The sequence below is a fragment of the Panthera tigris genome, chromosome A2, assembly GCF_018350195.1.
Source record: "Panthera tigris isolate Pti1 chromosome A2, P.tigris_Pti1_mat1.1, whole genome shotgun sequence".
Taxonomy (NCBI): domain Eukaryota; kingdom Metazoa; phylum Chordata; class Mammalia; order Carnivora; family Felidae; genus Panthera; species Panthera tigris.
Genome location: NC_056661.1, coordinates 114660602 through 114774054, shown reverse-complemented (window position 1 = coordinate 114774054; position 113453 = coordinate 114660602). Strand labels below are relative to the sequence as shown.

Here is a 113453-nt window from a genome sequence, read left to right as displayed (position 1 = left end):
AACTTTGCACAACAGTTGAAAGTTATCTCTGTTGGGCGCCTAGGTGGCTCAGTGGGTTGAGCTGGGTTGAGCCCTGGTCTCTTGATTTCGGCTCATGTCACGTGAATTTAGCATGAGCTCATTTAACATTCTCATTCTCTCTCTCTCTCTCTCTCTCTCTCTCTCTCTCTTCCTCTCTCTTCCTCTCTCTTCCTCTCAGAATGGAGCCCATCTCTGGGGCTTGATTTCACAAACTGTGAGATCATGACCTGAGCCAAAATCAAGAGTTGGAGGCTTAATCCACGGAACCACACAAACACCCCATCCCTGTTAATTTTTAACAGCTTTACTGAGGTATGATTAATGTCCAGTAAACTGCAGTTATTAAAAGTATGCAATTTTATAGGTGAACATATGTATACAACTGTTGAAATCATCCTCACAATCAAGGTAACATTTCCTTCACCACCTTCAAAAGTATCCTCATGCCCCAGAAAAATACTTGGCTTCCCCCCCACCCCCACTCAAAGTGACAGGTTCTGCTTTCTGTCACCATACATTAGTTTGCATTTTCTGGAATTTGATGTTAATGAAATCATGCACTATGTATATTCTGTCTGGTTTCTTTCACTCAGCATAATTATTTTCAGATTCATCCATTTTGTCATGTGTATAAACAGTTTATTGCCCATTATTGCTGAGTACTATTCCATTACATGAATATAACACAATTTATCTACCTTTTAATAGATATTTAGATTGTTTCCAGTTTGGGATTGTTTCAAATAAAGCTGCTACGAACATTCATGTGCAAGTTTTTGTATGGGCATATGCCTTCATTTCTCCCAGGTTAATACCTAGGAGTAGAATGTTTGGGTCATATTATTGCATGTGTTTAAATTTTTAAGAAACTCCTAGACTATTTTCACAAAATAGTTTTACTATTTTATATTCCCACACCAGTGTTTAAGAGTTCTAGTTGCCCCGTATCCTCATCATCATCTTATACAGTCTGTGTTGTTGTTGTTATTTTTAATGTTTATTTTTGAAAGAGAGAGAGAGAGCATGGAGGAGGGGCAGAGAAAGAGTGAGACACAGAATCTGAAGCAGGCCCCAGGCTCTGAGCTGTCAGCACAGAGCCTGACTCAGGGCTCGAACTCATGAACCGTGAAATCATGACCTGAGCTGAAGTTGGACACACGACCAATTGAGCCACTCACGTGCCCCATATATAGATTTATTTTTCTTTTTCTGTATTTTTATTTTTATTTTTTTAAGTTTACTTACCTTATTTTGAGAGGGGGGGAGAAAGCAGGGGAGGGGCAGAGAGAGAGAGGGAAAGAGAGAATCCCAAGCAGGGTCCACACCAGCAAGGCAGAGCCCCAGTCAGGGCTCAAACTCACAAAGGATGAGATCATGACCTGAGCCAAAATCAAGAGTAAGTTGAAAAAAAAAAAAAGAGTCAGGATGTTTAACCGACTATATATGGTCCATGTTTTTAAGTTTAGACATTTATGTACAATAGCATCTCCTTGTAGTTTTAATTTCCATTTCTCTTGACTAAAAATGTTGAGCATCTTTTCATGTTTATTTCCCAACCATACAACTTCTTAGGTAAAGTGTCTGTTCAAACTTGTTCCCATTTTTTAACTGAATTCTTTCCTTATTGAGTTTTGCAGTTTGTTACATACTGCGGATATAACTCCTTCAAATTTGCAAATATTTTCTCGCAGTTTGTGGCTTATTTTTTCATTCTCTAAAAAGAGTATTTCAAACAGCACAAGTTCTTGATTTTGATGAAGTCCAATTTATAAGTTTTGTCTTTTATGGATCATGCTCTTGTGCTGTATCTAAGAAATCAGTGGCTAACCCAGTTCACAAAAGCTTCCTATATTTTCTACTAGAAATTTTACATGTTTAGGCTTTGTTTAGATCTATAATTCTTTTTGAGTTCATTTTTGTATAAGATGCAAAGCATGAATCAAAGTTTATACTTTTGCATTTGGATGTCCAGTTTTTCCACCACCATTTGTTGAAAATGCCATTATTTTTCCATTGAAGTGCCTTAACATCACTGTCAACAATCAACTGACCAGGGGTCCCTGGCTGGCTCAGTCAGTTGTCTGACTTTGGTTTTGGCTCAGGTCAAAATTTCACGGTTTATGGTTTTAAGCCCCGAATTGGGCTCTGGGCTAATGGCGTGGAGCCTGTTTGGGATTCTCTCTCGTGCGAGTTCTCTCCCCCTCCTCCCCCCGCCCTGCTCACTCTCTATCTCAAAAATAAATAAACATTTTAAAAAAATCAATTGACCATATATGTGTAGGACTATTTCTGAATTCTCTATTCTGTTACATTAATATATTTGCTTTAGTCTAAAAACACACCATCTTGATTATTGTAGTTTTATAATAAGTATTTAAGACTTATTATAGGCAAATACTTATTATAAGGCAGGTACTATAAGCCTTCCAATATTGTTCTCTTTCAAAATTGTTTTAGCATTGCAGTTCTGTGTGAATTTTAGAATTAACTTGTCAATGTCTACACACACAACACATACACAAAGTCTGCTGAGATTTTTATTGGAATTACATTTAATCTATACACTGAGAATTGACATCTTAACAATATTGAGTCTTCTGATCTATGAACACTGTGTATATATCCCCATTTTTTATATATTACTTTATTTCTCTGAGCAATACTTTGTATTTTTCAATGTTTTTTCAATGAACAAATTTTTCAATGTACAAAAGGTTTTGTACATCTTTGTCTAATTTATCCCTAAGAATTCTTTATGCTATTGTAAATGTTATTATTTTCTTGATTCCAATTTCTAGTTGTTTTGTTGATAGTATATAGAAATATAATTTTTGTATATTGATCTTATTTTCTGCATCCTTGCTAAATTCACTTATTTCCGGTTTTTTTAGTATATTTAATAGAATTATCTGCATATAAGTCACACGCAAATGAAGACTTTTACTTTTGCCTTTCCAATCTGGATATCTTTTCTTTTATCTTTCCTTATAGCAATGGCTAGAACCTCCAGTATGTTGAATGCAAGTGCCAAGAGCAGCCATCCTTGCCATGTTCCTCATCTGAGGAGGAAAGCATTTGCCTTTCAGCATTAACTATGATGTCAGCAGTGGCTTTTTAGTAAATACCCATTATCAGATTGAAGAAATTACCTTAATTCTTAGTTTGCTGAGAGTTTTTGTCTTGAATGTGTGTTGAATTTTGTCAAGTACTCCTACATCTATTAAGATGGTCATGTGGTTCTTTTTTAGTTTGTTAATATGATGAATTATATTAATTTTCATGTTAAGACAACCTTCCATTCCTTGGAAAACACCCATTCAATCATGAAATATTATCCATTTTACATATTCTTAGATTTGCCAAAATTGTTAAGAATTTTTGTATCTATGTTTGAGAGGAATTAGTCTGAAACTTTCTTTTCTTGTGATGTCTTTGTCTGGTTTTCATATCGGAGTAATGCTGGCCATATAGATTAAGTTGTAAAGAATTCCCAACTTTAATTTGCTGGAAAAGGCTATATAGAATTAGTCATCTTTGCTCCTTAAATGTTTGGTAAAATTCACAGTACAGCCATCTGGGCCTGGAATTTTCTTTGTGGGAAGATTTTTAAGTATAAATCAGTTCTTTAATTGATATATGAGCTAACAGCATACAATAAAGGGCTAAACAGGTTATCTATTTATTATTGAATGAGCTTCAGTTTTTGTATTTCAGGGAATTTATCTATTTCAGTCTAAGTTGTCAAATTCATTGGCATAAAGTTGTTTATCACATTCCCTTATTATCCTTCTAATAGAACATATAGTGATGTCATAACTCTCATTCCTAATATTGGTGTTTTGTGTGTTCTCTTTCTTTCTAGCCTTTGCTGATCAGTCTGGTTATAGAGGTTTATCAATTTTATTGGTCTTCTCAAACAATCTGTTTTGTTTTATTCATTTTCTCTATTGCATTCTGTTTTATATTTCTGCTTTGGTCTTTATTTAATTTCCTTTTTCTTTTTTTAGTTTTCATTTTCTCTTCTTTCTCCAGTTCCTTAAGTTGAAACTGATTTGAAATCTTTCTTCTTTTCTGATATAGGCATTTGATGCTATAAATTTTCCTCTAAATACTGTTTAGTATTTAGCTAAATCCCACAAATAGTTTTCATTTTCATTCAGTTAAAAGTATTTTGATTCCTTTTTTTACTTTTTTCCTCTACCCATGGATTATTTAGATATTATATAACTTAGAAATTTTTGGAGATTTCCCAGATATATTTGTTACTGATTTCTAATTTAATTCCATTATGATCAGAAGACATCATGACCTGAATTATCTTAAAAGTATTGAGACTTGTTTTGTGACCTAGAGTGTGGTCAATCTTAGTAAATGTTTCATGTGCATTAAAAAAAAATGTGGGTTGAGTGTTCTGTAAATGTCAATTACATAAAGTTGGTTAATAGTTGTTCAAGTCTTCTATATCCTTACTGACTTTGTGCCTATATAATGCTTTGGTCAGGCCCCTGGGTCATTGACTCTGACCCAAACCTACAGCATCTGAACAGTATCTGGGGCATGAAGCAAGTGTTGTCAATGTAGGCTCAAGGACTCTATCAGCTTCTAAGTAGAGTATATCTGTCCCAATTATATATATTTAGGTACTTTAGAAATAAACAAAAGTGGGGCCAGATACATTATACTCACTGGGACAGACTTTGGTTAGGACTCCATTTATCACTGGGTTGCATACAACCAGAGGACCACAATGGTGTTTTGGGTTCTTTGGGATCCATATGAGCTCAGATGCTATATCCAAAAGTCCTTGGTTGAAAAATCTGAGTATTCCTCTTTCTCCACTGCATAGTTACACTAATAGGTGCCTCTCTGGGGCAAGTATATACATGATTTTTATCATGTATACTGGAGGACCCCTCCTCAAGGGAATCTGGGCTCTCCCTTCTATGAGTGGGCTCTAGATCTGACCTACCTGAAGTCTGAAAACTAGGTGAAGAATACAGTAGTTACACAAGTGGATTTACAAATCAAATAACAACCTAATCAGCTGTCCTTCTATCTTGCCCCTTGGAACACCACAATTTTAAATTCCTTCACAGATCCATGCCTTGGTATCCATTAATTATGTCCACTGGGCATCTGACAGTTCAGTTCCACAACCTGGCCTTCAACTGCATCCCATCATCTACATTGATATCAAGGAGCCCAAGATCATGGCAGCATCTTCTACCATCAATTCTAGCCTGTAGATGTCAGCCACAGCCAATCTTCTCAAAATTGCCAGTATACTCTTCACCATTACATTTTTTATTGCCTTAATTGTGAGTGTCATCTGAGCCTTCACAGGGAAAATGCTCAAGTGGTAGCTTCTGAAGTTTCAAACAACACATCCATTCTAACATTGTGACTTCATTGAGTTTTGTGACCCCTTCCTCAATACCATGCCAGATAAATTCTAGCATTTCCACCATATCTTCCAGATGCCACCCTAGCAGTGTTAGGACCAACTCCAGATATCTAAGGCATTAAAACCCAAGTTAGGAGTTTAAGTGCTACCATGTTACTCTCTCCTATCAAGCCATATATTCCATCCCCCTCCAACACCTTCGAGACCTACTCCCAGGCATATTTCCCAGGTTCCTGCCAATACATTTTAAGAAGAACCTGCAGTTCATTCAGTTGTAACTTATCCTCCTAGAGGAAGGACTGTATTTCCCCACTTAGGGTATGCTGAGACCTGATCCTAATTATCAGTTTGGAGTAAGGAGAGGTAGCAGGGGTGGGTCTTGAGGAAGGCAAGTATCATCTTACAATGCAAGTGCCCCCAATAAATTCTATGCAGGATCTCCAAACAAGTGTACACTGATCTCCATCAGCAAAGTGGAGGAGAAGAGTCTGCTTCTGTGGCTCAGAGAACCAAGGGAACATCAGAGTTCAAGTTTCTCAGGCTCACCAACACAAATATTCCCATTCTATGATCCAAGGTTCTAATCTTTTCCTGTCAGCATGCTGACTTTGCTGGAGGAGACGATTGAGGCTGTGCATTCAGTTTCCTTTGTGGCCTTGCCACCTTTACTATTTGGGCTGGATCATCAGCACAGATTGCCAGCGTCTGCAGATGAGATTTTTCCTTAAAGGGTGCTATGGAGGCAGCACTCTGGCTTTCACAGCATACCTTGACTTAAATAGCTAACATGAACCTATGCCATTTTCTTTTTTCAAGCTTGTTAAAGCAGTTAACAATAGCTAACCAACATCTCCAGCTTTATAATTTCCATTAGTCTCATTTCACTGTAATGCCACAGCTACTGTGTAACCTAACACTTCACCTTCCACCTACACTCTACCCAAATCCAATTCAGAAACTGTGACGCATCCCCGTGACAGAAGTTATCACTACACCACTTACCACTAGCTATTGGGTCTTTGTTATCATCAGTCCAGTGAATGATCCAGTCACAGAATCCAAACCAGAGGGTTTGCTTTTTAAGGCCATTCCTGGTACCCATCTTGGCCTGGGTTTACCAGCCACCCAAAAGCAAAGCCTAAGACAAATACTCACATACAGGTATTTATTTGAGAAGTAATCTGAGGGAATCAGAGAGAAGGATCAGAAAGGGAGAAGTTAGAGAAAGCTAACATAACAATATCTTATGGAGTTGGTCACAGCTATGGGTGACTGGTGCTCAATCCCACAGGATTTTCTGAGGAAGCTTATAAAAGGCATCTCAGAACTATCTTCCTAGGAGATGGAAGAGAGCATTTACCCATTAGTCAAGGATGGTCCTGAGGTCATTAATTCCCCCATATATTTCATACATCTATGATGCATCCCAAGTCACAGTGTCAGAAGATCCCTGGAGAAAAAAGCGAGAGAGTCATGAAATGCTCCCAAGATGAAATGCCATCAAATGAAATTTGTACTTTTGTCCATAAGAAGCTGTCAGAGTCTGCCTCAAACTGTTTCACAGCAGTAATGGAGTAAGAGGTGGGGCCAAGAGGATTTGAAGTAGCACACGAGAAGTGTCAATACAGTTATATACAACCCATAGTTAACAAAACAACTTAAAAAATCAGTAGACACCACTAGAAAATGATTATATAATTTTAAAATATAGGTTTTTATTTAAAAACATAAATCAAGATTACAAAGCTTGAAAAATAAAAAATCAAGATTTTAACTTACTCATTTTAAGCAGTGGTCAAAACCCTCAATAACATATTTAATTTTCTAAATAGCCTTAAAAAGATAATGTATGACAGACTAAAGACAGTTACTGTATTTTCTGGTTTTGACTAATATGAAAATAACCTCATTTGTTAGGAGAGACAAAAAGTATATACAAGATATGAAATCATGACTTTTGACAGAAGTAATATAAAGTATTTTCACTTGTTTAAATAAATTAAGAAAACAACAATGGGGCGCCTGGGTGGCTCAGTTGGTTGAGCGTCCGACTTCTGCTCAGGTCATGATCTCACGGTTCGTGGGTTCGAGCCCCGCGTCAGGCTCTGTGCTGATGGCTCAGAGTCTGGAGCCCGCTTCAGGTTCTGTGTCTCCCTCTCTCTCTGCCCCTCCTCCACTCACACTCTGTCTCTCTCTCTCTCTCTCTTGATCTCTCAAAAATAAATATTTAAAAAATTTTTTTTAAAAATTAAGGAAACAACCAAAATGACATTTTTACATAGTAAAAGAAGTAAATAATTTGGGAGAAAATAAACTATTATTGTATTTAAATAAACACAAACAAAACCTATTTGGATGATGGTTTTAATTTGATAGTCTTCATGAAGGTTTTGTACTTGATGGCAACGGTGCTTTTCCTTTCTGCTTAGCAACCTTTTCCATTTTTATCTGTAAAATTAAAATATTTGTTGATACAATAATATGTAAAACATCCTGAAGAATAAAAGGTTGTACACACCTTATTTGGATTCATGTCTCATTTATCACAGCCATTTCACACAGTTACTTAGCAATTCTTAAGCTGCTAAATTCTAAAGCCAAAATCTAATAGTTAAAGGGATCTAACTGCATTTTTAAACTGTGGTTTGATTTCAACTTTACAGAAGCATTTTAATAAAAATAACATAGTGAATATTGCTTTGGAGAAAATTACTAAGTGTATTTTAACTTCCACTTAAAAACTGTCTTACAAAAGCTTAAATACCTAACCATACATCCAGCCTATGCATATTCCCTACAGAATATACCTAATGCAGCTGAATTATCTCTGGCACATGGGCTACTGTAAGGACAGTTTCCTCTAATTCTGGTTTTCACATTTCCACAGTTACATCCCTGAAGGCTCCACTATAACTGAAGCAAAGAAGCAGCTTGCATTCCCTAGTAGTGGCTAAACCCCTTCCATGGGAAAAAAGGTCCCAGAGAACAGAGAGCCCACTTGCCTCTTACAATTCCCAGAGGCAACACCACTGCCTTCTCTCTGCAAGAGAAAGGGGGACAAAATATGGGGCATGATAGGTGGAGGCAGGGCCTCCTACCTTCTAAGGTGATAGGAATAATATCAAGAAACCAGAAGGGACCTAGTACCCAATCTTATCAAATTGCAAATCATAACATCCCAATACTAAAATGTTTATATCTTACATTTGTCTCATCCCCATTTTTTCCCCTCTCTCTCCTCTCTGAGTTGGTTAGGACCTGATTCAGAAATCATACACTCAGGGGTGCCTGGGTGGCTCAGTTGGTTAAGCATCTGACTTTGGCTCAGGTCACAAACTCATGGTTCGTGGGTTCGAGCCACGCATTGGGCTCTGTGCTGACAGTACAGAGCCTGCCTGGGATTCTCTCTCTCTCTCTCTCTCTCTCTCTCTCTCTCTGCCCCTCCCCCACTTCCTCTCCCTCCCTCTGTCTCAAAAATAAATAAATAAGCTTTAAAGGAAAAAAAAAAAAAGAAATCATACATTCATATCACTCTTACACACTGGATCAGTCAGCAGGTCATCTGAAGGACCTCCAAAAAATACCCTATATTAAGGCAAAGATTATAGGCAAAGATTATAAAAGCGTATTTGAATCTTTACCATTTATTAACTATTTGAGACAAGCTATATAACCAATAATTTTCTCATTTGTAAAAAAAAAAAAAAAGGTCATAATAATAGGTGGTTCTCAGGGTTGTTCTAACGGTGTAAATAAGATCGTATATATAAAGATCTAGGTACTTAATAAGCAGTCAACAAATCCTTTCCCCTCATTTAGGACCAAGTGTTAGCTTTATGTAATATCAAAAAAGAGAGAAAATGCTAAACAACCAAACAAAGCTAAAGCAGGGTTTCCTCACTTAAAATAGCACTTAGCAAATACATCCTAGTCTAGTGTCTAGTGTCTGAAGAGCAAAGATATCTCCCCCTTCCTTTTTTCTTTTCAATTTCCTGGCACTAATAGCAATAGCACCTTGCACCTAGTTGGCCTTTGATATTGTTTCCTTAATAAAATTCTCCTCTCTTGGGGATAGGAGACCAAGGGTCATCCACAATGGAAGAAAATAACTTGACCTAAGATATAAAAGAAGCAATGAAGCAACTCTTCAATAATATCTAAAAGTAGTTAGTAAACCATGTTACCACAAAGGCATCAACTATCAAAGCCAACTCATATTTATCATAGATCCTTCCCCACACTAAATGTTACCAATGATTAGCAAAGGATACAAGCAAAAACCAGATACAGACATCGCATTGCTTTCTAAAGGGGCCCTGACCTATCAGATTGAGCTTCCTAGTTATCCCTTTTCCCTCAACAGTGCATGGAGTAAAATGCAAGTACTAATAATGTGTATAGTACATGTCAGCTCAGAAGAAGTTGTTTAGCTTTGAACTTCTTAGTTTTTATACTCCATTAATCACACAGGCTGGCGAGTTTATAAGCTGTGTCTCATAAATCCACAAATCACACAAGCTGGAGAGTTATAAACTACATCTCATAAATCCATAAATTCTATGTCTATTTATAATAAGTAGCCTGGAATGGCCAGGTATATCCTCTAAAACAATCATAGGTAAGAACTCCCCCCATTATCTTCCCACAAGCAAACACCAACTGGCATGTTTTCAAGGTAGTCAACACTACCCAGGCTTCTGGAGGAAGGAAGGAAGGAGTTCTAGAACACTGTTCCTCATGAGCCTAGGACGAAAAACTAAAATTCAGCTGTGCACCTGTGTATTCCAAGAATGGAGACTGATTTAATTCAAAAAGTCTATCCTTAATGATACTGTAAAAATAGCCTTTTCTTTCTTCACTCTGGCCATTTAATCTCCCTTCCAGAGATCCTACCACCACCTTTTACCTTTAGATGAGTACTTTCTAGTTAAGGTAGCCACTAGCCATACGTGGCCTACTGAGTACTTGAAATGTGGCTGGTGTGACTGAGGAAAATAATTTTAAGTTTCAGTTGATTTAAATTTAGATTTATAGAGCTACATATAATGAATAGCTACAGCACAGGTATAGAACATTTGCATCACTGCAAAAAGTTCTAGTTCTTTCTCTGCCTTAAATCATATCTAGGACACTCCCCCTCTGCTTCAAAATTCTTCATCAGGAAAACCAAGCTGATCTCTGCCCCCTACACCCTTCCTCTCCTCTTGGAAGGTGAATTTATTTAATGGTCTCCTTTTACCACCCTTCAGTTACTCAATAAGCTACAACAAAAAGTGACAAGAGTGTCTTTACTTTCTTATCACTTATTACCCAGTTGGAGAGATAATGAATAGCCACTGAACAACTATAAAATAATCCTAAGAAAAGCACTTTGGGGTATGTAGCATATGGATGGATACCATTCCCCATACCTCATCAAACCAACACACTTTCATCTGGCAATAACCAAAAATAAAGCTATCAGATATGAACACTGCCAAGAAACGCATCAAATGTGTAAGTATATGAGATGTATGAAAGTGATGATCAATCAATAAGTGTTTACTTTTTCAATTTTCCATAAATATTTATTGAAAAGTTATTATGTGCAATGCACTGTAGTTAATTCTGAAGAAAATATAAAAAGGAACGAAATACTGTTTATCCCTAAGGAGTTTATAGTGTGGTGGAGAACTGATGAAAATTATCACTAGTGAAAGCTGGGAAAACATCAATACTACAGTTGCTGAGCTCTCGGGATCGCTAACATACATTTAGGTTTTGTGTTCTGTTTCTTAAAGACTAATGGGTAATTTTAATTTGAGCCTAGATATACCTTGAATGCACTGAGAAGAAGAAATATTACATATTAAAATTTCAAGATTAAAAAAAAAGAATTCAAGATACACGTAATTTACAAATCTGCTGATGGTTGGTGTTTATTACTGACGATTTTATTTGTATATTTAATCAATCTTTATGACCTTCATAAATTAGCATATTAGATATCATATTATTCATTCATCCTGTTTCTCTCTGAATCATTCTAAATAAGCCTCAAGTCCTAATATAGCTATAAATAGAGACTTTATAAATTATTTTCGATGATAATCCACAATCAATATGTAATTCTACTGTGTGTTTGTCACAAGTAAATGCTTAAAGTAAGCAGATTTCCCCACAGACTTACCCTTTCTTGGTATCGTCTTTCAAAGAAAGCCATATCATCCTCTTCAGGTCTCTTTAAGGAAGAAACTTGACCACTTGTACCTACTAATAAAGAAAAAAAATTCTATGTGATATATTTACATCATTATAAATTCTCCTGAAATTAAAAAAAAAAAGAAAGAAAACTTTACTGTTACCAATGATGAATTCTTATTTTTCAAACCAGAATGGTCTAAATGGTAATTAATCCTACCACCTAATTATTTTTTAGAGTTCAGAGCATTGTAAGACAAAGTAATTTTTATTGGCAAACATTCTGCTAATGTCCAACCGGTTCATATTAAATAATACCATATAGCTACTTCACATAAGAGCACACTTTGCTTTCTTCAACGACATTTTAAATTTTATAGTGAAACTAGAAATTCATGTAACACCATAACCAATAACACAGAGAAGTAATTACAGAAGGTCTATGCTACGGTCTGAATGTTTGTGTTCCCCTCAAATTCATCTGTTGAAATCATAATGCCTAGTGAGATGGTCTTAAGAGGTGGGGTCTTTGGGAGGTGTTAGGTCATGAGTGTGGAATCCTCACAAACGGGACTGGTGCTCTTACAGAGATCCCTCAACTCTTCCACTATATGAGGACACAATGAGAAGGGACCAGCTATGAACCAAGAAGAAGACCTTCACCGGAACACAACCATGCTGGTGCCCTGATCTTGGATTTCCCTACCTCCAGAACCATGAGAAATAAATTTTTGTTTATAAGCTACACAGTCTACGGTATTTTGTTACAGCCACCCAAATGGACTATGGCAGTGTGTATAAGCAACCAAGATACTACCTGCTTTGAAACTTTTCAAAACTAAAATAATTTTAACCATTTTCCATGGTATTCCTTTTTTTTTTTTTTTTTTGAGAGAGAAAGAGAGCAGGGGAGAGGGGCAGAGGGAGAGACAGAATCTTAAGTGGGCTCCGTGCTCAGCACAGAGCCCGATGCAGGGCTAGATCCCACAACCCTGGATCATGACCCTGGATCAACCCTTGATCAAAATCAAGAGTCAGATGCTCAACCAAGTGAGCCACCCAGGCTCCCCTTTGGTATTCACTTTTTAAAGCTAAACAAGCAATAGTTTATGTTGTAAAAGGAGTTTAAAATTGCTTCAGGAAGGAAAATCAGGATTTCATAAAGAAAACACTAAGGGCACTAAGAGCCTTGTTCCATGAAAAGTTCACCTTCATTTCAGGTGAATGTGCTGCTTGGGTCCTTTCATATTGAAAAAAGATTATCAACGTGAATACATGTTCTAGTTTTCAAAGCATATAAATTCACCTCAACCAGCAACACAAAAATCACCTAACTACAGACAATCAGCACAGAGTATAACCACACTCTGTCAACTATCTAACAAAAGCCTATTGAGAAAAGTAAGAAAAATGCTTAGAATATGTGCTGCCTATCCATTCATCTCAAAACTATGGGTCTTTCCCTGGATCATGTTGGACCATTTGAGCTAAGTCACTTGTAGAATCACCTTCGTTGAGTTGCATTTTAATGATATGTTACCATTTATCCGGTAAAACAGTATTTCACCACTTTTATCAAGGTGACTATCAGAAATGAGCAACCACATGCTGCATTTGCTGAAAAAAGTTTTCAAGGACCTTGGGCCACTGCATCATTGAGGTTCACACTATAGACACATCTTTAAAATCTACCACTGGTGGGGTGCCTGGGTGGCTCAGTCGGTTGAGCATCCCACTTCAGCTCAGGTTGTGGTCTCACAGTTAGTGAGTTCGAGCCCTGCGTTGGGCTCTGTGCTAACAAACAGCTCAGAACCTAGAGCCTGCTTCAGATTCTGTATCTCTCTCTCCCCCTCCCCCGCTCATGCTCTGCCTCTCTCTCTCGGAAATAAATAAATGTTAAAAAATAATAATTATAAAATAAAATAAAATAAAATAAAATAAAATAAAATAAAATAAAATAAAATAAAATAAAATAAAATAAAATAAAATCCAGCACCAGTATACCTTTCATTAACACTGTGGAACTCACAATAATATGATGAGTCTTTCTAATAATGAAAAGTATTTGGCTGATCACACCTTTCTCTGTGCCTTGGATGCCACTACACTCAGTCAAAACTAAAGCTTAATTACATCATCAGCAATTATATCAACCTGGAAAGTTGATATAATTGTATCCTTTTTCTTGGTTTACATTTCTTACTTCTATCTATATTTTATCATTACTTTGCTGTGTGTTGTTTTTGTAAGTATGGAAGTAGCCCTAAAATCCCTTGTGGAGAAAGTCAGGGTACATGAAAAGATTATATGAAATTATTTTTAAAAAATCTCATTTAACAATACTTGCAAATATTAAATACCTAATGCACCATAAAAATTCCTTCTTCAGGGGCACCTAGGTGGCTCAGTCGGTTAAAGCGTCAGTTAAAGGCTCAGGTCATGATCTCATGGTCTGTGAGTTCAAACCCTGTATTGGGCTCTGTGCTGACAGTTCAGAGCCTGGAAACTACTTCAGATTCTGTATCTTCCTCTTTCTTTCTGCCCTCCCCTGCTCGTGCCCTGTCTCTCCCTGTGTGTGTCTCTCTCTCTCTCTTTCTCTCTCTCTCTCTCTCTCAAAAATAAACACTAAAAAAAAAAATTCCTTCTTCAATGTTTTGTCTTGTTTTAATAAAGGAAATAGAATACAAGTGCTTAAAAATTAATAAAACTCATGTATATGTATAATGTATAATTTATATGTATATGCATAATTTATAAATGACAAAACCTTGCTAATTTATACTTACCACTGGATTACATCCTGATTGGGAGAGCCTGAAGGATCAAGGCAGTCCTCTAGAGGGCTCTCTTACTCAGACATCAAAACAATCACATGCAAAAATAAGGTTTTAAAACTTTAAATTATTGAATTATTAGAATACTCATAATGCTCCTGTTTAGAAATTTTGCCCACCAAAAGAAGTTTCTTGCTTTTTTCTCAGTGCATGGTTAATAAAAAAGTAAAATGACAACCAAATTATGGTAATACTGAAGAAAAAAAGATCTAAAAAATGAAATCAATCTACATTCTTATTTACCACATCCAAAAATATTTGTCAATTTATTTTCATTACCATCTGTTAGTGTTTCTGGAGAAGAACTAGATGATGCTTGAAATGCTTTCAGAAATGGGTGGTCCATGGCTGTAACTGGAGAGTCTAAAAATTCCATTGAAGGTGCACCTGATAACAAAATGCATGAAGAATGAAAATTAAATCTCTCTGTTAAAATACAAAAAAGTTATTTCCGTGCAAAATAAATTAGAACCTCAGCAGAATAATTAGAAAAATCCTTTCTATAAAAAAGAAATTTTTAGTTAAATTTTTATCTGCCATGTAAAGGGAATTAGGTAAAAGTATTTTTTTATTTCTCAGAGATCTTCTTCACAGAAAAAAATTATGCATGAATAAAACCTTAATATAGTCACAAAAACACTATCAAAAGCAAGTCATTCATGAGGCCTGGGTGGCTTAGTCAGTTAAGCATCCAACTTCAGCTCAGGCCATGATCTTGCTATTCATGGGTTCGAGCCCCACATCAGGCTCTGTACTGACAGCTCAGAGCCTGGAGCCTGCTTCAGATTCTGTGTCTCCCTCTCTCTGCCCCTCCCCTGCTTATGTGCATGCTCTCTCTCTCAAAAATACATAAACATTTTTTTAAAAATTTAAAAAGCAAGACATTCGTGACAAAGAACCTCTAGTTGAAGAGGGCAGACAGAATAAGTGTGTTTTTACTCTGTTCCTCTCTAGGAAACCATCACAAAACGAAGTATGAAAAATAAAGAAAAATTCAATTAAATAAAGATTCATCCACAAATTATGAATACCCATTGCTAACTACACTGACTTTTAAATCAAAAGTAAGGAAGCTGGGGGCACAGTCGGTTAAGTGTCTGACTCTTGATTTTGGCTCAGGTCATGATCTCACAGTCCATTAAGATCAAACCCCGCATGGGGCTCTGAATTGACAGTACAGAGACTGCTTGGGATTCACTCTCTCTCACTCTCTCTCCTTCTCTCTCTGCCCCTCCCCCTTTCATGCTCATTTGCATGCGCTCTCTCTCTCTCTCTCTCTCTCTCTCTCAAAATAAATAAACCTAAAAAAAAAATCTTAAAAAAAATAAAATAAAATTGAGTACTTCCTTATAACCTAAACAATTGCTCATTTTGCAGATTCCTGTCTGTTCCTTCCCCAGCTCCTGTCTCATGTGGCTTGTAGGAATATAAGACAAGGGACTCAGGTCCACTCAGGTCCTTGTGCTGTCCTCTGGCTGCTGAATGCACTACTTATCTCAAATGCTCAAGGCTGGTAAGTGGTAATTTAGACCCACAGCTTGGTAGGTCCTAACGCGTGTTCTCACTAAAAGTCAGACGCCTCAATGCCTACAACTTCCTCTATTGAATCCCCCAGAGCTCAGGGGACCCACCTTTAGCTCGGCTCGGTGGCCCCTTGCTATGATAAATGTCAGAGCATGTCCATGGCCTAACAGCTCAACTGCCTGCCAACCACCCACTAGGAGTTGGAAATGATGGACTCCTTCTGCGTCATAAAGGAACCAAATTCCAGCAAGATACCATCTCTGTCCAGGACTCTACATAGCTAACAGAGCAGATGTCCCTCTGCCCCAGGCTCCCCTACATCTGATATCAAGACAAAAACAACTTATTTCCTCTCTTCACTCTCACCTTTCTTCACCCCGCCTTCCCCTGGGGGCAAAAAAGGGAGAGATTTTCTTTCCTTACATTATAAAGATGCTTAAATGATAAAATACCAGAAGTCACAAGAGGGCAAATATGCCAGCTCTTCCCACTATTCCCTAGCACTGTTCTGCAAGTACCAGCCATTGTAACTAGTCAAGAGTAAGAGCCAGAAATATTGGAAAAGGCAAAAATACCATTATTTACAACATCAACCAAACATTTATTTTAAACTCTTAAGATTAAGTAATAATGACTGGTAACAGAAGCAATCTTTTTTTTTTAATTTTAAGTAGGCTTCCACAATCAATGTGTGACTTGAACCCATAACCCCCAAGATCAAGAGGCACATGCCATACTGAGTGAGCCAGCCAACATTTGCTTTTTTATAAACAAATAATAACCAGCTAGAAAATTTAAAGGAAGGAAAAAAAAACCACATATGATAGCTATTTAAAAAAAAAAGAAAAGAAATACCTAGAAATAGAATTAAGAAAATTAATAGAGGAGTTTCATGAAGATAACTTCAGAATTCCACCCTACATAGAAAAAGATAAATGAAGATACTCAATATTTTAAAATATCAATTCTTCCTGGGGCACCTGGGTGGCTCAGTTAGTTGAACGGCTGACTCTTGATTCCAGCTCAGGTCATGATCCCAGGGTTGTTGAGCTCCATGCTGAGCGTGGTGGAGCCTGCTTAAGACTCACTCTCTCTCTCTCTTTCTCTCTCTCTCTCAATCAGGGCACCTGGGTGGTTCAGTTGGTTAAGCACCTGACTCTTGGTTTTGCCAGGTCATGATCTCATGGTTTGTGGGTTCAAGCCCCACATCGGGCTCTGTGCTGACAGTGCAGAGCCTGCTTGGGGTTCTCTCCCTCTCTCTCTGACCCTCCCCTGCTCGCTTTCCCTCTCTTAAAATAAATAAATAAACTTTAAAAATTCAGGGCGCCTGGATGGCTCAGTCAGTTGAGCATCTGACTTCAGCTCAGGTCATGATCTCGCGGTCTGTGAGTTCAAGCCCCGTGTCAGGCTCTGTGCTGACAGCTCAGAGCCTGGAGCCTGCTTCAGATTCTGTGTCTCCCTCTCTCTCTGCCCCTCCCCTGCTCATGCTCTGTCTCTCTCTCTGTCAGAAATAAATAAACATTAAAAAAAATTAAAAAAAAAAAAAAAAGATTCTCTAACTCTGCCCTTCTCCCCTGCTTATGCTCTCTCTTAAAAAAATAACAATAAATATAAAAAAATAAAAAATATCAATTCTTCCTACATTAATGTATACATCTAATGTGTTATCAACTAAATAATAGAATATTTTGTAATAATAGAATGTTTTCAAGAAATAATGCCAAAGTTCTGAAAAAATTAGAGAATAAGAATAGTCAGGAAAATTCTTTTTTTTTTAATGTTTTTACTTATTTTTGAGAGAGAGAGAGAGATACAGCACGAGCAGGGGAGGGGCAGAGAGAGGAGACAGAATTTGAAGCATGCTCCAGGTTCTGAGCTGTCAGCACAGAGCCCGACATGGGGCTCAAACTTGTGAACCACAAGATCATGACCTGAACCAACCAACTGAGCCACCCAGATGCCACAAGAAAATTCTTAAGTAACAAAATGAAATCATAAATATTAATTTATTATAAAGTTATAGTATTGAAAACAGTATGGTTGTTGCACAGAAAGAGGCAACAATGAGGCACACTAACAAGCCCAGAACAATTTCTGAGTTGGAGCCAAACCTACCACTTACTAGCCGAATAACAAAGAACAAGATATTGCACTTTTCTGTGCTGAGTTTCCTTATCTGCAAAATAAAAGTAATAATAGTACCTAACTCAAAGTTATAGGGAGAACTAAATGAGTTAATAGATGTAAAGAGGCTAGAAAGACTCCTGGCAGTACAAAGCTGCAATCATCATCAACAACATCATTATTTTTTCTGTCACTTATAACTGGATCTTCTGTAACTATTTCATGAGTTTAATACTATCATGCACCCAAGAAAACTGAAAAATGATTTACTTATGGAATTTAACAAGCTAGTTGTAAAATTACCTAGAAGAGAAAATGCATAGATATATCAAGGAATCTTGAAACACACACACACACACACACACACACACACACATATACACACACAAACAGGAGGAATTTACCATACCAAACATCAAAACACTCTATGAGGAATAATAATTAAAAGTATGTAATATTGGCACAAGATAGACAAATAGTCCAATGCCACAAAACAGTGAGTATGACAGAATGTGAGAAAGATAAACTTTCAAATAACTAGGGAAAGAACTGTGTTTGGATAACTTGCCACCAATTTGGACAAAACCTGAAGTTATACATAACTCACACTTTCCCAAAAAATATATTCCAAATACATGAAAAAACAAAAAAATTAAGTATTAAAGTAAAATGAAGGTGAACATAATTATAAAATTGCCTCCAAAATTTAAAAACTGTATTAAACAAACACAAACCAAGGGGCACCTGAGTGGCTCAGTCGGTTAAGTATCCGACTTTGGCTCAGGTCATGATCTCACGGTTCATGAGTTCAAGCCCTGCATCAGGCTCTGTGCTGACAGCTTGGAGCCTGGAGCTTGGAGCCTGCTTTGGATTCTGTGTCTCCCTCTCTCTCTGCCTCTCCCCTGCTTGTCCTCTCTCTCTTTCAAAAATAAATATGTAAACATTAAAAAAAAAAAAAAAGCCAAGACAACAAATGACAGATTGGAAGAAAATATCTGCAAAGTAAATGACAAAAGATCAGTAGACAGAATATAGAAGACTTCCAATAAATAAATGAGAAAAGTTAAAAGCATAAAAGTGAACAAAGTATATGAACAGATAAGTATAGAAAGTAAAATGGCCAATAACTATGAGAAGACTCTTATCCCACTAATAACTAGGGAAATCAAACTGAAACAATAACATTTCACAGGTCAGACTGGAAAAAAATTGGGTTTAATGATATCAATGATCAGCATAAATGTGAGAAACAGGGAAGCTAAAAAATCACTAGAGGAAGCATAAACAAGTGAGGCATTTTTGGAAGGCAATTTGACAGCATGTATTAAATCTCACACACTTCAACCCAACAATTATTTTACTTCTCTGTATCTACCTTAGGCTCAAATTTATGTAGTATACAAGGAAGCAAGTTCAAGGATGTTTTTGGCAGGACTGTATGTAAAGGCAAAAAACAAAAAGGAAACCATCTAAATTTCATGAACAAGGTTTAGAAAATCCCACAAAGCACCATGATCAAAGGGGGCCTGGCCAGTGGGCAGGGCTGAGAAGGCAAGATCAGCCCCATGCACTTGCGTTTTACAAGGAAACGCTCCCAAGAACTGTAAATATGTACATTTGTCTGACTGTGCGCCTTTAGTGCAGCATTGTTGATTTATTAAAAGCAAAAAGTCTCAGGGAAAAAAAAGAAAAAAAATCACAGAAATGGTTTAGAAAACCCGATAAATCTATAGTGTGAAATATTATGCAGCAGTTTAAAAGAATTAAATAGATTTGTGTGTCCTGATATGACAGGCCTTCAAATTTTTTCCAAGTTAAAAACTATAAAAATGTATGCTAAAAAGAAAAATAAATATCAATTGTTGACAGCAAATTACTCTCTGAAAAGAATCTCGGGTAAAGAGAAGGGTTTAAGGGGTCCTTGTAGTACTTCATTTTTCTTTTTTTTCAGTTTATTTATTTATTTAGGGTGGAAGGAGAGGTGCAGAGAGAGAGGGACAAAAAGAATCCCAAGCAGGCTCTGTGTTATTAGCATGGAGCCCTACAGGGAACTCAAACTCACAAACCATGAAATCATGACCTGAGCTGAAATCAAGAGTCCAGCACTTAGCCAACTGAGCCACCAGTTGGCTTCATTTCTATTGTTTGAATCTTTATAACAAGAAAATGTTTGTTCATCTTTATATAATTTTTGTAATGAAAAAAATGAAAGAAAAAAAAAGAATACAAAAAAGTCCCTACACAAAGTATTTACAGTAGATAGGAACCTGGGCCCCTAGGTGGCTCAGTTGGTTAAGCCACCAACTCTGGATTTCAGCTCAGGTCATGATCTCATGGTTGGTAAGTTCAAGCCCTGCATGGGGCTCCACACTGTGAGCATGGAACCTGCTCAGGATTCTCTTTCTCTCCACCCTTCCCTTTCCTTACTCCACTCGCGCTCTCGCATGTGCAGTTTTTCTGTCTCAAAATAAATAAACTTTAAGAAATTAAAAAAAAATAGGGGCACCTGGATGGATCAGTTAGGCGACCCACTCTGGGTCAGGTCTTTGGCTCAGGTCATGATCTCACAGTTCATGGGTTTGAGCCCCGCATCAGGCTCTATGCTGATAGCTCGGAGCCTGGAGCCGGCTTGGGATTCTGTGTCTCCCTCTCTCTCTGCCCCTCTCCCGCTCATGCTCTGTCTCTCCTTCAGAAATAAATAAACATTAAAAATAAATAAATAAATAAATACACGGGAACCATATTCTCCCCAATCCTAGTCAACTCAGAAGGATCAAAAAAAGAAGAATCCAGCTACCTTCAATAGTTCAAGACACATCCAACAGAACTTTTCCCTATATTACTTAACCTTCATGTATGCAAGCAGTGTGTGCATACATTATCATGTGATAACATGTACACACGTGCATAGACATACGCACACATAGACATAAGGCTGTTTCCAAAATGAGATGGCTATAATGGCAAAAACATGCATACAACAGGGTAACAGGTAAACTCTATCATATCAAATAAAAGAAATATTCAGCTATTACAAACAGGGTTGGGTTGGGATTTGGGTATTGGGGTAGGCGTGATCTTTTATTCTTGTGTTTTCTAAATGTTCTGTAATAACCATATATTGTACAGTGGCAATAAAACCTTTATAAAAAATAAAAATAAAATGAGAGACTTTTTCTGGAAAAAAACAAAGAATATAAAGTATAAAACAAATATAGGGCTTCACTATTGTCAGCACACATAAAACAGTATGACAAACTCACATTCCATAGATTGTCACTTACCAATCCCACTGTCATCTAATCGCATGTAGCCTTCTGCCAGTGAGCTGAAGCCAGTCAAACCTCCCATTGCTGCATAAGGGACATCCTGTCCCACTGGTTTTCCCTGAGCCAGTCTTTCTTGCTTAGTTTCCACTACTGTGTCATGAGCATATGCAGGCTGACCACAAGCACAAGTGAAGCAACTATGGAATCCTGAACACTTGGAACCTGAATCAAGATGTAAAGGGAGTTAAATGTCTTTAAATACAGGTACTAAGCTGTCTGCCCTAAAAATGCTTAGCTTGGCCACAATCACCTGAATCCAGATCCCTCTATGCTGTCCTCTGGCCTCTGTAACTCTAATCTCCAGCCCTAGAATTCCCTCCCGGCCACTGCTCTTACTTCTGTAAGGTACTGACGTGAATAAGGCAAGGTAAGGCATGTAGCAGAAAAATAAAATAAAATAAAATACTGGAAAAACCAGCTAGGACCAAAAGAAATTGGGCTAACACCGGAGAGCTAGGAAATGTAGGCCCTCTCCTCAAATACTCAATTAAAAGCACATGTGGACTGCCCAGTGGTAGGATCAGGTGAAGAGATAATGTGGAAACCTCCCTATGGATTAATGCCCCATAAAAGCCACATAGGAAAGCCAACCCACAGACATAAAAAGGACACAATGGAATACTGTTTAACAATAAAAAGGAAAGAAGTACTGATACATGCTACAAAATGGATGACTCACACAAACATCATGCTAAGTGAAAGAAGCCAGTTACAAAAGGCTACATATTCTATGATTCCATTTATATGAAATGTCTACAATATGCAAGTCCATACAGACAGTAGGTAATTATTGGTTGCCTAGGGGTGAGGGAGAAGAAGGAATGACTACTAATGGATATGGAGTTTCTTTTGGGGGTGATGAAAAGTCACACAACTCTATGAGTATATTAAAAACCATTAAACTACACTCTTGAAATGGATCAGTTATATAGTATTTGAATTATATCTTAATAAAATTGCTATATATTAAAAAAAAACCCAAGCCATACTGAAATGGAAGCCAAAATACACCATTAACAAAATTTTACATGCTCACACTTCCAAAAAGTGTGTACATAATAAACAATAAATAAATTTTATTTGACTACTTCCATAGCCAATGAAACATTTATTCCTGCCACTGTCATTAAAAATGTTTTATAACATATTTCAATTCCAACTGCTATGAAAACTGGAATAACTCTCTCCTGAATAAATTACTGAACTAATGTCCTACCTATTTCAAGGGGTTTTTAAAAGGATGATCAAGTAAAAGGGCCTAAAGGATCGGGGCTGGGATTTGGGTACAGCCATTGAGGTAAGAGTGCTATCACAAATGAAGTGTTAAAATTATTATGTTACATTTTGCTTTTCCCATCAGCCTACGCTTTAGGCAATAACATAATAATCTACCAGCAAAGCATAACATTTTTTTCAACTTATCAAATCCTTTTTAAAAGCCTGTAAATACAATTTAGTTGATAAAATCCCCACTCAAAAATTTAAATCACATCACATCTAGGAATTCTTTAAAATCTATCACTATCATTTAACTTATTTTAATTACATGAGGTTAAGGCTTAGGATTGCAAAGCATACAAATAACTCCACGTTTTTCCACAAAAAGAACATGTTAGAGTAGCTGTCCATCAAATTTTTCTGTGTTGTTTAATACTGACAACACAGCTGAATAAAACTGCCACAAAGACACATTAAATATTCAATAAAGAAGTACAAACATTCTGTTGGGTGTGTTTGTAATAACGTTAACTCACAGGCATTGCACATAAAGCCAGGCGCAGCCCTGTGCTGATCGGCAAAGTGCTTGCACCTGCAGCGAATGGGCTGTGCACCATTGAGAGGGACATAAAGGTAAGCCCTGCACTGGCAGCCAGTCACTCGGCAAGGGAGACTAATAGGGCGCTGCTGTGGAATCGTGTCAAAGTCAGTTTTATGTTGTTTATACCTACAAAAATAAAAGGGAAGAAGTAAAAACAATACAAGTATTGCTGGAAATTAGAATTGGTCTATTCTGTTAAATGCACAACTATTCTTTTTTATTTTGCTTTTCTTGCTAGTAAGGTAAAAATCAACTCCCTTGCAGTATTTCTGTCAACTATGTCAGAAATTGGTCAGAAAAATCTTTCACTCTTTTATATTTTTATTTTTAGTTATTTAAGAACAATTTTCACAGCAATATACAAAGAAATATAATCCCCTTAAAATACTTACCACTACAGATTCTTTAATATGGACAACCTAAGAGTGTGAAAAAGCTTCTTTATAAAAATTCTTTTTATCAAAGTGCATTACTTAAATTTATTTTCACAGGTGTGCTACTTAAAACTGATATGAGTTCAATAATGTAATTTATTTTAATATAATTTAATTTTTAACTTTTAATTTCAAAATAAATTGTCAACATTTTTAAAAGCAAAAGCTCTTTGTTAATTAAAACACTGTAATTTTCTTAAATAGGCTAGTCGCTTCCTGCTGTTAAGGTGACACTCAATAAAAAAATATTAAATTTATTATTCTCAATATTAAGCTAAGTAGTACAAGTTAAAATAACAATGAGATATCATTTTTCACTTAGCAGAGAGAACCAACATTTTTTATACTATACATAATTCACAATGCTGTCAGGAGTGTTACAAAAGAACCAATCTCATTTACTGTTTCAAGAAACTTAAAAAGATCCATCATTTCCATAGTGTATATAATTTCAAATATAGCATTTCCTAATATATATAATTGTTGAATCACTGTTACACACCTGAAACTAACATAATATATCAACTACACTTCAATAAAAATAAAAATAAAATCATCAAATTTAATAGAAAAAAAAATCCTTTAACCTGACAGTTCATTTTTTAAAAATATACCCTAACAAAATAATTCTGTGTATAAAGAGTTTTGTGCATAGATAATATCAGCAATAGTACTTACAATAGCAACACACACACAAATACATACACAACACATTAATAAAGGAATGAATAAGTAAACCACTAGACAACAGTTTTTAAAGTTTTTAGCAGTGAAACCCCTTTTTCAAATAAAAACTTTTACAGAACCATAATATATAAAGTAGATAAAAGCAGAATTGGTTAAAGCAAGGGAAAGAGCCAGAACTAGAGTCTGTCCTTCCCCTAACCTCCCCTTCTACTTGGTACACCCCTGAGACTTCCTCCAAGGCTCTGGGGAACATACAATGAACACCACTGGACTAGCTAGAATATTGAGCAGGTATTAAAAACCTTGTTTAAGGGAAGCCTGGCTGGCTTAGTCAGGTGAGCATCCAACTCTCGATTTCAGCTCAGATCATGATCCCAGGGTTATGGGATTGAGCTCACTTGGGATTGATTCTCTTTCTCCCTCTGCCCCTCTCCCTGGCTCACACTCTCCCTCTCTCTCTAAAATTAAAAACAAAAAATTTTTTTTAATTTAAAAAAAAAATCTTGTTTGTGATTACTACATAACAATGGGGAAACATTTCTCTGAATCTGTCATTAAAAACTTAATATTTGTGAGCACACATAATTAACAACTAAATGAACTGTGAAGAAAAAATACATGAATATAGTAAAATGTATTGATAGCAGCTGGCTTTGGGTGATGAGTCTTCTTTCTACTTTTCTAGATATTCTTCATTTACCTTAATAATTATTATAGTATTTATAGGGGCGCCTGGTGGCTCAGTCAGTTAAGCATCTGACTTTTATTTCAGCTCTGGTCATGATATCATGGTTTGTGGGATCGAATCCCACATGAGCCTCTGCACTGAAAATGCAGAGCCTGCTTGGGATTCTTGCTCTTCCTCTCTCTCTGCTCCCCCCCCCCCACTTTATACTCTCTCTAAACTTTAAAAAAAATAATAATAAATAGGGATGCCTGAGTGGCTCAGTCAGCTAAGCATCCGACTTTGGCTCAGGTCATGATCTCATGGTTTGTGAGTTTGAGCCCCAAGCAGGGCTCTGCACTGACAGTGCAGAGACCTGCCTGGGTTTCTCCCTCTCTGCCCCTCCCCCACTCGCTCACACACCCTCAATCAAAAATAATAAATAAACTTAAAATATAAAAATAAAAATCTTTTAAAAATAATAATTATAATATTTATAATAGGGAAAAATAATAGTTTAGACAGAAATCTCACTGAGTGCTCAACTGGTACTAAGGAACTTAATGATGAAAGTTGGGTTGGGTCAATTTTGAAGGTTAATTCCATCCTACGTAATTACACATATATGAGACTAGCAGTAAATTTATATAAGGATAAATGATAAAACCAACACAAATTTACCAAACTCCTCTTCAATTCTGAAAGATATCAACATAACCTTCATCCTCCATTCCTCCGTGGTGTTTTTCATCGGGGTTGCTAAATACGTTTCAAGTAGATCTATACACAACATTACTCATCCTAGCAACCGCTTAACAACCTTTGGCAGACAGCAAGTCTGTAAATAGCAACTCTACAAAGAGTCTCTCACGAGAGCGCCCCAGAAACTATCAGAACAGGGCAGTTCTCCTTCCACAGTTTCTTTGAACAGAAAGTTAAAAGTTGTTACCTGAAAACACATAATAGGTTCAGTGATTTTTTTTTTCATGATGCAGCTTTGTCCTTTTGAGTTTTACAACTGTGACCTGTGACAGTAGTAGAATTTAAAGTAGGACACAACAAACACAGCTAAATGCAAACCTCAGGTATTGGCAATACGCATCAATGACTGGAGCCTCTTGTATTTTCTTTCCTCCCTGTGCTTTACTTGGAAAAAGACCATTTGCAATAAAAAGCTGTGTGCTTGTATTTTTGTTTGTTTAAAGAAAGGTATCAACACAACATGTTTCTTAAAATACAAAGGGAGATTAGTAAATTTGAGGAGAAAAGCTATTTGTAGGTTGTAACCTGTTCACTATGGGTCAACTCAAGCAACTCTTAAGGCAGTTTTGCATTCTGATGACCTGTCCTCTGGTACCTCATCCAATAGTGGATGAAGTAGACCCCTGGCAAAGCTGCAGGGGTACCAATCTTGTTTAACCAACTGCAAGAGAAAAGATACTTAGGGTGATGGACTCCATAATGAGTTCTAATAAGATATACTGGAAATTTTTTAATTATAGCAAAAAAAAAAAACTTTTGACAGTGTCTGGGTTATTATATAAAGCCTATTTTTAATGTTTCTCAATTATCACAAATAATGTTATTTATCAAAAGAAGTACACTCTTCTCTAGTTTTATATTTTCTAATCTTACCTATGTGTACAAAAACACAGTGTCTCTGGACCCACAAGTTTACAATCCATTCCAGTTGGGGATCGCCAGCTCACAAACAATCTGTTTTGTAAGCGCATCGGTAACACTTTTTTTTTGTATTCTTCATATTCTTCAGGAGTAAAATGTTTCCCTCCATCGTCCTCACCAACAATTCTACAAGAACAAAAAAGTCTCTTAAGCCTTGAATATTTATTTTCCAGATTATAAATAGCAAACTCTAAAACTAAACTATACTTGTACAGTCAAAGGAAATGCGGCTTCAGCTTCGATTTTTTACTTTAGGCTTATGTTAATAGCAAAATTAGACACAATGGTAATAAAACGTTTGCTTCCCATGTAAAAGAGGATTATAAATAAAGAAGACAATGAACTCATAACATCTGACTTTACCGATCCAGGTTTATCACTGGAGAATTACCACAAACCCATCACAATTTTTCCTTTGATCCTGAAGCAAACATGCTCATTCTTTTCATTAAACGCTGGAGCCTAATCTCCTAAAAATTCTAATATTTTCCTCCTTTAAAAACAGTACTCCCCTCAAAAAAAAACAATAGTAAAAAAAAACATCAGTGCAGAAGACAACATGGGTAATGGAAACCCAAATCGTGGCTGAGAGTTTAAACCCACAAATACCCTTGGATCTGCACAAGCTCAAACCCATATCTGTATTGGGTAATCATTGTTTAATTCCAAAACTACAACTTCAAAATCTTATGGAAAAAATCAAGCCGCCACTATTTCAAACGGTAGTTACATAATAACCAAGGGATCTAGTTCAAATGCATATTCAGATTAATAGGTTTGGAATGGGCCTGAGAGTGTGCATTTCCAACAAGTTCCCAGGTGATGCCCATACCACTGGTCCATGACTGTTACACCTTGAGTAGCAAGGCTCTAACTTCTACAGCGAACTATTCCAGGTTATTTATGTTTACAAAAATAATTTTCCACCCGGCCTTAATATCTGAACCAGGCAAAAGACCATATGTGAAGGCACACAATCCACACATCTAAACATCTAAATCTCTAATAAGTTCTCAATCAACAGCAAGGCCCACAACTCCCTCACAGGGAAAAGCCCTGAAGACTTGGAGGCGAAAGGAGCTGGCTCTGCCCGTGGTGAGGGTTGGATGGAAGCTGTTCTGGGCACACGACTCATGGCCTTACCTGGACCCACCTGAACTGGAGATAAGGCCTGACCCATCGAGCTACTCATTCTTACTTGTCTGACTCAGAATAACCAACCATTTCTACTTGTTATCAAAAACTATACTACCTAGACAGCCAGAAGGAGTGAAGATCAGCTAAGGAATCCGTTTCCCCCAACGCCCCTGGGTGATTTGGAACGACCACCTTTAAGCAGGGCAGCCCCTCTCGCTCAGGTTTCCCAAGCCGCTCAGATTTCCCAGGCGGAGCGGGAAAGTGCCTCACGCCGGTTTACACACACCTTCTTCTCCCCGCAACCCCTCACCCCCGCCCCGGGGCCAATCCGCCCCCCCTTTCCACACCCCCACCATCCACCCCCGCTGCCGCCCTCAACCGCACATCCTCCAGCCTGTCCCTCTCCAGGAATTCCCACTCACCCAGTCTCCCAACTGCCAAAAATGTTTCTTGGGAGACCGGAAAAAATAACACGTCTCCGCAGGTGCATCAGCTTTCCTCAAGGCCCAGGGCAGTGAGTCGTGTCCTCAAACCAAAGCGGTGGCTCTGTTTCCATTTCCGTGATAGGAGTTTCTCCAGAACCACCGAAACTACACCAGTAGTGTCTTTCTCCTAAAAACAGCACCTCGGGGTTGGGAGCATGTTTGGAAGTTCACGACATACCCTATTAACTAAACTAACATGCAAACGATGTCTGTTATTCCTTATAACGCCCGAGCACTCGATGTGTAACTCTTCAGTGGCCATTTAGATAAACAACACTTGGACCTGGGCATAAATAGAAGAGTTAAAAATTCTTCCTGGAAGGGGTCAAATTGGGAGACCTCTTAAACACTCTTGGAAGAGACTTATTAGAATAGAACTGCATGTCATTACAATATTTAATTACAAAAAGACGAAACTTATATCAATGTAAGTAAGCCTCCCCAACAACCCGGGAACAGATTCCCGGAGCCCCAGCGGGCGGCGCCCCGCCCCTGTCCGCGCCACCAGCGCTCCTCCGGCGACCGGGACGCGGTCCGCCCGGGTTTTCCTCGCCCCGCCAAACCGCAGCCTCACCTTCGGTACTCCAAGTACTCGTCCACGACCGCCGCGCCGCCGGAAGGCAACGTCAGCCTCTCCATGGCCGGGGGAATCGAGAGACGCCCGGCCGCGCGCTCGGAGCGAGAGCAGCTGGGAAGCCGGCCTCTGAGGAGCCGGGCCGGCTCCGCCCCCACCGGCCGCGCCCCCTCCCGCCCGAGTCCTGATTGGCCGGACCGAAGCCCGCAGCGAAGGCCCATGGGCGTGCGCTTCCACCTGGCGGCAGCTCCCGGCGCAGGAAACCTTCCGTCTCCAAGCGCAGCCCATCCGGCTTGGAATGCTGTTTACTGCAAGCACAAACCTGGTGCCTGTTGCCTCTCCCTAACCCCTGGTCTTGCAGATCTCCTTGTAAAATAACAAGTGACAAGGGAGTGCAGTGCTTTGCATATAACGGATGCCCAGAACATGGCTTATTTCTTCATACAGAGCTTCCCGCTGATTTTGAAAAGATTCTGGGTCGTTGGAGGCCCAGCTCCCCAGATTCCCCCAGTCGTGTTTTCAAAATTGGCGTTTAAAAACCTATGATAGGGGCGCCTGGGTGGCTCAGTCGGTTGAGCGTCCGACTTCAGCTCAGGTCACGATCTCACAGTTCGTGAGTTCGAGCCCCGCGGCAGGCTCTGGGCTGATGGCTCAGAGCCTGGAGCCTGCTTCCGATTCTGTGTCTCCCTCTCTCTCTGCCCCTCCCCCATTCATGCTCTGTCTCTCTCTGTCTCAAAAATAAATAAACATTAAAAAAATTAAAAAAAAAAAAGACTTAAAAACCTATGATATAGGGAGGGGCCTGGGTAGCTCACTGGGTTAAGCATCAGACTCTTGATATTGGCTCAGGTCGTGAGTTCACAGTTTGGTTTGTGAGATGGGCCCCGGTCAGACTCTATGCTGAGAGTAAGGAGTCTGCTTAGGAGTCTCTCTCTCTATCTCTCTCTCTCTCTCTCTCTCTCCCCCTTCCCCCCAGCTTGCATCTGTGCTTGCTCGTTCTCTCTCAAAATAAATATTTAAAAATTTTTAAAAGTAAACAAAAATAAAATTTAAAACTGTGATGTGGGGACACCTGGGTGGCTCCTTTAAGCATCTGATTCTTTTTTTTTTTATGTTATATTTATTTATTTATTTATTTTTGAGAGAGAGAGAGCTTGGGGGGGGGGGGGGGGCGGGGAAGGGCGGAGAGAGAGGAAGACATGGAATCCGAAGCAGGCTCCAGGCTGGGAGCTGTCAGCACAGAACTGTCAGCACAGAGACTGACTCAGTTCCAACTCATGAATCTTGAGATCATGGGTCAGAGGCTTAACAGACTGAGCCACGCAGGCGCCCCTAAGTATCTGATTCTTGATCCCAGCTCAGGTCTTGATCTCAGGTTTCTGAGTTTAAGCACCATATTTGGCTCCCCACTGAGCATGCAGCCTACTTAAAAAAAACAAAACAAAACAAAAACACCCTGTGGTGTTAAATCAATAGTCCTGGGTTTCTGTGTCCAGTTTGGGTGTCACTAAACCACCGTGTTCTTCCAAGGTAGTGAAAGGTGGTTTAAGAGAAAACAAATAAAAACTTAAAAAATATATCTTGACTATAAAATATCTTGACTTAAAAAAATATCTTGACTATAAAAAATATAGTCAAGATTTTTTTACACCTTTGAAAATATTCTCCACAAAAAAATTTTTTAAGATTCTATTTTTAAGTAATCTCTACACCCAGTGTTGAGCTCAAACTCACAACCCAGAGAACAAGTGTCCTAAGCTCCACCAACTGAGCCAGCCAGGTGCTCCTGCACAAAGTCTTTTTTAAAGCTGAATTACAATACAGAACATTTAGCAGCCCAGAAAAAGAATAGGAAATCAATCATTACTCAAGGAGTCCTTAAACTCTGAGGCTCCCTACAGATCACCTTTAGCGCCCTCTATAAATTATCTGGGAGGAATAATTGGCAAACAGAAAAATAATTGGCTGAACTGCAATACTTTATTTCAAAAGTACTTTCCTGACTCTTTCCCATCTTGCAAGTTGGCAGACGAAAAAGCTGAGAAGCCAATACTAAGGAGAAGACACCTGAAGCCAAGAAGGCTGATGCTGGTGGCAAGGTTAAGAAGGATAACCTCAAGGCTAAAGAAGAAGAAGCCCCACTGCAGCCGAAACCCTGTCCTAGTCAGAGGAATTGGCAGATATTCCCAGTCAGCTATGTATTCGAGAAAGGCTATGTACAGGAGGAAGTATTCAGCAGCTAAATCCAGGACTGAAAAGAAAAAGGAGAAGGTACTTGCTACTGTCACAAAACCAGTTGGTGTGACAAGAATGGTGGTACCCGAGTGTTAAACTTTACAAAATGCCTAGGTATTATCCTACTGAAGATGTGCCTCGAAAGCTGTTGAGCCACAGCAAAAAAACCTTTCAGTCAACATGTGAGGAAACTGCTAGCTATCATCGCCCCTAGGACCATTTCGATCATCCTCCCTGGGCGCCACAGAGGCAAGAGGGTGGTTTTCTTGAAGCAACTGAGCAGTGGCTTGCTACTTGTGACCAGACCTCTTTCCTCAGTCGAGTTCCTCTGCATAGAACACACCAGAAATTTGTCTTTGCCACCTCCACCAAAATTGATATCAACAGTGTGAAAATCCCCAAACACCTCAAAGATGCTTACTTTAAGAAGAAGGTGCGTAAACCTAGACACCAGGAAGATGAGATCTTCAACAGGGAGAAAGAGAAATATGAGATTACACAGCAGTGCAAGGTTGATCAGAAAGCTGTGGACTCGCAAATTCCACCAAAAATCAAAGCTGTTCCTCAGCTACAGGGCTACCTCCCTCCACTCTGTGCTTCCTCTCACGAATGGAGTTTACCCTCACAAATTGGTGTTCTAAATTTCTTACAAACACCTAATTAAATAACTGATCTATTAAAAAAAAAAAAGTACTTTCCTGAACACTGTATTTTGGGTCCCAAAGACAAGATGTTATGTAGAAATATTGTTTAGATGTCCCTCCCTCTTTCCTTTTCGGTGCCCTTTTCTCCTTTCCAAAGGCTGTCTGCCTGCTCAGGCAGGTCCCAGTCCCACTTTGACACCCTCACTACTTTTTGTTAATTACTCTCCACCAGAATCTTATCTCATAACTCGGCTTAGCCAATGAACTTCAGAGACTCCCAAATACATTAGAATTTTATAGAGACAGTTTAAGGTTAAAAACTTTTCAACAGCCAGATAGAAGAGTAATCCCAAAATGGGATTTTAGGAGAAAGAACACTGCTCTCCAATCACACCTGGTGGGCTGCTTGCTGTTGCCTGTTTTATCTCTTTATGAGCACCAACCCCTGCTTTCAGGCAGCAGCTTAACTAGCAAATATAAATGGCAGAAAGTGCCAGGCTATGTGACCTTATAGAAAGTGGCAGGGGAGTGTCTATGTAGGCAGGTACAAGTTAATGAGTCCAGAAAGAAATAATTAAAATAGACTTAGTGCAATTGTGGACTCTTCTAGGAAGATGCTGGAGCAATAAACTCTGACCAAAAAAGTCAATAAAAATATAAGGCATGACAAATAAGACAATGGAACAAAATTGAAAATGTTATTCTAACCTTTTATGAAACTGACACCTTTGCTAATTAAAATACTATATATGGTTTTGACCTCTGCTTTAAAAAAAAAGTATCGTGGGACTATAATTTCCTCTAAAAGTTGTCTTAAGTGATCTAGGAAATAGATGGACAGATGGAAATGAAAAAGGGACACTTGTCTTGGTAAGTGTTAGATATTTTACATATATAGTCTTGTGTTTTTTTCTGCAAATAACAGAATAAATCAACTAACAGTGGCTTAATTAAACATAGGGTTTTCCTCATCTTTGTTATTATTCTAAAATGTTGGGAGGTACCTGGATGGCTCAGTCAGTCAAGCTCTGAGACTTCGGCTCAGGTCATGATCTCACAGTTCATGAGTTCGAGTCCAGTCAGGCTCTGTGCTAACAGCTCAGAGCCTGGAACCTGCTTCAGATTCTCTGTCTCCCTCTCCTTTGCTCAGCCTCTGTTTCTCTCTCTCAAAAATAAATAAGCATTAAAAAAAATGTTTTAAAGAAATGTTGGTGTAGACGGTTGCTGGCATTGGTTCAGGGCATTTTCCCCATGGCTGCAAGATTTCTTGAAATGCTTTCCAAATTCAAGAAAGAAAGAAGGGAGACAACCAACGTCAGCTATTCCTCTTTATTAAGTAAGAAAGTTTTCCCAGAAGCCACTCCAAAACCTTTTCATTTACGTGTGATTGACCCAAACTATGTCATATGGCCACCCCTAGTTGCATAAAGGAGACTTGGAAAAGAAGCATAGTACTTACATTTCCCAGGCTTTGTGAGAGGTCAAAGAGAGGGTTAAAAACATGGACTTGCTTAGTCAGACCATAAGGTCTGCCACAGCTCACCCCTTCAGTTGCTTAATACCCATGCACACCTTTCTTCTCATGCAGACATTTTACACTGCATGCATTCATCAGACCCCTAAGGAAAGCAACCCCAGAGTTTCTATTGAATTCACCTGGAAGACTGGAATCTCGGCAGTCTGCTCTGCCATCTACTCTTTTTTTTTTTTTTTTTAATTTTTTTTTTCAACGTTTATTTTATTTTTGGGACAGAGAGAGACAGAGCATGAACGGGGGAGGGACAGAGAGAGAGGGAGACACAGAATCGGAAACAGGCTCCAGGCTCCGAGCCATCAGCCCAGAGCCCGACGCGGGGCTCGAACTCACGGACCGTGAGATCGTGACCTGGCTGAAGTCGGACGCTTAACCGACTGCGCCACCCAGGCGCCCCTCTGCCATCTACTCTTAATGGTTTGGCAGTTGATAGCTAAAAGACAAGACAGTTGTTTGCCCCCCTCACCTTCCCCAAATACCCAATATTACAGTGATGAGGGTAGAATAGGATAATTACAATAAAAAATTCTCATTAAGGGGGCACCTGGGTGGCTCAGACAGTTAAGCATACGACTGTGGCTCAGGTCATGATCTCATGGTTCACCCAGCTCTCCGCTCTCAGCACAAAGTCTGCTTGAGATCCTCTGTCTTCCTCTCTCTCTGCCTTTCCCTTGCGCGCTCTCTCTCTCTCTCTCTTAAAAATAAATAAAACATTTAAAAAGATTCTCATTCAGAAAAAGGGAGAATGGGAAATACACAGAAAACACTAGTCCATGGCAAATACCAAATTCTGCCAGGCAGGAATAATAATGACTCCAAGTTCCAACAGTGGAGAAAGTTCCTTGAATGACCCATCAGATCAGGCAGACTCTGATTTTGCTCTCTAGAAGGATCTCCCTTCTCCATCCCCTCCCAATTCCTGGTATGCCCCCTTGGAAGATATTCTAAAGCCATCTATGGCAGCATCTGATGTGGGCACTGGGGAAAGTGACTTTTCTGGGGGAAATGCACAACTTTCACAATCCATGCAAATGCAGGATCCAGGGGATGGTGAGGGTGGAAGAATCTTGAGTTATCCAAGCAAGCTTGAGAATTTGAGGGCAGTATAGTTTCCTCAAAAATTTAGCAGGCTTCAAGTGTTTTTCTTTTTTCTGATCAACTATATGTATGAGTGACCACAGCCAAACACCCATTTAGACAAAATCAATTTTTCTTATTTTTATTTCAACTCTATTATACTTACAAAAGCACATATACAATATATATGCACAGTTCAGTTTTTTTAATATAGTATGAACATCCAAGTAGTACCTTCAGCTTAAGAAATAACCAATACCAGTAATTTTTTTTTGCTAATATTTCCTTTTTTTCTTATAGAAAATCCATCCCTAAGTCATGGTTAATTTTGCATGCTTTTGAACTTTATACGATTTGTTCTTTTGAAAATTGTTGAGGTTCACAACGCTGATGTCTGCATTAAATATCCTGTTTGTTTCTGAACAGTAATCAAGTAATTATGTAAAATTTACTTATCCATTCTACTGTAATGGACATTAGATTGTTTCCAGTTTTTGTTATTATAAACATTGCTATTATGAATGTCCAATGTACATCTCTCTTGGTGCAAGTGTTTTTCTGGGGCATGTTTGAAACAATTTTATGATATGTAATTATATCCCCATAAACCTGTAAAAAGTATACATGACTTTGAACAAGTTTCTCTAGGACAACTGTTCTTGAAATTTAATGTATGTTAAAGTCATTTAGAGAGCTTGTTAAAACATATTGTTGGCCATATCCTCAGAGCTTCTGATTTAGAAGGTCTGGGATGATACTGAGAATTTTTATTCCTAATGCTTCTTCTGGTGGCTGGAGACTCTTCTAGGGAACGTACAGAGGTGTAGAATTGCTCAGTTGTATGATAAATGAATGTTCTCCTTTCTATAGAAAGTCAAATTGTTTTCCAAAGTATGCACCCAGCATCAGTGTAAAACATATCATCACCAACATTTGAAATTGTCCACCTTTTTAAAAAAGATTTTATTTTTGAGTAATGTCTGCACCCAACATGTGTCTTGAACCCACAACCCCAAGATCAAGAGTCACAAGCTCCACCAACTGAGCCAGCCCAGGACCATCTGGAATTGTCCACTTTTCATGCTTACCAACATTGCTGTTCAATTTGTATCTCTCTAACAATTAATGACACTGCACACCTCTTCATTTTTATTGAGCATCCCTATTCTCTCTTCTGTGAAATGCCTGTTCACAAATTTCTCCCATTTTGAGTGCTTCATTCATTGATTTATGGGAGTTCTTTACATGTTTTGTATAATATTTTGTTGTTGTTGGTTGTATGTGCTATAAGTATCTTCTCCAGATGGCAGCATAAATTAACAAAAATTATTTAATGTTGTCAGACTAATCTATCTTTTTGTTTCTGGTTTGTGCTTTCTTTTTTTTATTTTTTTAATGTTTATTTACTTTGGAGAGAGACAGACAGCACAAGCAGGAGAGGGGCATAGAGAGGGAGACACAGAATATGAAACAGGATCCAGGCTCCAAGCTGTCAGCACAGAGCCCAACGCAGGGCTTGAACTCCAGAACCGTGAGATCATGACATAAGCCAAATCCGGATGCCCAACCAAATGAGCCATCCAGGTGCCCCTGTGCTTTCTATGTCCTCTTTCAGAAATCATTTCCTAACCAAAGGTCATAAGTATATATACTATATATTTTGTTTTCTGCCATTTGTTTCTGCAATCTGTATCTATATTGTTTTTGAAAAGGTTTACATTTAGAATGTTAATCTGGCTAGAGTTGACTTTTGTGTATGGCCTAAAGTTAAGGACCTAATTTATGTGTTTTCAGTTTTAATATTCAACTGCCCTGGCACTAATCATCAAAAGCTTTCCTTTTTCTACTGATACATCAAGTGTCCAAATATGTATGTACCTCATTATAGACGCCTTATTATGTACCATGGTCTATTTGTCTACACTTTACCAAAATCCCTCTGTATTACTGCAGCTTCAAAGTAAGTATTAATATATGGTAGTCTAAATACCACAAATTTTTTAATTTGATATTCCATAATTTAGGAATTACTGTTAATTGGGCTCTTATAATGGCACTGTGGTTACACAAAACAATGTTCTAATTCTCAGGAGATGCATGCTAAAGTATGCTTAGGGTCAGGTGTCATAATATCAAGCAATTTACTTTTAAATGACTCAACTGCCATTGAATCTAACTTGTGAGTATTCAGGTCTTAATTTTGCTATAAAGTCTCTGTGTGTTTGAAATGATATGATCATGATGGTAATATGATCCAGGAAAATAATGTTAGGATGGTAATATCCTTCAACCTGACAACTGCTTACTGCTTTTAGGATGATGGTTTTGTTTTTTTGAAAATATTTTAGGGGTGCCTGGATGGCTCAGTTGGTTAAGCGTCCGACTCTTGATTTCGGCTCAGGTCATCATTTCATGGTTCATAAGTTTAAGCCCCACATAGGGCTCCATGCTGACAGTGAGGAGCCTGCTTGGGATCTTCTCTCTCCTCCCTCTCTGCCTTTCCTCCTCCTCCTCTCTCTCTCTCCCTAAAAAATAAACTGAAAGAAAGAAAGAAAGAAAGAAAGAAAGAAAGAAAGAAAGAAAGAGGAGGAAGGAAGGAAAGGGGGAGGGAGGAAGGGAGGGAGGGAAGGAGGAAGGAAGGAAAGAAAAAAGGAAGAAAAAAAGAAAAAAGAATACAGGTATGCACCCCAATGTTTATAGTAGCACTACCAACAATAGCCAAAGGATAGAAAGAGCCCAAATGTCCACCGATGGGTGAATGGATAAAGAAGATGTGGTACTACTCCACACAATGGAGTATTACTCAGCAATCAAAAAGAATGAAATCTTGTCATTTGCAACTACGTGCATAGAACTGGAGGGTATTATGCTAAATGAAATTAGTCAGAGAAAGATGAATATCATATGACTTCACTCATATGAGGACTTTAAGACACAGAACAGATGAACATAAGGGAAGGGAAGCAAAAATAATATAAAAACAGGGAGGAGGACAAAACCTAAGGGACTCTTAAATAGGGAGAAAAAACAGAAGGTTACTGGAGGGGTTGTGGGAGGGGGGATGGGCTAAATGGGGAAGGGGCATTAAGGAATCTACTCCTGAAATCATTGTTGCACTACATGCTAACTAATTTGGATGTACATTTCAAAAATAAAAATAAAATAAAATAAAATAAAATGTAGTTATCACTACATGCTAACTAATTTGGATGTAAATTTCAAAAATAAAATAAAATAAAATAAAATAAATAAATAAAATTTAAAAATAAATAAATAAAATAAAAAGAATACTATATATAATACATATAACATATGAAAAAATAAATTTTTTTTCATATTTAAAATTTATTTAAAAAATTATTTTTTATAAAAAATAAAAAAATAAAATAAAATCTACTTTAGTTGATATTAATAAAACCATGCCAACTTTATGTTGATTGTATATCTTTCTGGTCCTCTTATTTTCAACAGTAACAAGCAGCCAACACACATCAAAAGCCTGAGATTTTTCCAAACATTTCTCCTTAAACTATAGCCAAGTTATTGTTACATATTCTTGGTCCCAAAACATAGCTGATAATAATTTGATCAGCCCTCCCACTGTTACCACCAGCCTAGGTCCCCAGTGCCTGCTATCCTAACCCCTCTACTCAGCCAATTCCTTATTTTAGATTCCCTTACTTTAAGCATCCCACTTATGGAGCTGAATTCTCTAGAGTTAGGAATGCATTCTGCTCAAAATAATAGAAAACTTAAGTGGCATAAATAAAATCTAGCTGGTTCAGCAGCTAAATGGCATCATGACTGATGTCTGCCATTTTCTGCAGTGAAATTGGACTTTTATTCATTATCATAAAATGGCTAATGCAGCATCCGCCCTCCTCCCTGACATTTCTGGTTATCAAACTCCTGTCCCCAAAACACAGCTCAAATGTCCCCAGCTCTGCAAGGGAAGGAACTCTATTTCCCAGCCCGGCAGTTTTAGGCCCTTTAAAAACACTGAAATAGCTAATAGTATGAAATTTTTTCATGAATATTCAGATAATTTCTGATTTCTGGGCTTTATTGCTTATGCTGGCAATATTTCTGGAACATCTGTCTCTTTCCTTGTCTGCTATGCAAACCCTTCACCTTTAAAATTTAGGACAAGCATCCAGTCTTCTATAGGGTCTTCTTTGATTCCCACTTTCCAAAGACTGTCCTTTCCCTGAACCTTCTGTTATAAAACTTAGGACTTAAACTGCATGACTTGTCTCTCCCCTGTAGGAGACAAAGTCCTTCAAAATCTCACAAGTAGCCCCAATATTCTTCAGGAAGACAAAAGAAGGTGAGCTTTCTATCTATGGCCATGTTAGAAGTCTCAGACTGGTCTACCCATGAGTTATTGGATCACACTGACCTCAGATCTTCTGAGCCAGCTCCCTGGAGCTAGGAGTCTTTACTAATTAAGAACTCCAGGCTGCCTATAACTTTACCTTCATTCTGGAAGGAGGTGAGTGGAAAACTGCCTCCAGACAAGCCTCAATCAATATGAACATATTGAAATGTTATTTGAGTTGTAGAGTACCTTCACTTCTAGCCTGCATTTTGGAGGACTTCAGACTGACAAGATGATTGAGTACCTGAACACTACAATCTTTTCAACCTGACATGATGTGAGTCTCTGATGGCCTATGACAGCATCACCTCCAAGCCAAACCTGGAGAAACATGTCTTTGAGAGCTCCAAGTTAAGTTTCTGAGCCACTTCTACTTAGCTGAGAGTTCTAAAGCACGTATCAAGAGTTCTGTAGGAAAGCCTTCCCTGTCTCTAGTCTATCACAGATACTGATCATTTCCTGTAATTCCTTGACTATTACAAAGTCCTTCCAAGTTAGGGAAACCTCAGCCACATTCCACCCAGAGGAGGTAGTAGAATAGAGAGGAATGCCTCAAAGAGGTCATCATGGGTGTCTTATCAAAAAGACCCCTGCTTGAGGCGCCTGGCTGCTTCAGTCAGTGGAGCATGCAACTCTTGATCTCAGAGTTGTGAGTTTGAGCCCCACATTGGGCATAGAGATTACTTAAAAAAATCAAAAAGATCCTGCTTAACATCTAGATCTGGGGATTCCTTCCAAGTTCTATCTCTATTCCCCCTCTGTACTTCACTCTATTTCCAACCCACTAGCTATATCTGGCTGGGCAGACAGAAACACAGGAGTAACATAACGATTCTGGGAGACAGAAGAAATCCAATGAATAGAGAATTTTTTTTTTTTGTTATGATGTAGGGATATCTCACTGGCCTTTACCAGTGCCTAGGATAAATATTCTATGTCGGTTCCCACCAAACAACTTTCTGATTCAAAATTTAGCTTCTCAAGTATCTTAACACTGAAAAAGTAGGAGCTAGGAGACTCTAGCACCATTAGACAGGAACAAAGTTTATTCTAAAAGAACAAAGTGGCATTTCTGTTTAAATACCTGACTCAAGGGGCGCCTGGTTGGCTCAGTCGGTTGAGCGTCTGACTTTGGCTCAGGTCATGACCTTGCAGTTTGTGAGTTCAAGCCCTGCATTGGGCTCTGTGCTGACAGCTCAGAGACTGGAGCCTGCTTCAGATTCTGTTGTCTCCCTCTCTCTGTCCTTCCCCACTCATGCTCTGTCTCTATCTCTCAAAAATGAATAGATGTTAAAAAAATTTTTTTTAAATACCTGACTCAAGTACTGCTAGTATAATACAAAAGTACACACAAGTATACAAAAGTATAATACTTTGCAGAGCTTCCTGTGTGCCAGGCACTCTTCTCAGACCTTTATATATATTAACTCCTTTTATCCTAATAACAATCCTATGATGAAGTAGGTTTAATTGTCGTGGTTCTCATTTTCTGAATGAAGATACCAGGGTATAAAGATGTTAGATACTTTATCCAAGGTCACATCTGTTGCTAAGAAGTGGTAGAGTGGAGATTTGAACCCAGATAGTCTGGCACAGAATTCATTCTCTCAGCCACTCTGCCGTTCAGTGTGGAATCTACCTGCAAAGGCAAGGCCCAAGCCTAGAATTCTAACCACTATGCTGATCCTAACAAAGGCGGGCCAACACTCCCACACCTTCCTAACAACTCATATGATCGTTCATTGTCCAAGCCAGATCATTGTTTAAATAGAGAAATACAGAATGTGTGGTATATAATGAATATATCAAAGGCTTATTAGAAGAGTTTTCACTAATGCTCCAATCATTTCAGATTTCAGTGTCTTTCAATATGCCGGCAATATTTTCCACTCTTCATCACGCATGCTCCTCCCTGCCTTTCAGATTCAGAACAAGCATCCTGTTCTCTGGAAGGCCTTCCACATTGCATCCCCCAAAGGCAATCCTTCTGCCCTGACTGCCGCAGCAGTTAGCACTTCATATTATAACCACTCTTGTTCTCATTTCTCTAGATGTGAACTCTTTGAAAGCAGAACTCTTTGGAAAGCCTCTGTTTCCCATTTGTATATGGAGAATAATAAAATTAACCACCCCCTCATGAGAATTAACTAAAATAATGTCTGTAAAGCACTTACTTGACATTCAGATAGTTCTCAGTAAAGGACGGCCACTATGAAAATACAGTTTTGTAACCTTGGGAAGCTGGTACAGTGTTGACACACAATATACACTTAATAAATGTTTGTTAAATGAGTATAAAACAATGTTCCAAAAAAGCACTAAGGATATACTTTTAAAGTCTTAGTTGAAGGTCTTTAATATAGTACTAGCCCTGATTTGCTGGTTTTGGCCATTAAAATTTCACAATCCGAATTGTCATATACCTTACTGGTGTCATTTCATTTTTTCAGTTATAGTTGAAGGGATGCTGTGACCAAAACTGTTTGAAAATTAAAATAATGAAGGAAATATATTGAGGTAAGGAAAAGATCTCTTGCTTTTAAATTATTTCATTACTACATTTAGTCATCTTACATTTTAAGATAAAGACAATAGGCTAAAAATAGTCCTTTTGCATTTTTCCTTTTTTGGTTCCTTTCAGTGCTTCGTAGTTTTAGCTTTAAATAAAGAACAATGACTGCCTTCAATTTATTTTCTAAACAGATCAAGTTCTGTTCTAATTACCAGCACAACAAAAATTTCAGTGTATCAAAAAAAATTTCTAAGCTCCTTGATGTGACCTACTTTACCGGATTACCATTAATACAATAAAAATTCCAGACTAATAGAAGAATTTGGAAAATGCCTTTGAGAAATGGGTTATCTATTGGATACAAAACATTTCCAACACTTAAGTAAGTTTTGGTCTATATTTTATTTAATTAATTGAGTTCATCATAAGTATCTCTAAAATGCCTATGTTACTCATCACTCAAATATATAAAAATTGATTAGTATTAGGTCAGAGAACAAACTGGTGATTGACAGAGGGGAGGGGGTTGGGGATGGGTGGATTAGGTAAAGGGTAATAAGAGGTACAAACTTCCAGTTATAAAATAAATAAGTCATGGGGATGAAAAGTACAACATAGAAAATGTAGTCCATGACATTGTAATAATGTTATATGGTGACAGATGGTAACTACACTTATGGTGGTGAGTATTTAGCAATGTATATAATTATCCAATCATTATGTTGTATACCTGAAATTAATATAGTATTATATGTCCACATTTAAAAACATTAGTTAGTGGGGCGCCTGGGTGGCTCAGTCGGTTAAGCGTCCAATTTAGGCTCAGGTCATGATCTCACAGTCCGTGAGTTCAAGCCCCGTGTCAGGCTCTGTGCTGACAGCTCAGAGCCTGGAGCCTGCTTCGGATTCTGTGTCTCCCTCTCTCTCTCTGACCCTCCCTGTTCATGCTCTGTCTCTCTCTGTCTCAAAAATAAATAAACATTAAAAAAATTTTTTGAAATGAATTAGTATAAGGTTATTTATTGTACCTTAATGCTTTTGAAAGGAATAAAACAGCCATCTTATACCATTTTATAAAGCAACTGTTTTCTTATGCAAGGAATTTCTTGTTACAATTAAAGTTAATAATTTTTACTCTTTATATATTTATGAAACCTGAACCATATTTTTGCAGAATTGCAGAAGTCAGTATCAAACTTGACATAATTATTTGCATAATCCATAGACATTCCTTCCACAGATTGTTACCAAACACCTATGCTGTATAAGCACTATGCTGGATTCTCCGGATGTTGGAAGACAAATGAACAAAACCCAAAAAGTAAGTAACGATAAATATTATAAAGAAAAATAAAGCAGGTCAAGAGGAACAGAGTGGAGGGGATGAGGTGTTATGAGATCAAATAAATATCTCTGAAAACTTAGGTGACTTGAGCAGAATCCTGAAGGGAACAAGAGGGTGAGCCACATAGACACTGAGAAAGAGCTTTAAGCAGATTAGCAAGTGCAAAGTTCCCTTGGCAGAAGTGTATTGTGCTTGTTGCTAGCAAAGAGATCGGTGTGGGTGGAGGGGGCTAAGCCAGGGAGAGGAAAAGAAAGCAGGCGCTGAGACCAGAGAGAAAACAGAACCTAGATCGTAAAGGTCTTATGGATCTGATGGAAAGATGACGTGAGCCACAAATATAATTTTAAACTTTTTAGTAATTACATTTTAAAAAGTAAAAAGAAACAAGTAAAATTAATTTTAATAATATGTTTTATTCTATCCAATATATCCATTACATTATTATCTAACATGTAATCAATATAACAAAATACTCGAGTTATTTTACATTTTTTTCTTTCTTGCTAAGACTTTAAAATCTAGTGTAGGGGTACCTGGGTGGCTCAGTCGGTTGTGCAACCAACTCTTGATTTTAGTTAAGGTCATTATCTCTCACTTCATGGGATTGAGCCCCAGGTGGGGCCCCACTCTATCAGCAGAGTCTGCTTTGGATTCTCTCTCTCCCTCTGTCTCTGCCTTTCCTCCCTCTCTCTCTCTCTGTCTCTCTCTCTCTCTCTCTGTCTCTCTCTCTCCATCTCTCTCTCTCAAAATAAATAAACTTAAAAAAATCCAGTGTGTATTTTAGATTCATAGCACATCTAAATTCAGACTAGCATATTTCAGGTGCTTGATAGTCAAACGTGGCTAGTGGCTACCATTAAGTGCAGTTATACACAATTGTAAAGCCTTTGAAGAGTTTTGTTTTTGTTTTATTTATCAAATATATACAGAAATAAAGAGAAGAGTATAATGAATTTAGTGTCATTATCACCCACTTTCAATAATTAGCAATACATGGCCAGCTTTGTTTCGCCTACCTCCATCTACTCTCTCCAAACCCAAATATTTTTGAAGGAATATACTGGGGAGTTGTGAACACAGAAATGACTTTGAACAGCTCTATCTGCCAAGTTGAGAATAGTTCATGAAGTAGAAGCATGGGTGGAGACAGGAAGACCTTGTTATGAGAGTATTATAAAAATCCTGGTGAATTTATAGCACCTTAGTCGGGGGCGGTGCTGGCAGTGGAGATGGTAAGAAATGGAGGCTTGATTGAATCCTTAATATATTTCAAAGGGAGAAGCTGACAGGATATACTGGTGGAACAGTTATGGAATATGAGAGAGAAAAGTCAGGATGACTTCCAGATATTTGGCCTACGCAACATGATAGAGTTGCCGTTTACTGAAACACGGGAAGCTGCGAGAACAGTTGGATGGAAATCAAGAGTTCACTTTGCGGGGGACGCTTGGGTGACTCAGTCGGTTAAGTGTCTGGCTCTTAATTTCAGCTCAGGTCATGATCTCACGGTTGGTTTGTGAGTTCCAGCCCGCTTGGGATTCTCTCTCCCTCTCTCTGCCCCTCCCCTGCTCATGTGCATGCTTGCTCTCTCTCACTCTCTCTCTCAAAATGAATGAATAAACTTAAAAAAGAGATCATTTTTGGACATGTTAAGTTTAAACTATCTATTAGACATCCAAGTACAGACAGTGAATGAAAAGTTGGATATCTAGATCTGCAAGTCAGGAACAAAGCCCAGGCAGGAGATATAAATTTGAGAGTGATCAGAAAACAGGTGGTGTATGTGGTTCCTGGGTGGCTCAGTCAGTTAAGCATCTGACTTCAGCTCAGGTCATGATCTCACAGTCCATGAGTTTGACCCCACGTGGCACTCTGCAATAACAGCCCAGAGCCTTGGAGCCTGCTTCGGATTCTGTGTGTATCTCTCTCTCTGCTCCTCCCTCACTCATGCTTTGTCTCTCTCTCTCTCTCTTTCTCAAAAACAAATAAACATCAACAAAAAATTTTAAAGAAAACAAGTGGTGTTAAAACCATGAGACAAGATGTGTTCACTAGGACGTGAACTTAAATAGAGGAGAGTTCCAAAGTTTAAAACAGGAAGGGAAGGAGGAACCAGGAAAGGAGACTGAATAGAAGCCCACATAAGCCATAAAAAAAATAAATGAATAAAACACGAGAAAAGGTATTGTCCTGGAAGACAAGTAAAAGAAATATTTCAAGAAGGAGATAGCAAGCAAAATACAAAACTAAATTTAAAAAGAAAATAAAAACCAATATCTAGAATTTGAAAACAAACTGAAACAAATGAGCCTACCTGGTATATCAGTTTGGTGAAAAAACCAGAGAAAAGAATTATTCCAACTGACCTTTGAACAAAATATTTTGACTATACAGTTTTGTTTTTTGGTTTTTTTTTGTTTTGAGAGACACAGCCAGCACGAGTTGGAGAGGGGCAGAGAACGGGAGAGAGAGGATTCCAACCAGACTCCACACTGCCAGTGCAGAGCCAGATACGTGGCTCAAACCCTCAAACCCTGGGACCATGACCATAGCCAAAACCAAGAATCTGCCACTTAACCGACTGAGCCACCCAGGCACCCCTTGACTATACAGTTCTGACTGGGTTATATTTTTAGGACAAAAAAATTTAAAAAGGCAAACAATCTTAAATTATCTAGTTTCATTTAGTAGTTTCATTGTTAATAGCAACAATTATTATTTTGAAACCAACAAATGTATATTTTAATATACTAAGAAACTATGTTAAGCTGTCAGGGACTTAATCTTCAGCATAAAAAGCTCAGTTAAAAAAAATAAAACGTGGTGGGGCGCCTGGGTGGCTCAGTCGGTTAAGCGTCCGACTTTGGCTCAGGTCATGATCTCACGGTTCGTGGGTTGGAGGCCTGCGTCGGACTTTGTGCTGACAGCTCAGAGCCTGGAGCCTGAGAATCTGTGTCTCCCTCTCTCTCTTCTCCTTCCCTGCTCAGGCTCTCTCTCTCAAAAAATAATTAAACATTAGAATTACTTATTTTCTAGCTCTGTCCACTGAAAAGGCCAAGAAGCAATAATAATAATTCAGTAACAACAAGAATCCCATACTGTGGTCTCAAAACATCATTTCACACTAAAAGGGCTTGGCATTTTCTGTACAGTCAATCCAAGAAATATACCAGTTGAGCTTGGGATATCTTATTGTGCCAGAAAACAAAGAGGCTATCAAAAGATAATACTATCATATCAAACAAATACAGAAGCCTCAAAAGCTTCCCACTTACACTCAAAATAGAATAATTTGAGTGTCTAACAACTGCAACCAATAGAAACACATTTAATGTGTAAAGCTATGAGTTCATAATGCTATTCAAAAAAGGAAAAAGAAGGGCACCTGGGTGGCTCGGTTGGTTAAGCATCCAACTTTGGCTCAGGTCATGATCTCACACTTGGTGAGTTCGAGCCCCACGTCAGGCTCTGTGCTGACAGCTCAGACCCTGGAGGCTGCCTTGGATTCTGTGTCTCCCTCTCTCCGCCCCTCCCCTGCTCGCTCTCTCTCTCTCTCTCAAAAATAAATAAACATTAAAAAAAATTTTTTAAGAAAAACAAAAAAGGAAAAAGAGAAAGACCCTGGACACCATGGAGGTTGCTAGGTAATGAACACATTACTGTAAAATTGGATAGTTGAAAGGAAATAATTAAAGATCTGTCCTGTTTTTCTGGTATGAACAGTATTTCAAGGTAACCAAATAATCCTTATGGATGTAAGAAAGTTCTCTACAGAAGACTTCTAGCTAATAAATGAAAACAGAATGATTAAATCATAAAATCACCATCTTGCAACCCATAATTGTTTTCAAATGAATCAGACAGTGGTCAACAAAAGATACCAAAATCATTAAGTAAAAGATAGTTGGGAAACTTTACAATCAGACAGGAATCAGCGTCACCACATGAACACCTTAAGCATACTAAAAGTGAGGCCATCTGACACTATGTGGCTCTTGAGATGATAAAATAATATGAAGTCTGTAACATCACCTATAGTATATTCTCGTCAAGAACCTAAAACTGGAGTGCCTGAGTGTCTCAGTCAGTTAAGCGTCCAACTTCGGCTCAGATCACGATCTCACTGTTCATGAGTTCGAGCCCCGCATGGGGCTCTCTGCTGTCAGCACAGAGCCCACTTTGGACCCTCTGTTCCCCTCTCTCTCTGCCCCTCCCTTGCTTGTGATCTACCTATAAATAAATAAATAGGTAAATAACTAAATAAACACACAAACAAACATACATTTTAAAAAAAGGAATCTAAAATAGAATTTAATCAAGTCTTTAGCGCTAACTTGTAGACTGCAGGAAATACAGAGGATAGAAAAACAAATTAAACACAAGATGCAACTGCAACATTCTACAAGACCACCGACCCAGTTTCTTCAAGAAGTAACTCAAATAAAGGAGGTGAAGTGGAGCACTTATGCGAATGAAAAGGGATCCTAGAGACTATAATCACCAAAGGTGGACCCTGTGCGGATTCTGGCTTGCAAAAGTAATAATTGTAAAAAGCAATTCTTTGAGATGATAGGGAAATTTGAATAGTTTGTATTACAACTTAAGAAATGTTTATTTCATGTTGTTAGATGTAAATATGGCCTTGGGTTATATAGGGAAAAAAGTTGTCTTTTAAAGCATGATGAAGTGGTTAGAATAAAATATCAGGCCTTTTAAGGTTTGCTTTTAAATACTCCAGTCAAAAAACCCCCACAAAAACAAATAAAATAGAAATAGCTCTGGTTTATCAAGATACCCCCTTATACCAGCAAAGGGCCACTTGTTCTTCAGTAGCCACAGGAGCATACTGTCCTTGCTTCAGATACTCAGGATGCACATCAGGACCCAAGAGCTGTTGAGTGGCAGCAGGGAGGTCAGAACCGAATCAGGCAAAAGCAGCAACCTCATGATTAAGAGCCAATTCCAGCTTCATGGTACCTGCCACTTGCTTCCTGACCCTGGTTTGGGCAGCAGATCTGACACAGGATACAGACAAGCCAACAGACACCTTTGTAAAACACTTCTGTTTCCAAGATCTGCCCATCAGTGATGGAGGTGACATTCATTGGAATATAAGCACACACATAACCAGCCGTGTTTCTCCGACTGGAAAAGCAGACAAGGAGCCACTACCAAAAGAATCATTCATTTTGTTCTCTCCAGCAGACAGGAATGTAGTTAAAACATATCGCTAGAATAGGCCTCATGAGCAGCAGAAGTGTGGCAATAAGCAACAGAGCATTTGGATAACTCTTGATAGATGATCGAAGCATATTTTCCATTATCCTTAAAATATTCTCCTACAGAACAGCCAGAATAAGGAGTCAGGCACTGATGTGGGGCAGCATCAGCAGTAGCTGAAACCACAATGGTGTACTTCATGGCATTTGCATCTGTAAGTCTCTTCACCAACTAGGCAATGTAGATATGATACAGCTTCTTCTTTTCATCAGATGCATCATTGAAACATTTCTGGTTAATGATTACGTCAGTCATTGACATTTTGCCAGCCTATTGGCCACCAATAACCAGCTCATGTTGACCATCTATCCACAGACTTAATGCCAGTCTGCACAGAGATTGGAGGAATGATCCCAGGGGCTTTCAGCCAACTTGCCTACAGTTCTTGCAACCCATTACCAATGGCACCTACTATATGACCCAACAGCTTCTTGCCACCTAGAATGCCCACAATGTCTCCTGTCCTCTTCAGGAGATCTTCTTCCTTAATTAGTTTTCATTTCCAAACACAGTAACACCAACATTATCAGGTTCCAAGTTCAGAGACATACCCTTTAAGCTTGTAAGAAAACTCTACCATTTCTTCTGCTTGAACATTCTTTAGCCCATGACCTTGAGCAATCACCAATACTTAAGACATACCTAGTCTCTTCAAGGTCAGCAGAGAGTAAAGCTCCAAGAATAGGCTCTTCAAAAACAGAAGACACCCCAGCAGTTCTTGTCTTCTGAGGACAAATGTTAGGCATGGAGTTTCCTTGTGGCAATTAAGGATGATCACAAAATGTTTTTGGAGACCAGCCAAGCCTAAGGGAGGATAAAATCCACAGCCCAAGGTCACATGCACAGACAGCATCTTTTTTTTTTAAGTTTATTTATTTATTTTTAGTAAATTCTATACCCAACATGGGACTCAAACTAGACCTCAAAATCAAGAGGCACATGCTCTTCTAACTGAGCCAGCCAGGCACCCCCAGACAGGATCTTTAGAGCTCTCCTTAGGTCATTCCTCTCCCGCTGCAGCCTCTCTACTGACACCCAAACAAATATTAACCAAAAGAAATTACACTAGTATTCTGAAACAGTACATTAGTATTATGAGATAATTACATTAGTATCAGACAAAATATACTTTTAAGAAAATTTCTTTTTATGGATAAGGAAAGTTACAACATAAGAATAAAAAGAATACTTCACTAGAAAGATAAAACAATTTTACGTAATTTTTAAAATTTTAACTTTTTATTATAAAGTTTTCAAACATATACAAAAATAGGAAAAACGGTACAATGAAGACCTATAAATCCACTATTTAGATTCAACCATTGTTAACATTTACATTTTGTCATACGAGCTTTCCTGTTTTATCAATGTATCTATATTTTTTTATTATTGTGGTTGATCTGTTTCAAAGTGTCACACACTAAGACATTTCATGCCAAAATATTTTATACATCTAAAAGAAAAAAGAAAAAAAAAGGACATTCTCCTATCTAGATACAATGGTATTGTCACCCCAACAACATAAAAATAACTCCCTAATTTCATCTCATACCCATTCTATATTTAAATTTACCTATGTCCTCAAAATGTTATGCATAGCTCATTTTTTTCATACCACGATTCAATCAAGAATCATTATATTTGATTGATATGTCTTTTTTTAATGTTTATTTTCTGAGAGAGAAAGCAAGCCAAGGAGAGGCAAAGAGAGAAGGAGAGAGAAATCCCAAGCAGGCTCCATGCTGTCAGCACAGAGCCTGACATGTGGCTCAAACCCATAAACCATGAGATCATGACCTGAGCCAAAACCAAGAGTTGGATGTTTTACTGACTAAGCCACCCAGGCGCCCCTGATTTTTATATCTCTTAAATTTCTATTTAATGTGTAGCTATTACCTCTCCCCTATTTTTAGGAAATCCCATTTCTAAGAATCTACACCAAAGATAACACCAGCAAAAATGTTCAATTTATTTTTTTATTGATGTATAATTGACACACATTATACTAGTTTCAGGTATACAACATGATTCCATATTTGTATATATTGTGAAATGATCACCACAATAAGTCTAGTTAATATCCATCACCATACATAGTTACAGAATTTTTTTGTGTGATGTGAACTTTTATGATTTACTCTTTTAGCAACTTTCATATATGCAATATAGTATTACTAACTGTAGTCGCCATGCTGCAAATTACATTCTCATGACTTATAGCTGGAAGTTTGGTTTTCTTAAATATTTTTTTAAGTTTATTTATTTATTTTGAGGGGGATTGGAGGGGCAGAAAGAGAGGGAGAATTTCAAGAAGGCTCCATGCTCAGCGGGGAGCTGGATCTCAGGATGGAGAGATCACAACCTGAGCCCATATCAAGAATATTGGATGCTTAACCAACTGAGCCACCCAGGTGCCCCTTATAACTGGAAGTTTGTACCTTTTGATTCCCTTTATTCATTTTGCCCATCCCTAAAACCTGCCTCTGGCAACCACCAGTCTGTTCTCTATATTTATGAGCTTGGTTTTATTTTATTTTTCCTTTGTTTGTTTTGCTTTTTAGATTACACATGTACATGAGATCATTACCAACAAAAAACAAAAAAATTAAGTACATATGTAGAAAGTTATTCCCTTCAGCACTATTTGTTCCAGCAAAAAGAATGGAAATAAACCAAACATCCATTAATAGGGAGCTAGTTGCATGAACAGCCATATAATGAAGTCCTACGTAGCAGTAAAAATAAATAAATAAATAAATAAATAAATAAATAAATAAGGAAAATCTCTTGAATAACTCCTATGAAATCATCTTCAGAATATATTATAAAATGCAAAAATCATGTCGCAGACAACGTATATAGAACCCTACCTTTTAACTAAGAAATAACCAAAGAGCAAAGCAAAAATAAATAAAAAATAAAAAGCAACATCATTACAGAACATACTGTAGATATTAAAAAATACTGTTATTGGGGCGCCTGGGTGGCTCAGTCGGTTAAGCGTCCGACTTCAGCTCAGGTCACGATCTCGGGGTCCGTGAGTTCGAGCCCCGCGTCGGGCTCTGGGCTGATGGCTCAGAGCCTGGAGCCTGCTTCCGATTCTGTGTCTCCCTCTCTCTCTGCCCCTCCCCCGTTCATGCTCTGTCTCTCTCTGTCTCAAAAATAAATAAACGTTAAAAAAAAATTTAAAAAAAAATACTGTTATTAACAACAACTTTATACCAATAAACCTGAAGATTTAAATAAACAAAAAAAATTTAGGGAAAGACCAACTTACTAAAACTAATACAAAAATAAAATCTAAATAAGGGTACCTGGCTGGCTCATTTGGTAGAGCCCCTAGTTGGGTACAGAGATTACTTACAAATAAAATCTTCAAAAAAAAAATTAAATTAAAAAAAAATCTAAATAGCCGTATACCTATCAAAGAAAATGAGCCCATATTTAAAGACACTCCCCAGGGGCGCCTGGGTGGCTCAGTCAGTTGAGCAGCCGACTTGGCTCAGGTCATGATCTCGCGGTCTGTGAGTTCGAGCCCCGCGTCGGGCTCTGTGCTGACAGCTCAGAGCCTGGAGCCTGTTTCAGATTCTGTGTCTCCCTCTCTCTGACCCTCCCCTGTTCATGCTGTGTCTCTCCCTGTCTCAAAAATAAATAAAACATTAAAAAAAATTTTTTTAAAGACACTCCCCAGAAGAAATCTCAAGGCCACATCCTTCACTAGCAACTTCTTCTAAATTAACAAAGAAATAACATCAGTCTTACACACAGTCTTTTAGAGAATATTTCTCAATTTATTTCATGACACCAGAATAAACTCAATACCAAAACTAAAGAAGGGTTTATAAGGAAAGAAAATTACAGACCAATTTTGCTCATAAATCTCATAAATCTATTGTTTTAAACATCCCTAATACAAAACAGTAGCAAATTGAATCTAAGAACACATAAAAAAGAATATGTTATAACCTTGAAAGCAAGATTACTTTCATATTTGAAAATGAGCCAATGCAATTCACCACATTAATGGAATAAAGAGGGGCATCTGGATGGCTCAGTCAGTTAAGCATCCAACTCTTGGTTTCAGTTCAGGTCATAATCTCATGGTTCATGGGTTCGAGCCCCACATCTGGCTCCAAACTGACAGTGCAAAGCCTGCTTGGGATTCTCTCTCTCTCTCTCTCTCTCTCTTTCTCTCAAAATAAATAAATAAACTTCTTTTAGAAAAAAACTGAATAAAGAAACCCATACAAACTGACAGAAATATGAAATAGAAATTAAAAACCAATTCTAACCAGGTGCCTGAGGGTTGTATAATAAATCTATAATACAAGCAAAAAAAATACACAATTATTTCTAGGGAACCAGTTAACAGCTTGGTTTAGGATAGTGCCAAGAAATGACTCTCTCCTCTGGGCTAGGCTTTACTTCCTTTAGAAGTAGCAATGAAACAAGTTTTGGGACATCAAAAGACAGAGATCGGTCAAGGGTTTCCTATTACTCCCTCTATTCTCTGTCTTAAAGACAATGTTTTTTTCATCCATCTGCTGATGGAATAAATTTTTTTCCCAGTATACACACGAGCAGTTCAGGACTCCCACTCACATGATTTCACAAGTTTGTTCACAATCTACAGTTAAGTTCTATAAGCATCAAGGGGTGAAAGCTTCAAAGGAATGAGGTATTACGACCTTTTATTACCTATTACCTATCCTGAGCATGAGGGAATGTGGAGACATCCAATCAAAACTCTATCACCAGTAAGAATGTGAAACGGCACAACCACTTCAGGAAAAAAAAGGGGGGGGGGTGTATTTCTTAGTATACTTAGCATATGACCAGTAATTTCACTTATTTATCCAAAAGAAATGAAAATTTATGTTCACAAAAAGACTTCTATGATTATAGCAGCTTTATATTTTTAAATTTTTTACAGTTTATTTATTTTTTCTGAGAGAAAGAGAGAGATGCTCAAGTGGGGTAAGGGCAGACAGAGGGACAGAAAATCCCAAGTAGCTTCACACTCACTGCCAGTGCAGAGCCCAACGCAGGGCTTGAACTCACAAACCGTGAAATTATGACCTGAGCCGAGATCAAGAGTGTCGCTTAACCGACTGAGCCCCCCAGGTGCCCCTATAACAGCTTTATGTTTAACAGCCAAAACCTAAAAACAGTTCAGGTATGCATCAACAGGAAAAAGAATATACAAACTGGGCTACATTCATATGATGAACTACTACTACTCAACAATAAACAAATTACTGATGCGTGCAACAATATAAATGAAAATCAAAAACATTATGATGAGCGGAAGCAGCCAAATACAAAAGTACATAGTGTATGATTCCATTTATATGAAATTCTCAAATGGGTGACATTAATCTATGGTGGAAAAAATTGCGATGAGGGTTGGGGTAAGATGTGACTAGAAGATGGTATGAGAGAAGTTTGGTGTGACAATAATGCTCCATATAAGAGGAGTCTGGGTAGCAGGTTAATGTATTTGTCAAAACTGAGCTAACGTACACTTAAAATTTGTGCATTTTATTATATATAAATTTCACATTCAACAAAAAGAACCTTTAAATGTTGAACTCTAGTTAGTGACATGCATGCTAAAGTTCTTCAGGGGAAGTGTGCTGATAACTGTAATTTGCTTCAAAAAGCATCAACAAATAAAATGGATTCATAGATGTGATAAAGTACAATAAAAGATGGTTGAATCTAGATGCTAGACATATTATTTCAACCTTGCTGCAGGTTTGAAATGTTCATAATAAAATGTTAAAAACAAATTTAAAACTCTGTTGCCTTGCTTGAAACAGGTTCAGTGAGGAAGTTTTCTCCAAGCAGATATATTAAGTAGCAAGTACGCATAATTTGAAGAAATAAAGGGACTTGTCGCAAGAAATTGAAAAACATTATAAATTTTCATTCCTTTCAAGCAATGCATATAGTCTTCAGGAGGGGCACCTGGGTGGCTCAGGTAGCTAAATGTCCAACTTTGGCTCAGGTCATGATTTCATGGTTCATGGGTTCACGTCAGGCTCTGTGCTCACAGCTCAGATCCTGAAGCCTGCTTCAGGTTCTGTGTCTCCCTCTTTCTCTCTGCCCCTCCCCTGCTCACACACTCTCTCTCTCTCTCTCAAAAATAAAATAAAACATTAAAAAAAATCAGTCTTCAGGATAGGATGTGCACAGTTCTTAGTGTCACTTAGAAATATTAGTTGATAGTCATAATTTGATAGTGCCATTTGTTTTCTATAAAAAAATGAGAAAATCATTAGTTTCACAGTAACTCTATAAAGAGAAATTTGACCAAGGATCTCCCAGAACATGACTTGAATTTATTAGTAAAGCAGTTATATTTTATATTTTAGTTTCTTCTAATTATCGCCCTAAACTGGAAAAAAAAAGGGGGGGGGAAAGTCCTATATATCTTTTCCAGTATACAATTTTTTCTCCTTGTAGGTAATGGCAAACAAGACATCTGTTCCAATTATTTTTCTTCTTAAATCAAGCAAAATGAGAACAGCACCATTTAAATTATAATCTGTATAATCATACTATATTGGAGGCTTTAAAACATTTTTTAAACCTCAACTTACCTAAGAAACATTTTACATCTTGACTCAGAAAACACACACTCACATAGATCCGAATCAAAAGTTTCAGGGAACACTTACCCTTATTACTGATGATGGAATCGGATATTTCAATTTTATTCCATTACTTCAAAATGCTGGTCACAAAACACTAAATTGATTTCATATCTTCCTGATGGATCACAACCTGTCATTTGAAATATTGCACTACCTAGTCCCTAAGGTTTTTCAGAAAAGAAGTCCTGGGTATAGACTGCACTGTGAAACAGTCTAAGAACTGTAGGAATATCAAATATCTTTCTATTGCTTTGTGTGCGCTAATCCACAGTCTCCGTTTCTCATGTTACATTACATTAACAAATAAATATCGAACACCTACTTTGTACAAGGCCTCCTCCTAGGAACTTGAGATGAACAATCTGATTATTCTTTTTTCTATTTTCTTTTTAAGACCTCACAGGGCCTTAGACACACTCCATCTATTGTACCAAACCCCACAGGGTCACACAGGATAGCATCACCAGTGTTTTGGAGATAGAGGCACTGAGTCAGAAATTACATATTTCCAAAAGTCATACTGATAGAACATGGAAGTTAAGAGTCAAATTTTCTCAACTTCAATTTAAAAAATCTAAAGTATTTTAAAACAATCAACTTCAAAATAATATTTATTTTCTAAATTAGAATACATAATAAGGGGCACCTGGGTGGCTTGGTCAGTTAAGGGTCCAACTTTTGATCCCAGCTCAGGTCTTGATCTCAGGGTTGAGTTCAAGCCTTGCACTGGGCTCTGTGCTGGGCACGAAGTCTACTTAAAAACAAAACAAAACAAAACAAACAAACACAAACAGCACATAATGACTTTATATATATATATATATATATATATATATATATATATACACACACACACACACACACACACACACACACACACACACAGAAATAACAAGCGAGGCACCTAGGTGACTCAGTCGGTTAAGTGAAGTCTCCCACTCACTTTTGGCTCAGGTCATGGGATCGAGCCTCATATCAGGCTCCCTGTCGAGCCTGGTTGGGATTCTCTCTCTCTCTCTCTCTCTCTCTCTCTCTCCCCCGCTCTGCCTCTCTCCTCTGCTCTCATGTACTCTCTCTCTCTCTCAAATTAGACAGAAAGAAAGAAAGAAAGAACGAACGAACTAGGATAAAAGGTTTGATAACGTCCTTCTTAAATTATATCCACCTATCACAATATATTCAGTATCTACTATGTGCCAGATATTGTCCACTCAATACTTTTGGACTGACTCTCTGAGTTCAGATTTGAAGAAAAGAGTAAATGGGGAGGTTTTCCTCCTTTTCAAACTCATGAAGAAGAAAACTTGATCATTCTAGAAAGAGGGCAGAGCAGCCACTTCTGCAGGCACCGGGGACCTGACCGTCTCTGAACACACTAGAAAAGCCTCTGGCTTTGGAACAGGTAGCGAGGGAAGGCTGCTGTAGAAGTGGTGCTTCAGCAGAGACCTGAAGAATGAGAAGAAGCCACTCATGCAAAGTGCTGAGAGAAGAGCATTCCAGACAGAGGCAAGAGTGTGAAGGAATGACAGAATGAATGAAATAGAGACCACAAGTGATAGGAGATTCCAGAGAAAAGGGATCAGTCCTTTAAGGTTGGGAATCAGAAACTTGGGAGTCCTAAGTATGTAAAACTAGAGAGCATATCAGAAAAGGACCAGGCATTCCAGGCAAGGAAATGGAAAAGAGCAAATCTGAACTATATGATGTAAAACAGGGCAGGCAAAACCTGACAAACAGGAAACAATAATCGGATTGTTTCCTAGTTGTGACCAGTTCTGGGCTTGGCTTCATCTGTTTGGAATTCCAACAGAACGTTCTCAGATGGCCAAAGGGCTCCAGCTGTGACTAGAGTTGGAACACTGTTTCCATGTGGCCAGCACTCACGCCTTATTTGCAAGCCCAAATTCACAAGCAAGAAATACTAGTTATTTTGGTTTTGCAGGAGCAAAGGAAAATACTTTCCATCTGGCCTGAGTTGTGAAGAAACCAATTCTTCCTACTCTGAAGCCAGTATATGTAAAGTGTAGACTCCCTGAAAAAGAAACGTATGGAAGATATAGCTTAAATCTTCCTGAGGGTAAAAGAAGGACCCGAGGTCATCATTTTCCTGGTAAAGCTAACTGAGCCCTAATCAACAATAAGAAAAATTTCCTCCTTTTAGAGTTGTGGCCTTGGCTTCCTTTTTAGCCTCAGGAAAACTTTATCATTCGAGAAACACGGGGCAGAGCAGCCACTTATGTGGTTAGTCTCTCAGCCCCTGAGATGAGGCTCTGTGTCAGAAAAGCCACTTGTTCTAATCAGAAAAAGAGTTACCTCTCTTCTGCTGTTGACCATGGTTATTTGGTACTATATTAAAACCCAATAATACATGATAGGGAAGAAGATAAAAGGAAGAATTGAGCCATGCAGAGAGATAGAAAGTGATTTTAACTTAAAATTCTCAACAGTCATACCACTTTCCCCGGGAGAGTTTAATTCCAAGTGCCACTTAGTTATTTTCCAAGGCAGAAAATGACAGCAGACTATCTGAGGAGAAAAAGAGAACAAACTACATTAATATATCAAAACCACCCCCCAACCCCAGCTTCTGCCTGCCTTCCTCCTACAAGTGTGTCTTTGCCAGGAAGCTAAAAGGAGAAGGGTATTTGCAGCTAAAAGACACTTTTAGAGTTTGCAATAAGCAATCTTTACATTCTCAACATTTTTAAATACATCAAGTTCAGGGGGGAAGACCAAAGAGCTGCCCTTTTATTATATGGGGCAAGTAATAATTGACAATGCTTAAAATAAGGATTTCCATGTCACTTTTTACCTCACTTCTCTATAGAGATGTCAATTCCAGTCTCATGACCAGTGTGTGGACCATGTGCAGCGCGCAAGCTTTGGAGAAATGGCTAGGTTTTTGTTTTTTTTAAATGTTTATTTATTTATTTTGAGAGAGACAGAGAGAGAGAAAGAGAGCATGGATGCAGGGAAGGGGCAGAGAGAGAGTCCCAAGCAGGCTCCACGCTGTCAGTGCAGAACCCCACACAGGACAGGACTCAAACTCAAGAACTGTGAGATCATGACCTGAGGCAAAATCAAGAGTGGGAGGCTTAACCGACTGAGCCACGCAGGCACCCCAAGAGAAATGGCTGGAAGTTTTTAAGCCTCTGAATATATATACATATATACATATATATATATACATGTATATGTGTGTGTATATGTATATATACATATACATATACACACATACTTTTTTTTTTTTTTAAAGACAGAGGACACAAGTGAACAAAGAGCAGAGAGGGAGAGACAGAGGGAGAGAAAGAAGTGGTGCTCATCCCAAGCAGGGCTCGAACTTACCCAATGCAGGGCTCGTGCTCAGGAACCATAAGATCATGACCTAAGCCAAAGTCCAATGCTTTACTGAGTCACCCAGGCACCCCAAGGCTCTGTTAGTATTTCAGAAAACTCAAGAGATACTATGTGAAACTCTTAAATCAAGTCATTATGAGACAATTTCAGTCTCCTTTAAAAGTCATCAAATGGTTCATCTGAAAAACCTAGAGAGATTAAAAGGAGAAAAATAGACCAAGAGAGTGGTGTTGAATCCCACTCTGTCTAGCCTCTAGGAAGTGGAAAATTATAAGAAATATTTTGGCCCCAGAAAAATCCCTAACCTAAACATTGAAAATAAAATGTTAGTATTAGATTTTACAGTGACAGAGAACTGCTGTAGGTGAATTGATAGTGCCCCAAATCCCACGGTGAGTACAAAAAATGGCCCTGACACCTGTTAGGATGAGCACTGGGTGTTGTATGGAAACCAGTTTGACAATACATTTCATAATAAAAAAAAAAATTAAAATAAAATTTAAAAATGGCCCTGAGGGCAGACTGAGAAGATACTGTTCACCCTGGAAGAAATCTGCACAAATCCAACCCCTCCCTTCCCTTCATTCTAAGATTGGATGTAAGAGACAGTACTATACCAGGCTCATTTTTAAACTCCCAAATACAATAGCTTGGTGCTCCCAACCAATTCTGCAGGAATGGGTTCATCTCCTATGATCCCCATACCCTGGCCATCCTGGGCATCAGGATCCTGGGTGGTGGGCTACCATCAATGCCTGGGCACCAAATGCATATTGTGTGATGCCCTGCAGACTCTGTGCTTGCTGCTGACCCAGGCCTTTAAGAGCAGAGAAAGGAGTGAAGAGAGAAGCAGATCTTTCTTTTGGATCAAAGGACAGAAATTCCTATGTCCTAGGAACAACATGGACTATACTTAAGCCAAGATTAGTAGAATAGACGGTAAGACATGGTGCTAAGAGTACAAACTCTAGAGATAGACCTTTCTGGGTTTGAGTCTCTACTGTATGGTCTGTAAGACCTGTGACCAGAGCTCCCCCATCCAGTTTTTCTGCACCAGAGTCCCTTATTTAGAAAATGGGGGTAATAGAACCTCATAAAGTTGTTTTGGAGATTAAACAAGATACTGTACATGAAGAGCACAGCACAGGGCACAGCCCTTTGTAGATGCTCAATAACTGTTATTACCACAGAGATCCCACTGAATGAGAGGCATGATTAAAAACAAATTCTCCAAATCCTTCCTGCTCTAAATCTTTCCCCCTGGAGCACATTCCAGTTTTGAATAGTTTTAATATAGGATGTGTAGAGATTCTGCCAGGAGGCAGGCCAGTGGCCCTTACCTAGCAGAGGTCCTTTTTCTGTGTCTTCCTGCTTCAATCATCCACTCGAGGCTTTTGAAATGAAACTCCCAATTCAGGCTCAAAGAAAAAGAATAAAAGGGAATTTTTTCTCTCCTTTTCAAACTCATGAAGATGAGAAACAAATAAGCAAATTAAAAAAAACATATTTATCTCAAAACTGAAGATAACCTAATGCTATGCGGAAATTCCCAAACACCAGCGGCTCAAAATGTTTTGTTCCCTTGGGCCTTGATACCATATCTACCATGACACCCTCTCACCTAAAAAGACTCCTCCGAACCAGTTTGTTTCTTTGAGTGAAAAATTGGTAAACATTAAAGAAAGGGTGGGTGGGTGGATGAATTAATCACCTGAGAAAGTTAAATGAAAAATGATTTATTCAAATAAATGATGCTGCTAATCAACGATTAGAAGCAATGTGAAGTTATCCTTGACCTAAGGACTCAAAAGAGGTCCTAAATTCATTCTGGAAATATGTTTGAAAAATACTGACATTGGTGAAATCGAAAAAGACATTAAAAAAAAAATCGGAGGGGGAAATGGGCATTGAGGAGGGCACCTGTTGAGATGAGCACTGGGTGTTGTATGGAAACCAATTTGACAATAATAAATTACATAAATAAATAAATAAATAAATAAATAATAATAAAAATCTTTAGAGCCTAACTTCCTTACTTAAACACAGACTAATATTATTGATCCATTTGAAGCCAAAAGGTGCAAAATGACAGACTTGATCTGATTAAGCACAACTCTGACCACTAACCAGCTCTCTAACTCAATTAATGGATTAGCCATTCTACATTTTATTCCCAGTCTTTCTCCTACCCTGCAAAATGCTTCTACCCTCTTGTTTATAACATAAAACAAGGTCTGAGGATGGTCACCCATTTTAGATTTTTGTCATTGTAATTCTATGCAAATGGAGATATTTCACCACTTTGTCTCCCCCAAATTGCTAATCACACTTTACTGGGTTACCCATTACCACCCAAAATAATGGACAGCATGGAGTAATGCAAAGAGGACAAGCTTTAAACTTGTCCCACACCTACGTCTAAATCTTTTATCTGCAAACAAAATGTCTAATAATTGACTGAAAGGTATATCAATGGTGATATAGCCACAAAGTAGAATAGCCATGAAAGTTATATACTTACTGACTTGGAAAGAAGTTCATACATTATACAAAAAGAATACAATGTATGGTATAATCTTTAAAAATATAAATAAAGGTATCGATACACAAAGCAAAAGGCATAGAATGGCTTAGTAACTAGTTTTAACAAATATTTATCAGGCACCTATTATGTGTCAGACACAGTCGCATGTGCCCAGATTATATCAGTGAACAGAATGAAGTCCTTGCCTTCACAGAGCCTAGATTCTAAGAAGCAACAGAAAAAAACACAATACATTAACATACAATTTAATGTTAGGTATATCACAATTATGACAAAAAGTAAAAAGGGAAAAAAGAGTGCTAGAGGCATGTTAATTAGGTAGGTGGTCAGAGACATATTTGAGCCAACACCTGAGAATATTGTGGAAGGGGATGGGAGGGGAAGCATGAAGATATCTGGGAATAGAGGAATATCACATTGAAGTCGCTGAGGCAAAAGCATGGAAGAGAAAGTCCCAGGAAGAGAAAGTCAATATGGTTGAAGAGGAATTAAGAAGGAAAGGGTAGTTAAAGATGAAGTGAGGAGGCAGATAGGAACAAATTAGGGCTTGTGAGGCCACAGCAAGAACACTGGATTTTATTTTAAGTAGAAACAATACAGAGTGTGGGCAGGGGAGATCAGATTCACATTTATATGCTAAAATGTCAATAGCAGTTGTCTGTAGGTAGAAAAATTTCAGATTTGTCCTCCCATTTTGTTTTTCTATATTTATTCTTATTTTCATATTTTCTTTCTCTCCTCTCTAGCTCTTGAGCTCTCTCAAAAGATGACTCTACCATGCCCCCAACCAAAACTTAAGAATCATTCTGGGCTTTCAATTACTTAAAAATTGGTTTCAATTAACTCATTGATTCATTCATGCATTCATTCATTGTCTCTTTCATTATATCATGTCCTCTTTTCAGGTAAACATTTCTCTTAAAAAAAAAAAAAAGGATAACAATTTAACTACATCGATAGCAGCAGAAAGTGGTTAAAAACAGAACAGTGTTTGCAATTAAACCAAATGTACAAGTCAGAGGTTCTTATGTACGCTGTTAACACTTTAGTCTTCTGAGACAGAATTAAATAAGATGAGGCAGATTCTGTACATTTAAAATAAAGAACATGGTGTCACTAAAAAGGCAGACCTGAGCCTCTATAGTCTACCTAACTCCACAGTCAAGGTCCTAAGTATTTCTTGAAGACAAATGAGACCCAAGTTATCATCAACTATGTAAAATAATGTTTAAATTACTTTTTTGCCAGTATACTGCTTAAAGATATTCTGAAATAACCCAAAATTACTCTGAAATAAATATGAAAGTTTTAATATGTTTCGTGACACCCTTTGTGTTAATGTCCTGATTAATTAAGATTAATTGAAGATATAAATACTACAGTATGACCTTTAAAAACTCAATAGTAAACTTCAACTTGAGGGTACAAACCTAGGAACCACCTCCGATCATAATCCTCAGACTTACTCCATCAAATCCTGAACTCAAACTCTCCTACCATGAACAAAGCAATTTTCCACTGTTTTCTTTTGATAAAACAAAACCCCCAGTTATCTAAGATTCCTTTCAATCACTTACCACTTTTTAAATGCACAACCACCATTAAAGAAAAAAACTTATCACACCTTGTAAGTACAAATAATATATTTTATTTCATCCCTGAAAACAAAAACAAAAATGTCTACATCTAATAAGACTGAACAATTATTCCAAACTTCAACTGGCAATGGTATGTAATTAATTTCTTCACATAGAGTATAGGGAAAAGAGTTTAGAAAGCTACCTTTCATGAAACAATATTTTCTCATACTTATTTTAATAAAGCATTATAATTATTGCTACTATGTGTGGTAACAGATTATAATAATAAACAATACAATATCCAAAACTAAATTCAATATAGCCTAAATCTAAAAGCTAGCTGCACTTAAGCAGTTATTATAGAGAATAAATACTATGAAATACAGGGCACCATATGGCAATTAAATTTGCTACAAGGGAAATTTAAATAAAGTTGTACGTTGCTCTATACTAGAATTATCCAAGATTAGGATCTCTTGTGCTATATACAATAGCTGTTTTCCTGAAAAGAGAGTCAATCTTCATAGCTTAAATTAAATGCTCTTGTTTTTAAGTGGTCATTATATAAAATGAATACCTAATATATCTTTTACACAAATCCACAATTTCATGAAGCCAGATACTCTTACATAATGTTAACATTTTCCAAGCAATTTAATGCAGCACAAAATACCTTTAGTATACACACCTGGCTAAAGACCTTAAGCATCCCAGTCTCACAAATATCTCAGTCTCCCCTTCCACTGCCAACATAACAAAAGCAAAACTTACCCAAATACGGAAATAATGTGCTTTCAATAGCACAGACACTCAAAAGGTTAAACTTTTAAATTAATATTCATGTATGTGAAAAATCATGAATTAATACTTTACTTAATTTTAATCTCATCATAAAAATATCTTTTATTCTTCAAGGTATATATAAGAAAATGTTATTTATGAGATTAGAGATTCCTATTTTTACATTATTTTTCTCAATGTTTAGAATAGGTTATGGACAGTGGCTACTAACCATCTCAAGATTATAACCTTACAAATGTAATTTTTCACAATATACAATAATTAACCTCCAGTTATTCTGAAGGCTAGTGCAAATGAAGACATTCTTTGGGTCATGATTTCAAAACATTATTTTCAACATTATACTTCCTTTCTCTGCTCATAATCTGAGTAACAAAATATAGTACTGGAAGTAAGCACATTTTCTAATAGTATTAGTCTAACAGTTAAACCTATTGAGAACAAATGAAAAAATGATTCAATAACAACATTCTCTAAAAAACATGTTACATATTTAAATAAATATTTTATAGAAATGAACCCATGTCTTTCAGTGTTTTTGTTTCACCTCCATCCCAAACACAAAAGATTTATACAAAGATCACCTACCTGCTTACTACATCAACCATGTTACCAAATTCCCTTTAAGGATATAGTAGTACAGCACTGAAGAGACTTGCCTGAAAGCAAACTAATAACTTTTAAAATTTATATACAGAATTAGAGCTCTGTGAATCCAGCATATTCCTCAGAAATGCGTAGGGCTTTTATTGTACAGTATTATTCTATCCTAGCCAGCAACTTAAAAGCTTTCTGCCATAGGATATGACCCACGGTGGATGTAGCAGCACAAGGTGATCTTCAACTGCTATCTAATGCTGCCCGACGCATTGATCCTTTTATTTGTGGTTACCGGCACCAGGTTTCCACTTGTGCCATTGGTAGTGTTGGTTGCCGAGCCGTTCACAACAATATAGTCCACTTTGTTCTCCAGCTTTACCAGGCGTTGTAAAATGTCATCTAAGAGGACAGCAATTGTTCTCTTTAGATCCGCTACAGGGGAAAAAATCAGAATAAACTGTATTAAACATTGATAGAACACTTAATATTTGTATTTTCCTAGTTTGAGAGGGGGGATAATGAAACAATACTGAGTCATCAGAGAGAAAATATACTAGAGAGAAAGCTCTCATACCACAAATAGGAAAAACCTAATTGTGTAAATCAATAGCACCATATACAGACCTTCCTAAAGGAATTTCAGAGTTATAAATGTGAGGGCAACTCTCACCTTCTAGTGCAATAAAACACATTTGAAGTCTGGTTCAAAACTGTATTCCCTTTGTAAGCAGTTTGTAAAGATGACTGTGGACTAGGCAGGTAAGGTAAAACAAACTAGGTAAGTAAGTAAGAAATTCAATGAAATGCAGAAACACGAAACCTGGATTCTCCAGAGGCTGAAATGTGTGTATGAGTGGGGGAGCCTAGGATCAGGGCAGATGCCAGGAAACTGATTAGTGCAGTAGAGATAATAACAATAGTTCCAAGTTAAATTTCTTCCAGAATGACAGGGAAGTTTATATGTCTTTGGGAGATTAAGGGGTTTCAATAGAATCTACCTAGAAAGAATGAAATTAGGGCTTTTCCTTAGAATTATTTTTTCAAGTTTCCCAAAGGCGCCTGTACATATGAGGTACTCAGTAAGTGGCAACTAATATTGTTATTTTTTGCTGACTTCGAACTAAAAAGCAACTCAAGCCCTAATATGTGACCAGGGAAACAATCATCTAACCACAATTGATAAATTTGCTGATGGTTCTGTCACTAAGAGATCAGAAAAAGCAAAAGCAAAATAAAAAAGATACAGTGGACTTCATCAAAATTTAAAACTTTTGGGTATCAAAGACTATTATCCAGAAAGTGAAAATAACAGGCAGAATGGAAGACAATATTTGCAAATCATGTATCCGACAAGGGCTTAATTTCAAAAACATATAAAGAGCCCTTAAACAACAAAAGGATAACAACCCAATTTTTTAAATGAGCAAAGGACTTGAATAGACATTTCCCCAAATAAGATATGCAAATGGATAATAAACACAAGAAAAGATACCCAACATCACAATGAGATATCACTTCAGGATGGCTATAATCAAAGAAAAGGAAAAACAATATGATACTGGCACAAAAATAAACATATGGCTCACTGGAACAGAATAGACACTCCAGAAATAAACCTGTGCTTATATGGTCAACTAATCCATGACAAAGGAGGCAAGAATACATAATAGGAAAAAAGTTTCTTCAACAAATGGTGCTGGGAAAACCAGACAGCTTCAAGCAAAAGAATGAAACTGGACCACTTTCTTAGATCAGACACAAAAATAAATTCAACATGGATTAAAGACCTAAATGTGAGACCTAAAATCATAAAATTCCTACAAGAAAACATAAGAAGTAATTTCTTTGACATTGGCTATAGAAACAGTTTTCTACGGGTGCCTGGTTGGCTCATTCGGTTAAGCGTCTGATTTTGGCTGAAGTCATAATCTCACATCCGTGGGTTTGAGCCCCGCATCGGGCTGCTGACAGCTCAGAGCCTGGTGCCTGCTTTGGATTCTGTGTCTCCCTCTCTCTGCCTCTACCCTGCTCACACTCTGTCTCTGTCTCTCAAAAAACAAAATGTTAAAAAAAAATTTTTTTAAAGAAACAGTTTTCTAGATATGTCTTCTCTGGCAAGGGAAACAAAAGCAAGTATTTGGGGATTATATCAAGATAAAAAGCTCTTGCACAGTGAGGGAATCAACCAACAAAACAAAAAGGCAACCTACTGGATGGGAGAAGTGATCTGCAAATGATATAACTGATAAGGGGTGAATATACAAAATACATAAAGAACTTACACAACTCAACACCAAAAAAACAAATAATACAACTAAAAATGGGCAGAGGACCTTTGTAGACATTTTTCCAAAGAAGACATAACAGATGGCCAACAGATATGTGAAAAGATGCTCAACATCACTCATCATCAGGGAAATCCAAATCAAAACTATGAGATATCACCTTACACCTGTCAGAATAACTAAAATCAAAATAAGAAATGACAAGTGTTGGCGAGGATGTGGGAAAAAAGGAACCCTCGTATACTGTTGGTGGGAACGCAAATTGGCACAGTCACTGTGGAAAACAGTATGGAGGTTCCTCAAAACATTAAAAATAGAATTACCATATAATCCAGTAATTCTGTTACTGGGTATTTACCCAAAGAAAACAAAAAACACTAATTTGAAAAGATATATGCCCATCTATGTTTACTGAAGCATTATTTACAACAGCCAAGACATGAAAGCAACTCAAATGTCCAGTGATAGATGAATGGATGAAGAAGAAGAGGTACATAAATACATAAGGGAAAATTACTCGTCCATAAAAAAGAATGAAATATTGCCATCTGCAATGACATGGATGGAGCCAGAGCATATAATGCTAATTGAAATAAGTCAGACAGAAAAAGACCAATACTGTATGACTTCACTCATATGTGTAATTTAAGAAACAAAACAATTATATTGTACATCTGAAACTAACATAACACTGTATGTTAATAATAATTCAATAAAAAACATTTTTTAAAGAAATAAAATAAGCATGGGTGAGCATATGGAGAAACTGGAATCCTCATACACTGCTGGTAGAAATATAAAATGGTCAGCCACTATAGAAAGTAGTTTGGCAATTCCTCAAAAAGCTAAATATAAAATTACCACATGACCCAGGAATTCCACTCCTAGGTATGTAGATACCCCCCAAATTGAAAAGAGACCCAGAGATACTTGTACACCAATATTCACAACAGCCAAAAGGTGGAAACAATCCAAGTGTCCATCAATAGATGAAGAGATTGACAAAATGTGGTATATACATGCAATGGAATATTATTTAGCCATAAAGGATGATGTTCTGATACATGCTAAAACATGGATGAATTTAAAGACATTATGCAAAGTGAAATAAGGCAGACAAAGAAAGGGACAAATATTGTATGGATCCACTAATGTGAACTACCTAGAATAGACAAAATCATAAAGACAGAAAGTAGATTAGAGACTACCAAGGGCCAGTGAAGTGGGGAAACAGCAAGCTCTTGCTTAATGGTTACAGTTTCTTGCTTAGAGTGATGCAAGTTTTAGAAAGTTAATAGTGATGTTTGTACGACACTATGCATTAATGCCGCTGAACAGTATACTTTAAAATTATTAAAACGGCAAATTTTATGCTATATACATATTACCATAATGTTTAAAAGTGAAAACAATGAAAAAAATTAGAATGGAGTAGTGAGAATAGTGGTTGTTGGTGGCAGCAGAAGGTGATTAGAAAATGCTTATTAAAAAAACAAAACAAAAAAATCAATGTAATATAAAGTTAGGGGAAAACTTTATTTGGAAGAATGAGACTCTACAAAAAGTATATCTTCTGGCATCGTTCATCATGAGAACTTACATATTCTAGTACAGCAGAAATGTACAAGAAAAAAAAAGTGTAAAAAAAATCCTGTGACAAGTATTTAGGGATGAAATGTCATGGTACATAAAACTTTCAAATGGTGCCCCAAAAAACAAATATATTTGTATACAGGAGGAAAGATAAAAACAAATGCAGAAAAGTTTTTAGCAAATGGTGAGTATAGACAAAAGATATAGGATGTTTATTATACAATTTTCCCTAATTTTCGATAGACTCAAATTTTTCAAAATAAAAGACTGCAGAGAGGAGACCTTTCTTTATTAAGATCTTCCAATCAAGAGTTATAATAGTATTGGTAAATAGGACAGAATTAAATAATTTTTTTAAAAAAATCCTTCAGCAACAAGACTAAAGGGTTTTTCTCTGGAGGTTATCTCCAGTACAGTATTTGAAGAGGTAGCAACATAGGCCAGAGAGGTCTAGAAAGAATAGAACGGGGTGGAGGTAGGGGGTGAAGGGGTCTACCAGCATGTTAACATAAAATGAAGCTAAAGCTGGGGCGCCTGGGTGGCTCAGTCGGTTAAGCATCCGACTTCAGCTCAGGTCACGATCTCGCGGTCCATGAGTTCGAGCCCCGTGTCAGGCTCTGGGCTGATGGCCCAGAGCCTGGAGCCTGCTTCCGATTCTGTGTCTCCCTCTCTCTCTGCCCCTCCCCCGTTCATGCTCTGTCTCTCTCTGTCTCAAAAATAAATAAACGTTAAAAAAAATTAAAAAAAAAAAAGAAGCTAAAGCCCTAGGATGTTTGACACCAAGCTGAGGTGTGACATGAATTATAAAGGTAAGCCTAATTATTGATTAGAATTAAGTTACATAGCAATTAAAGGAAAAGGCAGGACTAATGAGAAACAACTATATGATAATTTTATTTTAACGATGTCCTAAGCTGTTAAATGTATCCTTTCAAATATTCTAAAATCAAGTGTTTTAATAAAACATTACATGGGGCGCCTGGGTGGCTTAGTCAGTAAAGTGTCCGGCTCTTGGTTTCGGCTCAGGTCATGATCTCACAGTATGACAGAGAGAGCCCCACCTGTGCTGGACTCTACACTGACAGCTCTCAGGACCTGCTTGGGATTCTTTCTCCCTCTCTCTCTCTGCCTCTCTCCTGCTCATGCTCACTCGTTCCCTCTCTCTCTCTCTCCCCGCCCCCACCTCAAAATAAATAAACTTTAAAAAAAAATACAAAAAACTCAGATTTGGGGGGCACCTGGGTGGCTCAGTCCATTAAGCATCCAACTTCGGCTCAGGTCATGATCTCACAGTTTGTGGGTTTGAGCCCCACGTTGGGTTCTGTGATGACAGCTCAGAGCCTAGGGCTTGCTTCAGATTCCATGTCTCCCTCTCTCTGCCCCTCCCTGCTCACATTCTCTCTCTCAAAAATAAACATTAAAAAAAAAAAAAAACCTGTTTAAAAAAAAAAAAAAACTCAGATTTTTAACTACTTTGCTCCATGATATAAAATTAGTTAGTTGACAAAGAAGAATAAAATTAATGTTTCCTGAACTTGGGATTCTTTCGAATATACCAAAACTCCCTTTCTCTAAATTCACAATATAATTTTATGTTTACATCTCAAGGGATTGCATATTTAAAGAAATTTATATTATATGGGAGTTCACAGTACTCCATAAACCCTATTAACTAAAGGTGCTGGTAATAAGAACTCTTTCCGTAACTATGAGCCCTGTTCAGAAACCCTAAAAGCAACTTGAAAGCAACCATATCATATCCAACCTTTTACCCTCAGCTCACCATTTTGACATTTTATCACACAGTAGACACTGAACAAATGTTTGAAATAAACATTTGCTGAATGTCCGATTCATGTGTTTGGTAGGTGGTATTGTTGAGATTGACATGAAGGATCAGATTTAGGAAAAGAGCCTTTTAAGGTTGTTCTATTTCTGCTTTAAGCTTCCCTATTCTGGAAGAAAAAATCAAATAGTTTATGGGGGGTGGGGGGAAGGAAAGAAAGAAAAAAATGAGCTGTAACAAAGGCACATAAAGACATAGATACTATCAAAATAGTACCTAGCCCAATTATTTCACTCTACACAAAAACCAAACGGAGGATATAATGCTACTAAATATACTAAAGATATTGGATATTGGATATAAACAGATTTTAACTATACTAAACATAATCAGGGACAGTGAGACATAGCAGAAAGCCACTCTCATACCAAGGAACAGAGGGAGAAAGAAAGTAGTGATGTAACCAGAGCCCAAGTCCAAGGAAAACCACCAGTGCAAAACAAAGCCAAGGCAGGCAGTCTGGGGAAAGCTGGGGCTACAAAAGAGACACCACCTCCAGCAGACAGGGAGGAAGAAAAGTACCCTAGCCTTTCCCTTGTCTTACTTTCCAAACTCCTGCCAACGCCCCCCACTGACTCAACCCAGGCAGAAGCTAGCTGATCTGGGAACTTGGAAAACACTACCTACTCAAATCACCCTCCTTTGAGATACAAAACAGAAGAGAGAAAGGTAAGTGAAGGACACCAGGTACAGGACCAGCACAAACAGCAAGTATACATGCCTTTGTGAACCCCATACTTAGGTCTGTCTTGATTTATCTCTTATTTACATCTCAATAGGTTTTACTGTTTTTATTATTATGAGCTGCCTCAAATCTGATAACTAGGTGTGTCTAGTCAAGGATTTTCATATCTATATTCATGAGAGATATTGGTCCATAGTTTTTATTTCTTATATAACCTTTGTCTGATTTTGGTATTAAACTAATGCTATTTTCACAAAATGAACCTGAGAAATGTTCTCACCTATTTTCTGGAAGACTGTGTGGAATTCATATTCCTATTTAAACTTCTGATAGAATTCTCCAGTGAAATCATCAGGGCCTGGAGATTTCTTTTTGGGGAGTTCTTAAACTATAAATTAAACTTCCCTAATAGGTATAGGGTCCCCATGATTTTTACATTGTACTTTCATTTTCATTTAGTTCAAACTATTTTTTAAATTTCCCTTCAGACTTCCTCTTTGATCCATAGATTATTTAGAAGTGTGTTTAGTTTCCAGTTACTTGGAGATTTTGTTACTGATTTCTAGTTTGAGTTCATTGTGGTTAGAGAACACACTCTGTATGATTTTAATTCTTTTATATGGATTGAGGTTTGTTTTACAGCCTTGGATATGATCTATTTTGGTAACTATTCCATGGACTGAAAAAACATGTATATTCTGCTGTTGTTGATAGAATTTCTATATATGTAAATAAGATCCTATTGGTTAGATTGTGTTCTAATGATCTTCTGTATCTTTGCAGATTTTCTAAATGGTTCTATCAGTTCCTGAGAGGGGGATGTTTCAGGTCTCAATTATAATTGTGGATTTACCTATTTCTCCTTTTAATTCCACCACTTTGTACATACAAATTTAGGATTGTTTTTTCTTCTGAGTGGTTTGACCCTTCTATGATTACATAATGTCCTTCTCTGACTTTGCTAGTTTTCTTTGCTCTGAATTCTACTTTATCTGATATTAATGGAGCCACTCCTGCTTTCCTTAATGTTTGCATGACAAATCTTTTTCTATCCTTTTACTTTTAGGCAGCTGATATTATTAAATTTGAAATAAGTTTCTTGCAGGGAGCACATATTTGGGTCATGTTTCCTAATGCAGTCTGTCAATCTCTTTTAACTGGTATACTTAAAACAGATTTATATTTAATGTAATTGTTACATATTAGTACTTAAGTCTGCCATTTAATTCTTTGTTTTGTTTGTTCTGTTTTTCACTTCCCTGTTTAATTTTTCCTGCTCTCTTATAGGTTATTTGGAATATTTTTTAGAATTCTTTTTTTGGTTCATCTGAATGTATCTTTTTGTACAGTTTTAGTGGCTACTCTAGATACTATATCATGTATATAACTTACCAGTCATTTTACCAATCTGAATGAAATACATAAGCTTTACCTCTCTTTACCATCTATGATGGTTCATTATATGTGTCAACTTGGCTAGGCTATAGTGCCTAGGCAAACAAATACACCATTCTGGATGTGGTTTTGAAGGTAGTTTTTAGATGTGATTAGCATTTAAACCAGTAGCCTTTCAGTAAAGCAGATTACTCAATATAATGTAAGTGAACCTCAATCAGCTGAAGACCTTAAGAAAAAAGACTGAGGTTCCAGGAAAAGGAAGGAACTCTGCCTCCAGACTGACTGCCTTTGGACTCAGGACTATCATGTTAACTCTTGCCAGAATTTCCAGCCTGCCAGCCTCCCCTGAAGATTTTGACTTTCCAGTCCTCACAAATGTATAAACCAATTTCTTAAAGTCCATCAATCTCTCTGTTCTATTTCTCTGGAAAACCCTAATACACCATCCTTTTATCCTACTTCCATTTATATTGTCTTAAATATTTCCTCTACACACATTTAAAATCACCTCAGCACTATAATTTTTGCTTCAACCATCATAGTTTAGAAAACTCCAGAAAAGGAAACCTACTGAATTACCCTTTTTATTTACTATATTCTGTCTTCCCTCCTTCCTGATAGTACCAAGGTCCCTCCTTTTACCATGTTTTTATTTACACTTCCTTCAGCCATCTCTTAGATTAGGTCTGCTATTCTTTTCCTTCATCTGAGAAGGTCTTTGACTTCCCCTTTCATTCCTGAAGGATATTTTCACTGGATATAGAATTCTGTATTGATAGTTCTTTCCTTTTAGCACCTGAAAACATATTTTATCACTTCCTTCAGGCCTCAGTGGTTTCTGATGAGAAATGCACTGTTATTTGAGTTGTTTTTCCACTGTAAGTAAGATGTCATTTTTTTCTCCAGGTGTATTTAAGATTTGATGCACTGTTATTTGAATTATTTTTCCACCATAAGATGTCATTTTTCTCCCCAGTGGCATTTAAGATTTTTTTTCCAGTTGCTCTTTAAGTTTCAGAAGTTTAATTATGATTTATCTTGACATGGATTTTAGGGGGCTTAGCCTCCTTGGGGTTCACTCAGCTTTTTTTTAAATAAGTTTATTTTTTTTAATGTTTATCTATTTTTGACAGAGAGAGCAAGCAGGGGAGGGAGAGGGAGAGGGAGAGAGAGAGAGAGAGAGAGAGAGACAGACAGACAGACAGGGGATCCAAAACAGGCTCTGTGCTAACAGCAGAAAGAGTGACATGGGGCCTGAACCCACGATCACAATCTAGGATCATGACCTGAGTCAAAGTCACAGGCTTAACTGACTGAGCCAAATAGGTCCCCTTAAGCTTCTTGAATCTGAGGTCAATGTCTTGTCAAATTTAGGAAGTTTGCAGCCATTATTTTTTTTTTTTTTTTTAGTACTTTTCCAGCTCTGCCCTCATTCTCCTCTCCTTCCAAAACTCCAATGACACAAATGTTATATCTTTTGTTATAGTCTCACAGGTTTCTAAATCTCTGGGTTTTTTTTTTTTTTTCTCCCAGTCTATTTTTTTCTCTTGTTCAGATTGTGTAATTATATTGTTCTATATTCCAGTTCACTGATTCTTTCATCTTCATTCTGTTAAGTCAATCTGCTGAGCTTTTTATTTCAATTACTGTACTCTTCAGTTCAAAAATTTCCATTTGGTTATTCTTTATATGTTCTATTTATGTGCTGAGACTTTCTATTTTTTTGTTGAGGCTATTTTTTCACTTGCTTTGTGTAAATTCCTCATCGAAGCACTTTTAATAATAACTACTTTAAAATCTTTTTCAGATAATTCTAATATCTATCATTGGTTGTAAAGACAACCAATCTGACTTCATTCAGTCAGATATTCCCAATTGTTGGTATGAGAAGTGATTTATATTTGAAACCTAGACACTTACATATTAGTTTATGAGATCTTGGATCTTATTTAAACCTCCTATTTTAGGGTCACCTGAATGCCTTAGTCAGTTGGGCATGTGACTCTTGGTTGCAGCTCAGGTCATGATCTCAGTTTGTGTGTTCAAGCTCCATATCAGGCCCTGCACTGGCAGTGGGGAGCCTGCATGGGATCCTCTCTCTCCCTCTCTCTCTGCCCCTTCCATGCTTGCTCTCTCTCAAAATAAATAAATAAACTTAAAAAATATATGTATATGTATGTATACATACATACACACACACATATATCTACATATATGTAGATATAGATATGTTTTAGATGACTTTCTCTGATACCACTGTGGCAGGACAGAGGGGTACCCCTTATTATTGCCAGGTGGAAGAAGTCTAGGTTCCCCATTTAGCCTCCACTGTCACCTGAGGGTGGTAAGCTCCCCATCACTGCTGAATGGAGGTGGAAGTTCCAGGTCCCCATGTACTCTGCATTGATAATGTGGTGGGGATGGCCTCCTTACCCCCTGGGCAATAGTGAAAGTCCTGACTGTCCACTAAGACTCCTCTGACAACACCTCAGAGGGAAGGGGATGGGCACCTCATTAGTGCATGTAATGAGGTATGCAAGTCCTGGCTCCCCATGTAGTCTCCACAGGTACCATGGGGGAGGGAGGTATTGGATACCTTATTACAGTCTCACAAGGGTGAAGTGTAGGCTCCCCGTTTGGCCTTTGATCATGCAGGTGGTGGTGCAGCCACAATATTTTTATGTGATCTCTGGCTGAAGGAGAATAGTTATTGTCCAAAAGTTTTCTGTCTTGCCAGACTGCCCCTTTCTTGGCTACAGGAGCAGGTGTCTGTTGGGGAGATTACTGACTTCTTCAGCTCCAAGTCTGGAATATATGAGGTTGAACACAACAAAACAAAACAGGGATCATACCACTGTGTCCTGAGGTCCCTAGCCAGTATTTTTCTCTTCCAGATTCTTATGTTTGTTTTATATAAAATGTCCAGGACTTTCAGTTGTACTTAAATGGGAATAGGGAAAGATGGATAGCATAGGAACAGGAAAAGGAGGGATCTCCATCTTCCCAAATTCCCCAGTTTAGGGAATTTTATTTAAATTGTTTTTCTTCAACTATAAAAGATATTCTCTAGCAGCTTATTATAGCACTGTTTTCATTCATTACTTACATGATAATTTACATATTTGAAAAATTGATTAAAGTTAAGAAATTTTAGGGGCGCCTGGGTGGCTCAGTCGGTGAAGCGTCCAACTTCGGCTCCAGTCATGATCTCACAGTTCATGAGTTTGAGCCCCGTGTCAGGCTCTGTGCTGACAAGCTTGGAGCCTGGAGCCTGCTTTGGAGTCTGTGTCTCCCTCTCTCTCTCTGTCCCTCCCCTGCTCATACTCTATCTCTCTTTCTCTCTCAAAAATAAATAAACATTAAAAAAATTTTTAAAATAGTTAAGAAATTTTAACTTGTGTTTCTAAAGGTTATTTTTTATAGACTTATATGGAAAAACAACTATTTGTTAACTTATTTTCAGAAAAGTATTTATTATTTATTTATTTGAGAGAGAGAGAAATAGAGACAGCATGCAGGGGAGAGGGGGGAGAGAGAAAGAGAGAGAGAGAGAGAGAGAGAGAAAATCCCAAGCAGGCTCCGCACTTAGTGTAGAGCCCAACACAGGACTTGATCCCTTGACCCTGGGACCACTACCCAAGCCAAAAAAAAGAGTCAGATGCTCAACCAACTGGGTCACCCAGGCACCCCTGCAGAAGAGCATTTAAATATCAACCTTAAATTGTTCTCCAGTTCTTCCAAAATATTTTTGAAATCTAGTTTTTAAAAGTGTTCAACCACATTAGTAGACAGTAAAACCAAAACTCTTAAAAGAAAGCAGGGTTCATCTTTGGAAGGAAAAGTCTGTAGTGATAAAACAATAGTACTACTATAGATTCAGAAACAGTTTAGGAAACAAAACAATGCCTCAAGTGCAAAGTGTTCTACGAACAGTCACTGGGAAGCTCAGACCAAGTATCCCCAATTCACTGTTCTAGGCAAACCTCAGAATCCAAAACATGTTACATGGGAAGAAAAAAAATTATATCAGAGAAGACTAAGAATATTGAGAAAAAGATCTAAAGCAGGGGAAGTGGTTTTTTACAGGGAAAGCACAAATTACTGTTCAAAATTTACAGACAATGAACTATAAAGGTGAACTGATCTGCCTATGACCTTTGTGATAGTAACAATTCATTGGTGACTGGGATTAAAAAAAAGCTTATGCTTATTTTCCCAACTGGGAAAAACAGGTTAAACAGTTCAAGGGGAGACTATTCAATAAATAAATAAAAAGCCTTCTAGCTTTTTTGTATAGCAATGAGAAGCTAAATGGCTTCTATAGATGGTTAAAGGTTCAAGTTCTCCAGAACTTGTAAAATTCTGATTTTATTGTAACTTAAATAAATATTTATATATTACTGCCATGTCAAATGAGTGGAGCAAAAGATGGAATTCAAATAATAAATCTGGAATAACTGGCTACCTAATGTGGAAAAAAGAATCTGCATCTCTTACTGCTTACACCAGAAATCTCAACTATATTATAGACGTAAATGTAAAAACAAAAACAAAACCCACCACAGTATATTAGAGTGTAAGCTTTGGGGCAAATATTTTAAGCATAAACCTAAACCATAAAAAATGATAGACACAGGGCGCCTGGGTGGCGCAGTCAGTTGAGCATCTGACTCTTGTTTTCACCTCAGGTCATGATCCCAGGATTGTGGGACTGAGCCCAGCATCCTCTGTGCTGAACATGGAGCCTCCTTAAGATTCTCTCTCTCTCTCCCTCTGCCCCTCTCCCCTGTTCACTGTATCTCTTTAAAATTAAAAAAAAAATTGTTTAATAAAAAATTACACACACATTCTGCTACCCAAATTTTTTAAACAATAATACCAAGTTATTAGGCAACTGAAAAACCAGAAGAAAAACATTTGCAACACATAATAACGGCATTAATGCCTTTACAAAGAATCAGTCACTTAAGAAATTTCCCAGCAGAAAAACTGGCAAAGGATATAAATGACTCACTCACACATACAAGAATTACCAATAGCCAACAATCCTTTAACCTCTACTGTAAACAAAGAAATGCAAAAGCAAACAACTAGAGATCATATAAAATTAAATAGAATTGGTAGAGAAACTGGCACTTTCACACTGTTGTGAAGGTCGCAGTAGGAATGTATACCAGTAGAGACATTCTGAAGGACAATCTGACAAATGCCTATTAAATTTAACTTGCATATCCTTGACCAAAAAATTCCACATGTAAGGAATCTATTCTTCAGAAACATTTACACAAACATGAAATACACATTTATACTCACACATATATGTCATACACATACAAACACACATACATTGTAGCATTGAATCAAACACAAAATAGGTTAGCAACAAATTATCCATCATTACAGAATAAGTGGGCAAGGAGTGAGGGCGGGCAGGTTAAGGAATATTTATAAAATGAAACAATATTAAGTCATTGTAAAGGATGAGACAGACCTATATGTAGTAATATGGAAAGATATCCACAGTAATTAAGTGAAAACAGGTAAGCTGCAAACCAGTATCCACAGTACAATCCCATTTTTGCTCAAAATAAAATAATGTGCTAGATCATGTGTAAGCAAACTACAGCTGGTTGGCTGCCTGTCTTGGTAAATAGTTTCACCAGAACATAGCCATGCTCTGAAAATATTTACTATTTAGCCCTTTAAAGAAAAGTACACTTACCCCAATACGGAACAAATTAAATGACATTCTTTCTGCCCTTTTAACTTATCTATCTTGTATATTTCTGCACTATTTGAATGTTTATAATAAACATATTTAGAATCAGAAATAAGTAAAAAAATGTATCAGGGATTGGTTAAATATCACGTGGCCATTAATGACGTAGGTATATATTCACTGACATAAATATTTCCACCATACATTAAATTTTAAAAGTTTATCAAATATCATGTGTAGCTAGGTCTGAACGTTGCTTTTAAAACTGAGTTGTGGGGCACGTGAGTGGCTCAGTCAGTTCAGTGTCCAACTCTTGATTTCTGCTCAGGTCATGATCCCATGGGATTGAGCCCTGTGTTTAGTTCTGTGCTGAGCATACAGCCTATTTAAGATTCTCTCTCCCTTTCTCTCTCTCGCTCTCTCTCTCTCTCTTTCTTTCTCTCTCTCTCTCTCTCTCTCTCTCTCTCTCTCTGTCCCCCTCTCCCCAGCGTGTGCTCACTTTTGCTCTCTAAAAAAAATAATAAAATGGAAAAATAAATAAATAAAATGAAAAAAATATTTTTTGAAAACTCGAGTCATTACACACAGCTGGGCAGCATAGCACAGATGGCTGCTACCTTTTAAAATATCACAGTTAGGGGCACCTGGGTGGCTCAGTTGGTGGGGCACCCAAATTTTTTTAATATTTATTTATTTTTGAGAAAGAGAGAGAGAGAGAATGCAGGGGAGGGGCAGAGAGAAGGGGTACAGAGGACCTGAAGTGGGCTCTGAGCTGACAGCAGTAAGCTGGATGTGGGGTTCGAACTAATGAAGCAAGAGATCATGAGCCGAAGTTGAATGCTCAACCGACTGAGCCACCCAGGCGCCCCAGGCATCCAACTCTTAATTTTGGCTCAGGCCACAATCTCATGGTTAATGGGTTCGAGCCCCGTGTCGGGCTCCATACTGGCAGTGCAGAGCCTGCTTAGGATTCTCTCTCCCCACCCCTCTTTGCCTCTTCACAGCTCAGGCTCACATGTGCTCTTACTCTCTCTCAAAAATAATTTATATAGAGAGAGATCTATATATATACATATATATAGAGAGAGAGAGATCAGTTATTTTGCTCAAGTACAAAAACTTTATTTTCAAGTATTTTTCTTATTATTAAAAGATTTACTTTCTATCAGTGTCCTTGGACTAAGCAGAATGCAAAACAATGTAATTTCTGCATCTCTATCTGCCACAAGAACCTCCATCTCAGTATATACCAGCTCCTTCATCTCTAAGTCATCTAAATTTGATCTTCAAGAGCAAATGCAGGCTAACCTTCATCAACTCATAAGAACCATCATAAAGGTGTTTCTATAAAAATAGAAAGTGCCTAGGGCATTTCCAGATAAAGAAGGTAAACTGAAAAAAGGCAATTAACCTCTGCTGACTTTGGATGAAAGAGGACTTCAACCACCTCCATTTTGACCTCAGTCTGGACTTTCTAATTGATTAAGTTCTTATTTCCAGCTTCTCTTAACTCAGGCTAACAATCTTGTGGGAAAAGCACCCTGTGATGGGAACCAAAACTACCCCCTCAAGTATAAGGACTGCCCTGAGCCAGCAAGATTCTGTGTGACTGACCCAAGACACTGATCAAGTAGACCTTTACTGCCCAACTGTAGTACCCACCAACCCCTGTCCCACATTTTCCTTATAAAAACATGAGGCATTTTCAGCACTACGGAGACATTTGGGACACTAGTCCACTGGCTTCTCGGTGTTGGCCTCACTAAAACAAATTCCTTTCTTGTCTCACCACCACCCTTTTCTCTGCCTTTGGGTTCTGTTAGCAGGGAGCCAAACTTGGTCTGTTGGGGACCCCTGGAACCAGGTGCTCTTGCACCCATGGGTCCCAGCTACATGGACACTCCACCAAAACAGTAACTGTGCTTTTTGTTCTCTTTTTCTTTCTTTCCTTCTTTAAGCATAAATCCGCAAGGCCAAGGATAACAGAAGAGACCATAAAAACACAACTCCAGAAGCTAGAAAGCAAAGGGACGAGTGTTAACTGACTTAGAAGCTCTGAAAAATTTGATCTTAGAAGAAAAACTAAGAAACAATTCAATGTTCTCCACGGAACCCCACCCTTAAAATGCCCAGGAACTGTTGTTATAGTGGGTACCAGTGAAAATAGGGGTTAAAAAAGGGACTAAAACAGAAGAATTGGGTGAAAATGTATCTATGGAGACATTTGATTCCTAAATTATCTAGAACACTCCCCAACTGGGCAATAGCTCCTCACTCCCTGCAGAAAAGCTGAGGTTCATTTTCTGAAGCCAGTGAAACAGCTAAGGGCCTGAGTGCCACAGTGAAAACTGGGGGAGTAAATGAAAATTTACACAGTGAGTGCTGAGACTACCTGTCCTCCCCCAGCCTCTTCCTCTCATTGGGATCCCAGAACAGTTGAAGGCCTATACTCTCCAGCAAGATTGGAAGGACTTCTCTAGGGAATCTGATCAGCTCAAGAAGAAAGACCTAAATACACCCATAATTGGGATACTGCAAAGAAACAGACAGTGATAATGTGTAATAGAGTTTGGCCGGACTTTGTCCCTAGTTCCTGGGAGGTAGCCTCTAAATGTTTGGAATTTCCTGAGCGATAAGACTGTCTTTGTTATTCATGATGGGCCCCTGGGACCCCACTGATAGTTTATATTAACAAAGTGACTCAGACTGGGCCCCTAGATAGTTTGTCCTAATGACATGACTCAGGATGGGGACTGGGCATGCCAGAAAGACCAAACTATGTAATTAGAGAGTCGTGGCTTTTCAGTAATGTCAGATGAGAGAGAGGGGCTGGAAAGTGAATTCAACCATCTGGCTAAATCCAATCAATCGTGTTTGCACAATAAAATCCCAATAAAAATCCTGGACACAAAGTTCAGGTGAATTTCCCTAGGTAACAATACTCTTAATATGATCATACACAAATGTGCCAAGGGAGTAATGCGGCCTGATTCCATGGGAAGAAGACAACAGAAACTTCGCCTCTGGAACCCTCTCAGACTTGCCCTATGTGTGTATCCCTTTTGCTGGTTCTGAGTTTCTTTTTGCTATAATAAAACTGTAAGTACAGTCCTTTCAGGGAGTTCCCTGGGCCAATCTAGTGAATTACCAAACCTGAGGGGGTAGTAGAACTGGTCAAAAATGAGTGTGGCCTGGGACACCCAAACTTGTGGCTAATATCTGAAGTGAAGGCAGTATTTTGGAGGATATGCCCTTAACCTGTGAAATTTGGCTTAATTCCAGGTAGTTCGTATCAGAAGTCATTACAAATATTAAGGATGCTCCCAAGGAAATGTCCCAGCCAGATCATGCTATAGTGAATACCAACCAACAACTCAACACTTCCCATCAAACTTTAAGTGTCTCATTCTTTAAAAAAGCCTCAGGGGCACCTGATTGGCTCAGTTGGTAGAGCATGCAACTGGATCTCAGAGTTGTGAGTTCAAGTCCCGCATTAAGTATAGAGATTACTTAAAAAGCACAAAATCTTTAAAATAAATGAATGAAGGAGTAAATAAATATTAAAAAGCCTTCATAGGCTAAGGATCACCAGACATGTTTGGATGAAACGTAAAAATATTTCAGAAAATGTATCATTGACAACATTTGAGAAATAAAAAAAGAGCTCTTAGAAATTAAAAATATGATGGGGTGCCTGGATTGCTCAGTTGGTTAAGCGTCCCACTCTTGGTTTCAGCTCAGGTCATGATCTCACAGTTCATGAGTTCGACCCCCACATCAGGCTCTTTGATGACGGCATGGAGCCTGCTTGGGATTCAGTCTCTCCCTTTTTCTGCCCCACCCCAGCTCACACTCTCTCTCTAAATAAATAAACATTTAAAAAAAATTTTTTTAAGAAATTAAAAATATGAAAGAAAATAAAAAAGTCCAAGAGTTGAAAATAAAGATGAGTAAATATCTCAAAAAATAAAACAAAAAGACAAAGAGATGGAAAGTAGGACAGTAAATAAAGGAAAATTTGAGAACCAGTTCATAGGGTCCAAATGCTGAACAACAGAATTTCAGGAAGAATGAAAACAATGGGGAGGATGAAATCAAATAAATAATTTAGGAAAAATATCCCTAAACCGAAGGATGTAAGTTTCAGGATTTAAAGTGCCCACTGAAGTTTCCTTTTCCCTGTCTCCAAAATCATGGCAGGCAGAAATGAGGATGTTCTGAAGATTTTCATCTTCACTACTACCCAGAATTACTTCAGCATCAGAACCCTGGGACCAGCCACTCATGTACAGCTGTCCTAAAATCAACAATTTTTTGGATGACAGGAACCAAACGTTCTTAGGGTGCCGCAATCCAACATCTAATGTCCTTTTCCAACACAACTGAGTTTGCTGACACAAAAGATAAAATGCTGGTTGTTTTCAAGCTGCAACCTAAAATAATTACCAATCAGAATTTACAAAACAACATTCTTGTTTTATCTGTTAGAATCACCTATAAATTCCCTTTACCAAGCAAGCAGCAAGGCCAGTATTTGCACCAATGTTGTTAAAGGATCAGGAATGGAGAATTTTGATCCCAAATTTCAGAATCTTTTGTGTGATCTAGAAGCTAGGTTGGTTATAGTTCTACGAAAATTAGACACTAATTTACCAAACTGAAATTTTAAAAGATGACACATTAAGTATTCTTACACAAACTGATGAGTTCCAGTTTGGGATAGAACAAGCACGTCATGGAAATAAGCAGATTATTGCAGAAAGAGCCAGTTACTTTAAAGAATTATTTGAAACAACTGCAAGAGTTGTGATTCATAAATAGATATATATCAAGCTTTTGATTAAAGCACTTTAGAATTTAAGTTTCACTAGATTTAGCTCCATCTTAAAATCATTACTTGATGGTTGTAAACAAAATATATCCTTCTTAAGTAGCAGGGTTTACTTAAGGTATATATTTAACATAGATACATCTTAGAAAACCAAACTTTAAAGAAAGTTAAATTCTGATCTCTAGTAAATGTTTTTCTCAAAACATAGTTACTCTTCTGCAAGCAGACAAAAACAAAAGCCTAATACACTAACAGAAGTTTATCCATGTAAAGGCAGTATGTTCTTTTGAAAGAATGTTCACTTTATTCAAATTAGCATGTTGAAGTAATCTGAGATATAAAGTCTTAGTTTTATACTTGATTGATTATTCTTTACTATATCTACAGAGAAGTTAAATAAGTGACCATTTTTAGCAGTTACAAAAAAGTCTATTCTTTTCAAAATAAATATGCAGAAATTTTCTATTTGCTCCCAATATTATTTCAATAATACCATTTTTAATGAAGTGTTCGAAATGGTTTTAAACTTTTTTTGCAGCAATGATAAAATGTAAAATAAACCTTGTACTCTGACGGCATCAGTGGTAACTTGAATCAACACAGTAAATGAATGGATATGTAAACTATAATGGGTGACATCTATGTGGCATTAAGGTAACCTCCGTTGGGTAAAGAAATGAATCCACATTTAAAGGAAATTAGGCCGGGGAGCCTGGGTGGCTCAGTCGGTTGAGCGTCCAACCTCAGCTCGGGTAATGATCTCACACTCCATGAGTTCGAGCCCCACGTTGGGCTCTGTGCTGACAGCTCAGAGCCTGGAGCCTGCTTCAGATTCTGTGTCTCCCTCTCTCTGCCCCTCCCCTGCTCATGCTCTGTCTCTCTCTGTCTCAAAAAAAAAAATTAATTAAAAAAAAATAATAAAGGAAATTAGGCCAAGGGTAAAAATAAATGAAAGACTTTCTGTAATTTTTATTTTTAATTCTGACATTTATGAAATTTATATTTGTGAAGGAACTTGCAGGGTATTTGCATAAAGAAGTAATATATCGGGGCGCCTGGGTTGCTCAGTCGGTTAAGTGTCCGACTTCAGCTCAGGTCACGATCTCGCGGTCCGCGAGTTCGAGCCCCGCGTCGGGCTCTGGGCTGATGGCTCAGAGCCTGGAGCCTGCTTCCGATTCTGTGTCTCCCTCTCTCTCTGCCCCTCCCCCGTTCATGCTCTGTCTCTCTCTGTCTCAAAAATAAATAAACGTTAAAAAAAAAAATTTAAAAAAAAAAAAAAGAAGTAATATATCATTCGGTAGAAAAAGGAAAAAATGGTACGGTAGGTATTAGAGTTATAGCAGTTGAAAAGTCTGAAAACATTTTGACTATATTGCTTAGGTACAATTATGATTACTTTTTTTAAAAAAAATTTTTTTAACGTTTTTATTTATTTTTGAGACAGAGAGAGACAGAGCATGAATGGGGGAGGGTCAGAGAGAGGGAGACACAGAATCTGAAACAGGCTCCGGGCTCTGAGCTGTCAGCACAGGGGCCCGATGCGGGGCTCGAACTCACGGACTGCGAGATCCTGACCTGAGCTGAAGTCGGCACTCAACCGACTGAGCCACCCAGGTGCCCCCAATTATGATTACTTTAAGAACAAATGTATTTGTGGGGTCGCCTAGGTGGTTGAGCGTCCAACTTCAGCTCAGGTCATGATCTCACGATTCGTGAGTTCAAGCCCTGCACTGGGCTCTGTGCTCACAGGTAAGAGCGTGGAGCCTGCTTTGAATTCTATGTCTCCCTCTCTCTCTGCACCCCACCCCCCACTCATGCTCTGGCTGTCTCTCTCTCACAAAAATTAAAAAATTTAAAAAAAAAATTTTAGAACCATGTATTTTGGTTTTAGGACTTTCATACCTTGGACAGTATATCCTTATTGGAAATGGCTGACTTGGTGGAGACCTCTTGAGATGTTGTAGATGATGTGTAGCGACAAACAGAGCATGATCATTATCCTGAGTCACAAATGTTCCATCTCTTAGATATAGGTACTAGTAAAAAATAAACATGAAATTTGGGGGGAAAATAAATCAAGTCCAGCACATATGTAAAAGAAATCCAGACCCAGGGACGTCATTCTGAAAAATCTCAGAACAGCATTATGGGACTGTGATAAAGATCTCACAAACTTCCAAAAATAAGTCACATATAAAGGGTGAAGAATCAGGGGCACCTGGGTGGCTCAGTCGGTTAAGCGTCTGACTCTTGGTTTCAGCTCAGGTCATGACCTCACCGTTCATGAGATCATGTCTCATGTCGGGCTCCACACTGGCAATGTGGGGACTGCTTGGTATTCTCTCTCTCCCTGTTTCGGTCCCTCCCCTGCTCATGTGCACTCTCCCTCTCTAAAAATAAATAAATTTTAAAAGGTAAAAAAATCGGGGGGGCACCTGGGTGATTCAGTGGTTAAGCATCAGACTTTAGCTCAGGTCATGATTTCAGGGTTTGTGGGTCTGAGCCCCAAGTTGGGCTCTCTGCTGTCAGCTCAGAGCCTGGAGCCTGCTTTGGATTCTGTGCCTCCCTCTCTCTCTCTGTCCCTCCCCTCTCACACTCTGTCACATCTCTCTCTGTCTCAAAAATAAATATTAAAAATAAAATAAATTTAAATTTTTTTTTAATTTTAAAGGATAAAGAATCAGAATAGCATTAAATTCTCAAAAAGAACACTGGAAGCTAAGGGGGCAGCGGGGGGAAGCCTTTAAAATCCAACAGAAAACTATTTCCAAACTAGGTCTCTATACTTAGTCAAATTTTCAATTAAACATGAGAGTAGGGGGATAAAAAGACCTTTTCAGATATGCAAGGAATCAAAACTTTGACCTTCCTCATATCTTTCTGAGGAAACTACAAGAATCAGTTCCCATAAAATGAGGGAGAAACAATAAAGAGGAAGCCACGGGATTCTAGGCAACAGGAGATCCAACGCAAGAGAGAGATAAAGGGATAATTATGTAGGAAGATCCTAGAATAATTTACCACCACAAGCCTAGAGAAGAAATAGTCCAAACCAGAGATCAGAAGGCTCTAGGAAAGATTTCTTCAAGATAAATAATGTGATAAAATACCTTATGTGTCTGAATATACTGGGAGGAGACTTAACAACTGGGAGAGTTAGGGTAGAAAACTAGGCAAAGAAACAAAAATCAGTACTTACTAATTAATTCTAGAAGGGGGAAATACAGGTGTATGTGAAAGGAAAAGTCATAATGTACTACATGGCTCAGTAATGAATACCACTAACACAGTCATAATAATGCAAATATTGAATATTGTTCTAACCAAAATTATGATGGGAAAATGGCAGGACTATAAGAACACGTGTGTGTGAAAACAGCCTGGGGTGGGTGGGATGCAATTTGGGTTGAAAAAGAAAGCTGAACCCTCACCCTGCACAGTGGGAAGTTAACAGATAATTTCTATAATTGAAAAGTCAAGAAGCAGCTCATAGAGCATGTTATTTAGAGGTATGGAGGTAATCACCAAATAAATCAGAAAAAATAACTTAAGATGGCTGGCAATAAGGAATGGGAAGTTTGAGTACTGTTGGGGGTGGGAAAAACTGCCCTTTTTTATTACCAGACTCATAACACATTTTGATTCTTTAAATACATACATGTATAACTAAAAAAAAACCCACTGAAATAGAGAAAATGCCCACACACTCATATACAAAGTGTTCTATCTCTTCTCTCTCTCTTAAGTCTTAAAGGCAAGTGAGACTACGGCAGGCATACAAAACTTAAAACACAGCAGGAAAAAAAACAAAAAAAAAAAACACACCACAGCAGGAAACCAGGATGTGAACAGGTGAATGGCAATAAACCATATTGAAGATACGGGCAAATGCTGCTTCTTAGGAATTGATAGATGTTATACAATTGACGGTCTATACTGGCACAATCAAGAAAATGTAAATATGAACTAAGTGTTATAATAGTATTACAATTATGTACAACAAGATTTTTTTAGAGATGCATATGGAAATATCTAGCAGTGAAGTGTCACAATTTCTATAATTTAACTGGTCTTCAAAAATTAGACAAATTGGTAAAATGTTAATAATTATTAAATCTAGGCAACAGATATATAGTATTTATCATAGTTTCTATTTGTCAGTATATCTGAAATTTTTCATAGTAAAAAGTCAAGAAAAATTTACTCTGTAAAGACCTACGCATGAAGTGATGAGTTAGATTTCCTTCCATAACTATCTTTAAATGGGAAGAAGTTGAAGAGGAGAAAACGAGGAATAGTCCATGGTTATCTTACCATATCCTGCCATAGAAGCGCCATTCTCAACATCCACTGCATTCTTATTTTCCTCTGCTAGAGCTTTAACATATCTTTTGCTTAAATCTAGTATTTGTTCACGTAACTTGACACTGCTTTGATGTCTTGGTTGTTGAAAAGTATAGTGCAGTAACATCAATCCCCAAATGAGTCCGAATACAAGCAACAGTAAACTCAATTTCTGGGACATAGTTTTTCTTGAAATTGTAAAAATCATTTCTGATGAAGAAAACAGACTCAAATGAAGAGTGGTAACTGGACGTAAGCCACCAATCAAGACTTTTGAAAGAAAAAAAAAATCTCCTCCTCTAATACTGTGTATTCTTCATCTTCAGCAACGTTGCCTCCAACTCTCAATTAACTCTGTAAAATTGAAAAGAGAAAAGTTGATTAGTCTTAACCTATACCAGCAACAGAATAGACGATGATAGATTTAAGAGATTCTAAAAGGGCGCCTAGGTAGCTCAGTCGGTTTAAGTGTCCAACTTCAGCTCAGATCATGATCTCACAGTTTGTGGGTTGGAGCCCTGCATCAGGCTGACAGCCCAGACAGCCTGCTTCAGATTCTGTGTCTCCCTCTCTCTCTCTGCCCCTCCCCCAACTTGTACGCATGCTCTCTCACTCCCTCTCTCTCAAAACTAAACATTAAGAAAGGAAAAAGAAAATACTCCCTTAAAAAAAAAAAGGGAGATTCTATAAATCATCGTGATTTGAAACTACATCATTTCTCTGACAACTTTCTCCACCATTATGCAAGCTTTCAAGGCTTTTATCAGTTTCATTTACATTGCTCTACAAAAATAGAAATAAATGTCCATTAATTGAAATGTCACCATGGTCACAAAATTCTCTGAATGACTTGTCATTTGTAACTAAAACTATGGACATATAATAAGATTTACAGTAGCCTATTCAAATATAGATTACCCAACTGTATAAAAGCTATTCCTCCTCCTCCTCCTCTTCCTTAAAAAAAAAAAAAAAAAAAAAGGCAGATACCAAAGTGAAAGTTAGAAAATGTGGAAAAGTAAGGGGTGCCTGGGTGGCTCAGTGGGTTGAGTGTCTGACTTCAGCTCAGGTCATAATCTCGCAGTTTGTGAGTTCGAGCCCCCCATCAGGCTCTGTGCTGACAGCTAAGAGCCTGGAGCCTGCTTCGGATTCTGTGTCCCACTTTCTCTGCCCCTTCCCCACTCATGCTCTGTCTCTCTCTGTCTCTCAAAGATGAATAGACGTTTTAAAAAAAAAAAAAGAATTAAAAAAAAAAAGAAAAAGAAAATGAGGAAAGGTGAAACCCACAAGAATATGACAATATTTGGAAATGTCACTAGAAAATATTACTAATGGCAAGGAGATCATCCTGAGCATCCGACCTAAAATGAAAAATAAGTTACCATTTCTAAGTTTCTACTTCTAAATTAATGCCAGGCATAATGACAAGTGCTAAAACAGGTTCGAAAATTTACCTATGTTTCCAAATCTGCAATTTTAAATTTTAAGTGCTGCAGGAATATACTTTTATAATTTAAAGAAAAATTGAAAGGTTATATATACTTCAATTTTTTTTTTTCAAGAGAGAAAATCCCAAGCAGACTCCACACCATCAGCGTGGAGCTCTACATGGGGCTCAAACTCACAAACTAGGAGAACGTGCCCTGACCCAAAATCAAGAGTTGGACACTTAAAGGACTGAGCCACCCAAGTGCCCTTGTACTTCAATTAAAAAAAAAAAAAAAAGGTGACAATCATGGAATGTAGAAAGACCTGGAGAGTAATAATGTGTATGAATCACCAAAGTGTCCAGCAAAAGAAAACTCTTCAATTATAGCTAATGGAATAAAATTCTTTACATAGAAATACATCTGGAGTCACAGCTTAATGAAAATAATCCTTAAGAACTTTTTTAACTTTCAGCAGTATGGGCAAATAAAACATACCTACTTTAATCCACTTAAATAGGGTCTACTCACATAGGTGAACTAATAAAATCTAGTTTGAGGGTAAGACTAGAATTCAGTAAAGGTAAACTCTGCAGAGCATTTAATTACTTTTGACAGATGTTTACTGAGCCAACACACATCTTAGGCACTATGGCTCTGCCCTAAAATCTTGCTTTCCAGCACAGGTGCTTTCAAAACTTTTTTTAAATAATAAAAATAAAGAATATCTTTTAATCTTATGTAAAAAATCCAAATACAAAACTCTGTCTCTAGATGTGAGTGTGTTCAGATATGTGTAAAGAGGGGTCTTCTACCCTGGCAATCAACCTGTCCAGTTCAGAAAACTTCCACTGTTTCTTCCTCCTACCCTGCCACCCAGTCCCTGATATACGTCTAATAAATTCTGGGCCTCCAAAGTTTGCAGAACACCCATCTACTCTTGTTGAAATGTGCCCATCCTGCCAAACCTCACTACAAGCATCACTACACCACTCACTGGGCATACTAATTACTATAAGAAAGTAAAAACCGCATTAAAAATTAGAAATTGACTCCTTTTCAAATTTTCTTCTATTTGTGCCTATTTCTTTAGTTATCATACAAAGAATAAATAAATCTCTTCAGATCTTACTGAAACATCACTATTAATATCAATACTGGATTACTAAACATTGCTTAGCAAAGTCAAGTAAATGTAACCCTATGTTTTTTCTACAGAAATTTCACATTTGAGATTAGAAAGTGGAAGTTCTGGATTCCCCAGCTAAATTTTAAAAGAATATTCTTCACACGTCTATTAAATATATTACTCCTTAGAGATTTTGCTTCACTGGTTCGGATGTCTTTTTAAGTCTGATCTGTGTGCCACGTTATCGGACCTACCACCAGCAGAGGACCAAGCAGGTCCTTCTGAAGCAGTCACAATAGGGTTCTAAAGATGGCATGGTAACGAAATCAGAAAAGTGACATCACTGGAGAATTAAGAGCATAGACTCCTAGGTATTTTGGCAAATGAAGGTTAAAATGACAGCCTGGAAAGTTTCAGGTCACTATACATCTCTAAGGCCAAAACGGAAGATACCCAAATCCAGAGGCAAAGAGGGTACTTCAGTTAAATAACAGCAACAGCCTTGCTACAATTACTTACTCTGTACCAGATTCTGCTTTAACTAAATTTTCACAACTCCTACACTAAGAATGTTTTCACTTAGCAGGTAAAAAAAACTGAGGCAAAGAGAAGTTAAATAATTTGTCCAAGGTCATACAACTGGATAGAGATAAGATGGTAGAGATAAGATTCAAAGCTCAGGCTCTGAACCTCTGCCCCTCTTTTGCAGGAATGGCAATAAAATAATAACAGCAGAAACTGCAGCCATGAACAACTACTGAGTTCTTATAAAGTAAATACTTCACAAGGGCTATTTCATTCATTATCTGCAATAACCTCAAAAGAAAGTTGTTTTTCTCCCATTAAAGATGATCACATTAGGGGCGCCTGGGTGGCTCGGTCGGTTGAGCATCCGACTTCAGCTCAGGTCATGATCTCACGGTCCGTGGGTTCGAGCCCCGCGTCGGGCTCTGTGCTGACCGCTCGGAGCCTGGAGCCTGTTTCAGATTCTGCGTCTCCCTCTCTCTCTGCCCCTCCCCTGTTCATACTCTGTCTCTCTCTGTCTCAAAAATAAATAAATAAAATTAAAAAAAAATGATCACATTAAAGCTTAGAGAGGTGGTTAACCTAAGATTTTTACACAGGCAACTCACCTTGCCTGAACTTTGGCAAGATCTCCAAGTTCAGAATGTATACCTCTATTCAGGGTCTGTCCTTTCCTTTAAAAGAGGTCCTTAAACTCAGCCCTATTAGAACTCCTAAGTTTTACGGAACTCCAGTAAAATGACAAATCACAGGACTGTAAAAACATTAGGCAGAGAACAGGAGATTGGCAGAGGAAGGAGGTGTTGAAAGTCAAACACAGGGAGTCTAATCTCTAAGAGATAAAGTCCTTCCGATTAGGTACAAGCTGAACAATGAAAGCTGCACACCACCATGAACTTTGACTAAAGGATGAGTGGCAACACCAACACCAGACACAGAGAGAAAACACACTGATGGTGGACAAGACAGAACATTAGCTAAGGAGAATATGCCCCCAAAGTAATAAATCCCAAAGAAAAAGAAAACCTAGTCTAAACCTAGTGTTTCTCAGTGTGGCAGGCCCCAAGACAAATAAAGAGCCCCTTATTCCTCCATATTAACTGTATACCATCTGACTATTAAATTCAGAGAAGCCTACTAGGAAGGTCTTCATAGCCTTGACTCTCCTTAGAAGGTGTCTGGCTCATTACTGCCCTCAACAAAATTAAAGCACACCATCTCAGAGGGAAGTCAAGAAGCTTTATAGGGACTACTATACTAAATTCTTCATACGCTTTATAACTTGCTTGTGTTTGTTACATGTTTTTCTTTCTTTAAGTTTGTTTATTTATTTGAGAGAATGAGAGTGAAGGAGAGGCAGAGGGAGAGGGAGAGAGAGAATCCCAAGCAGGCTCTGCACTGTCAGCACAGAGCCCGATATGGGGCTCAAACCCAAGAACCGTGAGATCATGACCTGAGCCAAAGTCAGATGCATAACATGCATAACTGACTCGGCCACTGAAGTGCCCCTGTTACACATTTCTCTATCTCGATAAGAAGTTAAACATTTAACATAAAAAGGGTTTGTTTTTGAGAACCGCAAAGAGGTGAGAAGTTAGGAACTGTTAATCCCACTCGACACTAGGGAACTAAAGAAGGACACCAAGGAGTGTGGGAGCTACTAGGGAAAAAAGACACCCTGGAGCCTTCTCCAAGTAAAAAAGATGGCTGGGAGCCAGCTTATACCTGACAAACTGACAAATGGCTGAGTAGTTCAAAGGCACAAGAGGATTCTCTGAAACTAGCCAAGAAGGCCTGAAAGCTATTCTAAGGGTTCATTTCCATAAGTAATTCCAAGCAAGCCCAGCAGAGGTGACTAAGATTCCCAAAAGGATACAATTATGCCTTTGGTCTCTCCTCCGTATGCTATACATTAAAAGCACCTGGAGAGTTTTAAAAATATCCCCATGCCAGGTCACACCCCATACCAATTAAATTAGAATGTCTAGGAGGTGGGAACCACACATCCATTTTTGTTTTTTAAAGAGCCCTAAATTATTCCAATGTACATCAAAGTCTGGGAACCACTCTCCAAATCTCAAGTTTCTTCATGAAGCAACAATGAGAGCTACACTCATTGTAGCTCTAGGACCACTCATTGTAGGACCACTAAATTCAATGTTACAAGTCGGTTCATCAGGTGTAACAGAGGCTACTTACTTGGACCTACCTATAATGATCCTAAAGAGGAAGGGGTAAGGGGGAGAAAAAACAGGTATCTTTGTTGTAACCCAAGTCACTCCTGCCAGGGCAAGCTAAGTCCTATATTTACTAGACGAGGCAGAGGTGGACTGAAGAGAAAATAACTTCTATCAGTACCACTTTAGTCCCTGTGATCAACAGGAATATACTGTTCTGTTCCCTGAAAGATATTTTTTGTGATGCCATATAGAAAGAAAAAAGCAGACAAGAAGACTTTAGTTGTTTCGCAACTAAAGGTAATTTACTTTAGTAGTTCTAAAGAGAAATTATTCTTAGACTCAATCTTCAGGAAAGAAAAAGGAAAAAAAGAGAAGGGTTTAAGATCTCCTGTCTGGGCAATGTTCAAAGCTGCAAGTGACTAAGGAACTTGCATTCTGAACATCCCCTATGTTTCTCTAGGTTTCACATAAGGATCCAGCTCCTGGAAGGCCACCTAAGTCACGATGGAGATAATTACTAGACCTAAAAGGCCTACATTGTCACTAAGAACCTATGGCTACCATCTAGCACAGTATTTATTAGAGTCCTTTCTCAACCAAAATAGTATATACTCTAAAAACTTTTAATCCCAAATTCTAGGCCACCATATTAACTGTCTACCAATGACTAAAAAGTCAAATGTCATATTTGGCCCAAATAGTTTTTAAAGGAAAAAAAAAAAAAAATCATCACCTTCATCATTATTTTGACCTAAGATAGACTCAATATTTTTAGTATGCCCAGGGGAAAGCTCTTGCCCCACTGCAGAAATTACAAAAGGCCCAAAAGCAGAAGAATGAAGGAGAGGAGACATACTTAAAATGAAGTATCTGTAGAGCACTGTATATGAAGAGGGAGCAGAGTGTGGTCCAGATATCACCTCTCCAACTAGATTCCTGCAGCTCTTTCTCGAGTGGGTTCCCAGATTCCTCTCCAACCCCACTTCAGGCCACTGTCCTCAGAGCAGCCAAAATGTTCTTTTAAAAACAAGTCATGACTTGAATAGTCACAATTTGAATGGTTCTCAAAGGAGATATGCAAATGAACAATAAGCACATGGAAAGATGCCCAAATCTCTAATCACTAAGGAAATGCAAATTAAAACCACAATCAGATACCACTTCATACCCATTATTAAGATTATATGAAAGGCATCAGAGTATACCACCCCAAAATATGCCACATTGGTTTAAGGATTATTTTGAAGTGAAGATGACTAAGAAACAGCAGACGCAGGAAGGGTTCCATGCCCTTCACTCCCCCTTTCTTCCTAAAAGCAAGACATGGATTTCCCACCAGAAATGTGAGAACATTCTTACCAAGGGAGACAGGGAGTTGAGGCTGAGATGAATCTGTACAAACACATCTTAAACAACCCTTGTCTTCAGTTAGTTTCCCCCACATATTTACCTTCTCACAATTTACTACTTCTAGAAGCTAAAACTCCTTTTCCTTTGTCTTGTCAGATCTCCACAATTTATGGTTCTTTGGCTAAATGATATATAAGCTCTCTCAGGCCTAACCGCTTCTTTAGAGTTTTCATTTCATTTCTGTGATGCTCTCATTTGCATATGAAATAAACCTTTTCTTCCTGTTAATCTGTCTTTTGTCAGTTTAATTTGCAGAGCCCTGGATACTGAACCTAAGAAGGTAGGGTAAAAAGAGTTTTCTTTCCCTGTAACTATTACTAAAACACACACACACACACACACACACACACACACACGTTAGTAGCTGTGGAGAAATTGGAACCCTTGTGCACTGCTAGTGGGAATGAAAAATGGTGCAGCCACTGTGGGAAACAGTGTGTCAGTTCCTCAAAAAAATTAAACACAAAATTACCATATAAGCCAGCAATACCACTGCTGGGGATAATCACAAAAGATTTGAAAGCAGGGACTCATAGATACCCGTGCACCTATGTTCACTGTAGCATTATTCAACAATAGCCTAAAGGTGGAAATAACGCAAGTATTCAACAAATGAACAAATAAACAAAATGTGGTATATACATACAATGGAATAGTACTCAGATTTAAATGGGAATAAAATTCTGATACAAGCTTCAACATGGATGAACCTTCAAGACATCATAGGAAGGGGCACCTGGCTGGCTCAGTGGGTGGAGCATACGACTCTTGGTCATGAGTTCAAGCCCTGCGTTGGGCATGGAGCCTACTTTAAAAAAATAATAATAATAAAAATTAAAAAATAAGTTAATAAACCAGACACAAAAGGACAAATATTGCATGATTTCACTTATGATAGGTACTTAGAACAGTTAGATAGAAACAGAAAGTAGAATGATAGTTAACAGAGGCTGAGGGAAAGGAGGAGGGTGGATAGGAGAATGGAGAGTTATGGTTTAAAGTTTAAGGTATAGGGGCGCCTGGGTGGTTCAGTCGGTTAGCATCAGACTTCAGCTGGTATCATGATCTTGCGGTTTGTGAGTTCGAGCCCCGCATCGGGCTCTGTGAGAGGTTGGAGCCTGCTTCAGATTCTGTGTCTCTCCCTCTCTCTGCCCCTCCCATGCTCGTGCTCTGTTTCTTGATCTTTCAATAATAAATAAACATTAAAAAAATCTTTTTTAAATAAATAAAGTTTAAGGTATAGAGTTTTACTTTGGGATGATGAAAAAGTTCTGGAGATGTATAATGGTGATGGTTGCACAACAATGTGAATGCATTCAGTGCCCCCGAACTGTACACCTAAAAACGGCACATTTCATGTTACGTATTTTTTACCACACACACGCACACACACACACATAAAATCATATCACATCACTCCCATTTAAAACCCCTTCAACAATTTCCCACTGCACTTAGAATAAAATTAAAACTCTTTACATCAGGCCACAAGGCCCTGCAAAATCTGACTTCTGCCCTTATCTCTTGTGTACTAATCGCACACCACTTCCACCTTGCCCACTGTGCTACAGTCACACTAGGCAAGACTAACCAAATTCTTTCTAACCTCAGGGTCTATATACAACTACTCTTCACCTGCTTGGAATGCTCTCCCAGCCAGCTTGTTCCTTTTCATCTTTCAGTATTTAGCTCAAATGTCGCCTCTTCAAAAAGTAACACTCCCACTCCTGCCCCACCTCCAGCCTCAAGGTACGCCATATGAAACTACATATTCTATCTTTAAAACCTTGAGCAAGTTATTTTATCTCCCTAGACCCTGATGCCCTCATTTATGTAATGGGGACAACAGTAATTACCTAATATTAATAAAGATAAATGGCACCCCATACTACTCAATATACACTAACATTTATTAGAGTCAGGCACTACTGTAGCAATGCCACTAATTCTTGATAATCTGAGTAATGTGAGTTAATACAGGAGATGTTTTACTAAACCCAAATAAAACTCCTCTGATTAGCTCTCATGGCCCTCCATAATCCAGTCCCCAAAGGCAAATTTATTTCCCATTAGTCAAAAAAATATTTCCCCCAATCAAGCCACTATTCTCACTGTCTCATACAATAATAATAATACCTTACATTTATATGTATTTTTATTTATGAAACATGCTTCCTTATATCCTCTCATTCAGTAAGTTAGCAGCTATCAGAGAGGCTGCAGGCTTGAACAAGTTTCCACTCAGAATTTGTGGACAACATGAAATACTTCATTGATACTAGTCCCTGAAGAATCATCCAGTCCTAAAAGATGGCATAATGGCATACTGTTGGTGGCAAGAGTTCATCTTCTAAATAGCCTAAAATGAGACTAGAGTATCTGTTTAAATGCTTAGCCAGAAGGATTTCAAATCCTCATCAACTTATTGTAGTCCATGCTGATCTTTTTTCTTTTTTTAAGTAGAATCCACAGCCAGTGTGGAGCCCAATGCAAGGCTTGAACTCAGAACCCTAAGACCTGAACTGAGATCAAAAGTCAGTCACTTAACTGACTGAGCAACCCAGGTGGCCCTAAGCTGATCTTCTTCTAACTCTCACAGCATATTACTTTATATCAGCTGATTTTATACATCACATCTTCTCATCCAGTCATGAGCCTTGTCCCATCAATCCCAGGTTCCTAAGGACAAGAGTAACAGGTCCTCCACTGCTGCCACAACTCCCAGAGCCCAAGGAACAATCAGTAGAACTACTCTAATTTACTTTAAGCCCATCCCTGAGCCCAACCCCACCTTCTCCCAAGCAGCAATGTGACCTCCCTGCAGTGTTTTTGGTGGGTAAAGGGGCAGAAAAAATGGAAGTTTTGAGATAAAATTGAAGTATCTTCAATTATCCATTTGGGCGCTGGAAGGACTTGAGAAGAAATCTAACCTAATCCCCTGATATTTCACATGAAATAAAACCCAGGGATGTGAAGTATCTTACCTAAAATGAGACAATTAGTGGCAGAAACTGTATTGGTCTATAACACAGGTCCTGACTTACTATTTAGGTTTTCTCTATACCACACTACTTTCTTTACCTCCACTAGGAAGGCTAGGTTTGTAAATACTGAATGAATTGTAACATTAAATGAAAGCCTGTTCTCTGTTCTCATGGCATTTAGGGCAATGATCCTAAAATTCTGAAATTTTACTTAAATCTGAAATAACTACTCATTAAATTATCAAGTAGGCACATTAAAATTTCAAATACACCTCATTCCCATAACTCAAAGTATTACAAAGTTGCTACAAGATGAATTTAGGAGGGGCACCTGGGTGGCTCAGTTGGTTAAACCTCTGACTCTTGATTCTGGCTCAGGTCATGATCTCATGGTTTGTGAGATGGAGCCCCGCAACAGTTAGTCTCTTTCGTCTCTGTCCCTCCCCCAACTAATGCCATGTGTGCTCTCTCTCAAAATAAATACATAAACATTAAAAAAAAAAAAAAAAGGATTTAAGAAGACTTAAAGCTTAGGTTTTTTTACATAAGCAAACAACAATGGAAAAATATATGAAGTAAAGCAGAGATAAATATAAGGTCTTCTGGATGGAGACACCTTCACAATGACCAGCCAAGCACTGATAGGAAAAAACATTTTTCCAGAAAAAAGAATTTGGGGGAGAGGAAGGCTGCATAAAGGTGTAGGCTCAAACACAACTTTTGCTATATGAAGTTTCATTTAAAGCATGAAAGAACTGGGGTACCTGGGTAGCTCATCAGCTAGGCATCTGACTTCGGCTCAGGTCATGATCTCACGGCTTGGCTGGTGAATTTGAGCCCCTGTCGGGCTGGGCTCTGCACTGACAGCTCAGAGCCTAGAGTCTGCTTAGGATTCTGTGTCTCCCTCTCTCTCTCTCTGCCCCTCCCCCGCTCACACTCTGTCTCTCCTTCAAAAATAAATAAACATTAAAAAAATTTTTTTTAATAAAATACAGCATGAAAGAACTTGCTTGGTTTATTCATTCATTTGCTCCCTTATTTATTCACAACGTTTATTGAAGTACCTACTATGTGCCAGAAACTGGAGATGTGAAAGGTGAAACAAGACGGGATTCTTTTTCTTCTAGAGATTATGTTTTAGTTGGAGTGAGACAATAAACAAACACAGAAACAAGTTAAATTCAGCTTGTCACAAACTGCTATGGAGAAAATAAACAGGGTGATGTGAGGATATATGAGGAGTCTATGTGAAGTATCAGGTCAAGAAAGCCCCATTAAGGAGGTCTCATCTGAGAAGGAAGAGGAAGTAGAGTCTGGTTCCAATTTCCTTCCAACGAAAACCTTTAGAACCAGAATCTTGGGAGCAGGCAGTAAATTCCTTAATCTTAGCCTCCTCAGTACAAACAAATGAGAATGGGAGGGATCCTAGTCCCCAGCATGGAATGGTTTGGTTTGGAGAAATCGTCCAAAGTGAACAGAAGGAAACCCACAAGCAAAGAAAGTTCAGTATTCTCCTTTCTTATAAGAATGGCAGTTCCACTGTTTGGTAATATACAGTAATAGTAATAATCTGATATGGCGATCTTTGCACAAAAAAATATACCCCCATTGGCATTTTCTAATATATGAAGGGGGCAATGTGGTAAGATGGGGTACGGAATACAGTCTAGGTAGCAATCTACCAGTGTATTAAGTTACAATTGTTATTAAGCATTTTAAATACAAATTTTCAAACTCTAAAATATTCCTTGTTAAAGGGCATAAAGGTAGAAAAAGAAAAACATAGGGAAACTTTTTTTCTTAGTTTTCACATTTATTATAGGCCTTAATGTCTCTACTCCAATGTACAAGATCTTTGGAGATTTGGAGATCTGTAAGTCTCCAAAGATCTGTTCAAAGTTCTATTATTTCATTTACCAAATAACAAACATGCAAACAAGTAGATATTTAAGCAATTTTTTAGTGGTTTCTCCCTAGCCAGGGACCTAAAGACAAATATATTAGTCCAAATTATTACTATGGTAAAGACAGAGGATCAATGAGTATTTAAACTATAACACTCTCATTTTAAGGAAAAGTAAAGTGAAGCACAAAGAGGACTGATGATTACCCAATGGCAAACAAATGGGGGGAAATTAGACAAACTCTCAACCCAGGACCCCCGTGTTTTTCAAAAGCAAGGAACAAAACTCAACAGTTTGCAAATGGCGCTTCAAAAAAAAAAGGATAAAATAGAAGCCATCAAAGTAGACTGTATCCACTGGAGATTTTTGTTTTACATCAGTTTTCTTTCAGTTATATACCTATTTTTTTCATACACAGACACACGCATGCACACACACACAATTTATGGAGTCTTGACATAAAAAAGATCTCTTGCTATGGGTTGCAGTCAAAAATTTTCAAAACACTTTATTTCACACTACCTGTCTTAAATACTTGCTTCTATTTCTTATATAAACACTGCAATAGCAACATTAAAAACCATTAATGGATGGTAATCCTACCTAAAAAAAATCTGCCCTTCAATATGGTTTTTGCATTTACTCAATGCTCTTGCTTTTTGCACTCTTTATGACTAGAGCTCAAGTAACCATCAACAGCAATAGTAGCAACTAGCAAGCAGAGAAGCTCTCACTCAGCTAAAGGTGCTATGAGAGGAAAAGAGAGGATAAAATAGGCAGAGAGAGAAAAAATAGGACCTGAAGTCCCTGGGTGGGGAAAAACACATATTTTGGAACAATGCTGGGAGTGTCTGACCAGAGCAAGACACCCCCCCAACCCGCTTAACATCTCTCTTAAGAATGTAACAGACACCACCTACTCCCCCTCAGGTTTCCCTCAAGAATTTGACAAAAGACCTGGCTGAAAATAAGTAGACCATAAAACCTATGACCCACAAGGAAAGATTTGGCCACAGACCACCCCTCATACAATGGAAACAAGGCAATCAGGAATGGACAACCCAGCACCTAGAATTGTTCAGCCAATAAGGGTAGAGCTTGAGAGGATCAAGGGGGAAGAGGGTGGGGGGCGGCGAACAGAACCTTATAAAACAAGGACCCTTGCCTATTGTCGGTGGGCATTCACTTCAAATGCCCCCTCTCTGTAAGAGAGCTTTCCTACTACTCTTACTTTCTAATTTTACACTCTAATAAACTTTTGCCCACTGCTCATTTTGTGCCCACCTCTTCTTTCTTCAAAGTGGTGAGACAATGAACCCCGGGTATTTAGGTAAAAAATCCTGCAACGGTGCCACAAGAATCAGTGCCTATTAGTCTCCTAAGGAATTTACAGTTAGAGAAGCACATATTCTTTACAAAAAGACATGGTGTGTTTACCAGAACTCAGAGGTTCAGACAATTCCCTCCAAAAAAAACTCAGAAATAAGTCCTCCATAGACTTGACCTCAGAATATAACTTTAGGGGGAAAGGCCCATTCTTAAAATATTTTTTCTACATAATATTGCCAGAGGCTAATATCTAGGGAAAAACATTAACATAGGACACAGCCATCCACTCCTAATTAGGTCTAAAATTTAAAATGAGAACTGCCTTGGGGCACCTGGCTGGCTCAGAGGAGCATGCAACTTTTGATCTTGGGATCTTGAGTTTGAACCCCATATTGGGTGTAGAGATTAGTTTAAAAAAATAAATTATTTTTAAAAATAATAAAATAAAATGTGGACTGCCTTGAGAGAAGCTACACTAAAATTCCAGGTGAGATATAGAAACATATCTCAAGATATCAGATTGTTTTTAGATGGCATATTTGGGAGAAAAGAGAGAAGACAATAGCTCTGAAGAGTACAAAGATAAAAGAAAATGGGTAAAGTAATTCAAGGTTAAGAAGAGCAAACATTAGGGCAAAAGGGAAACTACTCAATCACTATGCCACAGCAAAAGTTTAATCTAAAATATATTAGGCAGTGCCATATATTTCAGTCACCTGCCCACAGCCTCAGCCAATCATGCTTTGTGCCACATGAGCCCACATCCCCTTCCACAGCTAACTAGACTACCACTGGGCACCTCTGCTTGAGGCCTCGGGGGGAAAAGAACCCCTAGGAAAACCAGGATGTTGGGAATAGAAGCAAAAAGGGAAAGAATTCACAAAAAGAAACAATGATGTTGGATCAGAATTGACAAACTAGAGTTAAAAAGAAATAGGCATAATAAGTAAACAGGCAATGAGTAAAATAAAAGATACACAGCAGAGTGGAAGAGAACTAAGCATGTCAAAAGTGTAAACAACACATGGGCAGTTCATGAAAGAATGAACTCGTCAACAGAGATTCTTATTTGTGGCAGCTTTCTAGTTCCTACATGTGTATTCCTCAAGCTGCGGCAGGGAGGTGGGGGGAAGGCAGGGAGTGGACCCTAAGACACAAATATATGACTAAAAGAGCTTATACTAATTTGTTCCATGCTAAAAAGAACATCTAAAAATCTTTTTCATTTAAAGTCTGGAATCAGAACAATTCACTATGTTAGGCATGAGGAAAATGAGGAACACAAAGGAATATAAGGTTATACAGATCGTGACAGAGCTAGGACAAAAAATAAGGTCTCCTATTTCCTTAGTCCATTACTCTCTGTCCTACACTGCACTAACACCAACATAAACACTTTTTTTTTTCAAAATGAGTATTTTTGCCACATATTTTTAAATTACTCAGAAATCTTTATATACATATGTCCTGTCCCACAGTTTAAGTTTTCCCTTTACTTACTCTCTAGCTCTCTGTTATCCTTATGAAGTACATTCATTAGATTTCTCCTTCTTGAATTTTTTAAAATGCATCAGTCGCTAAAGACAGGACACACAAAATTTATCAGGCCCTACTAGCTTTCTCTCGCTATAACTGTACATTCAAAAACAGCATTCCTCAAGGCATATTACTTCACATATCACACAAAAGTGTTTGAACCCAAACTAGTACAGAACATTTTCTTTTCTTTTTTTTTTATTAATTTTTTTTTAATTTTTTTTTCAACGTTTTTTATTTATTTTTGGGACAGAGAGAGACAGAGCATGAACGGGGGAGGGGCAGAGAGAGAGGGAGACACAGAATCGGAAACAGGCTCCAGGTTCCAAGCCATCAGCCCAGAGCCTGACGCGGGGCTCGAACTCACGGACCGCGAGATTGTGACCTGGCTGAAGTCGGACGCTTAACCGACTGCGCCACCCAGGCGCCCTCTTTTCTTTTTTTTTTAATGTTTATTCATTTATTTTTGAATCAGAGTGAGCAAACAGGAAGGGGCAGAAAGCGAGAGGGAAAGACAGAATCCCACGCAGGCTCTGCACTCGAACTCACAAACTACAGGATCATGACCTGAGCTGAAATCCAGAGTTGGCCTCTTAACCCACTGTGCCACCCAGATGCCCCAAAATAGACATTTTCGATGGAAAAAAAAAAAAATCAACTAAGGACCATAAACATTTCCTTAAAGAAAAACTCATCGCCAATGTTAGTAAGTAGCAGGAGAGAACAGGGCAAGAACCAAATCTATAGAGGGACTAATGTGCAACGTTTCAAATCCCTCCTTATGAATTTTACTGCACTCATTCAAGATGTTCTGCGAAGGAAACTGCCACTTGCAAACAAAATTCCCTGAGGGGGAAAATTACTAACCAGTGGGAAAGTGTAGAGAGAGAGGTGGGAAGAAGTTGACGTAGGGTAAAGGTGGTGAAGCCCCACGTCAGGACTGCAGAACACCTAGATGCTTACCCTGCTGAAACAAACACTTAAGCTCCTCTAAAGAGTCTCCCAAAGGACACAGCTGGGGGGGGGGGGGGGAGGTGCGCGGGGAGGGGATGGTGAATAAGTCCTTGTATCTCCAGAGCTGATCCACAGAAAAGCAGAGTCATCAATTTCCTAAGAACATTCTCAGCCATCTTAAAACAGTGGAAATGAAGAAGACGGCGTATTTTAAAGAATACCTTGCTCAGGTTTAAGGTGAACAAAGTACAAAGTGAAGAACACACAATCTAGGGTACAAATGATTAAACAAAGAAACGCACAAAACTCATAAATCCAGAGGCCACTTCAGTGTAACTAATGCAAGTATCATATTCAAAGGACTTTTTCGTCATATGAATTAATGGCGTTGTAAGCATTATTATTTTTTATTCCAACAACTTAAAGGTGTGTTTTGTTATCTCCATTTGACTGCCGAGGAACCTTTAATTAACCAAGGTCACAAAGCCAGGCAGTGACTCGATCAGGATGGAAATCCGGGTTGTCTGAGCCACTCTTACAACCGCTTTCGAGTTCAAGTCACAGTCAACACGGCAGTTTAAGTTCATCCTTACCAGTCACCCAGCTGCTGAGTTTGAAGAGGGGGTAAAAAAGGGGCATTTGACTTTCTCCCTCAAAGTAGAACACAGCTGAGCTGTCAAAAGCAGAAAAAGAAGTGAGTGCGGCTGCCCCGCGGACGCTCCATCCCTGCACCAGGTCCATCGCTCCCCCGCGCCAGTGGCCACGGGACCGAGCCCGCCCCGCTCAGATCAAGCAGCCTGAGCCCCGCTCGGTTCTGCGCCCGGGGCCGACGGGGCCACAGCTGTCAGACCCGGAGGGACAGGGACAAAGAGCCTCCACAGCCGCGGGCTACCGGCCGATCCCGAGCCTGGTCTCTGCGGACACCTGGGGCAGCGGCCCGGGTGGGGCGGGGGGTTGGGGGGGTGGGGGGGTAAGGACGGGACAAGGCGAAGGAGGAGCGGCCGCCGGGCCTGAGGGGAATACCGTAAAGGCGCGCGCCGGGCGAACGGAGACGTCTCCACACACCCCCCCACCTTCTCTCTCGCCCCTTCCCCATTACCTTGCCAGTGGGCTTCTTGTCAGTGTCGCCGGCCGCCAACAGGCTCCCGAGCCGGGGCGGCGCAGCGAAAGTCGATTAGCAGGCGTCAGCTGCGTCCCGTGCTCACGAAGCAGCCTCGAGGTCGGGATGGAGAAAGGCCGAGATTGAGAATCAGGGACAAGGTGGTTCCCAGCTTGTGGAGATTCTACTCTTCTCGTCCCTCGCAGTCCGCTTCCGCTCCGCCTCCCGGCCCGTCCTGGCCCTTCCCCCACTTCGGAGACCAGCCGATTGCGGCGCGCTGTATTATGGGGGATGTAGTCCCGGAACGCGGAAGAGGCGGCACGTGCTTGTAGCCCAACTGCACCTACTCCTGGGGCAGGACGACGCCGTTGCGTGGCAACCAGAGGAAGCGGCCGGCTCCTTCTCCAGGATTGGAAAATGAGCTTACGAGAGGCAGACGCTCTGCCTTAACTCACTGCTGGAGATGAAACGAGATTGTGGGCGTCTTAACGCCCGACCCTCCCCAGGAGACTAATGATTCCAAGGCTGTGAGCTGGAGGCAAAGGGGTTTACTAGTGATTAAAAGGGTGCTGCTGACAAGAATGCCTGTTTTTGCCCCTGAATGTCCTTAGTGGTGTAAGGCAAGAAAAACGAAAAGACTAACCATTAAATAAAAAGAAACAAATTGTTATTATTCACAGATGATGTAATTATTATGTATGTGGCAAATCCAAAAGAATCCACAGATAAATTGTTACAATTAATGAGTTAAACAGATTAATTTAAAAATCATATTTTAAAAAAATCAATATTTCTATAGTCCAAGGAAAAAGAATTAATTTTTTTTTTTTTTAAGATACTGCTTATAATAGAGCACCTGGGTGGCTCAGTAGTAGATTAAGCATGGGGCTCTTGATTTTGGCTCTGGTCATGATCTCATGGTGGTGAGCTCCAGCCCCACATAGAGCTTCCGTGCTGGGCATGGAGCCTGCTTAAGATTCTCTCTTCCCCTCTCCCCCACCTCCCACTCACTCACTCTTTCTCTCTTTTTCTCAAAAAAAAAAAAAAAAAAAGATACTACTTGTAATAGTTTCAAATTAAATATCAAGCACCTAGGAATAAATCAAAGAAGTGCAAGATCTATATGAAGAAAACATTTTTAAAAAACATAGAAGAAGGGGTACTCAGCTCAGTTGGTAGAGTATGCAACTCTTGAGCTCAGGGTTGTGAGTTCCAGCCCCATGTTGGGCATGGAGTCTACTTAAAAAAATAATAATAATAAAATAACATTGAAGAAGACCTAAACAAGAGATAATATGTTCATAGAAATTGCAATGCTGAAAAATGTCAAGGGATGCAATGCAATTCCCAATAGGTACTTGTGTGTGTGTGAAACTTTAGCCAATTAAAAATTTTATGAAAGATCAAAGGCAAGCACTCATGAGGAAGAGAAGAAAGTAAAAGAGAAAGAAGAGGAAGACTTGTATTATCAAATATCAAGTTTTATTATAAAGCCATAGTAATTAAGGCAGTGTGATATTGGATCAAGAAGAGACAAATATGCCAATGGAACAGAATAAAGAGCCCGGAAAATCTCACCCATACATGGGAATTTATATTGTCATGGTGGTGATGCACAGCAATGCCTAAAAAATGGTTTCAACAATTGGTGCTAGGACAAATAGATCCCCATTTGGAAGAAAAACAGTGAAATGATACCCTTCACATCACATACAAAAATCAATTCCAGTTGGGGCACCTGGGTGGCTCAGTCAGTTAAGGGTCTGACTCTTGGTTTCAGCTCAAGTCATGATCTCACAATTTGTGAGTCTGAGCTCCACATCGGGCTCCACACTGACAGTGCAGAGCCTGCTTAGGATTCTCTCTCTTTCTGCCCCTCCCCTGCTTGCGTGCTCTCTCTCTCTCTCAAAATAAATAAACTTTAAAAAGTCGGGCACCTGGGTGGCTCAGTTGGTTGAGTGTCCAACTCTTGATTTCAGCTCAGGTCATGATCCCAGGGTCATGGGATCGAGCCCCACATCAGGCTTCCCTCTGAGCATGTAGCCAGCTTAGGATTCTTCCTCCCTCCCTCTCTCTCTCTCTCTCTCTCTCTCTCTCCCCCCCTCTGCCTTTCTCCCCCACTTGTGCTCTCTTCTCTCTCTCTCTCTCTAAAATTAAAAAAAAAAAAAGTATATGTTGAAAAAAATCAATTCAAAAAAAAAAATCAATTCCAGGTGGGTAATAGACATACATTTGAATGGCAAAACAACAAAGCTTTTAGAATATAAAATAGGAGCATATATCCATGACCTCAAGAGTAGGGGACACACCTAGGGTGCCTGGCTGGCCCAGTCAGTAGAGCATGCAACTCTTGATCTTGGGGTTGTGAGGTTAAGCCCCACATTGGGGCAGAGTTTAGTTTAAAAAAGGTGGGGGGGAGCCTGGGTGGCTCAGTTGGTTAAGCATCCAACTTCGGCTCAGGTCATGATCTCACAGTGAGTTCGAGCCCCACATTGCTTCTCGGCCTTTTGGCTAAGATCAAGTGTGGAGTTCAAGCCCCACGTCAGGATCCGTGCTGACAGCTCAGATCCTGGAACCTGCTACAGATTCTGTGTGTGTGTGTCTCTCTCTCTCTGTCTCTCCCCTGCTCATGCTCTGTCTCTCTCTCAAAAGTAAATAAACATTAAAAATTTTTTTAAAAAATAGGAGACAGCTATTTTAAACTAATCAAAAAATACTAACTATAATAGAGAACTTGATCACTTTGACTACATTAATATTTAAGACTCAGTTTCATCAAATGACATCATTAAAGAGTTAAAAAGCAATCCTCAGAGTCTAATAAGAGATTTACAACATTATACTGTACATCTTAAACTTATACAGAGATGAATGTCAATTATATCTCAATAAAACCAAAAAAAAATTTATAACACGTATGACCAAGAAAAGTCTTATATCCGGAATATATAAAGAACTACAATCATAAGAAAAAGATTTGAACAGGCAAATCACTAAGAAATTCAAATAATCAGTAAACGTGAAAAAATATCAACTTCATATGAAAACAGGGCAATTGAAACCACAGTAAGAGAATACTACACCACCCACAAGAATGGCTAAAATTGGGGCACCTGGGTGGCTCAGTCGGTTGAGTGTCCGACTTCGGCTCAGGTCATGATCTCACAGTCTGTGAGTTCAAGCCCCGCATCGGGCTCTGTGCTGATGGCTCAGAGCCTGGAACCTGCTTCTGATTCTGTGTCTCCCTCTCTCTGCCCCTTCCCTGCTCATGCTCTGTCTCTCTCTGTCTCAAAAATAAATAAAAACATTAAAAAAAAAAAAAAAAAGAATGGCTAAAATTGAAAAAGACTGAAGGGACACACGGGTGGGTGGCTCAGTCAGTTGCGCATCTGACTCTTGATTTCGGTTCAAGTCATGATCTGAGGGTCATGGGATCAAGCCCCAAGTCAGACTCTACACTGAACATGGTGCTGCTTGAGATTCTCTCTCTCTCTCTCTCTCTCTCTCTCTCTCTCTCTCTCTCTCTTTCCCTTTGCCTCTCTTCCCCGCTCACACTCTCTCCCTACCTCTCTAAAATAAAAAAAATAAAAAATAAAAAAGACTGAAAATGACAACTGCTGACTAGGAGTGGAGGAATGGGAATTTTCACTTCACTCTAGGGAGAGTAAATTAATAGACCAGTGTGGAAAAAGCATTTGGCCTTATCTACTAAAGTTGAACACAGGCCCATACATGAGCCAGCATGTCACTTCCAGGTATAAACTCTTAGAAAGGCACTCTCATGGGCACCAGGATGCATGCCAAAGAATGTTAATAGCAGTACTATTGGTATAGCTAAAAATGATAAACAGTCCAATGTCCTCTATCAGTAACATTATAGATAAATTGTGGTATCATTGTATAATGGAATGTAATATGACACAAAAATGAACCAACTACATGCAATGATATATATGAATCTTAAAAAAATAATGTTAAAAAGAAACCACTCACAAAAGAATATATACTGTATCACTCCATTTTTATAAAGTTAAAAAATATGAATAAATAATGCATACTTAGGTGTTAAAACTGTAGAGAAGAGTAAGAAAATAGTTAAGTTAATGACTGTCTCTAAGACAAAAGGAACTTTATGGAGAAGAGTTGAGACTGGGAAGAAACAATAGGTTCGAATTCTACAAATCTTCTGTTTCTTGATGTAGATAGTGGTTACACTGTTGTGGGCTTTATGATAATTAGACTACATATTTCTTTTTATTATTTATGCATTTTTCCACATATGTGGTACATTTACCTATTTAAAAATAAAAGAGCGTAAATCTGGAGTCAGATTACATTCTTTCGATTCTAGGCCCTACAGCCTAATGACCCTAGGCAAGCTTCATAATTTCTCTAAGTTTCAGTTTCTCCATCTGCAAAATGGCAGTAGTAAGGGTACATCATGAGGCATTATGAGATTAAAATGAGAAAATGGGTTAATGTGTGTAAAGCAGATTGCATAGTGCTTGGCATATGGCAAGACCTCTGGAAATATATATTGTTATCGTGATCACGTTAAAGTATTGAAGACACTGAGACCAGTAAAATCATGAGATGGTCCCTTGTGGCAGGGGATAGGGAGGAGAAGATAAATATACGAGCAGCCACAGTGGAATATATCTGCTATACGGACAGTTTTCTCTATATATCACTGCTGTCTAAATGGGAAAAGTGTGCATGGTAGCCTGGCATAAAGGAAAAGAGAATACAGATCGTGTGCACAAAACATGGGATAATCTAGGTAGAGATTACCTCAGCTGTCCCATACAGTAGCCACTAGACATACGTGGCTTTTTAGAACTTGCCATGTGGCTAATCTGAATTGAGATGAACTGTTAAGTATAATCTACACACCAAATTTTGAAGATGTAATACAAAAGAATGTAAAATATCTCTAATAGTTATAAAATACTGATTATATGTTAGCATGATAATATTTTGGGTATATTCAGTTAAATAAAATATATTATTCAAACTAATTCACTCGCTACATTTTACTTTTCAAATAAGACTACAGGGTGCCTGGGTGGCTCAGTCGTTAAGCATCTGACTTTGACTAAGGTCGTGATCTCACATTTGGTGAGTTGACGTCTCACATTCAGTGAGCAGGAGCCCCGCTTTTGGTGAGCTCAAGCCCTGTTTTGGGTGAGCATGAACCCTGCTTCAGGTAAAAACACGATGATCCCCAGACGAGCCCTGCTTTTCTCTCTCTCTCTCCCTCCCTCCCTCTCTCTCTGCCCCTCGCTCACTTGTGCCCTCTCTCTCTAAAAAATAAAATAAAATTGCATTTGTGGTTTGCAGTATACTTCCATTGGACAATATTGCTAAGGAGATATATGGGGAAGAGAAAAAAAAAAAAAGGTAGTACAGAGCAAGAACTTAGAGGGCCTCAAATGCCAAACCAAGGAACTTTTACTTACTTTGAAAAGTTCTAAGATGAAGAGATGGTTATGAATTTGTCTATGAGACTCTATCTTGTCATGTAGTATTTATGTATGTTAAATCAATCTCCTATATTAGATTGATAATAATAAATAAGAACAGATAGATTATTATCCACTGTTAGCAGACACTGGTAGAAGGCACTCAGTAAATATATGGTGAATGAATGAATCCTCCTGCTGACCTCATATGCAAAATCTCTGGACATCATTTATATTTAATAAATGCTGTTTGACAGAGATTTCCTTGGCCAAGATTCATTCAATGCTGTTTTCAAGATTTCTTACCACCTCTATTCTATCCCACATCTTGGTGGACAAAGAGAAATTAATTTGGAAGATTTGAGAGATTATAATAATGATCATTATCTTTTCTAGCACCTTACAACTTAGAAACAATTTTCTTAGATGGAATGAGATGTATTGCCAAACTCCTCACATTCACTTATCAAAGCAAGAAGTGGAATCCAAAGAATGTAATCAGCTTCTCAAATAAATTTAATCAGAGTTGAAGTCTCAGATAGGAAAGTGCCTTGTTAGCAATATAAGAGTGAAAAGGTAGTCTATTCCTAAAAGACAAGACTAGTAATATTATGCTAATAAGAAAAATAGCCTTTCCAGGGGCTAATCACATTGTCTCTCAAGAAAAGAGAAACTGAACTGGGAGAAAGAATTGGAATTGGAGGACCTTTTTCTACTCTTATTTATGAGACAGCAGGACACAGCTCAGACCTGATGTATTGCTCAGATTTGCCGAGGCCATACAAAGAACTCTGGACTAAACCTGTAGGGAGATGTGGCTCTTTCCTGAGAGTTTGAAAAGGGGAGAACAGGAGGAAGGAGAGACAGATGAGAAATGAAGGGAGCCTCCCTGAAAGACATAACCATTCTTGGTAAGGACTAAAGAGCATGTTCAAGTTAATCGAATCTTTGTTCTTCCTCCATCATGATGTTTCTGTGATTTGCCTGACCCTTCATGGACAGTTCTATTTTCCAATATAGTATATCAAAGTGTTTCTTTCATCTGAGGGAGCTTCACATGCTAGGGGAGGGATCACCCTGAAATGTCTTTCTTCTTTGGGGTTTGAGGATGTGAGAGGAGCCTGGCAACCACAGGAAAAGCTTCTAATCAAAAGTATAAGAAGATGGCCAACAGACACATGAAAAGATGCTCAACACCACTCATCATCAGGAAAATGCAAATCAAAACCACAATGAGATATCACTTTATACCTGTCAGATGGCTAAACACAAAAACACAAGAAACAATAAGAGTTGGCAAAGACATGGAGAAAAAGGAACACTCCTGCACAGTTGGTAGGAATGCAAACGGGTGCAGCCACTGTGGAAAACATTATGGAATCTCCTCAAAAACTTAAAAATAGAACTATCCTATGATCTAGTAATCCTACTACTAGGTATTTACTAAAGAGGTTTTTTTTAATGAAACACTAATTTGAAAGGATATATGCACCCACCCACCCCTATGTTTATTGCAGCATTATTTACAACAGCCAAATTAGGGAAGCAGCCTAAGCATTCACTGATGGATGAATGAAGAAAATGTGGTATACACACACACACACACACACACACACACACACACACACAGAGAGAGAGAGAGAGAGAGAGAGAGAGAGAGAGAGAGAGAGAGAGGAATATTATTCAACCATAAAAAAGAATGAAATCTTGCCATTTGCAATAGCATGAATGGAGCTAGAGAGTATAACACTTAAGCAAAATAAGTCACTCAGAGAAAGACAAATACCATATGTTTTCACTCATATGTGGAATTTAAGAAACAAAACAAATCAACAAAGGAAAAAGAGAGAGAGAGAGACAAACCAAGAAACAGACTCTTCACTATAGAGAATAAACTGATGGTTACCAGAAGCGGGGGGGGGGGAGGGGAATGGGTGAAAGAGGTGATGGAGATTAAAGAGTGTACTTGTTTTTTTGTTTGTTTTTGTTTTTGTTTTTGTTTTATTTATTAAATGCCTGCAGGCTGCAGGCTCCGAGCTGTCAGCACAGAGACCTACGTGGGCCCAAACTCACAAACCGCGAGATCATGACCTAAGCCAAAGTCAGATGCCCAAATGATCGGGCCACCAAGGCGCCCCAAGAGTGCACTTGTCATGATGAGAACTGAGTAATGTATAGAATTGTTGAATCACTATACTGTACACCTGAAATTAATATAAAACTTTATGTTAGCTATACTGCAGTTAAAACTTAATAAAATTAACAAAAAAAAAAGTGTGAGCAAGAGTTTGGGCTGAGATACGTATGCCCCTTATACTAGGAGCTCATCATATCTCACACAATTGAAATGTAGCCTACTTTACAGAAAACAGATCTTATTCATTTAAACTCCCAGATATAAATTGCAAAAAAAAGTCAGAGATGCTGCATCCCAAAGCAACACAATATACTTTCTTCTCCAGTGCCCATGGAACATTCTCCAAGATAGATCACATACTGGGTCAAACAATAAGTATAAAAGAATTAAGACTATACCATGCACACAGACCACAATGCTATGAAATTTGAAATCAACCACAGGAAAAAGTCTGGAAAACCTCAATGTAAAGAACACCCTACTAAAGAATGAATGGGTCAACCAGGCAGTTAGAGAAGAAATTAAAATATATACGGAAACAAATGAAAATACAACAATCCAAATGCTTTGGGATGCAGCAAAGGCAGTCCTGAGAGGAAAATGCATTGCAATCCAGGCCTCTCTCCAGAAACAAGAAAAATCCAAATACAAAATCTAACAGCACACCTAAAGGAAATAGAAGCAGAACAGTAAAGACACCCCAAACCCAGCAGAAGAAGAGAAATAATGAAGATCAGAGCAGAAATAAACAATATAGAATCTAAAAAAATTGTAGAGCAGATCAATGAAACCAAGAGTTGGTTTTTTGAAAAAATAAACAAGATTGATAAACCTCTAGTCAGGCTTCTCAAAGAGAAAAGGGAGAGGACCTGAATAGATAAAATCATGACTGAAAATGGAATTATTACAACCAATCCCTCAGAAATACAAGCAATTATCAGGGAATACTATGAAAAATTATATGCCAACAAGCTGGACAACCTGGAAGAAATGGACCAATTCATAAGCACCCACCCACTTCGAAAACTCAAACAGGAAGAAATAGAAAATTTGAACAGACCCATAACCAGCCAAAAAAATGGAATCAGTTATCAAAAATCTCCCAACAAATGAGAGTCCAGGACCAAATGGCTTCCCTGGGGGAATTCTACCAGACATTTAAAGCAAAGATAATACCTATCCTTCTCAAGCTGTTCCAAAAAACAGAAAGGGAAGAAAAACTTCCAGACTTATTCTATGAAGCCAGCATTACTTTCATTCCCAAACCAGACAGAGACCCAGCAAAAAAAGAGAACTACAGGCCAATATCCCTGATGAATATGGATGCAAAAACTCTCAACAAGATACTAGCAAATCGAATTCAACAGCATACGAAAGGAATTACTCACCATGATCAAGTGGAATTCATTCCTGGGCTTCAGGGCTGGTTCAATATTCACAAATGAATCAATGTGATACATCACATTAATAAAAGAAAAGATAAGAACCATATGATCCTGTCAATCAATGCAGAAAAAGCATTTGACAAAATTCAGCATCCTTTCTTAATAAAAACCCTCAAGAAAGTTGGGATAGAAGGAACATACGTAAACATCATAAAAGCCATTTATGAAAAGCCCACAGCTAATATCATCCTCAATGGGGAAAAACTGAGAGCTTTCCCCCTGAGATCAGGAATACGACAGGGATGTCCACTCTCACCGCTGTTGTTTAACATGGTGTTGGAGTGGTGGCATCAGCAATCAGACAACAAAAGGAAATCAAAGGCATCAAAATTGGCAAAGATGAAGTCAAGCTCTCACTTTTTGCAGATGACATGATACTATACATGGAAAACCCTATAGACTCCACCAAAAGTCCGCTAGAACTGATACATGAATTCAACAAAGTTTCAGGATACAAAATTAATGTACAGAAATCAGTTGCATTCTTATACACTAATAATGAAGCAACCGAAAGACAAATAAAGAAACTGATCCCATTCACAATTGCACCAAGAAGCATAAAATACTTAGGAATAAACCTAACCAAAGATGTAAAAGATCTGTATGCTGAAAACTATAGAAAGCTTATGAAGGAAATTGAAGAAGACACGAAGAATTGGAAAAATATTCCATGCTCGTGGATTGGAAGAATAAATACTGTCAAAATGTCAATACTACCCAAAGCAATCTACACATTCAATACAATCCCAATCAAAATTGCACCAGCATTCTTCTCAAAGCTAGAACAAGCAATCCTAAAATTCATATGGAACCACAAAAGGACCCAAACAGCCAAAGTAATATTGAAGAAGACCAAAGTGGGAGGCATCACAATCCCAGACTTTAGCCTCTACTACAAAGCTGTAATCATCAAGACGGCATGGTATTGGCACAAAAACAGACACATAGACCAATGGAATAGAATAGAGACTCCAGAATTGGACCCACAAAAGTATGGCCAACTGATCTTTGACAAAGCAGGAAAGAATATCCAATGGAAAAAAGACAGTCTCTTTAACAAATGGTGCTGGGAGAACTAGACAGCAACATGCAGAAGAATGAAACTAGACTACTTTCTTACACCATTCACAAAAATAACCTCAAAATGGATAAAGGACCTGAATGTGAGACAGGAAACCATCAAAACCCTAGAGGAGAAAGCAGGAAAAAAGCCTCTCTGACCTCAGCCACAGCAATTTCTTGCTTGGCACATCCCCAAAGGCAAGGGAATTAAAAGCAAAAATGAACTATTGGGACCTCATCAAGATAAAAAGCTTCTGCACTGCCAAGGAAACAATCAACAAAACTAAAAGGCAACTGATGGAATGGGAAAAGATATTTGCAAATGACATATCGGACAAAGGGCTAGTATCCAAAATATATAAAGAACTCACTAAACTCCACACTCGAAAAACAAATAATCCAGTGAAGAAATGGAAAGAACACATGAATAGACACTTCTCTAAAGAAGACGTCCAGGTGACCAACAGGCACATGAAAAGATGCTCAATGTTACTCTTCATCAGGGAAATACAAATCAAAACCACAATGAGATAATCACCTCACACCAGTCAGAGTGGCTAAAATGAACAAATCAGGAGACTATAGATGCTGGAGAGGATGTGGAGAAACGGGAACCCTCTTGCACTGTTGGTGGGAATGCAAACTGGTGCAGCCACTCTGGAAAACAGTGTGAGGTTCCTCAAAAAATTAAAAATAGATCTACCCTATGACCCAGCAATAGCA

General features: G+C 38.2%; 2 protein-coding genes and 2 pseudogenes across 8 annotated transcripts; 1 reads left to right on the top strand and 3 right to left on the bottom strand.

Moving 5' to 3' along the window:
• Positions 1–7773: 7773 nt before the first annotated feature.
• On the bottom strand, positions 7774–84021 carry FAM221A (family with sequence similarity 221 member A). 6 transcript variants are annotated; one of them, XM_042968231.1, is made up of 9 exons: positions 83706–84021; positions 63739–63878; positions 48547–48708; positions 26656–26829; positions 23171–23361; positions 21372–21578; positions 14719–14826; positions 11595–11677; positions 7774–7873 (listed from the first exon to the last, which is right to left on the bottom strand). In XM_042968231.1, exons 3-9 carry the CDS (start codon positions 48648–48650, stop codon positions 7805–7807), a joined length of 936 nt encoding a protein of 311 aa, XP_042824165.1. In that variant the 5' UTR covers positions 48651–48708; positions 63739–63878; positions 83706–84021; the 3' UTR covers positions 7774–7804. The 6 variants fall into 6 exon arrangements, with proteins under 6 accessions (XP_042824165.1, XP_042824174.1, XP_042824196.1 ...); XM_042968240.1 differs by lacking the exons at positions 63739–63878; positions 83706–84021 and adding an exon at positions 54588–55052; XM_042968262.1 differs by lacking the exons at positions 63739–63878; positions 83706–84021 and adding an exon at positions 8947–9010 and having other exon boundaries at positions 48547–48702.
• Positions 29119–31775, top strand: LOC102959704 (annotated as a pseudogene).
• Positions 46960–48453, bottom strand: LOC122236482 (annotated as a pseudogene).
• Positions 59258–102895, bottom strand: CCDC126 (coiled-coil domain containing 126). 2 transcript variants are annotated; one of them, XM_007089051.3, is made up of 4 exons: positions 102625–102895; positions 86118–86501; positions 63739–63878; positions 59258–59338 (listed from the first exon to the last, which is right to left on the bottom strand). In XM_007089051.3, the coding sequence occupies exons 2-4, from the start codon at positions 86353–86355 to the stop codon at positions 59294–59296; spliced, it is 423 nt and encodes a 140-aa protein (XP_007089113.1). In that variant the 5' UTR covers positions 86356–86501; positions 102625–102895; the 3' UTR covers positions 59258–59293. The 2 variants fall into 2 exon arrangements, with proteins under 2 accessions (XP_007089113.1, XP_007089111.1); XM_007089049.3 differs by lacking the exon at positions 59258–59338 and having other exon boundaries at positions 63570–63878; positions 102625–102894.
• Positions 102896–113453: the final 10558 nt, after the last annotated feature.

Excerpts from the sequence above, each read along its gene's own strand:
- FAM221A (XM_042968231.1), bottom strand. The coding sequence starts at position 48,650 with ATGCCTAACATTTGTCCTCAGAAGACAAGAACTGCTGGGGTGTCTTCT. Across the intron at positions 14,827-21,371 it reads ATTAGATGACAGTGGGATTG|GTGCACCTTCAATGGAATTT; the intron begins GTAAGTGACAAT and ends TTTTGTTATCAG. Across the intron at positions 7,874-11,594 it reads AAAGACGATACCAAGAAAGG|ATAAAAATGGAAAAGGTTGC; the intron begins GTAAGTCTGTGG and ends TTAATTTTACAG.
- CCDC126 (XM_007089051.3), bottom strand. The coding sequence starts at position 86,355 with ATGATTTTTACAATTTCAAGAAAAACTATGTCCCAGAAATTGAGTTTA. Across the intron at positions 63,879-86,117 it reads CGCTTCTATGGCAGGATATG|CGGATCTAAAGAGAACAATT; the intron begins GTAAGATAACCA and ends TTTCCCCTGTAG. Across the intron at positions 59,339-63,738 it reads CAAGTGGAAACCTGGTGCCG|CCTGAATTGGGAGTTTCATT; the intron begins GTAACCACAAAT and ends TTTTTCTTTGAG.